This window comes from Peromyscus californicus, unplaced genomic scaffold (assembly GCF_007827085.1).
Source record: "Peromyscus californicus insignis strain IS unplaced genomic scaffold, ASM782708v3 Scaffold_4__1_contigs__length_199733344, whole genome shotgun sequence".
Lineage (NCBI taxonomy): Eukaryota > Metazoa > Chordata > Mammalia > Rodentia > Cricetidae > Peromyscus > Peromyscus californicus.
This window is the reverse complement of record NW_026294562.1, coordinates 86,900,436-87,024,311: the sequence shown is the minus strand read 5'-3', so window position 1 is coordinate 87,024,311 and position 123,876 is coordinate 86,900,436. Positions and strand designations below refer to the sequence as shown.

The 123,876-nt window shown below is 43.0% G+C and overlaps 2 protein-coding genes and 1 long non-coding RNA gene across 3 annotated transcripts; 2 read left to right on the top strand and 1 right to left on the bottom strand.

Moving 5' to 3' along the window:
* The first annotated feature begins 20,163 nt into the window (after nucleotides 1-20,163).
* Nucb2 (nucleobindin 2) lies at nucleotides 20,164-52,039 on the top strand. The gene is made up of 14 exons (XM_052761223.1): nucleotides 20,164-20,293; nucleotides 25,481-25,645; nucleotides 39,490-39,633; nucleotides 40,515-40,622; nucleotides 42,187-42,313; nucleotides 42,538-42,641; nucleotides 43,932-44,117; nucleotides 44,301-44,391; nucleotides 45,118-45,176; nucleotides 45,270-45,362; nucleotides 47,600-47,689; nucleotides 50,205-50,375; nucleotides 51,399-51,480; nucleotides 51,926-52,039. Exons 3-14 carry the CDS (start codon nucleotides 39,490-39,492, stop codon nucleotides 51,931-51,933), a joined length of 1,263 nt encoding a protein of 420 aa, XP_052617183.1. The 5' UTR covers nucleotides 20,164-20,293; nucleotides 25,481-25,645; the 3' UTR covers nucleotides 51,934-52,039.
* A 29,063-nt stretch (nucleotides 52,040-81,102) lies between these two features.
* On the bottom strand, nucleotides 81,103-94,981 carry LOC128124674 (uncharacterized). Its single transcript, XR_008222933.1, has 3 exons — nucleotides 94,729-94,981; nucleotides 86,903-86,985; nucleotides 81,103-83,204 (listed from the first exon to the last, which is right to left on the bottom strand). It is a non-coding gene; the product is annotated as an uncharacterized LOC128124674 (long non-coding RNA).
* Nucleotides 93,715-112,652, top strand: LOC128124673 (natural cytotoxicity triggering receptor 3 ligand 1-like). Its single transcript, XM_052761224.1, has 6 exons — nucleotides 93,715-94,006; nucleotides 96,299-96,337; nucleotides 96,907-97,087; nucleotides 98,210-98,557; nucleotides 101,488-101,814; nucleotides 109,249-112,652. Exons 3-6 carry the CDS (start codon nucleotides 96,961-96,963, stop codon nucleotides 109,326-109,328), a joined length of 882 nt encoding a protein of 293 aa, XP_052617184.1. The 5' UTR covers nucleotides 93,715-94,006; nucleotides 96,299-96,337; nucleotides 96,907-96,960; the 3' UTR covers nucleotides 109,329-112,652.
* The last annotated feature ends 11,224 nt before the right edge of the window (nucleotides 112,653-123,876 follow it).

Here is a 123,876-nt window from a genome sequence, read left to right as displayed (position 1 = left end):
AAGCAAGGACTCAGCAATGAGGAGCTTTTTCTCTCTTGTTTTAAATTGGTCTGGAGGTTGAAGCCAGGGGTCCTCGGACATGATAAGCACACAGTTCTCCACTGAACTATAGCCTCAGCCCCTGTGCTTTAGAGAGGAGCTAATTTCTAAAAAAACCTACTGGTTTATCTGGAAAATGAGAGAAATAAATTAAAATGGATCACATGAAACTTAATCACAGATGAAATTAAAATTAAAATTCACCTGTAATCTTTAGACAAATGGTGGTATTCTTGTAAATTATTGGTTATTTAGGAAATCTTCAAATTTTGAAGATCTGCACTTACACATTTCCTCACAAGGGAAATCATGTTATAACTTTTCTTTCTTTCTTTTTTTTTTCCTTTTTTTTCCTTTATGATTTTGAATTCTGTGTGTCTGTGTGTGGGTTTGTGTACATAAGTAGAGACACGTTGGATTCCCTTGGAGTTGCAGGTGGTTCGGAGCTGCCCAACATGGGTGTTGGGAGCCAGCTCAGGTTCTCTGCAAGAGTAGTATGTGTTCTTAACTGCTAAGCCATTTCCCCAGCTCCTCCTTTATATACTTTTATTTTAAAAGACATTTGTTTTTGAGACAGGGTCTTGCATAGCTCAGGGCTGGCCTCAAACTCTCCGTGTATACAAGATTGACTTGGAACTCCTGCTCTTCTTGCTTCTGACTCCCAATTTCTGGGATTACTGGCATGTACCACCACACCTGGCTCTGTTATAATTCTTAAATTAAAAACAAGGCAATTTAATCCTGCTTCACGCTAAGCATCTTGCTGAATTGTAAAATTAGCTGATTTTCATCTTAGAAAGTTTTACTCGATTTATTTCCCATAAACAACACTTAAAAGCTGTGTGGATTTAGTTATGCCGACCAGCCACTTCAGATAAAAGCTTGTAATCTCTCGAGGCAAATCACAACTGAAGGAAGGACTTTATTTTCTTCAAAGCGAACTGCCTGCATAGAGGAAGAACAGCATGTATTAGGCAAAGCACACTGCTGTTTACTAACACACCCCACAGGCACGCCAGAGCTTAGAGCCTGGCTTAATTCTCCATCACACGTCCACTCTGATCCACTCTAATCTCAGCTAGGAGCCTGACCTTGGTACACCACTTTATTCATACTCAGCTCAGTTCCCTCTTCTGCAAAAAAAAAAAAAAAACAGGGACTGGGCTTCCTGGCTTACAGCCTTGAAGTTCTGTTGATGCCATGAAGCGCTGCTTTGGATTGTGATTGTCAGAAAATGAGTCAAGACCCAGAGATGAGAAGCAACCACTCACCCACGCCTGGTGTCAGAGCAGCAGCCTGGGGACTAATTCTAAGATGTCTGGCTAGAATCTAGCTGGAGACACTTTGCATAGCGTCACGCAGGGTCGCATTCTTTTCAGAGATAACTTCCCTACTCTAAATGTGAAAACAAACCAGGAGAAACCCACAGAAGATCTGGGGCAAAGATTGACTTCCTTTAAGGAAACAAGTCATTTTTCTGGGTGGCTTGATCTAAGCCATAGCTAACTTATTGTGGTCAGAGGCTTCTTTCTAACGAGGCTGCAGAACCACATGAAAGTGGGCCGAGCGCTCATGCATGGTGAAAGTGAGTGGTGTCAAGACCACACAGTACCTTTGTGGTAGGTGAGTGGCCTAAAGGCAGAGGCTGTGCCTGGTTCATCTGTGTGATCAGCAAGACAGAGTTCTGCACCCAGGGCCTTCTCCCATTGGCAGAGGAGAGGCCCGGCAGGGTTAGAGAGACAAACACATTGGAATGGCGTCTCAGGAGGGGTTGCTCAGTCTCCACTGGGAACTCTCAAGGCCACTCAGCCTTGTAGGTGGACTTTCCTAGCCTCACAGATGGGACTTTGTCCTTTCTCCCAAGGACAGGAAATATGCCAGGGACCTAGGTCTATATTCTAGCTGCTACCTTTCTTGTTTTTATGGGCCTGGGATTGAACTTGGCTTCACACACACTAGGTAAGTGCTCTACCTACCCCCAGCATGCTGGTTGTTGTTTTTGAGACAGTCTTGTGTATCCCTGGCCAGCATGGTGCTTGTTACATAATGCAAGCTGGCCTCAAACTCTGCCTCAGGAGTGCTGGATTCTTGGTGTGTGCCACCAGGCCTCAGTACACTGCCTCTCTTGATCATACTATCTTGAATTAACCAATGGCTATGGATTTTTTTTTCTAACACAGAAAAAAACATTAAATCAACTAGACCCTGCTGAACTTTAGAACTTAAGGAACTAAGTTTGACAAAAGTCAGACTTAGTACCTTCTGATTTATCTGACTCTAGGGTCAGCTTTGAAGTCTGGGGGCCAGTAATATACAGGCTCCTGTGACTGAATAACCACTTATTCTTCAGAGATTACAGTTATTTGGTTTCTTTTCTTTCTTTTTTTTCTGGGGGGGGGGGGTCGGGGGTGGCAGGTAAGGTCTGTGCAGCTCTGACTGGACTCAAGCTCTCTATTTAGCAGAGGATAAACTCCTGATCTTCCTGCCTCCACCACCCTAGTGCTAGGATTACAGGCATTCACTGCCTTCCTCAGCTGAGTTATTGCATTTCTAGAGGGCTGTGCAATACCAGGAAGTTCCCCAATGGTTTTTCTTTCACCACTAATCAGCATACCTCATGTTGTGGCCCTGAGCATCCTCCAGGGCAGGCCTCAATGCTATAGGCTCAGGGGTTGTGTAGAGAGCTATTTCTGTTAGATTACTTCTCTCCTTGCCAAATGGGAGCCTTGAACGCTAGAAATGGTGCAAATACTGAGAGGGAGGAAACTCGCAGACATTGCTGACAAACATGTCTGTTCAGCCCAAGAACACTGGAGAATCTCTACCTTTAGGCGACAGAAGATGGAGAAAGACATGAGGGAAGGTCAGGGTTGAAGGGAGAAGTGAAGACTACTTTATTAGAGGCAGGACATGGTGTCACACACCTTTAGTCCCACCACTCGGGAGGCACAGGCAGGTGGATCTCTGAGTTTAAGGCCAGGCTGGTCTACAGAGTAAGTCCCAGGGCAGCCAGGGCTACACAGAGAAACCTGTATTGAAAAACAAACAGAACAAATCAAAACAAAAACAGCAAAACAAAACAAAACAAAAATGAACCTAAAACATATTAAGAAACCAGCAAACAACAGAACTTGCTTTTCAGAGGCCCCAGAAAATTCACACCTGTCTACCCATCATTTGCATAAAAACACATTCATATTGATCCCTCCAATTCTGATCCAGTACTGTAAACTTTATTCTGTGGTCTCTTTCTGTGCCTTTGCTTTTTCTGTGACAGTGAGGACTCTAGAAATAATTTACGCATATTTATTTTGTCTACCCTAAGATACATAAAAGTCATGCCAGAATTACTAGTTGTTAAGTGGTACAAAAACAAACAAAAATCAACTAGAGTTTAATATATGTTTAAAGGTTTTTTAGTCTTTTGTGAATGTGTGTGTGTGTGTGTGTGTCTGTCTGTCTGTCAAAGACCATGCTTAAGAGCTAAGTATGATGACATATGTCTATAATCCCAGCACCTGATAAGTGGTGGCAGAAGGAACAGGAGGTTCAAGGCCAGCCCTGGCTGCAGCTAGTGTGTGACGCTTTTATCCTTGAATTCTGGCCATATTTTGTGGTTTGACCTTGTTCATTATCTCAGCTAAGGGCTAATTCCAGAGCCAAGCAAAATGCCAAAACAATCCACAGCTCAAATTGAAACCCATACTAAAGGTCAGACCTATGAAGATCATTCTAAGCACATTGGTTCAGAAGAGATCATTATTGATTCAGCTGATGATCCCACAGGAAACCCAGTGGAACACTATCAATACGAAGTGGCATGTGTGTTCACAGACAACACGGCCTGACCTCTGCTGAGAGACCAGCTCGATACACTAACACTCACCAGTGTGCAGCTTGGCACAGAATTAAACTCCCTCAGACTAACCTTAGCGTGGTCCAAATCCTAGAGTGGGCTAGCCTATTCTCAGACTCATGAGTATATTTGTCAAGCACTTAGTGTCCTATGCTCCAGATGCTGCAGTAGGTGCTGAGGCTTGGACATGGGAGGACTTCCTCGAAGCTCCAATCACCCACACTTCTAGAATGGTGTCATTAAATAACCTCACCAATTTTTTTTCTCATGACATATTTTGCTTCATGCACTTATGCAATTTTTAAATTACATAATGGTATGTCCCAGCTTGGTCCCACCCCATAACCTATGTCCTAGTAGGTTTCTATATTGCCTGTGACCATTACTCAACAAATATTTACCAGCTATCTTCACATTGCTAGGCCTCGGAGACACAAAAGTACTGCCTTTGACTTGTAATATTTAATTCTATTAAAGAAGATAAATAAACTAATAAAATTATAGTAAGTACAATAAAAGTATAATAAAGACACCTTCAAAGGTCAGTGGAAACATGATGGGAGAATGGTTTCTTGGGCCAGCATGGTAACACGTGCTTGTCATCCCACCATTTGGAAGGCAGAGGCAGAAAGAGTATGGTGATAAGTTTGAAGCCAGCCTCAGCTACACAGTGAATTTGTCTTAGGAAACAGGTTCTCATGCAGCCCAGGCTGGCCTTGAACTTGACCTTCCTGTCTCTACCTCCCAAGTGCTGGGATTATAGTCTTGTGCCACCTGGCTACCTTTTCCCTTATTATTTAGACTGAGATGCCAACCCATGGGATAATCCCACCCGCTTTCCCTCCTCAGTTAATTCTCATTGGAAGCCCTCGTAAGCACACCCCAAGTCATACTAGGTGTGACTCATTGGTACTCTGGGTGTTTCTTGACTCAATCCATTTAAGAGACTAGTAGGATGAGGATTTGTTTCACAAAGTATGTATGTGCAGAATGCTCTTCCAGTCCTTGATTATGAACTTTATAGTCTCAACCACATGGCTGCCGAAACAAGACCTGAACAAGGATGACATCAACAGATTTGCTAACACGAAAGTGGGGGGTGGGAATCTCTTGGGGCCCCAACCCTAGACAGAGAACTACAGGCAACTAAGAAATACTAAGAGAGGGAGAAAGAGTCTTTCACAAGAAAAAGTCCCCTCCCCATTGGTTATCCAATACCAAGTAGTCAGCTCTGAAATCATGTGTGTGTGTATATGTGTGTGTGTGTGTGTGTGTGTGTGTGTGTGTGTGTGTGTGTAACATTATATGTACTAAGCAAGTATCTAGTAATTATATATATGTATATATTTATTATATTTTATATATATCAACAGTTGAAGAAAAAGAGGTCATGAATCCGAGAGGGAGCAAGGGGGCACATGGGAGGGGTTCAAGAGAGGAAAGAGAAGGGGGAAATAATATAATTGTATTTTAATTAAAAATATTAATAAAAAGAGAGACAGTAAACCAGATGTTGGTGACACACTCCATTAATCCCAGCACTTGGGAGGCAGAGGCCGGCAGATCTCTGAGTTTGAGGTCAGCCTGGTCTACAAATCAAGTTTCAGGACAGCCAGGGCTACACAGAGAAACTCTGCCTCGAAAAACCAAAAACCAAAACCAAAACCAAAACCAACCAACCAAACAAACAAACAACAAAAAAAACAAAAACAGCTTTATAGGGAGAACATTTTCATATAGAAATCAGGACTTTATTTCTGCTTTTAAGAAAAAGGACGTGGGGTCTTGCAGAGAAGGCTCAGCAGTTAAGAGCACTTGCTTCTCTTGCAGAGGACCAGGGCTTGGTTCCTAGGACCCACAAGGTGGCTCACAACTGCCTCTAACTCCAGTTCTAGGGGGTCTGACAACCCCTTCAGGCTTCTGCAGGCACTGCATGCAGGTGGTACATACACAGGAATGCAGGCAAACACCCACACATAGCAAATAATAAATAAAACATAAGAAACAGATTAGAGTCATCTTGAACCTACTTATTGTCTCAAGTACTTTTATTCTGTTTGGTGTTTTTGAGCCTGGATCTCACTCTGTAATGCTGATTGGCTTGGACTCCACTATGTAGTCCAGGGTCGCCTGAAACTTGTGGTACTCTTTTTTTGTCGTTTGTTTTTTTTGTTTTTCAAGACAAGGTTTCTCTCTGTAGCCCTGGCTGTCCTGGAACTTGGTCTGTAGACCAGGCTGGCCTCAAACTCAGTGATCCACCTGCCTCTGCCTCTGCCTCTGGGATTAAAGTGCTGGGATTAAAGGCGTTCGGCACCACTGTCTGGCAACGTGTAGTACTCTTAATGCCCAGTCTCCAGTGTACTGGGATTATTTTTTTAGATTTATTTTATCTGAATGAGTGTTTTTGCCTGTGTGTTTATATGTGCATTACATGTGTGCCTTGTACCCATGGAGGTCAGAGAAATCATCAGATCCCCTAAAACTAGAGTTATAGATGGTTGTGAGCCACCATGTGGGTACTGAGAACTGAACCTGGGTCCTCTGCAAGAGCAACAAGTGCTCTTAACCACTGAGACGCCTCTTCAGCCTCCAGTACTCGGAGGATTTTTAAGTGCTTTCAATTCAAAATGGGCAATATGGCAAAGCAGTGCATTTTGGTGTGCCATGTGCTCCTTCAACATAATGGCAGAAAGATGTTATTTGTGGCTAGAGCTGCAGGCTCAGCTCTAACCAAGGCAGGCTCTAAGGCTCCCCCTCTTTTTTCATGGGTTCTTTCCCCTTCTGCTATGTATTTCCAAAAATTGATTCTCCTGTTACCACTAGATAGATAATTTGTATGCTACAGGGTGGATGGCAGTAAATTAGGAGAATCTGCCTTGTGCAAAGATGGACATTATTCCTTTGTTCCAATCAACTGTAGGAATGTAGGCCACTAGCTTTCAGGACTTCAGCATATCAAGAGAACCCAGCAATCCTAGCTTTTCTTCCAGAAGCCCCAAATACGGGACAACCAACTAGGAGAAAGAAAACACAAAGTCCTGTGTGTGGGCCAACATAATTTCAAGCCAGATGCCAGCCTAGACAGCACCATCCTTTTGGTGGACCTTCTGTCTCAGACTCCTTAGTACTTGGAGTGCAATCATGGGCCACCACGCCTGGCTTCAAATTGAGGTAAGATTTCATGTGACCACAGCTGGTCTTGGATTTCTCATCTTCCTGCCTCTGCTTCCTCCTTGCTGGGATCACAGGAGCATGACAGCATGCCTGGTTTATGGAGGTCTAGAGATCAACCCACGGCTTCATGCACACTAGGAAGTACTCTACCGATCGTACTACTTTCCCAGCACCCAGCTTTTATCATAGTGAAGAATGACAGGTGTTCTCTGATGAGTGGATTCATTTCCTAAGAGGAAAGGAAAATTGTACTTTCAATTGTATGGGATGAAGATCTTGGGATTAGGATCAAGGTTTATGTAGCTGATCATTATATATTCTCTCTAAGGTCTTTTCTTGGCGTAAATGAAATTATGACTGTACCACACAATATTTACTGCATGATTGGAATTTATTCTAAATTATTGTAGTCCTTATAATTGACAGACTATGTATATTGTGGTTTGAATGTGAAATGCTCACCACTCAGGCTCATGTGTTTGAACACTTGGTCCCTAGCGGGTGGCGCTGTTTTGGAAGGTTGTGGAACCTTTAGGAGGTGGGGCCTGGTCAGAGAAAGTGGGTCAGTGGGGCCTTGGGGGGGTTTTACAGCCTGGTTCCTCTTTCTGTTCTCTCTCAGCTTCCTGGCTATGGATGCAATGTGAGCAACCAGCTCACATTCCTGTCACCATGCCTTCCCCACCAAGATGGGCTGGACCCCTTCTTAAACTGTGAGCCGAAATAAAGCCTTCCTTTCTTGAGTTGCTTGTCAGGTATTATGTCATAAAATGAGAAATGTAATGAATAAATATGCTTCAGGATTCTGTTTTGAGGGGTGTATGTGTGTGTGTTTCACTGGGGACACTCACTCTGCCACTGAGCTACATTCTGTGCCTGAGGCAGGCCTTATACTTTAATTCTCCTATCTCAGTCTCCCAAGACGCTGGGATTATAGGGCCATTTATTGTATGGCCATGTGTTTTTAAATTTACATCGTTTTATTTAAAAGTGTTTTAACAATACAGAGAAACTGAACTTTCGAGACAATGGTTGTTTTATTAGTCTACACATCATTGGTTTATCATAACAAGATGAAAGTTCAGCGTTTGAGTGGGATGAGCTTTTTTCCAGGTTGCCGCTGGCTCTAACTGAGAAATAGCCCTTGTTATCTACAGCTACTTTGTTGCCTCCGTATTCTGGGAGAACTTTGTCTCTGACTGTCTCAACTAACTGGTTGAATCTCGCCATCCTTTCGGGCCTGATCCCACAGCTACTACTGTTGCTTGCAATACTTTTCCTAGAGACGTGTCTAGAGGCATAACTCCACCTTTAATTGTGGTTTCGGCTGCACCGCTTCCAACCAGAGGAAACAGTCTGCTTGTCCTGATTTGAGTCTTGACATGGCAGCTGGCACTTCAGAGGCCACCGCCAGGGGAGTCCATCAGTCTAGTCTCAGGACAGATGGACAGGCTGCCCAGCACATGTTGCTGTTGTTGTTGCTTTTTGTTTTTTGGGGGGAGCAGGTTTGGTAAGATTGCTAATAGGGAGTGGGACCACGGTTCTTAGCATGCTAGGAACCTTTTCTGGCGGGCATAGTATGACTTTTTAAAGGGCCTCTTGAAATTATATCTGCAGTAAATAGATTTAGATATGATTTATTGCTATGAATATTTATCTCTGACATGTTAAAATGCATAGTAGCAAAATGGAGAAGTTGAATTTTCCATTGCTTTCTAAAGGGGAAAAGAAAAAAAAACACTAAAATTTCTTTACCAAAACATTATGAAAAGAAAAAAAAGCAATAATATCTGATATAATTTTCTTGTATCTATTTATATATTCAACAAATACATGCTGATTGGCTGGGCGTGGTGGCACACACCTTTAATCCCAGCACTCGGGAGGCAGAGCCAGGCAGATCCTTGTGAGTTCGAGGTCAGCCTGGTCTACAGAGCGAGATCCAGGACAGGCACCAAAACTACACAGAGAAACCCTGTCTCAAAAAACAAAACAAAACAAAAAAAAACCCCCAAAAAACCCAAACAGAAAACAACAACAAAATGTGCTGATTAGGATCTGTGTAATAAACCAAATATGGTCTATACCCCCATGAACCTTATATACTAGTGAGAAAGAGAAAAAAATTAAGGAGCTAGGCATGGTGGCATACACCTTGAATCCCAGCACCCAGGAAATACAGGCAGGTATATCTCTTTGAATTTGAGGCCAGCCTGGTCTACACAGCCAGCTTTAGGACAGCCATGGAGAGATAGATTCTGTATATTAAAAAAAAAAAAAAGGAAAAATTACTTCCTCCATGTACATGAATGAATGTGTGATCAAGGAGACAGGAAAACCAGGTTGGGTGGCTGGTGGGGTAGCCTGAGGTAGCAGGCTGAGGAAGCAGCACTTGGATTCCAGTGGTTGAGAAGAACTAGCCACTCTTCTGAAATGGGATGAGCTTGGGCAAAGGTCTTAGGTGGGAAGGTTTTCAAAGAACAGACAAACCAACATGACTAAAGTGTAGTGACTCAGAGAGGTAGAGGGAGGTCAAGCAGAACGAAGAGTGACATGCAGGGCTTTGACAGACAGAGTGAGGAGGAGTTTAAAGAGTTTAGACGAGAAGCTACTGTTTTCAGGGGGTGAATACTGTTTCTTCAAGGACTGTGGATAAGGGATTAGAGTGGACCAGTCCTGGAGTAGGACACTCATAAGAAATGCTGATGATGGTAAGAGAGACAGAGATTGATTGATTTTGGAGGCAGGAGAGATGGAACCTGCTGATGGATTAGATATGTGGGATGAAGGAGAATCAGAGTTGACTCACAGGGTTTCAGTTGAGCAACCGAGTGCATGTTATTTACTGAGATAAGGACAGAGAGAATGAAGAGTAGGTTGCAAAGATGTAGACGCTGAGACAGAGTCAGGTGTTAGAGATGTGTCAGGTGGTGATTTCTGGAGTAGGGAAAAGGGCGGAAGGAGGATTCTGAGTTGGGAGTTGGCAGATGGTGAGGTAAAACATCTGTGCCAGCCAAGAGAGGAGCTCTGGAGTAACAGCTGTAGTCAGAGAGTTCTGGCAGACGGGATGCATGAGCTACTGGCTTGCTCATTCACTGCCTGGCAATCTGTCTGGTGTTACATCGGATGAGAATCATGATTCTGGCTCTCAGGCTGAGGTGGACTCTGAAGCGGGTAACAGCAGAAGGCTGCAAGCTAAGCACGTCTCCCAGTGAGGCTCCAGAAGCAAACCTCCACATCTCCCAAAGAAAACTTTGCCGTGGCAAAAGTATTAGTCAGACTTTGTGTCAATGTGGCCAAGGTGTCTCAGAGAGCAACGTAAGGGAGAAAAGTTGATTCTGGCTCACGGCTGCAGAGAGTCAGTTCTCCATGGTGCCGGGGCATGCCAAGCAGTAAAGTTCACGTCATAGTGGCCCAGAAACAGAGGAAAGGGAAATAAAAGAAGGAGACAGCAGAAGAAGGAGGAGGAGGAGGAGGAGGAGGAGGAGGAGGAGGAGGAGGAGGAGGAAGAGGAGGAGGAGGAGGAGGAGGAGGAGGAGGAGGAGGAGGAGGAGGAGGAGAAGAAGAAGAAGAAGAAGAAGAAGAAGAAGAAGAAGAAGAAGAAGAAGAAGAAGAAGAAGAAGAAGAAGAAGAAGAAGAAAATAGAAAACGTCCAGTCAGAGGCGACTTTATGAAGAAAAACAGTCTCAGAGGAGAAGTGGCTACGGAAGACAGATTGTATAAAATCAGAGTGGAAGAGAGGTGAGTACAGAGAGAAAGGAAACTGACCGGGACCAGCACATCATTCTTCAGTGACAGGTTCCTGAGAGGGAGGGCCGGGGCATGAGAAATAATAAAGAAGCCAGGAAGCTGGGCGGTGGTGGCACATACTTTTAATCCCAGTACAGAGGCAGGTGGATCTCTGTGAGTTCGAGGCCAGCCTGGTCTACAGAGCAAGTTTCAGGACAGTCACTGCTTTTACACAGAGAAACCCTGCTTCAAAAAACCAACCAACCAACCAACCAACCAAACAAACAAACAAAAACCCAAACATATATATACATGGAAACCAGGAAAATTTGGGATCAGGAGGTCTTGCACAAGCTGGTGGCTCATGCAAGCAAGTTTATTAGGAAGTATTATATTCTGTTTGCTGGGGGAAAAGGGGACAGAAGCAGCAGAAAGCTATCATATCACGGGATGAAGTCAGCAGGAAGTAACCAAGCAATGGTGCACAAAAGCAACACAGGATATCTCAAGCACATTACAGACCAGGCACACAGCAGCCTTGGGACTGATAAGCACAGCCCCTAAGGAGGAAAGAGTTGGGTTCTCAGAATCCTGTATCCCAGCTCCCCCAAGGCCCTGGCCCCAGGCCATTACTGGCTCTGCCAAGTGTGTTCCTGGTTTTAGACAAGGAACTATGTACCTCCTCCATACTTCAGTGTCTCAGGGAAAGCTTTGGATTGGCCTGGCTTTTCAATAAATTTGAACACTAGCAGAAATGGCTTAATGGTTAAGAGCTGCTCCTGCACTCACATGGTAGCTCATAATCATCCAAAACTCTAGTTCCAGTGAGTCAGATGCCTGCTTCTGCATTCCTCGGGTACCAGGAATACACACTGTACACAAACTTACATGCAGACAGAATACCCATACACTTAAAATGAAACAAATAAGTCTAAGAAAGAAAGAAAGCATGTACTGCTCTTTCAAAGGACTAGAGTTTGATTCCTAACATCCACATCAGACATTCACATCTGTTTGTAACTCCAGATGCAGGATGATCCAAGGTCTCTGGCTTCCATGGACACCTGCACTCAAATGCACATACCCACAAACAGAAACACACATATGCATAATTGAAAATAAGTAATGAAAAAATTAAAACAATACCTGAATGTGGTGGCTAATGTCTGTAAATCTAGTACTTAGGAGGATGAGACAGGAGGATTGCCTCAACTATTTTGTAAATTTTTTTTTAAAGACAGGGTCTTACCATGTAACTATGGCAGGTTTAGAACTCACTATGTAGATTATGCTGGCCTTGAACTCACAGACACCAGACACCTGCCTGCCTCTGCCTCCCAAGTTCTGGTACCAAAGGCATGTACCATCACAGTTGGCAATTTTTTTGTAAATTTTAAAATTTGAATTTTATTTATTATTAGTGGTATTAGTTTTAGTAGTGTGTGTGTGTGTGTGTGTGTGTGTGTGTGTGTGTGTGTGTGTGTGATCAAATATGCCACAGTGCACAGGTGGAGGTCTGTCTTAGTTAGGGTTACTATTGCTGGGATAAAACACTATGATTAAAAGCAATCTGGGGAAGGAAGGGTTTATTTGGTTTACACTTCCACATCACTGTTCATCATTGAAAGAAGTCAGAACAGGAACTCAAACAGGGCAGGAACCTGGAGGCAGGAGCTGAAGCAGAGGCCATGGAGGAATACTGCTTACTGGCTTGTTCTTTGTGGCTTGCTCAGCCTGCTTTCTTATAGAACATGGGACCACCAGCCCAAGGGTGGCCCCACCCGCAATGAGCTGGGCCCTCCCGCATTGATCACCAATTAAGAAAATGCTCTATAGGTTTGACTATAGCCCAATCATATGGAAGCATTTTTCTCAATTAAGGTTCCCTCCTCTCAGACAACTCTAGCTTGTATCACACTGACATGAAACTAGCCAGCACACCATCAGAGGAAGATTTTTAGGAGATAGTTTTGTCCTCCTTCGATGGCTTTAGGGATGAAACTCAGATTGGCAGGCTTGAGAGGCAAGTAACCACTGAGCAATCCTCACTGTATTATTATGGCTTTGAAGCTAGCTTGGGCTATATAGTAAGTTATAGGCCAGCATGGGATACCAACGTGAGACCCTCACCTCAAAATAAATATTAAAGTTTTGAAAAATAAGCAAAAAAACAATTTGGAGGGTGGTTTGGGGTCACAGAAGGGATTTTTTCTTGCCAATGTTACATTATGAAAGTTTTTTTTTTTTTTTTTTTTGGTTTTTCGAGACAGGGTTTCTCTGTATAGCTTTGCGCCTTTCCTGGAACTCGCTTTGGAGACCAGGCTGGCCTCGAACTCACAGAGATCCGCCTGGCTCTGCCTCCCGAGTGCTGGGATTAAAGGCGTGCGCCACCACCGCCCGGCACATTATGAAAGTTTTAAGCATATAGAAAAGTTGAAAGAAGCCGGGCGGTGGTGGCGGACGCATTTAATCCCAGCACTCGGGAGGCAGAGGCAGGCAGATCTGTGTGAGTTCGAGGCTAGCCTGGTCTACAGAGCGAGATCTAGGGAAGGCACAAAGCTACACAGAGAAAACCTGTCTTGAAACCCTCCCTCCCCCCAAAAAAAAGAAAGAAAGAAAAGTTGAAAGAATTTTGTGCTAAAGTCACTGAATTCTATACTTAATATGTTACTCTATTTTTTTTTAAAAAAATCTTATTTCTTTACCTAATAGAAAGGGATTTTTAAAGATGGGAGATACCCTGGTACCATATTCACAGGCCCAGGTGGTGACTCTAAAGGCAGAGAGGGATTACAGGAAAGGAGAGGAATAGCCAAAGGAAGGAATGGAGCCACGAGGCAGAGGGGAACAAAGTGTCAGTATGAGCAAAGGGACTGCCTTTTGGGTTACACATGTGCAGAAAGATAAAAGGATTCAAGAGTCACGAGGCTCTGCAGATTGATCCTGAGATATGGCGAGCACAGTGCTATTGCCTAACCAACTACTCCACTCTGTTCTTCCTTGTTAATGGAACCCAAATTTGGTTTGGAGGTAGCAATGTAGAAAGGGAGTAATCCTGATTGGCACAAGCCAGTCATGACTATTGCCTTCCCCTCTGTGGGACACTGGCTATCCCAGGATACCCTGAGGTGAAGAGAATGATTTGCAGGGCCACTGTGAAAGAGATGGAAAACTTTCTCAGGAAAGGCTCTTTGCTGCCTCTCCTGCTCAGTCCCTGACTTCTGTGCTTTCCACTTTTGGGGTCAAGACGCATGATGACACTAGGAATGTAGTGTACGCTTCTGATATCAGCACTGGAGAATTGGAAGCAGGAGGATCAGGAGTTCACTGTCATCCTTGGCTATATGGAAGCTAACCTGGGCTACACATGGTCCTGATACCCCCACCATCCTAAATAAAGAAAAACAATATAAACAAAAATAATGAGTGACTTGGGTTGGGTGATGAAGCTCAGTCTTAGAGCACTTGCCCAACATGTGAGCCTCCGAGTTCCATTCTAGCATAACAATCCCTCACCCCAACAAAAACAGTAGAGTGACCAAAGTGACATAAGGATGTTCTCAACAAAGGTGATTCAGGTTACCCCTAAAAAAACGGGTGGGAGGGGAGGGCAAGAGGTCCAAAGATGTGGGATGGTCATGGAGGGTGTGGGAGGAGGAGGATGGAGACGGATGTTGGAAGGTTGCTGGGCAGTGTGACTATGACTTTAGAGACACAGACCTGGTGACTTTTCTCCTACAGCACAGATAGGGAGCACTTAGGCTTTACCTAAGGCTGAGTTTTTATCAGATGAGAGCACCAGAGGGAAATCAAGGCAAGGGAGAGGATGCTTGTGTGGGAGAGATTTCATAGATCAATCACAGACATTAAACTAGGTTATGAGGGAAGAAATGACAGGATACTACTGATAGTAAAACCTGAAGGGAGCTGGGTGTGGTGGTGCGTGTCTGTAATTCTAGCACTCAGTATGGAGGTGGATGCAGGAGGGTCAGAACTGAGCATTTTTTTTAGCCAACCTGGAATACAGGAATCCTGTCTCAAATGAATGGAAGAATAATAATAAATAAAGAAGGGAACAACAACATAAAGGAATCAAGTTTTGTTTTGTTTTTGTTTTTTTCAGGAACTAGTTAATCAGAAACAGAATCTCCTGTTTCCTCATAGACCTACTTAATTAAAAGTTGTGTTTTATCAAGACCTTCAGGGCCAGTGAGAAGGCTCTGTGGGCAAAGGTGCTTGTTTCCCTAAATTCAATCCCTGGAGCCGTTAAAATGGAAGGAGAGAACAGCTTCCAAAAGTTGTCCTCTGACTGTCTACTCACATCATGCACACACACACACACACACACACACACACACACACACACACAAAATCACAATAATAGTAATAATTTTAAATACATCAAGAGGTTTGTATGTACATGAAAGACTGAGAAGTAATGGATTAGAGGACTTGAAGGTGAAGCTTTTTCTTATTGCACTAAGGATACTGAAAATAGGATTCTGCATGAATTACTTAGACCTTGATTTACTCATTTGTTATCTGTAAAGGGTCAAGTGGTAATAATTTTCTTGTTTTATGACCCTGGATGCTGAACAGGCTAGGAAAGCACACTCCCACTAAAATATATCCTCGGTGTTTTTACATTTTATCTTAAGATCATTTTGCTTAAGACCAAGCAGGTCTCAAACTTGCAGTCCTCCTGCCTCAGCCTCCTGAACAGCTGGGATTGCAGGTAGGGGTATGCTACTGCACCTGGCTCATAATTTGTGTCTTGGGAACTGAAAGGTTTTTTTTAGTATCTACTCAGATCTGCCATTTCAATACAATGATAACCAGAGACACTATGTAAAAATACTGTGTAAAGATACTACGTATACAATATGTGTAGCTATTGAATATGGCTGTATGCCAACAAAATTATCTACAAAAGCAGGCGGTGGGGTGATTTAGTCCCATAGTCACAGGTTGCTGATCTGTGAACTAGACTTTAATACAATTTGTAAGTCTTGGCTCCCACAGTTTGCTGTTGAGTTTTTTAGTTTCTGAGTACTTAACGTGTCTGGAGTAATAAGTAGTCTCTACCTTCTTCGTCCATCTTCTGAACACAAAGAGCTTGCCTTTGCAACAAACTAATCATTTGATGTCATGTTGAATCCTGGAAGAAGAATACAGAGGGGGCATACTGTGTTATTAAAAAGTCAGAATAGGGGCTGGAGAGATGGCTCAGCGGTTAAGTGCACTGGCTGCTCTTCCAAAGGTCCTGAGTTCAATTCCCAGCAACCACATGGTGGCTCACAACCATCTATAATGAGATCTGGCGCCCTCTTCTGGCCTGCAGGCATACATGCAGGCAAACAATGTATACATAATTAAAAAAAAAAGTCAGAATAAGGGCAGTGGTGGTACACGCCTTTAATCCCAGCACTCGGGAGGCAGAGGCAGGTGGATCTCTGTGAGTTCGAGGCCAGCCTGGTCTACAGAGTGAGTTCCAGGACAGGCTCCAAAGCTACACAGAGAAACCCTGTCTCAAAAAAAAAAAAAAAGTCAGAATAGGCTGGGTGTGGTGATATACACCTTTAATCCTAGCACTTGGATAGGTAGAAGCAGGTGGATCTCTGAGTTCAAGGCCAATCTGGTATATAAAGCCAGGGCTGTTAAACAGAGAAACATTGTAAACCCAAACCCAAACAAACAACAACAACAACAACAACAAAACCCCCCAAAAACCAAAAACCAAAAAACCCAGAATAGGTGGGACATGGTGGCACATGCCTGTAATCTCAGCAGTCAGGAGACAGAGGCAGGAGGTTTGCCACTAGTTCAAGGCCAGTTTGGTCTACATATGGAACTCCATAGCATCCAGAGCTACAGAGAGAGAGAACCCGTCACAAAACATTAGAATATATACAATATATGTACATAAATATTACACATGCACGCACACATCAGAAACAAAACCAACCACCTAGATGCTCCTTCGGTTACCCTCTCTCCTGAGGAACCAAGAACTACCCTATGGGGCAGGGCTCATAGCTGCCAGTTTGCTCAGATGTTTTCCTTTTCTTCTCGCCTGCCCTCTAACAAATTCATTTTGAGTTTCTTAGCTGAGCCAGGTTTCCTTGGAAATCAAAGAATCAAATTGCCTAGATCAAGTTGAGCGATATCCCATGAAGGCAATAATCAACCAGGGTTTCCTAGGTAACAAGCAGAGGGTGTGTGAGCAGAGAGGATAAAATCTATCCAGTACCTTCTCCAGCACCTCATATGACCCTCAGGTTACAGGTGCAGAAATATCTTTTAACACATCACTGTAGCACAGTGTGCCAGGCACCCTCTGATTTACTCTTCACTATCTCTGCAGCATGAACCGCTACTGCTTGGAAGCTTGCTGGGTGACATTAGCTAATAGGAATGGAGTTGGGTTTAGTTAATAATGCTAAATAAGGGCACGTTCCAAAGACAATGGGGTGGACTGCTCAAGGCAGGAAGCAACCTGGAGCTGTTTTTTTTCCCTCAACATAATATTTTTATTGATTATTGATTATTTAGGAATTTCACATCATGTACCCAATCACACTTCCAAGTCTTCCCAAATCAGTCCCCCACCGTTGTAACCCCCTCCCAAATAAGAGTAACAGAAACAAAAAGAAAAAAATAAAACAAACAAAGCATGGTCAAACTCCCAGGGTCCAGTCCCTTAAAGAAACCCTGAGTCCTTCCCCACCCTTTAATCCAGGTACATTGGCTTCTTGCTCATGTTACCTCTCCATTCAGAGGTTGACTTACTGTTACCTGATGGACTGATTGGCTACTCTGCCAGAACACACACCAGGCCTAGAGTCAGATAAGAAACTCAAGACCAGGCACAAATGCCAACCATTTGAGGCAGGGTTGGGAATGGATTCCAACTTGTGCTGTGTTCTTTCATTCTTCTCCCTATCAGGAAATTCATCATCCCAGCGGAAACCTAAGTTTTAGGCTTTACTTATTAAGTAACATTTATTTCTCTTCTTAAAACTACATTGTGTGTGTGTGTGTGTGTGTGTCTGGGAATCGGGTGGGGAGGAGCACATGCCACAGCGAACATGTGGATGGAAGTCATAGGACAACTCAATTCTCTCCTTCCACCATGTAGGCCCTGGAGATGGAACTGAGGTTATCCTCTGAGTCATCTCGATTCAAGAAGCAATAGTTCTTCTTAAATTCCTCAGATAATAGGATGCCTTCAGGATTCTCCCTCCCCCTCTTCCTTCTCTCTCCCTTTCTTTCTTTCAGTGCTGAAGATTGAACCAGGGCCTTGAGCATACCCGGGAAGATCTCTACCGCTGTCATTTCTCTTTATCCATTTTCACTGTAAAAATGGCTCTTCTTTGCTTGTATTTAGCATTGTTTAGTGTAAGAGTTTGAGACAGGGTCTCACACTCTTGCCTACGCTGGCCTCAAACTTAACATTGATTCTTCTGCCTCCGTCTCTCAAGTGCTTGGATTCAAGACCTGAGCCACCACTCCAGGCTTTGATCCTCATGGCCACTGTTCATCCTGTTTTTCTTGTCTTCTTGCCTTCACCCTAGAAAAGTGTCACCACCTCAGTCGCCACACTCCATTATCTTCTTCCTTTTATTACATCACTGGGTGAACCTCATCTTCTCGCTTGCCAGGTTTTGCTGATCTCCATTGGATTTCTATGAATCATCCAGACATAGCACCACCAGAGCTTCTCAGTTCTGCCCTTAGAACAGCTACACCCAGTTTTTGTGCCTGGTTCAGACAGTATTTGTCTTTGTGCTAGATAATAGTTTATAAAAATGTTCAAGGCAGTTCCTGCCTTCAATGTGTTTACAGTCTAGGATTTTGTTTGTTTTTGTTTCAAGTGTCATTATGTTGAACCTGTTCATTTCCTTATATATGTCTCTGCTATTAAGCCTTCAGTGGAGGCAGAGCCAAAAACCAAAAAATGGACAAGTGTCCCCCTAAAACACAAGAGGAGCTTAACTTTGGGATATTAGTCTAAGTACATGGATGAGAGGTGTTTAAGAGTTAAAATCTAGAGCTGAGTTTAGTCTTAGTTCAGTCACCAGCCTAAGAACGGCAGTTACTACTTTCCATGTGCCAGCCACCTCTCTATTGATTGGCTATGCTGTAAGTGGGTGGTGTGTGCGTGTGTTACTGTCCCCATTTTACATATAAGGAAATGGACGCACAGTGCTTTCATACCTTGCCCCAAATGATGGGTTAAAGGCAAGTTGAGTATTGTAAGAGAGGAAGTCTGGTCCCTAATGGTGCTTTGCAGCCACTGACCTATGTTGCATCTTGTTCACAGTGCAGTTTGCCTTCCTCTGTATCTGTGGGTTCTATACTTGTAGATTCAACCAACTGTAGACAGCAGGGTCATCTACTACATTAGAGAGAGACAGAGACAGACAGAGAGACAGACACACACAGGGAGAGAGGAAGAGAGACAGAGACAGAGGCAAAGAGACAAACACACATACTGGGAGACAGAGAGAGACACATACACACACACAGACAGAGACAGAGAGCCAAGCTTCAGCATTCTCTCTCTGCTTCCTGACTGGGATGCCTTGTGACCAGCTGCTTCTGTTGCCGTACTGAAGCACACTCCTAAACTGTGAGCCAAAATAAACTCTTCTTTCTTTAATTGCTTTTGTTAGTTTTCGTTGCAGTAAGGAGACCAGTAATACACAACCTAGGAACAATTTTTTTTTTTTAGGTGAAAAAATTAAAGATCAGTAAGGTGTGATTAACTGGCACTCAAGCGTCAAAACCAGCCCCAAGACTCTAAAGGCTTTTCTAACCCTCCAACCCCATACATCTAGGAGCCCCATGGTTAAAATGAGATGAAGATGTCTCCGCTCCGCGGGGCAGACAGTAGAGAAAGCTGTATCTGAAGATGTGCATAAGATAAAAATGAGATGGATACAGTTAAGCCACAGTGACTCAAGGCCCAAGATAACGACGGTGGGGTATGGTTAAATATCATTCTGAGTCCCTCCAAGAAAGAGGCTCCGGACCCGCAAGAGGCCTGCACTTTTTTCTTCACCAGTCTGGGCGCTGCAGGCACAGGCCTGGGACCAAGAGCCTGGCTATCCCTAAGACTTTGTGGGAGATCCCTGGGCAGCACCTCACCGCCTAAGTCCTGCTCCACAAGCTAGTTCAGGACAGCCAGCGAAGGAAGAGGCGCGGCCTCCTCATCGGCGTCGGAGAGCGCCACGTCCCTCTTGGCTAGGTCTTCCCGAAGCTCCTTCGCGTAGGCGCTTCTCTGGACCAACTCACCAATAGGCGTCCTCCGCGATCCGGAGCCGGACCAATTAGCGGCTGTCGGGGGGCGGAGGCAGTCACCATGGCAACCAGGAGGCGGGCGCGCAGTAGGCTGTGGACTAGAGCACGGCGAAGGGCCGTGGGCTGGGAAAGACCGGTGTGTGCGAGGCGGGCATCATTCGGCTTAGCCTCGCGCGCGGAGACCCTGCAGAGAAGGTCAGTGACGCGGAGCTGTGTGCAAATCCCGGCCGTAGGGAGGCTGGGTGGCTCCTGGGAGAGAGGACGCAGGTCCTCGCTTGCCCTGCCTTGGCTGTGGGCTTAGAGGGCCGAGTTGTGGGCGGGCAGGGCTGGGGAGGGTCTCCTAGCTGTAGCCCCAGTCGCCGGGTCCTCACCACCGCTCCTCTCGCTGCAGGGCACCCGAGTTTTCTTCGGGTCGGTGGCACAAGCAGGTGGTATAGGTGCTGGACCCAGACTGGGGCGGGGTCCGTAGGCGAGGGGGATGCCCACTGGTGGGGACTCTGGACCTATCAATTCCGTACAGATGCTCCAGTGCCACCAGCGCCGCGGAGCAAAGCTAGGCCCAGGAGCACAGCTCTTCCCTGGGGTATGTGAAGCCAGCATCTTCTGCCACCAAGGAGAAAGTTCGTGCCAGCTGTAGTATCGTTTGCCCCAAAGTAACAAATTAGGCGAAAGAGGAGCCCTTTCGATTTAGGGAAAGAGGAAGGTGTTACTTTCTTGTTGCACCTGCTGAATGTTAACTCGGTGGGCTGATGTGGTTACTGTGGTTGATACAGGCAGCAGTCTTGCATGGCAATTATTTTGCAAAATCAGAAAGGGGTGGAGGGGGAGAGAACGAAAATGAACAGGAACCCTGGTTCTGATGATTTATACCTTTTACACAAATTGAATGCTGAGTGCTATTATCTAAGTTTCTTATTTAAGGCTCTGTTAAATCTGTGGATGAATAATATAAATACTACCGCCCCCCAAAGAAAACACCCTGATTTTAACAAAAGGCAGGAAGCTGTGACTCACATCCTAGCTCTTAGGGGAGCCTGAGGCAGGAGGATCTTTTGAGCACTGAGCTTAGGAAACCGACACTAGCATGGGCAGCAGTCACACACACCACACAGCATACACACACACACACACACACACACACACACACACGCGCGCGCGCGCGCGCGCGCGCGCGCGCGGCTTAAATGAAAATATTTGTTATAACAAGTTATGTTTGATTGTGGGATTTCCCTGTAGGAAAGCTTAAAATGTTGAGATGATTGCCCTAAAGATAATTGCCCTAAACTCAAGAGCTGACAGGATTGTATCAGGCATTTGGATCTGATAGCCTTTAGCTATTTAAATTGCTTCTTAAAGTCTTCCCTGGCTGTTTTTGTTAAGTAACTGGACTCTAGTAATATGCAGATTATTTATCTTTCCTTCTTAGAAATTGCTTCAGGAGTTTTCCTCATTTAAACTGTGTTATAGTTTTATAAAACTCAAGCAAATTCAACAAATAATGAATGAATATTCCAACACATGTTTCTTGGTTAACACAATTAAGAGTGTAGAGCATTAAAATCATGGAAATTTAGAATTACGAATGAAATCTCAGATAGTATCACTTTAGCTGTTAAGTGAACACAGAAACTCTCCAACATCTGGGTTGTCTGGTGTGGGTCAACAGTTCATTTCTGAGAGCCATCTCGATGGCTCAGTGGATAACATCTCTTGCAAGCAAGCCCGATGTTCTCCTGAGTGATCCCTGTGACCCATGTGGTAGAAGGAGGACACAAACATCCATTAATACATTTTAAGAACTCCTCTCTGCCTCCTTGTGGGTTTCCAGATGCTGTTCTTAGGCTCTTCTGGTTTTACCACTGCCCCATGGTGGAGTCCCTGCTGTGTTTCCTTTTCTCTGTTCTCCCAAGGTGCTTGCTGTTCTTTTCATATACTCTGTGTGTGTGTGTGTGTGTATGTGTGTGTGTGTGTGTGTGTAGGCCAGAGGTCCACTCCAGTTCCTCTATCATTTTCCACCTTATGTTTTGAGACCTGGAGCTCACCTATTTGGCCAGAAAAGGAGCCCCAGGGATCCTCCTGTCTCTTGCTCCCTAGGGATGAGATTATAGGCATGCAGTCTGACTGGCTTTTTGTGTGGGCGCTTGGGATCCAAACTCAGGTCCTGTGCTTACGTGGCAGTTTATTGACAGCCATCTCCTTAACCCCTATTTCCCCAACCTCCATCTCTCCAACCACTCAAACAACTTGTATTCTTTCAGTATACTTTTTGTTTTGTTTGTTTGTTTAAGATAGAAGCCGGGCGGTGGTGGCCCACGCCTTTAATCCCAGCACTCAGGAGGCAGAGCTAGGCGGATCTCTGTGAGTTCGAGGCCAGCCTGGGCTACCAAGTGAGTTTCAGGAAAGGCGCAAAGCTACGCAGAGAAACCCTGTCTCGAAAAAAAAAAAAAAAAAAAAGGATAGACTCAGACCCCATATGTAGCCCAGGTTGGCCTGGCTGAATCTTACCGAAATTCTGCAGTCTCAGTCTCCTGAGTGCTCAGGTTACAGATGTGTACACCAAGCCCAGCTTTCAGCATGCTGTTTGCCAAGTTGGTTTGTGTTCACTAAATACAAATTGAAATGAAATCACAAGAAGGCAGTTAAGACAGTTTTCAAATCAGTAGTCATTAATTATGGGCATTAATTCTAGTGTCTTTGTTTTAGGATATGTTTTGTGTGTCTCTGCAGCCAAATGGTAGAATAATATATGTTAAAATTGTGTCCTATTTCCTAAGGACCCTTTTAGTGGTTGGTGTCTGCAAAATATCTCTTTGAGTATTTGGGAGCTGGAAGGATCAAGTGCCAGTTTTTTAAATATATTGAAGGTCTGGCAAGATGTATCTGAGGGTAAAAGTGCTTGCTGCCAAGCCTGATGATCTGAGTTCAATCCCCATAACCATGTCAAAGTTGAAGAAGAGAGCCAACTTCTCCAGGTTGTTCTCTGACTTCTATTTGAATGTCATGGAGCTTATGTCCACATACATGAAATAAATATATAAATAAATAAAAATTAAAAAAATTCTTAAAAATGATATTATGTGTGCCAGATAGCTGGCTCAGCAGTTGAGAATGCTCACCTTTCCAGAGGATTGTATTGGGTTCCAGGACCCATGTCCAGCAGTTCACAGCCACTTTTAACTTCAGTCCAGGAGATCTGACACCCTTTTCTGGCCTCTCCAGGCACACTCACACACCAGGCACACACACACATCAGGCACATACACACACACACACATTCACACACATACACGAATAAAAATTTAAAAAATTAAAATGTGCTGAAAATAATTTATATTTTATTAATAAAATTTAATAAGATAAAATTTATTTAAATTTTAAAGACAAGTTTCATGTAGCCCAGGCTGTCCTGGAACTCACTATGTAGTCTAGGTTGGCTTCAAACTTAAGGCAATCCTCCTGCCTTGCCCTCCTGGATTCTGGGATTACAGGTAGTAGCCATCATGTCCAGCTTAATTCAGTTTTTTTTTTTATTGCACATGGCTTTTTTTTTTCTTTAGAGATTTATTTATTTGTTATGTATACAACATTCTGCCTCCATGTATGCCTGCATGCCAGGAGAGGGCACCAGATCTCATTATAGATGGCTGTGAGCCATCATGTGGGTGCTGGGAATTGAACTCAGGACCTCTGGAAGAGCAGCCAGTGTTCTTAACCTCTGAGCCTTCTCTCCAACCCTTAATTCAGTTTTATGGTTAGGCTCTGACACTCTCTTCTGGCTTCACAGGCACCTGCATGCACATGGCGCACATACAGATAAGTAGGTACAAACACATAAAATATAATAATATAATAACAAGAGCACATCTGTGACCAACTGGGATCAAGTTAGTTAAAATGTTTTTAGTATTTATTTTTGTGTGTGTCCACCACGGCATGTATGTGGAAGGTCAGAGGACAGCTTTCAGAAGTCAGTTCTCTTCCTATACCATTTGGGTTCTGGGTCTCAGACGTGTCAAGCTTGGTGGCGAGTGCCTTTACCCACTAAGCCATCTTACCATCTCCAACTTAATTGGTTTGAGGTAGTAGTAAGCATAAAGGAATATTTAAGTTAAAAATTTGTTAATCCTTCCATGATGAAATTCTTCTCCTTCCCTCCCCCTCCTTCTTTCTTGTTTTGCTATGGTTTGTTTTGTTTGTCTGGCTTGGTTTTTTAGTTTTTCTTTTAAATCTTGTTTTGGGGGGCGAGGTTGCAAGAGAGTGAAGGGCAGATTTGGGGTTTGGGGGAGATGGACGGGAACAGGATGTATTATGTAAAAACCTCAAAGAATCAATAGAAGTAAAAAAAAATGTTATTTATTTATTTGTTTGTTTGTTTGTTTGTTTTTTGAGACAGTCTCATTTTGCCCAGACTAGCCTCAGACTCACTGTATAGCCAAAAACAGCCCTGGTCCTCCTGATTTCTCCCTCATGCTGGATCAACAGGTGTGTAGCACCATACCTGGCTTCCCAGCTAAGGACTTAACAGAACAAGTTGTCCTTGGGGCTGGAGAGATGGCTTGAGATGAAGAATACCCGGGGCTCTTGCAGGGGACCTGGATTTTGTCCTCATCATGGCTCCCAATCACCTATAACTCCAATTCTGGTCTCCAGGACCACCCGGAATGCAGGTGGTGCACATGCATACCTACACTCAGGAACTCACACATACACATAGAATAAAAACAAATACATTAAAATAAATCCAAAAAACAGTGACACACTTCCACCAATAAGGCCACACCTCCTAATCCTTTCAAATGTACCACTCCCAAAGCATTTAAATATATGAACCTATGGTAGCCATTCTCATTCAGACCACCACAGTGTATGTCAGTCTGTCTTTGCTGAGAAAAACAAATGCTCTTACCCTGAGTTCTGTCCACTGTGGTGCAATTCAGTTGTTGTAAACAGGATCTGTTTGTTCTGGCCTTTGAATGTTTGTTTTACCAGTAAACTGACAGGTCATAAAAATGTGATACCACTCTCTCTTTTTCCCTCCCTCCCTCCCTCCCTCCCTCCCTCCCTTCCTTCCTTCCCCTTCCAATCTCTCTTTCTTCCTTTTTTTTTTTTTTTCCATTTTTCGAGGATCTCTCTTTATAGCCCTGGCTATTCTGTAACTCTCTATGTAGACCAGGCTGGCCTCAAACTCACAGAGATTCTCCTGCCTCTGCTCCAGTGCTGGGATTAAAGGTGTGCACCATCAGGCTCTGCTAATTTGATACTTTTCCTTCCTATTAATTGTATACTGTGTATATAATAGCATACATTCTTGCAAACTATTCCCACTAAATAAGGATACATTTATAATTCATTATTATATTTAATCTCCCTCTCTCCATTTAGAATCCAAGAGTCAGTTTTCGAAGGGAAAAAAATTGGGCCAGGAGCCAAGACCTGTTCTCCACAAACTTAATATCGTGTAGATCATCTTACCACTTGAGATCTCAGTGGCCTCATCTGTGAAAAAAAGAAGAAAAAAAAAAGATAAAACCTCTAGCCTGTCTGAAGGTAAGTGTTCAGTGAAGAATTGCCTTCCGTGACAAACAAAAACAGCTGTCACCACTAACAGTAATAAAACACAGGGAAGAAAACCATAAAACAGACATAATAGAACCCTGGTAGCGGCGGCGGCGGCGGTGGCGGTGGCGGTGGTGGTGGTGGTGGTGGTGGTGATGCACACCTTTAATCCCAGCACTTGGGAGGCAGAGGCAGGCTGATCTCTGTGAGTTCAAGGCTAGTCTGGTCTACAGAGCGAGTTCCAGGACAGCCAAAGCTACACAGAAACCCTGTCTTGAAAAACCAAAAATAAATAAATAAATAGAAATAAAAACCAAAAGCAACCCCCCCCCCCCAAACAACACTAAAACAAAACAACCCAGACACAGTGGTGGCTTAAACACACAAAATTTATTTTCTCATTTAAAATAATTGTCTTTATTGGGGTGGGGGGAGGGGGAGAGGAAGTAAAGACTGAGTCTCACTATGTAGCCCAGGTTGGCCTTGAGCTGACAGCAATTCTCCTGTCATAGCCTCCTGTGGGATGGGATCATAAGCATTCAGCACCACATCTGGCTTAAAGTAATTATTTTTTTTAAGATTTAATGAATGAATGAATGAATGAATGAATTTACTGTGTGTGTGTACTCTTATGTGTGCTCCCATGAGTGCTCTCAGAGGCCAGAGGAATCTGATCCCCATGGAACAGCAGTTGCGATGATTGTGAACCCCCCAACATAGGTGCTGAGAATGGAACCTGGGTCAAGAGTTGTGTGTGCTCTTAAGAACTGAGCCATCTCTCTAGTCCATAAAATAATTCTGTTTTTCAATTTTAATTTTTTTTTTTTTTTTTTTTAAAGGTCTATTTATTTATTTATTTATTATGTATACAGCATGTATCCCTGCAGGCCAGAAGAGAGCACCAGATCTCACTACAGATGGTTGTGAGCCACCATGTGGTTGCTGGGAATTGAACTCAGGACCTCTGAAAGAGCAGTCAGTGCTCTTAACCTCTGAGCCATCTCTCCAGCCCTTTTTTTTTTTTTTTTTTAAAGATTTATTTATTTATTATGTATACAGAAGAGGGCGCCAGATCTCATTACAGATGGTTGTGAGCCACCATGTGGTTGCTGGGAATTGAACTCAGGACCTCTGGAAGAGCAGTCGGTGCTCTTAACCTCTGAGCCATCTCTCCAGCTTAATTTTTTTTTTTATTGTATGAGTATGTGTGTTTTGCCTGCGTTTATGTCTGTGCACCACGTGTGTGTCTGGTGCCCTCAGAGACCAGAGGAGGGTGTCATATCCCCTGGAACTGGAGTTACAGGTGGTTGTGAACAGCCATATGGATGCTGGGAGCTGAACTTAGGTTCTCTGGAAGAGCAGCCAGTACTCTTAGGGCTGAACTCTCTCTCCAGCTCCATAGTTCAGGATAGGCAGAGTGGCTTCATAAAGTAGTCTGAGAGACCTAACCTCTAGTTCTTGGTCTGTTGCCTCTAAGATTCCCATAGTTCTCAAAATCAAAGATGGCTGCCAGACCTCCACTGTCACAGTGGGGTTCCAGGCAGCAAAGTAAAGACGAAGAAAAATGCGTTCTGTCTCTCTGAAGACTCCTGAACCAAAGCTCAGGCTTCAAGGAAGCATACTAGATATATGACTACCCTCAATAAAATGGGGTTTGTGCTGTTGAGAAGGAAGGAATGATTGGGATATCAGCAGAGAAGCAGAAGCCTCTGCCACAGGTGGAGCTTACTGCTCTCACTTCTGAGCTTTAGGCATTGGCAGTGACTTATGTGGCTTCAGTGATGGGAACAGACCTCTGGCCTGACCACTGCCCAAAGAAAGAAACAGTCTGTGGTGGTATCGTGTTCCCCAAAATAGTGTGCATGCTAATAAACTGATATGGGGTCAGAGAAGAGAACAGCCACAATATTAAACATAGAGGATAGGCAGTGGTAGCACATGCCTTTAATCCTAGCATTCCAGAGGTAGAAATCCCTCTGGATCTCTGTGAGTTCAAGGCCACATTCGAAACAGCCAGGCATGGTGACACGCCTTTAATCCCAGAAAGTGAGCCTTTAATCCCAGGGAGTGAGGCAGAAAGCAGAAAGGTATATTAGGCGTGAGGACCAGAAACTAGAAGCTTTTGGCCTGGTTAAGCTTTTAGGCTTTGGAGCAACACAGTTCAGCTGAGAGGCATCCAGTCTGAGGAAGCAGGATCAGCTGAGGAATTGGCAAGGTGAGGTGGCTGTGGCTTGTTCTGCTTCTCTGATTTTCCAGCAGTCACCCCAATACCTGCCCCAGGTTTGACTTTATTAATAAGACCATTTAAGATTAGTGCTACAATAGTCTGTTTGCTGTATTACATTTCTGTTACTTTCTTGGGTTGTTTGTTTCTTCTAATTCTTTGTTTGTGTTTTTATGAGACAGGATCTTGCTATATAGTCCTGGCTGGTCTGGAACTCAAAACACAACCAGGCTCTTGAACTAGCCTGCCTCTGGAGTTGTGATTACAGGCCTGTGCCCTGGTGGTTGGCTCTGTTTCTCTTTCATTCCATGATGCATTACAAAGGCACCTCTCTCTTGTTTGGAGGTTTGTTCTGGTTATTTAAAAACCACCACCCATACATGTGCAGTGGATATGTGTTGTGCAACTTATGGTTGTGTAGAGATGAGCTGCCATCTAGCTAACTGCAAGCAGTTATGTAAGCAAGACACTAGACCTGTCATCAAAAGTGACTGTGTTGATAAGTGTGTCCCCTCTTGATGTATTCTTTGCATTTGAGATGGTCACACAGGTTTGCCTGCCTTACTAGTTGAAAGGAGTTGATTTTAAAGTCACTTAGCCCTTACCTGTCAATGAAATTTTCTTTCTCTACTGTCCCTTGCATAATTTAAGTATACCATTTTGGGGGGGGCAGTATTAGGAGTTGAAATTGGGGCCTCACACATGCTCCTCAGATTCTCTATACAGAGCTACATAGACCCAACTTCAAGGCATGCCAATATTTTCTTTCTAGATTTTCCTTGTAAACATTTACAGACACCATATTTTGTCATTTAAAATGGTTCAGATGACCAGGTATTGTGGGGCATGGCTGTAGTCCTAGAACTTTGGAGGTAGGTAGCGGCTGCAGGAGCAAGAGTTGGAGGGTAGCCTGGGATACAAGGTTCAGTTGTCATCATTTTGGTGTAAGAAAGTGAATTGAAATTAACAACCTTGAGAAAACGAAACAGCAATTCAGGGAATGGAATTTTAAGTGAGGAAGAATCTAGAGTCCATCAGTAGTTTAGTGTTTATGGACAGGAGATAAAGAGAGATTAGGATTTTATGGGGTGTGTTTACATTTTCACAAGCTCTTGTACTTTTCCTCTTTTTTTTTTTTTCTTTTTTGTTTCTCGAGACAGGGTTTCTCTCTGTATGTCCCTGGCTGTCCTGGATCTCGCTCTGTAGACCAGGCTGGCCTCGAACTCATAGATATCTACCTGCCTCTGCCTCTCGAGTGCTGGGATTAAAGGCGTGTGCCACCACCGCCCGGCATACTTTTCCTCTTAATACTTGGCCATAGCCAGGTAGGCTGGTGTACAACTTCTGACTGGCCTTGAATTCACTGTGGAACTGAAAATGACCTTGAACTTCTGATCCTTCAACTTCTACCTCTCTAGTGCTGGGATTACAGGCCGGAACCACCACATGTCTACCCCTGGATACCACTTTAATATCTCAGCTTTTGTTTTGCTTTGGTGGTTTGACACAGTCTTACTCCGTAGTCCAGACTAGCCTTACACTTGCTACCGTCGCTCATGTCTTAGCCTCCTACATGCTGGGCTCAGCTTAGTTTAAAAAAAATTCTTTTTTTCAGGGCTGGAGAGATGGCTCAGCAGTTAAGAGCACTGGCTGTTCTTCCAGTGGACCTGGGTTCGAGTCCCACCACCCACATGGTGTCTGACAACCAGCTGTAACTCCAGTCCCAGGGGATCTGACACCGTCTTCTGGTCTCTGTGTGCACTACATACACACGGTGCACGGACATACATGCAGGCAAAACACCCACATATATAAAACTGAATAAGAAATAAAATTTATCAGTTTTTTTCATTAACAGAAAAATGACTGTTCTGTGTATTGTTTTTAAAGTAACTTTCCCCTCTAAGAAAACACCCTTCAGCCTTAAAAAGAAGAGCAAAAGGGAGGATCAAGGGAGGGAAAAAAATAAAAGAAAAAATAAAGAGAGGAAGAAAAAAGATTCACAAAGGCAGGGGCAGGGCTAAGAAGTTGACTCAGTGGGTAAGAAGGCTTGGTGTACAAGCTTGAGGATCTGAGTTCAAATCCCCGGAACTCAAGCAAAGAGCTGGGCATGATCCCTATGTACCTGTAAGCCCCAGCCCCTCTGCCCTGCATGTAAACACACACCATCATGTAATATTCTCTCTCTCTCTCTCTCTCTCAAACACACACACACACACACACACACACACACACACACACACACACACACACACAGTTTTTACTTCTTGACTACTTGAGTGATTTCACAGCTAAGAAATCTGGCTCTGTGTGAGTCACAGCTTTGACTTGTTTTTTCTGGACTTGGAACTTGGGAGGCTTGTTTTGGATTACTGGATACATAGGGGAAGGGCTTGTTTTGGATTACTGGATACGTAGGGGAAGGCTCCGATTCCTCCAGGACACGTGCTTTTTATGTTGTCTTATCACGGGGCTGGGGGTGTACTCATTTGTCAAGTGCTTGCCTGGCATGCACCAAGCCCTGGGTTCAATTGCCAGCACCTTATTAACTGGATATGGAGGTGCACGCCTGTAGTCCTAACACCCAGGAGATGGAGGCAGGAAGATCAGGAGATTAAGGTCACCCTTGACTGTATAGTAAGTTCAAGGCAGGCTGAAAAAAAAAAAAATCACATCATACTACGACATAGTAGACTTGGTAGCTCCTGCCTGTGATCTCAGCATTGGGAAGGATAGGCTTTGAATGAGGCCAGCCTGGGCTGTACAGTGACTTGAATAGATTTCATGTTATTTTGCCCTTTGAGAGTTTATTGTCAGCCTGTAAAGTTTGGCTCCATCTGCTGGTCAGCAGTTGGCACACTGTATTGGAAAGAGAGGAATGATAAAGGAAAGATGGCCACTCCTACTGACCTGGTCAGGGAAGGAGACTAAGTTACCCCTCTCCTTCCTCGGCTCTCCTGTGCAACATATGTACATTTCCCAGTTGATGGAAGTCTGTAAATGGATCTGTCACTTTTGACATTATGTTGGTGTTTAAAGAGATTTTTTTGTCATTTCTTTTCCACCTAATGTATGTGAACACTTTCCATTTCTTCTGTTACAGCAACAGTCAACATTTATTGAGTCTTTATTAAGGACTCAAGCAATGTTTAAGTTAATTTTTCTAATTACATCTAGAACGAACATGAAAAGAATAGACTCTAATGGAGGGGACTATGTTAAAGTCTTTCTTTCTTCTTTCTTTCTCTTTTTTGTTGTTTTGTTTTTTCGAGACAGGGTTTCTTTGTGTCCTGTCTGTCCTGGAACTTACTCTGTAAGCTAGGCTGGCCTCAAAATCACAGAGATCCTCCTGCCTCTGCCTCGTGAGTGCTGGGGTAAAAGGCGTGCACCATCACTGCCTGGCTAGAATGGTTTTCATTGATCAAGAAGAAGCAAGCAAGAGGACTGTTGAGATGGCTCAGCAGGTAAAGGCCTGCTGCTGAGCCTCATGACCTGAGTTCCATTCGTCGACCCAGGTGGTGGAAAGAGAACTGAGTTCTGCAGCTTATCTCTGAACTCCACATGAAATAGGAAACGAGAGGCAGTGAATATTAAAAGGCAAGGTAAATAGAAAGTCCTAAAGAATATGGTAGATTTCACACTTGGGATTCCTGTGTTTCACTGATAGGGCACACAACTGTATGGCATGTAGAAAAAACAAAACAAAACACTGCCAATGGAAACTGAGGCAGCCATACATGCTGTATCATGCATAGTTCTACTTACAGAAAGAGCTTTAAAAGATTAATTTAGACACATCTTTTGTGCAGCATTTATAAAAAGACTTATTTTTATTTTATATGTTAGTGTTTAGCTTGCATGTCTGTGTATCACATGCATGCGATGCCCAAAGAGGCCAGAGAGGGTGTCAGATCCCCGGGACTGGAGTTACAGACAGTTGTGAATCACTGTTTGGGTGCTGGGCATTGAACCTGGGTCCTCTGGAAAAGCAGTCAGTGCTCTTAACTGCTGCACCATCTCTCCAGTCCTGTGTTTTCTTGTCAGGCCCCATTGCCTGGGAGTTTCTTCTAATCCTGTAACTTGAATTTCACAAGCTTTGGTGCTGGAGCGTTCCTGGTGTTACCATAAGCTGGCAGACAGCTTTCAGCTCTGTGTTCTTTCCTAAACTCTTTACATGGTTTGTTACCCGAAAGCACTGACAGCTGTCAGCTGTGGAGGAACACCACCAATCTGTGTTCTTTTCCAGGCTTCTTGTTCCTTAACTGCTCATTCACATGATAGCAGAATGCTTCTGGAGCTAAGCTAACATGCTCAGCAGGTTAAGCCAGGCTCTTCAGTGTTCAACTCAGATTTAGCCACTCTTCCTTCACTGTGTCGCTGCCACCCCCACAAGAGCACACTGTCACATCTTTGGGAAGCTGCCTTGTGGTTTCAAATGTAAAGTATCAGCAGTTTGGCCAGCTCTTTTTCTGATAGTCCTTCAGTGGAGTGCTCTAAACACCCATTCATGCACTGGAGATGCAGTTTAGTTGGTAGAGTGCCTACTTGGATACAAGAAGCCCTGGGTTCATCCCAGCATGTGGACCCACTGGATTCAGTTCTCGAAGAGAGTCTTGCACTGTGGACATCTTCACAGTCATTGCCGAAACATCTTGTATGGCCTGATGAAATGAGCATTCCAATAAACAAGTCTGCAGGAGCCAAAGGCGGTGGGTGGGAAGTGGCTCAGTCTGCAGAGTGCCTGCCGAGTGTGCACAAAGCCTTGGGGTCCATCCCCACCACTGTGTAAACTGAGCGTGTCAGTGTACATCCATAATCTCAGCACTCCAGGAGGTAGAGGCCGGAGGGTCAGAAGTTCAAAGCCATCCTTGGTTACCTAGGCCAGCTTATCTAAAAACAAACAAACAAACAAACAAACATTTCAATAAATAAAAAACCTACTCTCACTCTGTACACTGGTGCATATCTGTAATCTCAACATTTAGGAGGCTGAGGTAGGAGGGTGATGATGAGTTTGATGCCAGCCTGAGCTGCATAGCTCATAGATCTTGTTTCAAAAGAGCAAAAGCCCAGTCTCTTTCTCACTTTTAGTGTTGTTATTTTGAGGCATATGAGAGAGCATCAGAAGTTTGTCAGTGGTTCCCGTTGACTGAAATCAGCTTTGCCCCTCATCCTGTGATGATGGGGTCAAGTCCTGTGCTTGACACATGCTAGATAAGCACCATGCCACTGAGTTGTAGTCTCAGCCATTCTTTTCTTGCATTACACGTTTCGAGAAGTTATGAAACATCTGCTCAGTGTTAGGAGGACATTACTGACAGTTTGACATTTGCTTTCGTGATGGGCACATCGGTCACATCAGCCCAGTACTTGGGAAAACACTTAGGACCTGTAGTCAGTTTCTGCTGCCCTCAACTGCTCTGTGGCTGCTCATAGGGAGTTCCGTTGTGTCTCACAATGTAGAGTAACACGGCTTTGTGTAGTAGCTTCCTGTCCAAAGTCTGGTAAGGCAGTTAGTGCCCATAAATGAGAAGGTCAGGTTGTTCCTCTTACGGCAGTGTTAGCCGCACCCAGCTGCTTCATTTCCTCTGCTTACAGAAGAACACTTGAATGCCAAACTATAACCCTTTTTTTTCCTTGAAGGTCTGGAGATTGAGTTTAGGGCTCTGTGCATGCCAGGCAAGCACTCCACCATGGAACTATGTCTACGGCCCTTTGTAGCCCAGGGTGGCCTCAAACTCTGCAGTCCGTCTGCCTCAGCCTTCTGAGTGCTGTGGTCACAGGCATGTACCACTGAGTAGACCAGCAAGACATAACAATAATGTGAAAAGTCTGAGGTTATGACTGTAAGAAAAACTAATAAAGTTTATGACATTTGGGTGGTAAAGCCTGTGTTGTTGTTACTACCTGGCCAATCAGTTGTTTTTTTCTCAATTAACTGAAAGACAATCCCTGATTTATAAGTTATTAGGATAAAGAATCATGTATCAAGTTGATTATGTGCAGAATCAGTAATCTGAGTAAATTTAAATAGGAAATATTTGTATTAGAAGGCAGATGGGGCTGGGGAGATGGCTCGGTGGTTAAGAGCACTTGTTTGTAGGGAAGGGTAAAATAATAATAATAATAATAATAATAATAATAATAATAATAATAATAAAAAAAGAATGCTTGTTGCTCTTGCTGAGGACCCAGATTTGGTTCCCAGAACCCACATGGTAGCTCACAACTGCCTGTAACTCCAATCCCCCTCTATTGAGCTCCTCAGGCACTACGTGAATGTGGTGCATAGATACACATGCAGGCAAAAACACTCATATACAATAAAATAAATGAATCTAAAAGAAAATTTAAAAAGAAAAGGCTGAGATTGTACTCGAATAATGGAAGGAGAGGACCAACTCCTAAAAGTTGTCCTGTGACCATCTTCACATGTTCACCGTGGCACGTGTGCACACACACACACGATAAATAAACACAAAAGGAAAGAAGGCAGCAGTTGTCAGTTATACAAGACAGTGGATGTGTATATACACACACTCACTTGTGTATTAGCACACTCGCAGGAACACAACTGGTTTAGCAGTGCTGGTTTCAAATAAAATTGGCCTCAGGTGAATTGAGACACAGAGCCACTCAAATAGTAAAGTTAAGACCAGCAAAGGGCTAGAAAATCTTAAATGTGTGTAATCACGCTTAAATAAAAATGGACAGAATTATCAAGGCAGTTATAAAGAAAGCAGATGATGTTTTTTTTTTCTGATAGTGATAGAACAAAAAGTGAAATTGCTAAGAATCTAAAATTTTTACAATGCAGAATTCTGAAGCATGGCTAGTACAGATGCCAAGCATGGGTTACAAATTGTATCTTTTTCTTCGCATTAAAAACACTTAGCTTGAACTTTTTGCAGTATCCCTTTTTGTAAAATTGAAAGATGATTTTATATGTAATTCACACCCCCCCCCCCCCATCTCATTATGTAGTCCAGGCTGGTCTGGAGTTCACTATGTAGTCCAGGCTGGCCTCAAGCTCACAGTCTTACTGCTTTAGCCTCCGGAAGCTGGGATGACAGCATGTGTCCCCATGCCGTGCTACAGTCCATCTTGATTGAAGGTGTTCAGCTGACTGGTGTTTGGTCCACTCTGGTGTTGTACAACTGTCCCCTCTATCTGATTTAACACATTTTCCTCCCCACTAAACAACTCCTTACCCCAGTGACCTTTACTTCTGCTTTCCTCTCCCGATGCCATCCCCTCTAAGTGGTGATAATCTATTCTCTAGGGATTTGTCTACTGGGGGCATTTTACATGGATTGACTCAGAACGTGTGTCCTTGTTGCTCTTGTTTGTGTTTATTATTGTACTTGATTTTTACTTTTTTTTTTGGTTTTTCGAGACAGGGTTTCTCTGTGTAGCTTTGTGCCTTTCCTGGAACTCACTTGGTAGCCCAGGCTGGCCTCGAACTCACAGAGATCTGCCTGGCTTTGCCTCCCGAGTGCTGGGATTAAAGGCGTGAGCCACCACCGCCGCCGCCACCACCTCCCGTACTTGATTTTTAAAACCACACATTTCTCCTTAAAATCTCAGTCTCTGGCTTTTCAAAGTTACTAAAGAGCAAAATAGCCTTTGGTTTTGAATGTCATATGATGATGAGTTGTCTTAGCCATGTAAAACGAAAACTGAACCCAGAATGAATGAACACAGGCCCATCAGTGTCTCAGCCTGAGCATCGTTTCTGTCCACCCAAGGCAAGCCCGGCGTTAGGGCAGAGCCTCTGACTCCAGAGTGTGGCATTTTCTTGGATTTACTGCTTTTTTCAGTTGTCTCTAGATACGAACTTCCTTTGGTAGTTGACCTGTGCTGTTCTTGCTGTTGGCTTTTGTGTAGGAGCACTGGTACCTAAGCCTCTTGCTTTACCAGTATAATGTTAGGTTTGCTCTGTAAGCCCTATTCAAATAGAGGTTTAATTGAAAGGTTTTTATAAATTGTTTAACCTAGTAATTTTATACAATTGCTTTGAGCACAAGTAATTTTATTGGCATTTCTGATTAGGTGCCAGAAAAGACCTCTACTTTACCCACTAATTTGGCAGTGGGATTCAGAAACTTAAAGAATACTGGGGTTGAACTGGATGTGATGGTCCAGGCCTGTAAGAGGCAGGAGGACTAAGTTCAAGGTTATCCTCAGCTACACAGAAGTTTGAGATCAGCCTGAGCCACGTGACCCTTGCCTCAATAAAGAAAGAAGAGTGAGGCCTAAAGGAATCCCCCACGTTAAAAAAGTCCAGTGACTGATTTGTGCTGACACAGCTGTAGCTGTGGCCAGTTTCAGCTAGTATTGGAGTGTAGACCTGAGGGGCAGTGCGGCCATAGCCTAGTCGGTAGAGTGCTTGTTATGCAAGAATGAGGATTTGGGGTTGACTCACAGAATTTAGGTAAAAAGCCAGGTTTTGAGGCAAATGCTTGTAATCCCAGCACAGGGCCACTGAAGACAAGTAGATCCCTAGCCAGCCAGCTTAGCAAGTAGATCCCTGCCTAGCAAGCTCCAGGCCCCAATGAGAAACCTTGTCTCAGAAAACAAGGTGGACAGCTTCTAAAGTCTCTGGCCACGTTGCGCACACAAGCATGGGTGTGTGTACCACCGCCCCATCAACATACAAAAATGGAAACAAAGAATAGAGACCTAAACTTGATTCTGCCCTACTGTTAGGTATTTTCTATTACATTTGGATCAGCACACTACCACCTGCCCTAGTGCAGGGGATGAGATCCAGGGCCTTATGCATAAGGCAGGTGCTCTATTGACCAGCTACGTCCCCAGCCCCCCAACGACCTTGGAGATAAGGATTCTAATGGTAGAGCAGATGAAGGCAGTGTGGTGAACGGCAGTGGTTTATGTTGCTTCAGAATTAGCTACAGGACTTGATAAGAGAGATTGTGGGGCCCTTCCCAGGTCCTGGGAAGTTGCATTTCTACCAAGGAGTTACTCACAGGTAGCCTGCCACCTGCATGTCGGTCACTTCAGGTCTGAGCCCTGCTCTGTGGCTTTCTGAGGACTGTATCTGTTTCCCGTATGCCTTCTCTATGCTGTGCATGTTCTTAGTTTTGTTCTTGATCTGATCCCCCATGGAGGCCTTCATGTATATAAGCACGCAGTGTCAGATATTCATCATTTTTGATCCTTGCAGGAGACCCAGAGCTCTGAATCATTATGAAAATGGAATAAAATTTGAACTATAGTATTCAGAATGTTTGAAACCTTTTGCTTTTTTGTTTTAACCCCTGACATCCTACTTGTGAGAGGTGAACATAATAATCACTACACTACAGAAACCTCTCCAACATCCTACCTGATAGATACACGAGTTTTTTTAATTGTCTTTTTGAAACACAGTCTCTTCTGTACAGCCCTGGTTGGCTGGAACTTGGCTATGTAGCTAGACTGGCCATGAACTTGCTGCAATCCTCCTGCCTCTGCTTCTTGAGTTCTATGATTACAGGGGTGTGCCATCACATCTGGCCTATTGGTATTTTATTGGCCTATTTATTTAAAAGCAGCTATTGAATGTTTTTTGTTTGTTTATATGTTTCGAGACAAGGTTTCTCTGTGTAGTCCTGGCTGTCCTGGAACTCTCGCTATAGACCAGGATGGCCTGGAACTCACAGAGATCCATCTGCTTCTGCCTCCTGAGTGCTGGTGTTAAAGGCACACACCACCACTGCCTGGCTGTTTTTTGTTTGTTTTTGTTTTGTTTTTTTAGAACCATTCATTCGTTCATTCTCTGAGTGTGCCTATGTGTCACGGGATACCCGTGGGGGCCAGAGGGCAGCTTTTGGTGGTTAGTTCTCTCCTTCCATCAGTGTGGGTCCCAGGGACCAAACTCAGTTTGTCAGCCTTGTTAGGAAATGCCTTTATTCTCTGGGCCATCTTGCCAGCCTGGCTGGTTTTTCCACTATTTTTTATTGTTACTGTTTGTTTTTAACATTTGTATTTTTATAGTTTATCTGTATATTTGCATGAACTGCTCACAGAGACCAGAAGAGGGCACCAAATCCTCTGGAATGGAGCTGCAGGTGCATGTGCTCTCAACTGCTGCCTGTCTCTGCAGTTTTTCGTTTTATTTATTTATTATTTTGTTTTATTTGTTTTTTATTTTACCTGTATGGGTGTTTTGCCCTTGTGTGTGTTTGTGCACCACATGCATTCTTGGTGCCTGTGGAAGCCAGAAGGTTCTCTGGAACTGGAGTTACATAAAGTTGTGAGCAACCTGATGTGGGTGCTAGGGACTGAGCTCAGGTCCTATGGAAGAGCAGCAAGTGTCCCTAACCTCTTAACCAGCAATCTCTGTAGCCTCTTGTATCGAGCATTTTGTAATTACCCCCCCCCCCCCCTTTTTTTCTTTCCCTCCTGAGACGGGGTTTCTTTATGTAGCCCTGGCTGAACTGGAACTCACTCTGGAGCCCAGACTAGCCTCGAATTCAGAGATCCACCTGCCTCCTGAGTGCCGGGATTAAATGCGTGAGCCATCACCGCCCAGCTTGCTTTCTTTTTTTCCATTCAAATTTTTAGTTAGTGTACAAAATAAATGATGGGTTTAATTATGACATTTTCATAGTACGCATTGTTGTGTTTTGTTCCTGTTTGCTCCCCGCAGCCCCTTCCCACCAGTCTTCCTTCTCTCCCTGGTCCCCCTTTCTCCTCCCCCACAAATAGGTCCCTGTCTGGTTTTATGTCACAGGTGTGTGAATACATTGTTTAAATGTAGATTCCTGACCTGACATTAAACAAGCAATGTCTTATCCCCCAACCCCTTCTGCTTTTACCCTTTCGTGCCCCCCTCATTCCTGATTCCCATCCTAGTCTAAATGTTTACTCTCGATTGTTTATTTTTTTGATACAGAGTCTCTGCACCCAGAGTGGCCTAGAACTTAACTATGTAGCCCAGGTTGGCCTTGAACTCATGACAATCCTCCTGCTGCCTCAGCCTCCCAAGTGCTGGGATACAAGAGTGAGCCACCGTGTCTAACTTTCAAATGTTTTCTTATATGAGCAGTTTAGAAGTAAAAGTTTTGTTTTTTGTCTTTTAGTTTAGAAATGAAAAACATTTCTCCCTCAATTTCCTTCCTGCCTCCTCCCCTCCCCGCCTTCCTTTTTGGTTTTTGAATAGGATCTTGCTGTGGTATCCTGGCTTGCCTGGAATTTAGCATGTAACTCAGGCTAGTCTCAGACTCACAGTGGTCTTGCCAGCCTAACCTCCCAAGTGCTGGGATTATAGCTATGCACCACCACACCAGGCTTTTTGTTTTGAGGCAGGGTTTCACCAAGTGGCCCATGCTGGCCTGGAGCATACAATCTTCCTGCTTCAGCCACCAGAGTACTAGGATGATAGGCCCATGCCAATTCATCAAGCTCTCCCCTGATTTTCTTTGGTGATTAATTATAAGCATCAATTTTTTAAATTATACTCTATTTTCACCTCATTTCCTAGAGGTTTTTTTTTTAACCTCTTGGGAATGAATATATGATTGAGGTGGCATGGCACTGGGAGTACATGTCTACTGCCTTATAGCCTCTTTCCAGGACTTTGCAATAATGACCGTCTTCATTTCAGATGAGGTGGAAGATCATCCAGCTACAGTACTGTTTTCTCTTGGTCCCGTGTGTGCTCACTGTTCTGGAAGCTGTACCTATAGATGTAGACAAGACCAAAGTACACAACGTTGAGCCCGTGGACAGTGCAAAGATAGAGCCCCCAGTAAGTGCGTGGGTGGATGAGAATACCTAAATGTAATCTACAGTGATGGAGTACGAGGCTCACTGCTAAACGACTCACGTGGTGAAAGTCTGACCCGCTTCGGGACTGTGAATATTGTTAATGTCGACTCTGCGTAGAACCCCACATTGAGCAACTGTTTCTGAAGCAGTAGTAAAAAGGGTACCGGGCAGGAACCAGGTGATGTATGTAACACTGACCACTGCTATTTAGTGTAATTGGTATGTGAGAAGAATTAATCAGGGCTGGAGAGATGGCCCAGAGGTTAAGAACACTGGCTGTTCTTCCAGAGGTCCTGAGGTTCAATTCCCAGCACCCACATGGTGGCTCACAACCATCTGTAATGAGATCTGGCTCCCTCTTCTGGCCTGCAGGGATATATGCAAACAGGACACTGTATATATAATAAATAGATCTTATATAAAAAAAGAATTAATCTGTACATTTTTAATGTAGCAATAATTATCCAAAAAGAGAAATACTGTTATTTTCAAAGGAGGGAGAGATGATCGTGAGGAGAAACCATTCATGTTTCCCCCCAGAAATCCATTCACACCATCATGTTATTGTTTTTCAGTGGTGGGAATGGAACCTGGAGCATGTATTCTAGGCAAGCACTCCACCCCTTAGCTACATCTCCAACCTTAAATCTTCACTTTCTAGACCACACAGGACATTTACACTTATTTTGTAATAAACCCTGATTTTGGTCTGAATTTAAAACTCTTCCTTGACTGTTGAAGCTGTCAGAGAACATTCTGTCTTGGTGCCATTTTGCTAGAAGTTGCATTTCAGGGTGCAAGTCTTTCTGTTCAGACCAAGGTAAACTTTCTGAGCTGTGATGGCTTGTTTCTGACTCACAGGATACCGGACTTTATTACGATGAATACCTCAAGCAAGTGATTGACGTCCTGGAAACAGATCAACATTTCAGAGAAAAGCTCCAGAAAGCAGACATAGAGGAAATAAGGGTGAGTGGAGTTCAGCAATGGGCACGGCAGAAAAAAAAAATCACACTGAGAAATAGATCGGGTGGCTGGATCTGTGCTGTTATATTACAGAGGTGTAGAAGACAGACTGTGGCCCATATGGAGCAGTGGGTAAAGGCAGGAAGTCATTCTTCCCAGCAGAGATTATGTCAGAGCTAAACTGTAGAAGGAAGAGGGAGGGGCTGGATGGTGTATGAGCCCAACATGCAAGGGCTGTGATGCACACCATGTATAGGAAGTACTCTGGAGTTAGAAATGGAGGCCATGAGTGGCCAGAAAATGGTGTTGGAGTCATGGGCCAAATGGCAGGGAGCTGTGTACAGCAAGTGCAGTGGCTTGGATCATGTTCTGAGGACAGCAGGAAGTTATTCAAAACTGAAGAGCAGGTTAGGGCCTGATTCTTTGGTCAGTTCCAGATTAGCAGACGAGGTAATGAGCTGTATCTTATGTTACTACAACAGGTGCAACCATTTGCCTCCATCCTAAGGATACTGTTATGTATAATGTCCTGGTCATATTGAAACTGTACGGCTGCACAGGTTATATGCAACACTATTCCATTACGTGTAAATGATTTATGCATCGTGGGTTTCAATGTATGTGCAGGTCCTGGAAAAAAATCCTCTCCTCTAGGGGTTAAAGTGAGGAAAGGCTGTTGTAAATTTTAAGTGTTCATCAGTTGAGAAGACATTTGGATTATTTCTGCTTATTTTGGTTAGTCTGGGTAATGCTGCTGTGAACAGTGATGCTTAAGTTACAGTGTTAACATGTTTCAGCCTCTCAGTTATAGTCCTGGGGATGGAATTTCTGGATCACATGCCCATTCTATTTTTAGCTTTTGAAAGAACTACTTTGAAGGAATAGTTTGTTTCTGTCTTCTGTGGCAGGGTCTCAGGTAATCCCAGCTGGTTTCAAGCTCATTGTATAGCCAAAACCTTTGGATTTTTGATCCTCCTGCCTGAGATTACAGGTGTGGTCCACCACACCTGGATCTTTTCAATGCAATACTAAGTTTCTTGCATGGTAGACAAGCACTCTACTAACTGAGATACATTCCTCCACATTTTAGGGTTTTTTTTTTGAGACAGGGTTTCATGGAGACTGGGCTAGCCTTAAACTCTTGATCCTCATGCCCTCACCTTTCAAGTGCTGGGATTGTAGGAATGAATGATCATGTCCAGCTGAAATGAGACTTCTGGAAGGGATGCTTTTATAATGCCAAATGTATCCAAGTTAGCCAAACTGTTACTAATTTAAGATAATGCTATTTAAAAACACATGTTTTAAATGTGTGGGTGTTCTGCTTGTGTGTGTCATGAGCATGCAGTGTCCACACATGTCAGATAGGGTGTTGGATCTGGAGTTACAGATGGTTGTGAGCTGCCATGGGGATTCTGGGAACCACACCTTGGTCCTCTGGAAGAGCAGCCTGTGCTCTTAACTGCTGAGCCATCTCTCCAGTTCCTTTAATGCTGTTTTTACTCTGTTACCACAGGTCTAAAATGGAATATACTAGATAAAACTAATTTGTTGATTTTGTTGACAGAATGGGAGGCTGAGCAAAGAGCTGGACTTAGTAAGTCACCATGTGAGGACAAAACTCGATGAACTGAAGAGGCAAGAAGTAGCAAGGCTGAGAATGCTTATCAAAGCTAAGATGGATTCCCTTCAAGGTAGGTTCTAGGCAGATGGGAGGGCACTTCCAGCACTTGTTTGTTGAGACTTGGTTTATGTAAAGGGCCTATAGCATGCTCAGTTATATGTGCATAGTATGTATGTATTCATGTGTGTGCGTGAGTAGTATGTGCACACTCATGTGTGCTTGTGTGTAGAGGTCAGAGGTTAATGTAAGGTGTCCTCTGAGACTGATATTTGCTGTTTTCTCATGCTTCTGCAGATACTGGCATGAATCACCACCTTCTCCTGAAGCAGTTCGAACACCTGAACCACCAGAATCCTGACACATTTGAATCCAGAGATTTGGATATGCTAATCAAAGCGGTGAGGGTATGCCCCCAAAGTGGGGTCTTGATGTTCCTTTGAGGTTCTTTGATTTGACAAAATGGCAACATAACTTTCATAGGCTCTGGAGACCATGTATCTTCCAAGGAAGGTTGCTTAAGCTTTCTCACTACAGATACTATTACTAACATGGGTGCACATCGCTCATCCATGTCCCCAAATCTAGAATGCTGCAAAAACTGAACCAGGTTTGAACTAGCCAGTCACAATGGTATCTATAGTTTTTATTTAGACGTTGTAAGGAAGTCTTGCTATGAAGGTTCTATGGAAGAATCAGCTTCCTTTGCCAATTTATGGTGTTTCCTGGTATTTCTTGACATGAGGCAGTGTGACTCAAGTCTCTCCATCTCCATTTGGCCTTCCTCCTTGGGCCCAAAATTTGGACAATCTCTTAAAATTTTGTTACTAGTATATTTATTTTATATATGATATATTTATATAATATTTATTACTCTGATATATTATTATCTTATTGTATTACTATATATTATATTTGTGTGTGGTGCTAGGAGTTACACAACTCCGAATTTCATGGATGTTAGGGATTCATGCATGCTGGGAATCCTGGTATGAGCTACCACATCTGGCTGGCCCTGGGGGGTTTAAGATGAGAGTCTGTGGACTTATTGTATTAGTTATGAGAGGAATTGACAAACTTGATGTTTCAGTTGAGTGGTTATGAAATTTAGTGAAATAGCTGTTGACCATATTTCCTGTCACGTCCATGTTTGACCTAGTTCCTTCTTTTTGAAATCAGTTTATATTTTGCCTGTTTTGAATAGTTCAATGTTGGTTTGTTTGTTTGTTTTCCTCTCCCATTCCACATCTGTTAGAGAGCACAGTGTATTTTTAAGAGCAGTTTTATTTTATTTTATTTTATTTGGTTTTTTGAGACAGGGTTTTCCCGTGTAGTTTTGGTGCCTGTCCTGGCTTTTGCTCTGTAGCCCAGGCTGGCCTTGAACTCACAGAGATCCACCTGGCTCTGCCTCCTGAGTGCTGGGATTAAAGAAGTGTGTCACTACTGCCCGGCTGAGCTGTTTTATTGTTCTAGAGAAATAGTTCTTTGCTCAGTTGCAAGACGCTGCCTCAATGAATGAGGTGGGGAGCAATTAGGGAAGACTCCAACACACACCTGCACACAAATGCCCATGCACATGTGAGTGCACATGCACACTCTCAGGCACCCCACACACAGGCATGTGAGAGAAAGAAAAGAGAATGACCGTTTACACTTCTCTGGCATGCTGATTTGGATGGGTTGTGCTCTAGGCAACCGCAGATCTGGAGCAGTATGACCGGACTCGCCATGAAGAGTTTAAGAAGTATGAGATGATGAAGGAACACGAGCGCAGAGAGTATTTAAAAACACTGGATGAGGAAAAGAGAAAAGAAGAAGAATCTAAATTTGAAGAAATGAAGAGGAAGCATGAAAACCACCCCAAAGTCAATCATCCTGTAAGGACTGTGATTTGTGGAAACCATATCTAGACGAAGCGAATTCCTTGTAGCAGAATTTTATCCTAAGTTTAGCATGTAAATCTCGAGTCTTAATTCTGAAAAGTTCCTCAGACATATTTTTTGAGTCTCTATACATAGATTATATTTTGTTTTGAGCAATTTCTTAAAATTGGTTCACAGGGAAGCAAAGATCAACTAAAAGAGGTTTGGGAAGAGGCTGATGGATTGGACCCTAATGACTTTGACCCCAAGACATTTTTCAAATTACATGGTAACAGATTTGATACAAATATTGATATTTATATCTGCTGTTTGAAAAGTCTGTATTTGATTTACTCGTTATTGATGACTGTGATGGTTTGCTGTTGAGTTCTACCAATAGTCATATTTAGAGTTCTTCCTCCAGATGAAATTATTAATAGTCTTTTAGCTGACCTCAACAGAAGGTATTTTAGAGCAGAGCCATACCTTTTGCTTGCTTTTGCTATTGAATCACTGTGTGACTCACTCCAAAGCTTTTTGTAATCTGGAGGTAATTTTGTAGCTCATTAGGTTAAATCTAACAAGCTTTACATGACAGAAATAAAATTTTGCTAAACTTATCTAGTGGTGACACCTGTAATCTCAGCACCTGGGGAACTGAGGCAGGAGGATTGCTGCATGTGTTAGCCTATCCTGGACTACATAGTGACTACCAAGTCAGTCAGGGCTACATAGCAAGACCACGCTTAAATTTTGTTTTTCAACTACTTTTATTCTTATAGATACTGCTTTAACTTTCTGGGAAGAAATAGATAATGTATACATGATTATGAACTGTAAATATAGAATTGACCCTGGAGCTGCTCGGAGGCCTTGTGGAAAGATGAAGCCCTGCCTGCAGCCAATTGTCACTGTACATCAGCACTACTTTCGCAAACTGTTGTGATTGTATTTTGAGTATTTGTTTTCTGAAGGATTCAAATCTGCCTTTGCATTTGTAACTATTGAACTTTAGATGTCAACAGTGATGGATTCCTGGATGAACAAGAATTAGAAGCACTGTTCACAAAAGAGGTAAACAATGGTTATGTCCTCAGGCCCGTCTGCCTCGTTCCCCTCGGGCACCTTGTCTTCTTTCATGTTGGTTTTCACACTTCCTTTTTTTAGTTGGCAAAAGTGTATGACCCCCGAAATGCGGAGGATGATATGATAGAAATGGAGGAAGAAAGGCTTCGCATGAGAGAGCATGTCATGAACGAGGTATGCTTTGAGGCGAGGGTCTGTGTCATGTCTATCATTATTCAAGTTCTTGTGCTAATCCTTATCATAAGATGGAAGAATAAATATACAGTTGGTATTTTTTAGACTTATTTATTTTTATTTTATGTGTGTGAGTGTTTGCCTGTTTGTACATATGTGCACGTGTGTGCCTGGTACCCAAGAAGGCCGGAAGAAGATGCTTGATCTCTTGAAATTGGAGTTACAGACAGTTGTGAGAGGCCATGTGGGTGCTGGGAACTGAACCTGGGTCCTCTGCAAGAGCAGCAAGAGCTTTTAACTGTTGAGTCATCTCCCCAATGATAGGTACTTAATTGGATTTTGTATTTGTAACCAGTTACTATACTAGATTTCTTTAACAAAATAATCTGTAACTGCTTTAAAGTATTTTACAAGATTATGATACTACTGTATGTCAGCAATTAACATTTTAGGGCAGTAAAAAAGCAATGAGGTTTTATAGTTAACATTTTTAAAACCTACATAAGCTTTTATGGGTTGAAAAGCTCTAGTCAGAAACCCAAAATGCTACAAAATTCAACACTTTCTGATCACTGGCAAAGGTGCAAGGTGTAGGAAAGCCTATACCATGAATTTTTATGTTCGTGCACCAAATCATTCATAAAATTATATAAAGTTGCCTTTAGGCTGTATGTATAAGTTGTATATATGACCCATAAATCAATTTTTTGGGGGATCCCAAACCCAAGAAACCTAATTATGTATGTACAAATATCTCAAAAAAATCTCAAATTTAAAAACCACTTCTGGTTCCACACATTTTGGATAAGGGGTACTCAGCCCACACTGAGAAGATTTCCAAGTTCCGTTACTTTAGTAACTATGACAACAAATATCTACATCTTTACCTTCCATAAGCTTCAAGGGTACGAGAAGGTGGGTTGGCTCAGCCAAGCTTGGGCCTAGTGTGGTTTGGCTCTTTGTCCTTCATTCCCAGGCTGCAGGAGCATTCTCTCACTGGATGATGTAAAGGACATAAACTCAAGACCCTTTCACGCAGTAATGTGTAAGACTCGTGCCCAGCCATACCACGCCCCATGTCTGCTCAAATCCCACTGACTGAAGCAGGTCCACAGTGAGGAGAGGATGGGTACCTCTCACAGGCTGTTTCAGCAACACATGCTGAGCTGGAGGCAGGAATGTAGACCCTCATTATAGGACAGAGCTGTAATTACAATAAAAACATAAACCATCACAGGCACCTAAAATTTTAATTTCTGTCTTTTAGAGCAGCTGATTATTTTATTGCCTTTACTTGTTCAGTGAGTTTGTCTTTCTCCCCTGGCTTGGGTTTCCGGGAACAGAGTGACACGTGTTGCTAAGTAATGACAGATGTGAGTAGAAGGACAGTTGCCTCAGCAGTGTTTGTTCTAGTGTGTGACCCTACTGCATCCCCCAATACTAGAGCAGAGATGGTTCAGGACCATCATGGCTGAGACATGGTAGCCCATGTGGCAGGCATGGTGTAGGAGATTGAGAGCTATAATCTGCAGGTAGAGAGAATGAGACTCTGGGCTTGGCTTGAGCTTTTGAAACCTCAGAGCCCACCCTCAGTGACAAACTTCCTCCAACAAGGCCACACCTCCTAATCCTTCTCAAATAGTGCTACTCCCTGATGACTAAGCTTTCAAGTATATGAACCTAATGGGGGGACATTCTTATTCAAACTGCCATACATGCCTCTATTCTCAGCACTTGATAGGCAGAGACAGAAGAACCACCGGAAGTTCAGGCCAAACTGATCTTCATAGCTAGGTCCATATTATTGAGACCCCATCTTGGAAAGTGTGCTGTGAAGAGCAGTAAGTTGAGCCTCTTAACTTACCTGCTTGTTCTTGGCCATGGCAGCTGCTCTGGAGTAGCAGTTGTTCTTGTCTCAGCATTTGAGTCTAGCTGGATTAAGTTTATTGTGGTAAAGGCATTAGCCATAACAATATAACCAGCTAGATTACTGACTTGGTGTGTTGGTCTTGAGCATATCAGGTAGATGGACGGCTTGTATTTTCGAGTTTTAAGTCTATACAAAAATGTTTCTTGATTCCATAAAATGGAGTGTATTCCTTCATTTCCCCTCTCGTTTCTGCATATATGTTAACCTTATCCTAATTGGTGAATGTTTACAAGGGGGCATCTCTTGGGATATTTGTACCTAAAAAATAAGACTTATTTATGTTGCTTTTATATTTTCCTTTAATCAGATTGATAGCAACAAAGATCGACTGGTGACTCTGGAAGAATTCTTGAGAGCTACAGAGAAGAAGGAGTTCTTGGAGCCAGACAGCTGGGAGGTAAGAGGACGAGCTTCAGAGGGCACGTGGTTCTAGAGGCCCTGCACTACTGTGTCCTGCCTTTCACTGTCATTTCTCATTGTGTTTGTGTGTGTAATCTTACAGTATTAGTGTTTTACATCATGTCACTATAAAGTAATATGTCCTTGTCTCCTTGGACAACTTTCTAGTAATTTATGATCACAGAGCATAAAGTTAGAAAAGTTTTTTTTTAAAAAAGGATTTATTTATTTATTTATTTGTGTGTGTGTGTGTGTGTGTGTGTGTGTGTGTGTGTGTGTGTGTGTGTAAGTGCCTGATGTATATGTGTATATGTGTGTACCATGTGCATGCCTGGAGCCTGAGGAAGGGAAAGGGGGAGTCCAGTCACCTGGAATTGGAGTGACAGACCATTGTGAGCCACCGTGTGAGTGTGAGGAACCAAACCTGGATCCTTTCCAAGAGCATCCAATGCTCCTAACTGCTGAGTCACCTCTCCAGCCCTCAGTTTAGAAATCTTTTTAAAAGTCTGCATTTGCTAAGTATAAAATAACATCATTGAAAATTTAAAACTTACATCTATTTTGAGAAGAAATTAAAGGACCCACTGAGCTGTGTCTACAGATCCATTTTTGTTACTGTTGTTAGAGGCAGTGTCTCATGTAGCAAGGACAGCCTTCAACTGATCCTCCTGCCTCACCTCCTGTGTGTTGTGATTACAGGCATGCACCACTGTGTTTTTGTTTTCTAACACTGTGCCTCAGTCTTACACTTGAAGTAACCTTCCTGCCCCAGTCTCATGAGTGCTGGGATTACAGGTATAAGCCCCTAGACCTGTCTTCCAATATTTTATTGCTATTATGAAAGAAGCTGGGGCCTGGGAAGATGGCTTAGGGGATAAGATGCTTGCTATGAAAATGTGAGGTCTGTAGTTCAAGTCCCCAGAATCCATGTAAAAAGTATTACCCCTATTGCTACTGGGAGTGGGCAGAGATAGGAGAATTGCTGGGAATTGCCGTCTGCCAGACTAACTCCAAGTTCAGTGAAAGACCTTGTCTTCTGGGGGTCAAAGTGGAAGAGATGGAGTGGGACACTGTGTCTTCTCTGGCCTGTGCATGGCCCCCTCCCCACACTATCCATGCTGTCTGTCTACCTATCTGTAGGAGAAGCTCAACCAGTGATGCAAATCAGTTAGCCAGGTACTTTCCAGAGTCTGAGGCAGGAATGTTCCTCTTAAGTTCAAGGCCAGCCTGAGCTACAGAGTGAGTTCAGGGCCAGCCTGGGCAAATTAGTAAAACCTTGTCAAAATAGAAAGTGTAAAAAGCATGGTGGTGGGAAAAAAAGGGAAGCTGGGAGTATAGCTCAGTGGTAGAACACCCTAAGGTCATGTACAAGGTCCTACCTAAGTTCAATCCCCAGGAACGCAAATAAATATAAAGAAGTACATAACCTGGGTGTGGTCATCTATGCCTATAGTCTCAGCACTTAGAAGGCGGAGGCAGGAGAGTCAGTGTTCAAGGTATCATCGTCAGATACACAGCAAGTTAGAAGGCTTTCTGGGCTACATGAGAGTATGTCTCCAAAAACCAGAGAAGAAACAGTTTTTTCAAAAGTATAAACAAGAGCTGGACAGATGGCTCAGTGGTTAAGAACATTTGCTGCTCCTGCAGAGAACCTTGGCTGGGTCTCCAGTGCATACAAGGTGACTCACAGCTTCTAGTTCCAGGGGATACGACACCCTCTTCTGGCCTCTACAGGTACCAGGCATGCACACGGCACACTTATGTGTGTATACACTCAGTCACACTCGTACAGACATATAAAATAAATATTTAAAATAGAATGAATAAATTAGTTAAAAAGAAATCACTAATATAAACACATTTCTCCCTCCCTTCCCCCTCTCTCTTCCTTCTATCATTCCTTTTTGCTGGCTCCCTCCCCCACTCATTCTCTCACTCATCTACTCACTCACTCACTCCCTCTGTAGTCCAGGATATTCTGGAAGTCACATTACTAATCTGGGCATGAATCCTTTTCATTTGTTTTGTGTTTTGAGAGGATCTCATTTTATAGACTGGGCTGGACTGGAACTCACTATGTAGCTTGAGCTGACTTTGAACTGGAGGCCATTACAGGGATGAACCACCATGCCTTGTTAATGTATTTTTTCTTATTTTGCCTAAGAGTATATTATATATGTTCTTTTGTACAATGATGATTCTAGAATTTTAAAATGTTTTGTGATTTATTTATTTTTATTTTGCTTATGTTTGTGTTTTGTATGTATGTCTGTGTGAGAGTGTTGGCTCCCTTGGGGCTGGAGTTGGGAGGATGTTAAATCCCTTGGGGCTGGAGTTCCAGACAGTTGTGAGCTGCCATGTGGATGCTGGGAATTGAACCTGGGTCCTCTGGAAGAGCAGCCTGTGCTCCTAACTGCTGAGCCATCTCTCCAGCCCTGAAGATCCTAACATTTTAAAGCTGAGCATGACACCCCTTTGTTCCTGGCACTATTATTTATTTCCCTTCCTTTTAGACATTGGGTCAGCAACAGTTATTCACCGAGGAAGAACTGAAAGAATATGAAAACATTATTGCCGCACAAGAAAATGAACTTAGGAAGAGGGCAGATGAACTGCAGAAGCAGAAGGAAGAGTTGCAGCGCCAGCATGACCACCTGGAGGCTCAGAAGCAGGAGTATCAGCAGGTCGACACTGAGGGGGTGTGGCTTGCAGGGACTGTTGTGATGCATGAGGCTCAGAAACCTGAGTATTAGCAGATGAGATGTGGCTTTCAGGGAATGACGGGGCCCCTTGAAGTGATGTCCATCTGTAGTTCCAGCTGCTCAGACAGGAGGTTTGCTTGAGCCCAGCCACCAAATTCTATCACAGAGCGAAATCTGTCTCAAATAAACGAAAATAAACAAACTTGAGTTAGGGGCTGGAGGTATAGCCCAGAGGTGGAGAATACACTTAGTATGTGTGAGGTCCTGGGCTTGGTCTCCAGTGTGACAACAGGAAGCCCAAACCAGATGTTAGATGCTTTGCTGAAAGGCTGAATTTTTTTTTGTTTGTTTGTTTGATTGTTTGTTTATTTCATTCTTTTGAGACAAGGTCTTGTATAGCCAGGGCTGGCCTGGAACTCATGATCCTCCTGCCTCTGCCTCCCTAGCCCTGAGATTACAGGAGTCTATAGAACACCAAGCTAAGCTTGTGTTTTTATAATATGCCCTTAAGCTGTCATTTTTTAAATTTTAGTGTGCTTTAAAACTAGCTTTGTTACAACTTCTGTTTTGGAATTGTGGAATCAATGAGAACATGTCACACCAACTGAGCTGTGAAGGTGACTTTTATCTCCTCCCAAGTGCTAGGATTGCAGGGGTACACCACAAAGCCTGGCTAGTCACTATCAGAGGAATAACTGAATGTGTATGAAAATGGCAATCTTCACACGGGCTGGAGGAAGAGCTGGTGAGGACCCGCATAAAGACAGGGCTTTTATCTTATTACCAATGACCAACAGTGGACTCTGCCTCAGAGCTCAGTTCACCTGCTGCTCTCTGCTCTGATTCTCAGTGTGACATCAGATAGTAGTCATCCTTCCTCAGTGTCCAAGAGTATGATAGGACAGTGTTCTAGGGGAAAAAAAACTTAGTTTATTATGCTTAGCCAAAGATGGCATATATGACCGAAACAATCAGCAGTACTTTCATATTTTTCCCACTCACCAGGCTGTACAGCAGCTGGAACAGAAGAAATTTCAACAAGGGATCGCTCCATCAGGGCCAGCAGGAGAACTGAAGTTTGAACCACGTATGTAATTTTCCCTTGTTTGTTTAGGGTAATAAACCATTAAAAATCGATAACCATTTTTCATTTCAAATACAGTCTATCTTCAGATGATTAAAATTCACATTGTATTCTATATATTTGAAGAAATAGAGAAATCCGCATTAAAGAAACTTTGAAAAGTTCTCAAATTTTCACGAGTGGACATTTTTCAAATGCCACATAATTAGATGACCATCGTTATGGTGCAGTAATTTATTTCAAAATTATTTGTAATTCTTTATGACCATTTATATTGATCTTGCCAGAAGATAATTTATAATTTATATTGATCTTGCCATGTTTGTAATTTGTAATCTATGATGAGCTAACCATACTTTCAAAAAGTAAAATAATGTATCTTTAAATAAAAGAACATTCAGAATAAAGGAAGATATGTTTAAAATGTGAGCATACTTCTTTTGAACAGACACGTAAAGCCCCGACGTCTGCAAGAACTTGGAAGAAAACTGTTCACTCAACATCTGTTTCATCTTTCAACATCCCCTCTTTTATCTTCACTCAATAAATACTTTAAAGCACATTTGGAATAAAGGGAGAGACCTTTAAAGTGAGAACACAATTTTTTATTTTTTCACGCAGGTATTTAAGGATTGAAATTTACTAGAACCAGGACAGAAACAGACTCAGCCACTCCTCCCATTGTTCTTCATTCGTGTTAGTGCTCAGGGGCCACATCCCATAGTTTCATGACACAGTCGTTAGCTGGGTCAGAGAGCTCTGCCTGTGGCTTGAGGATAACGTGGTGTCACTCTGAGGGTAGTTTTCTTTCATAGGTGCTGTCTTCCTCTCTCAGCAAACCCCTCTTGGATATTCATGGTTATTCCGAAAAAGCCATCCCCCCCTCCAACCCCCGTGTTTCTGGTGATTTTGGCCTATTTTATCACCCTACCCTCAAGAAGGCTTCAGTTGAGTGGCGTCTGCTCCCACATCAGAATTGCTTTATTCATGTGCTTGCCTTCTGTCCCTCCCTGGGATAGAAAACATTGATTTCACGTTTTTAAATCATTGACAGTGATTTAAACTAGACAGGAAGTCTCCCTCTTTCTCTAAGGATATCTAGGAGTAGTGTGGAAGTCTCCACTTTTCTACTCTGCTATCCTTAGTGCATGGTTTTAGCCTCAGAAACTCACGCTCTGTCTGTCATGGCAGTGGGGACAGACAGGAAAAAGGACTTGAGGAATTTTCCAGAAGAACTTGGCAGCGCTTGAATTTACATCTCCTGTATTTTCACTGTGCTCAAATGTTCAGGGACATACCTGAATGGACTTTAGGAAGGATGTCCTACTTGGCTGGCAGCCTTACTCTGTGTCATACCTACTGCAGGTCACGTGATGCTCCTCAGTGCCCTGCAGGCTGAATAACCCACAAGGGGGAAGTGACTAGCCTCAACTTAGGATTCTCTTATAAAGGCAAAGGGGATGTTTGGAGAACACATTTGGTCTTAAATCAATCCTTGTCATCATCTACATTTCTGTCTGCACTCTCTTCAAACAGAAGACACTTACCTCTCCAGCTCCAAGGAGAAACTCACCAGTCATCACTACACATTAGCCCCAAGACCATGATTTTGCTCTGTTGTCGGCTCTCAGATTAGGCCATGGCCCCTTGTGTTTTCTACCCCAAGAACACAACATACAGGATGCCTGGGCACCAGGGGACTGCAGCAAGTTTAGAGGAAGGATGACTCATGGGCTGGGAGGTAGCTCAGTGGGACAGCATTTGCCTGCCACAAGCAAGGCCATCACCAACCCCCAGAACTGCAAGCAAATTAAAAAAGCAGAAGAAAAGAAAGACTCAGGAATGGGATAGCTGACCCTTAGCATTTAAAAGGTACTGTTTGGCTGTAATGCATGAATATCTGCTTGCTTGCTCATTGGGCAATCCCTGATTGACAGTTTCGAGAGTAGCTCCCTTGTCTCAGTGTCCTCAGAGGCCTTGAGTTCTGTCCTATAGGAGATTTTTATGTTCACGAATGTCCAGGGATATATCTGAATGGACTTTACGAAGGATGTCCTCCTCGGCTGGCAGCGTCAGCCTATGTCCTGTTGCTCCAGGCTTCAGGCTCAAGGCTTGCTTTAGGCAACAGCTGTGGGCATTGCCAGGTTGGATCATGCTTTACTTTGTTTTGCTTTTTGCCAAATAGTTTTGAAAGTCTTAGCAGGTGTCTTGGGTTTCTTTCTCTTCTTTTTAATCATTTTGATGAGCAACTAGTCAGAGGTACAGCTTTTGTTTTTTATTATTATTATTATATTATTGTTACTGTTATTATTTTGAGACAAACTCTAAGGCTGGCTGGAAACTCACTGTAGAGCCCAGGTTCACCTTGGACTTATGGCAGTCCTCCTGCCTCAGCTTTCCAAGGGCTGGGATTGCAGGTGTAAGCCTGGACATTTGGTTAAAGGTATGGTTCCAGCATGATTTAAATACAGGTTTGTTTTGTTTCTCCTGGATTTCTGATGGTGTGGATTGAATGAAGAGCTGTCTGCATGTTAGGTAAACACTCCATCACTGAGTGACGTCCTCTGCAGACAGTTTTGAAGTAAGAATCTCATCGTTTGTCTGCTGGCCTCTGTGCTCTCTCCTTCTCTGGGATCTTAGCCTAAGGTACCTCCTGGAGGCTCTTTTGGATTATAGGTTTGGATGGGATGACAACAGCCCTCACTGGGTCTTTTCCCTAGGATAGTTATTATCACTAGAAGGAAAATTCTTTTTTTTAAATATAATTATTTTTCTTTTATGAATATGGATGCTTTGCCTGAATATTTGTCTGTGCATCATGTGTGAGTCTGGAAAAGAGCATTAGGTCCCCTGGGACTGGAGTGAAAGATGGTTGTGAGCCACCATGTTGCTCAGAATTAAACCTGGATCCTCGAAAAGGTCACTAAGTGCTCTTAACTGCTGAGCCACCTCTCCAAGGCAGAAATTTCTTAAGGGAGAGTCCTTGGAAAGGCTGAGGAAGCTTCAGTTCCCAGAGCCTTTGCTTACTCCCAGTTGAGTTGGGAGGGCAATTGTATTTGATTTTTGGAGTACTTTGGGACTCTGGATTCGGGCATTTCTCAGTCTGTACCATTGTTAGCTTTTGTAACTCAGCCTGAGTCACATTTACATGGTGGCATTGCTGAATCCTTTCTCCTCAACCAAACCAACCCTTCCCTCTTTTTGTGGTGGTGGGACTTAAACCTACACATGGCCTTGCGCCCATTGAACATGTGCCCTTGGTGGGTGTCATAGTGAATACTGCCATCCTAGCATTAGGAAGCTGAAATAGTGGGGGTGGGGGTGTGTGCCATGAGTTTGAGCTACATGACAAGACCTTGTCTCAAAACATAGGTGATGAGATCTTCTCTAAGAAGAGTCTTCTCATTCTTTAGATAGAGAGTATAGATAGCTCACAAAATCTTTGGGAGGCTTTCAGATTTTTCCTGAAGAAACAGATCTAGGCCCTAGCATGGAGTTCAGCATGTAGGAAGCCCAAAACTGCATAAACTGGGTACCGTGGCACATGCATCTAATCCCAGCTCTTCAGAACTTCAAGGTCATCCTCAGGAGTGTAGGGAGTTCGAGGGCAGCAACATGAGACCCTCAAAAGGAAGAGATAAAGAAACAGCTTCAAGTGCCTCATCACAAGAGCAGGCTGCCCATGAACATTAGGGATAACCAACAACCAGGAAGCTGCCTGCTGTGTCAGCAAACCCAGACACTTGCCAGCTCTAGAACCTCGCCAGCCTGCCAGGTGCTGTGGCCACAAAGGTGAAGGGCTCACTTCCTGTTTCCATGCCCACATCACTCCAGTCAAAGTCTGAGGTGAGTATGCCTGATTAACTAACTAAAATATTAATGTCCAGAGCCCTTACAGTACTGGAGGTTGGGAATGACAGTGTTTACCTTCTTACCATTCTATTACAGGAATGTGTGTTAAATGCCAGTGTTTAACCTTCCTACCCCCTTGTAGGAATTCATATCATTGAGCTACCCAGCCACTCTAGCACTTTAGAATTTTACAAGTTCCCCTGGCTGCCGTTTTTTGTTTTGTTTTTTTTGAGACAGGACCTCACTGGGTAGCCCTGACAGGCCTGGAACTTGCTATGTAGACCAGGCTGGCCTTGAACTTACAGAGGTCTGCCTGCCTCTGCCTCTGAGACCAAGTTGCTCTTAATCTTTAACTGATTAACGAATCCTAATCTGTTTACAAGCAAACACACTGTTGTCTTGGTGAGTGCTTATTGGCGCAACAGAAGAGAAAACAGTGGAGAAATTGCTCCTTGCAGTAAGGAGTGCACTGGGCTTCTCCTGAAAACAATTGCCCTCCTCAAGCCAAGGCTGTGTGGGGATATTCATATTGCACGCTGCTGTGGGGTAGCACAATCCCCAGCATGCTTGCTTGCAGATGTATATTACTGCCTAGCCTAGCAGCTTACATTTGTAAGCCTAGCACTGGCTAGGCTGAGGCAGAAGGGTAGCCTGCCCAGAGAGAGTTCCACTGTGCTCAGTCGCAGGTCATACTTGAAGAAAGGTAGACTGTGGATACATTCTGGCCATGCTTAGCTCAAGGGAGCTTATAGAGCAGACAGAACAGCTCAGTGGGTAAAGGTTTTGCCAAGCCCGATGAACTCAGTTTGATCCCTGGGACCCACACGGTGTTGGAAGGAGAAAACTGACTTCTGTATGTTCCTGTGACCTCCACACACTCGCTCCTGCCCAAACACCATAAAGAAATGTTTGTATGTTTTTGTTTTTGTTTGAGACAGTGTCTCACGTTGTATCCCTGGCTGGTAAGGAACCTGCTATGTAAGCCAGGCTGGCCTTAGAGATCTGTCTGTCTCTGTTTCCTGAGTGATAGAGTTAGAGGTATGCACCACCACACTCAGCAATACGTATAATTAAAAACAAAACAACAGATGTGAACACCTCTAAGCATGCTCAACTGATGGCATAGAAAGATAGTGGGCCGCAGACTAGGGAGATGCCTCTGTAGGTATGAGTGATGGCTGTGCAGGCATGAGGTTCTGAGTTCAAATCCCAGTGCTCACGGAAAAAATGTGGCATGTCTGGATGCCTGTAACCTCAGCATTGGGGAACGAAGATGGGTAGATCCCAAGAGCTTACTGGTCAGCAGCCTATTTAGCTTCTGGTTTGGTGAGAGATCCTGTCTTACAGGAATGAGGCAGAGAGTAATAAAGGAAGACACTGAATGTCCTGCTCTCCATGTGCAGGTGCACTGACACACGTACATGTGTACACCACACATACACACACACATACACACACATACACACACACACACACACACACACACACACACACACACACACACAGGCCAATAAAACAAAACAACCCCCCAAAGGTGGAGGAGAGGAATTCTCCTAGACATGTTCAGTTTCTTTTTCCCAAAAACGTTTAGCTGATATCAAAGAAAAAGGTATTTGAAGATGTGTTAACTAACATAGGAACGTAGCTCCAAAGGCATGCAACTGACCAGGCTGTTAATACTTTCTAAAATAATCATTGCATACTCCTATACACATTTGATGTCTTCCTCTTCTAAAATGACGGATGTTTGTATTACTCAGTAGTTTACATGACAGCTCCAACCAAACACTTGGCTTTGTGGTCTTGTAGTATGTGTGACACAATAGAAGTTGTCTCTCTCCACAGCCATGCACTTTGAGTCTCATGTGATTCATTAGAAATTTAAATAGTTCCGCTCTCCAGGTTCAGCACTATGGCTCTCCTGTTTGACTACAGCCCTGTCTGTCTGTCCTGGGGCTCTGCCCTTCCCTTCATGAGGAGTCCTTAGGCCAAGCAGGCTGTACGTGATGCTGCTCTTGGAGCCCCAGGTTGAGAGTTGTGGGACTTGTGGTACCTGGTTCTATTACTAAGAACTGATCTGGTAGTAGTGTATACTGTGGCAGCCACAGTGCTGCATGCCAGCCATGGGCTTGGGACAAGACCTATGTTCCATCCTGAGGTGGCTATTCTGTTTCCCATGTTGTGATCTTACTACCAAGTGACTGAGAGAGAATGTGAAGCCTACAGAGCGGTGGGCTTCTCTAAGGCCTGGATAGAATGGTGTAAGTCTCAAGCTAGAGGAACTTGGCAAGGCATCTATCTAATGGAGTTCTGGTAGCCTGGTGGGAGCTGCTGACTGCTCACTCTGTTCCTCAGATTGTGAGATATGACTCAGGGGTAAACACACACACACACACACACACACACACACACACACACCCCTTTCCTTGGCCCTCACATAGAAATGGTCTTAGCCTCTGGATAAACCCAGAACTTTCTATTCCAAACTAAAAAAAGGTTGTACCTAGAAATGAAGACTGAGTAAAAGGCAGTCTAGATTATGTTGTAGATGAGAGGAATGAGAGGACACAGCATCAAATGCCACGACTCTAGAAGATGTGTGAGAATGTGGGAAGAATGAGTCTATAAAATACCAAAGTGGTTTGGGCTTTGCCTCTTGCTTCTCTCCTGGATGCTGCCCCACAGCCAGGCTGGGATGCTGTTTGGTCTGGCTATCTTTGGGATGCTGTGATGACTTTGGGATGCTGTGATGCTCTGTGAGTGTACCCAGGTGTGTGCTGGAAGCCTTACTCTGCAACTGTGGGTCTGGGTGCTTTCTTCAGGACTGTTAGTTTTCCACCTCTGCATCCTGGAAAGCTACACAGGCTGAGGTCTGCTTGTCCGTACATATGTCTTCTTATTCTTTTTGCTCATGTCCATCCTTTGCAGAATTTTTGTCTGGTCTAACTCCCCTTTTCCCTGCTGCTTGGTCACTTTGAACTCTGTAACACCTTTGAGCTTGGGGGAACATTTTGGATCTGTTTTTAGGCCTCTGTGGTCCAAGTCTGTAGTTTCCTATATAGACTGCCTAAATCTTAAATCACAGATCTCAAAATTAAATATAGTAATTTAGAGGTGGTACATGCCTTTGATTCCAGCACTTGAGACTTGGGAAATGGAGGCAAGAGGATCAAGAGTTCAATATCAGTATGGATAATAAGAGACCTTTTCTCAAAACAAAACCAAAATCTAAACAGGCAAAAAAAAAAAAAAAAAAAAAAAAAAGAAAGAAACGCTTATTGGCTGGAGATGTTAGCTTATTGGTAGAACACTTATCTAGTATACCCAAAGCCCTGGATTTGATTATTACCACCAAAAAAAAAATCCTTACCACACACACACACACATACACACAGAGAGAGAGAGAGAGAGAGAGAGAGAGAGAGAGCAAAAATTTGTGTACGTAGCATTGTTTTACTAAATGCACACCTGCTTTTCACATATAAAGTGCTTGTGAATGCTAATGATTTTTAAATCAACTTAGTTAATTGAAAGGGGGGGATGAGAAATATCTATTTTCTTCTTCTGGTTTTTTTTTTTTTTTTTTTTTTTTTTTCAGAGCTGAGGACCGAACCCAGGGCCTTGTGCTTGCTAGGCAAGTGCTCTACCACTGAGCTAAATCCCCAGCCCCTCTATTTTCTTTATAGTGAGATTTTGAGGATCCTACTTCTGGTGTGTGCATAAAATCTTAATCCCTGTCTTACAGCTATCCTGAACAATCAAGACACTGACAAGGAGCCAGAGTGAGAGGTGAGCTCCTTCATGTTCATGCAAGATTCTCATCCCCAGGGACCTGCAAAAGAAGTCTACCCTCAGCCTGAACTGCCTCAGCGGAATACTTTCAGACTTATGAGGCAGTCTCATAGCTCAGGCTGACCTTGACCTTGCAACCCGCTTACCTCTCTGCTGTCTGAGTGCTGGAGCAGGAGGTATATACCTCACATCCAGCTGCAAGCTTACAAACTCAATCTCATTTAAAAAAAAAACCCACCTGTTAGTACTTGTTGAGACTGAAGTCTAAAATGTATTGAAAAGGACAGTTTGCATTGTCACTTCTGAAGGTGACATGATGGGAAGACACCTTGGAAGTGTGGCATTTGAAGCCAATCAGATCTTTTTTTTTTTTTTTGAGATGGGGGTCTCATGTTGGCTTGAAATTTGCCATGTAGTCCAGGATGGCCTGGAGCTGGAGTTGGTGATCCCCCTGCCTCTGACTCCCTAGCACTGGGCTTATAGAAATCCTCCATGATCAGCTTTCCTACCTATTTTAAATTATTTCCCAATTACGTAGTTAGCTGTGAATTCATAACCACTTCTCAGAATCATAGAACGAGCCAGAGCAAGCAGCCGCAATTGCTTACAATGCCCATCTGAGAGGTGTGAGCCCAAGCCTTCGGCACTGTCAGCCAGAAAACCAATAAAACTTTAAATTGAAACATTTAGAGCCTTTCAAATGTTGCTAATTGGACAATATAGGAAAACAATAACACTTCTTGATGACAGATGCTTGTAGATATAACCAACCGTCTTATTAAATAAGAAACACAGAGCCGATTCAGAGAAGAAAGCCAAGAGGTCAGAGCTAAGAGCCTCACCCTTTCTGCTTCAGCGATCCTCTTCAACCAAGAGAGCTCTCCGAAAGGGACCTACTTTCTGTGTGTATGTCTTTATATACTCTAGCTGTTCTGCCTTCTCATTGGTTGTAAACCCAAACATGTGACTGCCTCGTCACTGCCTGTATGTACCGCCCTCCAGGTCCTTAAAGGCGTGTGCCACCACCGCCACGCACTTGCTATGGCTCTAATAGCTCTGACCTCCAGGCAACTTTATTTATTAACATACAATTAAAATCACATTTCAGTACAAGTAAAATACCACCACAGATGCTCCCAGGTTGTAATGAGGTATTTGACTGCACTGTCTTTAGTGTAGGTCTTAACTGATGGTCGTCCTGCACTTGGACAAGCAATGCCTTTGGCCAGCTTGGGTGTCGGCCTCCATGACTGTGCACCTCTGCCTACTTGCTCATTTTTCTGGTTACCCTTTCTGTAGCATGGCTGTGAGATCGAGTTTTGTTTTGCTTGTAATTTGTTTGTTCTTTCTAGGAATTGAACCTAGTTTGGCTATACTGTGCAAGTGCTCTACTGTCTGCTGCCTAGCCATATCCCCAACTCTTTGTGTGTGTGTGGGGGGGTTGTTTCAAGACAGGGTTTCTCTCTGTAGCTTTGGCTGTCCTGGAATTCAATTTGAAGACCAAGTTGACCTCGAACTCACAGAGATTTGCCTGCCTCTGCCTTCTGAGTGCTGAGATTAAAGCACATGCCACCACTGCCTGGCTCCCCAACACTTTTTGAAAAATGTTTTTTAGGACTGTAAAACTTTGTATCTTCATGACGACTTAAAAATCTGGAGAAGTCCTTGATCTCTAGGATTTATAGGATTCACACTTTGATCCCAAAGCATTCGTAAATATGAACAGCATGACGGGTTTTTCTTTTTAAAAGATCCCATTGAAAATGGTAAAGGATGATGGCCACAGGCATTAGTCCCACTCCTCAGAGGCAGTGACATCCTCCTGCAACTCAGTGTGTCAGGGCTGTGAGGTTTCTCCATCATCCAGAATTTATAGCTTAATTCCTATACTGAACAGGAAGTTTCACGGTCCAACCATAGTAGACTGTCCCCAGGCAACAGTCGTGGCTGGTTTCTCAGGCTTTCAAGTTCAGGCGACAATGAACACTTCTGTCCCAACAACCTTTCACAGTTTCACCTATTGTCCTCTGTCCTTTTCATCACAAAGTTAATCAAAAAGCTTCATCGACTGTAACGTGGTACTGAGATGCAGCCAGTGAAATCTTAATGTCGGGATTGTACATGATTGAACTTCCAGTAAGAATGGCTAGTGTATATTCACAAATCCTGATGCCACAGTGAATTTGAATACAAAGGATCTCAAAACTGCCCTAGAAAAGTGGTTCTCTCTACCTCCCTAATGCTGTGACCCTTTAATACAGTTTCTTATGTTGTGGTACCCCAAACCATAAAATTATTTCATTGCTACTTCATTACTGTAATTTTGCTACTGTTATGAATGATGATGTAAATATCTGATATGCAGGATATCTGATATGTGACCCTGTGAAAGGGTCATTGGACCCCAAAGGGGTTGCATCCCACAGGTTGAGAACCACTGCCCTAGGAAGCACTCATTGGCCTGAGGTTGTGGGTTTTCCACCATGGGTGCTCATTTTGCTCTGATGTGGAACCATACAGTTTGTAGATACGTCAGCAAGACCATAAGTTGACACAAAAAGCATGAGGAGCCCTCCTAACACTAGGGAACTTCACTGGAGCTGTATACCTCCACCCAGAGGCTCATGGGAAATAGGAAGTCCCAGTCCTTGTTTGTATAAATTCATCAAGCTGAATAAGGGGCTGACTGGAGCTCTAGCCTCTGTTTATAATCCGTAGCAAGCTATTGATTTGGCTTTAGCTATGCAGATTTGATTGTCTATTTTTATCTCTACTAATACTAATATTTTCCAAACCTTTTCATATTCATTAATAGATATATATCAAGGTGTTAAATTATTTATAATTCTCATAATTTTACTATTGCATAGAATTTTCACAATTAGAGATTTATTTATATAATTTCAAAGTTGTGACTTTCATATGATTTGAAAATGAGAGAGGAAAAAAAATCTATGTAGTCCTTTTTGCCAGCTCTCATGAAGCAGTATGTTTAACATGTCATTTTTGTTCAATTTTGGTCCTTTTAAAATATTCATTTTTGGTGGTGTCAGAGTGTATGTCATAGAGTTAAATCCATCTCCTTGAGATTCTCCTGTGTGGGATGAGAAATCCGCACACAATCTCAGTTATCCTGTTACTGGTTTTCTACCATATTGCTATATCTAGTTCATTGTCCACTATGACCCTGTGGCCTTCGATTTATCCTGGGGGGTGCTTTACTTTTTACCCTTTCTTTGTGGTAAAATATCATTTGTTTGTTTTGAGACAGGGTCTCCTGGTCTGGAGAAGCTGCAGGAATAGGGGTCCCGAAAGGCAAGGTGTTGAGTGGGAGGACCAGTGATGAGTAATATAGAAGATGAGAAATAAAACAGACAGACGCAATAGTGGGGACCAGCAGGTCATGCAGAATCTGATGGCTTATGCCAAGCAAGTTTATTAAGAAGTACAGCATCTTATACACTGTTTACAGGGGGGAAATGGCCAAGGTCAGCAGAGAGCTAAGTCAGACAATGCTGGCAAAGACAACACAGGATACAGACACAGCTGCTTTTAGGACTGATAAACACAGCCTCAGAAACTTGAACTTTGACTCTGAGGCACTGGCTGAGCCTCAGACTGGCCTGGACAAGGACACAGCACTAAGTTACCTTTGTCCTTTCATCAGGGCCTCTGAGATGGTTTTGGGTTGGTCTGGCTCCCCACAGGTTCCTCATTTATTTATTTGTTTGTTTGTTTGTTTGTTTATTTATTTATTTTTTTTTTAGGGTTGTATCTGAATATCTAAGAGACTCTGATATCCCTTAAATCAACCAATGCCTCCTAATATTGTCAAAAGAATCGACAACATGAACAATCTGAGAGTGATACTGAATGAATGTTGAAGGATCTAAAGGAGTGAAATCCTTGTAGCTTGTGTAATAATCTGTGGCCAGCCTCAAAGGGGAATTGGATGTGAGATGATTATGACCCAGGTCAGTAACTAATTGTTTGAGGGCTACTAAATCTCAACTAACATTCTCATGATGTCATATTCCCTGCAAGTGATTTTTGATTTTATCCCATTTTAGTCAGATTCTTTATAGCTTAAAGGAGTAACACAGGCCGGGCGGTGGTGGCGCACGCCTTTAATCCCAGCACTCGGGAGGCAGAGCCAGGCGGATCTCTGTGAGTTCGAGGCCAGCCTGGACTACCAAGTGAGTTCCAGGAAAGGCGCAAAGCTACACAGAGAAACCCTGTCTCGAAAAACCAAAAAAAAAAAAAAAAAAAAAAAAGGAGTAACACAAACAGACCGAAGCCATCTGGACACTGTAAAGTCTTGAACAGATGTTGTATTGTTTGTACTGTATCTAAGTGTAATACCATAGCTTCTAAAGCATTTAACTTGGCTTCTAGGTTTGTATCTGTATGTTCTTGTGTTGCCGAAGGTACAGAAGTGTTACAAACAAGCTGATTTACAGAATGGGTCGTGTGCAGTGGTTGGGTGAGGGCCACCATGGAAGCAGCTGCAGACAATATAGCAGTGACTCTTGTGAAACTGTTAGTTAAAGTGTAAAAACCGTTAGAGAGGGAACAATTGATACAGGTAACTTTGAAGTATCCCCGCTTTTGTGAGTAGAGGGACTCCCAGTCGGTTAACGTTTATCAAGGGTTAACATAGGCAGTGAGTCCGAACCTGAAAGGATGTCTGTGCCATAGTTGTTTATCTTTTCCAGAAGTCCCATAGATGCTCATATTGTCCAGGGCTGTGGATTACAGCCAAATGTCCAGCTGAACCTTCCTCTGGAGACAATTTATAGCAGGACATGCACAATGAGGACATCGAGGGAAGTCACCTTCCTCCAGACCAGCTGGGCGCCTGCAAGACAAGTCATCCAGCACCTCAGGTTGTCTACTCAGTAGCACAGAGTTCTTTAGAACTGTGGATCATGCCACCCAAGGGGGAATTCCATTCTGAAACCAGGGCACCAGATTCTCACTGCATACTGGAAAATGTCTGTCCAACAGGGTAACCTGTGAGTGATCAGAAACTGGAGAACTCAAGTGAGAATGAATTGATGGTGTCTAAAAAAACTGTACATCCAATCCTTTGTAGACCCCAAATCCATAAGCTTTATGGGCCACTCAGATGAGCGGGACAGATACATCCTGGCCCACCAATGACAAACAGGAATCCTGGATGATATCCCAGTGTAGTTAAAGAGAGGGAAACTTTAAACATTTTCTTTTTAAAATTTTTAACATAATATTTTTATTGATTATTTTGAAATTTCACATCATGCACTCTGATCACATTCACTCCCCAGTCCTCCCATGTCCACTCCACTTATAATTTCCTCCAAAATCCCCCAAAATAAAAGAAGAAAAAAAATATCAAGTCCAATTTGTGTTTCCTATATACTCGCTGGAGCATGGTTAAACTCCCAGTGGCCAGCCCCTTAAAGAAAAGAGTCCTTCCCCACCCCCATCCCTGCCGGAAGTTATCACAACTTATTTATTTATTTATTTTGGTTTTTTGAGACAGGGTTTCTCCATGTAGCTTTGGTGCCTGTCCTGGATCTCACTATGTAGACCAGGCTAGCCTCGAACTCACCGAGATCCACCTGGCTCTGCCTTGCAAGTACTGGGATTAAAGATGTGTACCACCACCGCCCAGCAAAATATTTCTACCCACTTTTTGTTGTTGTTGTTGTTTTTGGTTTTTCTGAGACAGGGTTTCTCTGTGTAGCTTTGGAGCCTATCCTGAAACTTGCTTTGTAGACTAGGCTGGCCTTGAACTCTCAGACATCTGCCTGCCTCCCGAGTGCTGGGATTAAAGGCCTGCGCCGCCGCCGCCGCCGCCGCCGCCGCCGCCGCCGCCGCCGCCATAGGTGTAACCGTCTTATTAAATAAGAAACACAGAGCCGATTCAGAGATGAAAGTCAAGAGGTCAGGGCAATAGCTAAGAGCTGAGATTAAAAACCTTACCCTTCACTGCCGCTGCTGTCCTACCTCTCTGCAAGAGACCTACTTCCTGTGTGTTTGTGTTTTTTATTGACTTTTTATTTTGTCTTTTTATTGGTTGTAAACCCAACCATATGACCTCCTCATCACTACCTGTCTGTACAGACCTCCAGGTCTTCTATGGTTGGTATTGAGATTAAAGGCGTGTGTCTCCATGCTGGCTGTATCCTTGAACACACAGAGATCCGCCTAGCTCTGCCTCCCAAGAGCTGGGATTAAAGGCATGTGCCACCACTGCCCGGCCTGCTATGACTTGCTATTAGCTCTGACCCCCAGGCAACTTTATTAACATACAAATAAAATCACATTTCAGTACAAATAAAATATCACCATACACCACCTTCCACCTGGCTCTTACAATTTTTTCTTCTTTTCCTTTTTATCTTTTCTGGAGCTGAGGACCGAACCCAGGGCCTTGCGCTTGCTAGGCAAGCGCTCTACCACTGAGCTAAATCCCCAACCCCCACATTTTTTTTTTTTAAAGAGTTCTATTCAATGGTTTTCCGTCTAGACTGTTTCTTTTTTGGGGGGAGGGGGAGTTATTGTGGAAACCTATATCTCTCATTCTCAACTATGAGTCTGTGGTCATTGATACTAATGCAAAAGAAACTTTTTACCTGTGTGGTCAGCAGCAGCATGGCTCATGAACATCCATGTGTCCTTCAGTGTTAACACTGGCCATGGACATCCACATGGCCTCAGGTGGCAGCACCAGCCACACACATCAACCTGGCCTTTAGGGGTAACATGGGCCACAGACATCAACATGGCCCCTAGTGAGAACACAGGCCATGGACATCCGTAAAGTCTCCAGTTACAGCATGGACCACAGAAATTGACATGGATTCAGGTGGCAGCACAGACCATGGACATTCCCATGGCCTTTGGTGGAAACATGAGCCATGGACATCAACATGGCCCTTGGCCACAGCATGGACCACAGACACCATAGTGGCCCTTGGCAATAGCATGATCCACAGACAGCAACATGGCTTCAGATGGCAGCTCAGACTACTGATGCCCACTTAGCTTTTGGTAGTAACACCACCCCTGGACATCCACATGACCATGGACATCCACAAGGCCCCGGCTGACACCAGACCATAGAGACCAACATGGCTCCCTGTGGCAGCATGGACCATAGACATCAACATGGCCTCATAGGGCAACACAGTCCAGGACCACAGAACATGAATGTGAATAGCCAGATATTTTAAAATGAATCTTGATTTGGCATACATTATAGCCAATTGTTAATTATAGGCCTTATAAACTTTAATATAACATGTATTATTTTTAAGTCTTATACTCTATCTTATATAACTTCTTTAAATAACTTAATTGTATCTTTATAGCATATGAAAGTTTTTTATTCATTCTGTAAGCATATATCCTCACAATCTTTATATATACATTTTTATCTACTAAAATAATTTTAACATTTATATTTCTTATTAAAATAATTTTTATCTTTATCCTTATAACATTTTATTTTTAATACCATATCTTTTTTCCTATTAACAACTTTTTAAAAAAAACCCACATCTCTTTATAATCATAAAGATATATCTCCCCCTTTATTAAAATGAAATTGATTGGAATTGTCTGTTTATCTCCTTTATTGTGAAGGAGCATTAACATTTAACAGGTTTTGCTGTGGTTAGTCTATGTGGCAAAGTTGAAGGTGAGAAGATAGAAGTTGTTCAACTTAGAAGATAGTGCAGAAGCCTTGTGTTGGATCTTTTAAAAAACCCATTTGGCTATTAGTATGTATGTGTTTTTAAAAATTTATTTATTTTTATTTTGTGTGCATTGGATTTTTGCCTGCATGTCTGTGTGAGGATGTCAGATGCCCTGGAACTTGAATTATAGACAATTATGAGCTGCCATGTGGGTGCTGGGAATTGAACCTGGGTCCTCTAGAACAGAAGCCAGTGCTCTTAACTACTGGGCCATCTCTCCAGCCCCCTATTAGTATGTATTTAAAGAGAATGTGAAAGTAAAAATATCTTTAAAATCTTTAAAAATGCTTGTATTTGTATATATGCATATATAATATATTTAAAGGCATCAACATAAGTTATTCTTATGGAAAGAAAGAACAATTAGATCTTCACTTTCCCTCCTCTTCTCCAAATACAATCCCCGGCCTCATCTCCAGATCTGTAGCAAACTACCTGCTGTGGCCTCCCCTTCCTCTCTGCCCCCCATAGTCAACAGTTCATGCAGTTCTTCTCCTACTACCTTCTTTTTCACCCATCCCTTTTTCTCAGCCCCCAGTTCCCACATTCGTTCCCTGAGAACATGTCCATCACGCCTGCCAGAGAAGCAAATAGGCCAGGAAGGTAGGCATGATTGTCAGATCTTCACTCTCCCCCTTCTCCCCCAAATATAACCCCCAGTCTCCTCCCCATCTCTGTATCAGACCAACTGTTGTGGCCTGTCCTTCCTCTCTGCCCTCATTCCCAGGGGGTTAAGCAGAATCTGGGGGCACACTCTGCTTTCCCCCTTTTGTGGATCCCCTCAGCAATCCCCCCTTGTAGCCCATCCCCATTCCTGAGTGTCAGCTCCCAATACCTAGAACATTCTAACTGGAACCCCCAGTGACCACACTTGGCAAGATCCCAGAAGCATTTCTTACCAGGTAACCTACAGGTACCACACTCTCCTAAGAACCAAAGAGGGCAACAGAAACCAAGGAACAAAACAAAACACCCACCCAACAAAGACAAGGCCAGGTATCAGCACCTAGAATTATAATCACCATAAACCCAATGCTTAGTGGTCAGTATAAAAACACAATCAGTAACAGCCAAGACAGTATGTCTCCTCTAGAGTAACTCTGCTCCAGTAGGCCCTGAGAAATGCAACATAGCTGAAGCATAAGACAAGAACTTCAAAATAGCCTTTATGAATACATTAGTGGTCTTTAAAGAGGAAATGAATAAATCTACTAAATAAATCTATGAAAACACATACAGTGGAATGAAATGAATAAACTAGTTTAAAAGGTAAAAGTGGAAATAGAATCAATAAGAAAAATCCAAACTGAGGGAAAACTGAAAGTGAAAAATTTAATAACTTGAATAGGAACCTCAGAAACAAGCCTCACCAAGAGAATACAAAAGATGGAACAGAGAATCTCAGGTATTGAAGAGAAGATAGAAAAAAATGGATACCTCGGTCAAAGAAAATGTTAAAACTAAAAAAAAAAAAAAAAAAAAAAAAAGGAAAAGAAAATTCAGGGACAAAATATCTAGGAAAGCTGGGACACTATGCAAAAGCCAAAGCTACAAATAATAGGAATGGAGGAAGGAGAAGAAACCCAGGTCAGAGGAACAGAAACTATTTTCAACAAAATCACATAAGAAAATTTCTCTAACCTAAGGAAGGAGGTGCCTACCAAGGTACCAGAAGTGCACAGAACACCAAATAAACTGTATCAGAAAAGAAATTCCCTGTGACCTATAATATTTTTAAATACTAATTGTACAGAACAACAACAAAAAAGAATATTAAAAGCAGCAAGGGAAAAAGACCAAATAACATATAAAGGCAGACCTATTAGAATAATACCTGACTTCACAATGGAGACTGTAAAAGCCAGAATGATCTGTACAGATATTCTACTGATGGTAAGAGACCACATAGATGCTAATCCAGACTACTAGACCCAGCAAAATTTTCAATCATAATAGATGGAGAAAGAAAGAGCTTCCATGATAAAACCAAATTTAATAAGTATCTGTCTACAAATATAGCCCTACAGAAGGTGCTAGAAGGAAAACCAACCTGAAGAAGTTAACCACATCCAAGAAAACACAAGAAATAAATAATCCCAGACCAGCCAATTAAAAGTATATGTATATGGACACACCACCACAACAAAATAATGGGAATCCACAAACACTACTCATTAACAACTCTTAATACCAACAGCCTCAATTCCCCAATAAAAAGACACAGACTAAATGAATAGATCTGAAACAGGTTCCATTCTGTGTAACCAAGAAACACACCTTAATATCAAAGATAGACATCACCTCAGGGTAAAAGGATGGAAAAAGATATTCCAAGCAAATGGACCCAAAAAGCAAGTTTGTGTGCCAGTTTTAATATCTGGCAAAATAAACTTCAAACCAAAACCAACCAGAAGAGATAGGGAAGGACACTACATACTTATCAAAGAAAAATCCACCAAGAAGATATTGCAATTCTTAGCATTATGCACCAAACACAAGAGTACCCAAGTTCATAAAAGAAACATTACTGCAGCTTAAATCACATATTGACCCTAATATACTAATATACTTTTGCCAGTAGTCAGGTCATCTAGACAAAATCTAAACAGAGGAATCCTAGAGCTAGCTGACATCATAAACTAAATGGACATAACATATTTATAGAACACTTCACCCAGACACAAAAGAATATACTTTCTTCTCGGCAGCTCATCAAACTTTGTCCAAAATTGAACACATACTTGGACACAAAGTATCAGCAATATAAGAAAATTGAGCCGGGCGGTGGTGGCGCACGCCTTTAATCCCAGCACTCGGGAGGCAGAGCCAGGCGGATCTCTGTGAGTTCGAGGCCAGCCTGGACTACCAAGTGAGTTCCAGGAAAGGCGCAAAGCTACACAGAGAAACCCTGTCTCGAAAAACCAAAAAAAAAAAAAAAAAAAAGAAAATTGAAATAACACCCTGCATCCTATCTGACCACCACAAATTAAAGTTGAATATCAACAAGAGAAACAACAGAAAGCTTACAAACTCATGGAAACTGAACTCACTACTGAATAAAGAATGGATCAAGATAAAAATTAAGAAACGTATTAAAAACTTTCTAGTATTGAATGAAAATGAAACACAGTATACCCAAACTTATGGGATGCAATGAAGGTGGTTCTAAGATGCAAATCCATAGTACTATGTACCTACATTAAAAAAAAGTTGGTCTGTGGGCCATGCTGCCACTGAGGGTCATGTTGGTGTCCATAGCCCATGTTGCTACTGGAGGCGGTGTTGATGCCTGTGGTCTATACTGCACCTGAGGGTTGTGTTGATACCCATGGTCTGTACTGCCTCTGGAGACCATGCTTGGGTCCATGGCCTGTGATGACCACAGGGGCCATATGGATGTGGCTGTCAGCAGAAACCATGTGAAAGTCCATAATCCATGCTGACACTGACTATAGAGGGCAAGGAAGCTTCTTTTGCAGTGGTATCGATGACTGCAGACTTGGAGTTGAGAATGAGAGACAGAAGGCTATGGAGAGCCTCTGGTAGCAAAAGATCATGGGAGTATACAGCAGTGACAACTGGAGTTCAGAAGGTCAACCTATCAGAACTAAGGGTTCTGTTGGAGGAAACCATCACACAAGGTGTTATGGAATTACTGCCTTTTGAATGAATTGGCTGTCTCTTGTAAACTTCTTGTTCAATAACAGCTATGATTCTCCCCATTTACCATGAATTTCCATGTTATGTGTACATGCAATCTCATGATTGCATCTCAATCTTGGGCACAACTTTCACTTTACATTTGGGGTAATTGGATAACTTTCCCCAGCTGTGTTTGTTTTTCATTAACATGTGTCTGCCCAGGGGCATTCTCCAGACAAAAGTATTCAGGTAAGATACCTTTTCATCCAAGGACAAATGCAGATAAACATTAGCTCATCTCACTTACAGATAAGGGAAAATAGCCACTAGCAATTAAATCCTCAACTCCTTACCTTCTTCCCGGGTTATTTACACAAGACCCTAACTTAAGAGGTTTACTGCTCACATTCCTAGAATGATGTTTTAGTCACTTACTGGTTATTGAGTTAAGATAGTTATTTCCCACTGACCAAAGCAGATTTCTGACAAGGCCAGGCAGATGATAGGTGCCAAGCTTTGTTTCTTGTGCAAATAAGTTTAGCCAGGTGCTATTCTTAGATTTTCTCCTCAGCAATTACTCTGAGCTAAAGTGCTTTTACTAATCAAATGCTACGTGCTCTGACAGAGGTTGCCTAGCAACTGAGCATACGTCCCCCTCCCTACCAGAAAACAGCTGCAGCCAGGATGAGCGGGAAAAGCTGCACTAAAGACAGTTTACTTTCTAGTGACTTATTGTCCCCTAACATTCTACCTAGCCATTTCTAGATTATGGTTTGAGCACATAAATTCCCTAACTGATCTTAGCCTTTAGTTGACCCGACCAGAGAACTCCCCTTTAGTCACTCCCCACTTTGGGTTGTAATTGGAAGCTGACAATTACTGCTTTATGTGTGGATCCTTATCACCTCTCTCTGTGACCCTGAAAACTTCAAGCCTCGAATTGCTTTGTTAAAGAATTACTGCTTGTTTGTATATACCGGTTCCCTCAGGGCACTTGGGAAATGGATTTAGAAGAACAAAGATGAGGACAGAGATGGAAAGAACTAGGCAGAATGATGAGAGAACAGCAGAAGGGGCTGAGGGCAGGAGGGACTGAGAGGAGCTATGTATGAGAACAGAAAAGAAATTGTGTAAATAGAATTGACTTAGAAGAATAAAGGAATGAACTAAAGAACCCAGTGTGCTTAGATTCATTTGATATCCCTCAGATTAGAATCCTCAGCTGGTTGTTAGACTCTTCCATGGACCCTGGGAGCAAACAATAAAGGCTGGACTGTCAGGAGCCAAGTAGCCTAACTGATTCTCATGGGGAAAAGCTGTGTACCTAACCTTCCGTTAACAGTTTCAATAGCAACCATTTTTCAACAAGACCACAGTATGTACCTTTTGATCAACTCCCTGAAACATAATGGTTTGCTGTATGGTCTGTTGATCAGGCCCTGGAACAAAGAGACCTTTTCCTGAACCCTACCTTACCCTAACTTCCTCCTAGTAACTTTCCATACCCCTATCTACTTCTCCTAGCCCCTAGCATATATAAGCCTGACTCCCCTTGCAATAAACGAGACCTTGACGTGACTCAGACTGACTTTGTCTTCTTTTATGCGCCTGGTCTCCTTTCTCTCTCGCCCCCATTGATCTTTCAGGAGGTGCCTCCTCGGGTCTCATAAAATAACCTGGCCCTCGGGACGGGTCACTGGACCTTTTATTTTTTTCAGTAGAAGGCTTCTGTGATAACCTCCCCCCACCTAAAAAGGAAGAAAGGAAGAAAGGAAGAAAGAAAGAAAGAAAGGAAGGAAGGAAGGAAGGAAGGAAGGAAGAAAAAGAAAGAAAGAAAGAAAGAAAGAAAGAAAGAAAGAAAGAAAGAAAGAAAGAAAGAGAAAGGAAGAAAGGGTCTAGACAGGAAGCCATTGAAGAGAACTCTTAAAATTTGTGATAGGGATCCTGAAGGGTAGCTCTTCACAGTTGATGACTTCTGGTGGGGGTGGGGTGGTGAAGGACTCAATTTTCTTTAAGGGGCTGGCCTCTGGGAGTTTGACCATGCTCCAGTGAGTATACGGGAAACACAAAATGGAATTAGTATTTTTCTCTCTTTCTTCTTTTATTTTTGAGGGGGGAGAAGGTCACAAGGGTGAGGGTGGACCTGGAGGGACTTGGAAATGAGTGTGATCGTGATGCATTATGTGAAATTCCCAAATAATCAATAAAAATAGTATGTTGGAAAAAAATGAATAAACTCTATAAATATTTGGGAAAAAGTGGAGAGCTCTAATAATAGTAACTTAACAGCACACTGAAAGCTCTAGGAAAAAAAGAAGAAATCACTCCCAAAAGTAGATGGCAAGAAATAACCAAACGGGGCTGAAATCAATAAAATAGAAACAAACAAACAAAAATCAATGCAAAGAATCAATGAAACAAAGATTTGGTTCTTTGAGAAAATCAATAATATTAACAAACTTTTAGCCAAATTAAGTAAAAAGTAGAGAAGATCCAAATTAACAAAATTAGAGATGAAAAGAGAACACTGTTGGAATTCCTGGCCACTCCCCCAGCCATATGACTGCACATTCGCAGTTCAGTAGCCAAGCAAGGGGCCCTACGACCTGCATAATCCATGTGCTGTGTGATTGCATAATTTGCAGGCAGTGTGATCACACAATCCATGCACATGCATAGTGCAGCTCTGTAAGCCCATATGCACATGTGCAGGGGAATCCATAAGTAGCAGATCATAGACTCTTCTCCCCCTTCTCTTCTCCTCCCCTCCCCTCTCTCTGCACATGCCTTCCACAGGCCTGGTCAAGCCCTCTTCTGTCCCTCCCTTCTCCTAATAAAGCTCTGATTTACTGGGTTTTGTTGTGCCTTGTGGCCTTTCTTGCACAGTAACAGTGATGCTTGATGAATAACATAGTGCTGCTGCATTAAAACCAACAAACATAACAACAGACGAGGAGGAAATCCAGAGAATCATAAGGACATACTTTAAAAACTTATACTCCACCAAACTGGAAAAGCTAAGAGAAATGAATGATTTTCTTGATACATACTACCCACCAAAGTTAAATAAAGATCAGATAACAAAACAGACTTTTCTAGCCCTTAGTGAAATAGAAGCAGTAATTAAAAGTGTATCCCCCCACCCCCCAAAAAAGCCCAGGGCCAGATGGTTTCAGTGAAGAGTTCTACCAGACTTTCTTGTTATTTATTTATATATTTATTTATTTGGTTTTTTTGAGACAGGGTTTTGCTGTGTAGCTTTGCACCTGTCCTGGAACTCACTCTGTAGCCCAGGCTGGTCTCGAACTCACAAAGATCCACCTGCCTCTGCTTCCGAAGTGCTGGGATTAAAGGCATGTGCTACCACCACCCGGCTGGGAGGAGGTCTTAAATACAGGCTTACAGCACAATGGGAGAACCCCAGAGGGCAGAAGTTTGCTATCGATATTTTGCAATCTTGCATCTAAGCTGTTTACACCCATTATGTAGGATACACAGACAAGGAACTTCCCTTAAGCATTCAGGAGGTTGAAACCTGGGAGGGAATTAGCATAGGGAGGATATCAAGATCAAGGTCAGCAAGCAAGGCAACAGTTACCCAAAATGGGGGCCAGGACCTACAGGTACCCATTTTACTAATAAATGAGCTTCTGACTTAGGTTGTGTGGGACGTCAGCAGGTCACCTTACCCGTCATGAAGACGCCTGCCCAGGCCACACAGGCGCTCTGTCTTAGGTTGGTGAGTGCCCCCCCAGGCATTACCGGTCTTTGAATATTCATTATCATACAGGCTCAATCGTGTGTGAGCTGCAGAATTAACTGTTGCCAAAGATCTCAAAGTGGCGCTGGGCTTGCAATCTGTGTGTTCAACACAGAAAAGACCAACAGAAGTCCTAACTCACCCATAGCCAATAGGCTAAAGGCAACTGAGCCATTCCCTTCCTTAATGAGCCTTACTGCAAATTGGAGTCCTTGTAAGATGGTATCCCAAAAGCAAATGGAATTTGAGTTTATAAATTTATAATTTTCAAAGCCAATTGAAATGTATATAACTATTGAATTAAATTTATCATGCCCAATAGAATGAAAAATTAATTAACAGTGGTAGCTACCAGGGTCTCCACTGTGCTAGCTGTAGTAACCAATTATGAAATGGTAATCCCAGAAACATTAGCAGTGGTGGCCGCCACTGCTATAACAGCAACAATGGCAGCAGCGATGTTAAATTCTCTTCTGGAGCATGTGGGCATCCACTGGCATGACATGGATACAACTCCAGGACCATGAACCACCAAGGCCCATTTTTCTTGATCCCAGCATGACTTAAGTTGGTAGCTCTGCAAAAGAACAACTAAGAACCATAAAGAAAAAAACAGGCAGCTCACAAGGAGCATAACTAATGGTCTCATAATGGCTATATTCAGGCTCATAAATTTTAAGGTATCTTCAAAGGGGGCTAAATGAATTTCAGGAGGCCAATAAATGTTGCACAGAGCCACTCCTGAAAAGTAGGTACTATACCAGCTTGAAGAGGATTGTGAAAATGAAAAGGCTTAGTTGGCATGCTACTGTCAACAAATGGAGGTCAGTGTCCTTCAGGGTTATCTTTATTCTCTAAGGTGTCTGGGTGACACATTCGCAAACATACTTGAAAAAGCAGTTACCATACATTACCTTATGTAGAATCCAACCGCATGGCTACAGTTCCTAGGCTTATGTTAATGCTTGCCAAGGCTGGCCATATTGGGCTCTCAATCCCCATTGGCATCAGAAGGGGAGAATTTTTCACGAAGGCCCAATAGGTCTCTGCCATGTTGGGCTTCAGCAGCAGCTACAGGGCACACACAAAACTCAGGAATCCAAAGAGGAACCTCATTATCCTGAGGAAAGACATAAACAGAACCCCAGGCCCACACCAGCACCAGATCTGGTCTCCTCCAAGTGTCAGTAGAAAGATCCTTCCATTGCTCCAGAAGGTGATTTGCAACAGGAGCCCTCTAGTGCTTATCTGTAGCAGATACTCCAGCAGAATCCACCGATAAAAAATTTAAAATAGGCTGGGTGGTGGTGGTGCTCGCCTTTAACCCCAGCACTCGGGAGGCAGAGGCAGGCGGATCTCTGTGAGTTCGAGGTCAGCCTGGTCTACAGAGCGAGATCCAGGAAAAGGCACAAAGCTACACGGGGAAACCCTGTCTTGAAAAACCAAAAAAATTTTTAAAATATATAAAACAAGGGAAAGAATAGAATGTGGAGAGGAATGATGAGTCCCTAGTTCCTCCTTTTTACTTTAGCAAAATATGTTTGTTTGGTTTTTTTTTTTAATAGTTCAAATTTTTCTTTTATTTTTTCTTTTTATTTTTTTAAAATTAATTAATTAATTTTTCTATTATCAGCTTGATACAGTATAAATTCTTATCTTAATAGTGAAATGTTTCATTGAGGCTTGCTCAATAATTGAGTAAAACCAAAACTTATTATAAGTCATAGTCATCCTAGGGTCCCCTATGCTATATATATAGTCTCCATGGTTCTGTGGGTTGCAGTCTGATTGTTCTTTACTTTATATCTAGAATCCACTTATGAGTGAGTACATACCATGTTTTTCCTTCTGGGTTTGGGTTACCTCACTCAGAATGATTTTTTCTAGTTCCATCCATTTGCCTGCAAATTTCATGCTGTCATTGTTTTTCTTTGCTGAGTAGTACTCCATTGTATGTATGTACCACATTTTCTTAATCCATTCTTCAGTTGACGGGCATCTAGGTTGTTTCCAGGTTCTGGCTATTACAAATAGTGCTGCTTTGAACATAGTTGAGCATGTATCTTTGTGGTATGAATCAGCATTCCTTGGGTATATGCCCAAGAGTTCTACCAGACTTTCAAAGAAGAGTCAATGTCAATATTCTTCAAATTATTCCACAAAATAGAAACACAAAGTACAATGCCCAATTCATTTTATGAGGTCACAGTTACCCTGATATCTGAACTACACAAAGACCCAACAAAGAAAGAGAATTACAAGCTAATTTCTCTTATGAGCATAGATGCAAAAATTTTCAACAAAAGGATCTTCAGCTCAAATTTTTAATGCTCAAACTTATAAAAGCTACTAACTTGTTATTGTTACACCCAGATTGCAGGGATCCCTCAAAGACCACCACAGAGCCTGAATCCATATGCAAAAGCAAAGAGCCTTTATTCAAACTTGAGCTTGGGCTCTCCATCTGTCTGACATAGTGGTGAGAGCAGAGAGCCCCAAGCCCAGTCAGGTTAAGATTTTTATCACAGCAGAGGTTGGGATTAGGGGATTTCTAGGGTTCAGGACCCTGATTGGCTGACAATTGTCTAGGGGTATCTTGGTGAAAGGGGATAGGTGCATGCTGGGTTCAGGGACATCTGGTGATCTTATCTATAATGGTCGAAAATGTTTGGAATGTCAGGTACTTTCCCCTTAGGTTGGAATGTTATGTATTTTCCCCTTGGATGCTGATTGGCTCATTCTGGGGTGGTGCCAGTTTATGACTTTTCCTGGAACAGGGTGTTGCCTTACAGTAAAATGAAACAGGTATACTCTCTGACTGGTTTCTTTTGAGCCTGTCATGGCAGTAGTGTAGTCAAGCTGCCCTGGGCCCCACAGTTATAAACTGTTAAAGATAATTAAGACACAAAGTTAATGCTCAGGTATTCTGTTAATGCTCAAATTCTTTAATGTGTTCATAGCCATGCCAAATACAAATGTAATTAATTCATTTACAGGGACAAACTTTATTTAGCTTTCTGATATGTTTTCAAGGTTAAACCTAAAGCAAGTAACTAAAAACAAGTCAGGTTTGTTTAAAATCAGGTGTACTTAGTAGATAATGGTCCTAAAACTCTTCAGAGATCTTCTGAATTTGGCATTTAGAATGTTTAATGAAAAGCTTCTCATGATAGACAGAAATGCCAGCTCCTAGTGGCGACCTGAGATCTCCAAAGAAGATAATAAAGCACAGATGATTCCTCCTGGTTTGTTAAATCTAACCAATGGGCAAAGAACTGCCTAATGCCTCACCTGCTGCCAGGGCTCTGCCCAAAATGTGGACACTTTTGGGTTGATTGCCCTACTCTGCCCACCCAAGGTAGATCAGTTTTTCCAAGTTCCTTCTCCACAGAAAAATCTCTCAGACCTTCTGGGTCTGGCAGTCAAAGTTTGATGTTCTCCTGTAAAGCAGATAAAGATGTAATGCTGTTCTGTGTGGTGGCTGAAGACCAACTACTTCTGCTCCCAATAAAGCCACCAAGACCACATGGGAGTCTAAAGTAACTGTACAGGTAAGTCAATGTCATTTTAATTAGTACTTCCTGATATAATTTATGCTTCTCTGATCTCTGATGGTGTTCAAAGCTAACTATGGCTTTGTCAGTTTGACAGCAGCAGGCACCCAACTCCCCTCCCCCTAGTGCTTCAGTTGCCTTTTTAATTCATTTCATATGTAAAATCAGGCCTCAGGTCTCACTTTTGTAGAGGTTTCCAGCTGAGAAAGGCAAGGCAGGTGCAGTTTACCTTGCTGTCAGACTTCACTCTTAAAGAGATAAAAACTCACAAAACAGGTTTCAAAGTAACTTTTTTTTTTTTTTTTTTTTTTTTACTATTCCTTTATTTAAAGGAACTTGCTTTGCAATGACTGCTTTCAGTAATCAACCACTTGTGTCTGAAAAGTGACAAATGTCTCAAATTCTTTTTTCTCTGGCTATGGTATTATAGTAAGAAGTACATAAAGTGTGTCTCTTAGTGCTAAAAACATCTCTGTCTAATCTATGTATCCAGCCCTCTGGACATAGGAAAGAGTGTTATTGCTTTTAACCCAGAATTGTGTTTTGAGTCCAAGCTTTTACTATGACTCAAACATGTGAGTCTATTGCTTTTTCTACAATATTTATTTCAGTAGATTACAAACAGTAATAATGCTAATATGTCTAAAACTTTTACCTCTTTTTGTAAACTTAAAAAAGAAATCTTATAAGCTTCAAGGAATGGTGACTTGTGTCCACAAGTCATAGGACAGACTCCAGATAAATATTCCTGTCAACCAGCAGCCTAAGTTTCCCTACCTGACTATTCCCGAGGATGGAATCTCTTTCTTTCTCCCCTGGTCTTGGGATTCTCCTATCCAACTACCAGGACCATGGGCCTGGAAGCTTCAAGTATACACCCAACATAAAAAAATTTCCCCTAAGCTCCTTAACTTTACCTTCTGTCCCTGGTCTAGATCTGTCCCAGCAGATTTCAAATCAACTTCAGATTGCTCCAAAACTGCCTGTTATGCACTAGCCTCAGGTGTTCCTTCCAAACTTGCATCCCAAACTGCTTCAAAGCAGTCTGAACTTCCCTACAGAACCAGGTAGTCCCACAGAACCAGGATAGTGAGCAAAACAGATGTCCCCCAGCCTGCACTTCTCTCTCCCTGGCTTTGATTAACATTCCAGTTTCTTGGGCCCCCTGGCAATGACATCCCAATTTCAGCAGGAAGTAGTTACAGAAGAGATTATGCTGTCTCTTATCATTTACAAAATTCTGAAATGTTAGGACAAAAGAAACCCCAGACAATGCTCACTCAGTACCTGTGGCTCCTCCCAGCACTCCTCACCCCACCCCCTACCCTAAACCCCTCCCTCCCAGGGACTGGGCTTCTGCTTCCCTTCTCCCAGCCTGTTCCCAATGTAATTCAGCCATTTTTGCTATGTGCTATTTTGGATCCTGATTTCTTTCTTGGCCTTTTAGTCCATGGCCCCTCTTTTGATCCACTTGCCCCCTCTCCTCTTCCTCTCCCAATCTCCCCCTCCTCCTCTCATGGTCCTGTTCAGTCTGGACCCTTCTAGGTGCCTCTGGCTGTTTTAACCCTTATATCAACAATAAAACCTCTCATCAACCATACTTAGGAGCAGTCATGTCCTCATTTTCATTCACACTGGAGTTTCCATGTGGCTATCTTAAGACTGGCTCAGGCAAAGGCACCAGAGACTTCCCACTGACTCAAGAAAATTTGACTAAGAATTATAATTCTGTGAACTCTCCCCTGGCCTACCTCTTGATCAGTCAAAAAAAATCTGAGAACCTTCCACTGACCCTGGGCTTTCTTAACCCTGGGGTTGTAATTGTTGGGGATGCCCTCTTACTTTCCAGGAGCATGTGGTTTTTCTGTGACTTAGAGGACTCTCTAAGCAGCTTGACACCGATCCCTATCTTTTTACCTTGGTCCTGTGTCCAGCTATGTGTTCCCAATTCTTTATTCCAAAGTACACACCCTCAGTTTGACTGCAGGCTAATCTAAAAAGTTCCATTTGGGATATCTCATACCAAGTTCATTTGTTCAGCTCTCCATCCAAATCAGGCCTCAATGAACATTGGACAAATGGGCACTTCTGGTCTAAATTTGTAACTTGCTATTTCTAAACTGATTTAGGTAACTCTGTGAGATGGAATGGTAGTGTGGTCTGAGGCCTCCTCCCCTTAAAAATCACAGTTCAATCAATTCTTTCTCAAGGTTCTGGCTTACAACCATACCCAGAGCCAGAATGCCTACTATTTCTGCCGGGCCTCCAAACTCATATCTATTCCTGAGATAGCATAGAACTCTTTTTTCTTATGCCTCTTTTGCCTTATGCTTTTGGCCTATTTGTGTTTCTGCCTCTGCAAACCTGGAAAATCCTGCTTGTACCTTTAACAGTTAAGAGATAAAAGCATTTCAGGTTGTCTGGTCCCATCTGCAGACACACATAAACTGGTTATGGATATGTAGACCATCACATTCAGTCTTACAGAGATTCAAATGTCTTTTGGGAATGGATAAAATTGAAAAATTGTTTCATGCTTTTCTTCTCTACTGAAAAGCCTGGCACTAGAGTTGGAAATTGGAGTTGGCCCATCTGTTCCAGACACAGCATGTTTGTTTAAGTTCCTCCAAAGTCTTTGTCCTGGGTTAGGCTGTCCATCTGACTCTGTGACAGGGAAAAGGAGAGCAAAACAGAATAGCCAGGAAAAGACACTTGAGAACAACTGAGAAGTAAATTATTTCCCTCAGAGGCTACAAATGTTAAGATGTTTAAGACTCTGAATTCTCTCCCTTTTCCTTGGTTTTGCTGAAATTTTAATTCTGTATTTTAGGATTTGTAAATCCATTGATTATGATTTAAAACAGATGTATAGATAATTTTAATTTCCTATAGCAGATCATGTATGTAATTTGGTTTCAACTCTTGTTTAGGAAATGGCTGTATACCTGTTGGGCTCACCTTGTAGTATCATGTGGTTTGCCACTATCTTGGTTGATGACCTATCAACCATGTGACTTATTGATATCTTTGTTGATGACCTAAGATTATCTTTGAGTAAATAACAACCAAGTTGCTTGCTGCCATCTTGGCAGCCATGTGCCTCAGCCGCCATCTTTACAAAGGTTTGAAAGGACATGTCGTGTGACTTCACTGATATCTCGATTAAAGTGACCATGTGGTATAAATTACTTAAGGCAGCACCCATAAAACAACTAGAGCCATCCGCTAATTATTGTATATCCCTTTTATTAGACTAAGGAGGTAATAACAGACCACCGAATTGGTTTGTTTTATTTTATTTTCCTTACACGAAGGAGGCAACACCAGGCTTCCAAGATGGTTTATTTTAAAATTGGACCATACCCAAACCAATATTTTTGTTATATTTGTTAAGATTTAGGTATTTGGAGAAACTGAGTCATATAAAAAACTGACATTTTCTAACAGTACACTGAAAAAAGTCTCTCTATGGAGTGTATTTATGATTTACAATTTATTTTGATGCTAAACAATCTTTAATTCAATAATTATAATTTTTTAAGACTCAAACATAACAGAGATACATTTATAAAACCCTAATTTTATAATTGGTACCACTGACTGGTTGGCATGGAAACAGCAAGTTTCTCCTAAGGCCATGCAAACTCCTCCCTGTTTCATAAAAGGAAGTCTAGCCTCCTTCAGTTCTGTAGGACTACCCCTGTGAGGGAGTCAATTTGACTCTTCAGCCTGGGAATAGAATTCTCCAAATGGCCTAGGTCTAAGTCTATCTGGGAACTGAGCCCCCTAAAATTTTGGATTCCCAACAATCAAGGCTGAGGTGCCTATGGCAGTTATACTGGCTATTCCTGCCCCTACTTAGGATTGGGACCAGACTTGGGGCCCACAACCTTCATTAAGATTGAGTCAAGGCTAATATGAGCTCTCCCCTCTTTTCCATTATAGGCATATACCTGGGGGAATAACAGAGACCAATATACATAGAGTGGGGGTGTGATTCTGGTGAGTCAGAGGATGCACATTTAGTCAAACTGTTATCAAGCAAGCCAGGTGAATCTGAGGACATGGTGCAGTTATCTTGTCCTTGGCAGAGCATGCCTAAAATTGTGATCCTTGAGGGCCCTCTTTTTGCCAGTCTTCTCCACAACTTTATTTTCTGATCCCCATCTCTTTCCTGGACCTATATTGTTCCACTCTGGAAGGGACATAAGAGAGAAGAGGTCCACCTGAAAGATAGAGTTTCCCATCCCTGGTTTTTCTGAATTCCCACATCCAGGTTTGGGGGTGATAGGGATTGTGTATCCCAGGTTAGTAAACTCTGGTCAGTCTTATTTTTAAGGGGCCTGAACTGTCCAAGTGACAGTTATTCCATAATTTCCAAAGTGGCCTTTTTCAATGGACAACACTAGCTGCTTTGGCAGCAATTGGGGTGGTGAGGATGACTGGGTAGGACCCCTTCCAGACAGGTTCCAGGGTCCAGGCAGGGATCCTTTTTATCCAAACCAAGTCTCCTGGCTGGAACTGGTGGGTAGGTTCAGAGGTGGGAGATGGCAGGATTTCCTTCACTGTCTGGCCAATAGCCTGGTGAACTTCCTGCAAAACCTGCAAGGACTTGTAAAGGGAATATCTTAGAGTTTGGTGAGTGTAGCTGGAGTTTTCTCCAGTCCTGCCTGGTCCACAGTCAGGACAAATCTCTCTCACCCGCCAGTCCCACAGCCACTTTGACCCAACCGAGTAAACACATAAAGACTTACATTGTTTAAACTGTTTGGCCTAATGGCTCAGGCTTCTAGCTATCCAGTTCTTACATCTTAAATTAATCCATTTCCATAAATCTATACCTTGCCACATGGCTTGTGGCTTACCGGCATCTTCACCTGCTGCTTGTCATGGTGGCAGCTGGCAGTCTCTGACTCAGTCTTTCACTTCCCAGAATTCTTCTCCTCCTTGTCCCGCCTATACTTCTTCCTGCCTGACTACTGGCCAATCAGTGTTTTATTTACTAACCAATCAGAGCAACACATTTGCCATACAGAACATCCCACAGCACTTCTCCTTTTCTTTCTTTCTTTCTTTCTTTTTTTTTTTCAAAAAGGAAGGTTTTAACTTTAACAAAGTAAAATTACATATAATTTGGGAATTTGGGCGTAGCTTCTCTTACTACTTCCTGCTGGAGGGGGGCGCTGTATCTTATGGGGACACAAAGAAAATTTTAGGATTATGGAATAGTCCATGAGGCTGTATTGTCTGAGCCAGATGCCTTCAAACCATTCTGGATGTTGGATCATCTGGGCCATGGTGTCATCGGAGACCTTTCAGGGGATCTTGGCTGGTCAAACCTGATGTATCTTAATCTGGAACAAATCCATAGCCTTTGGCTTTCTGTGGGAACAAAAGCAGAGTCTCCTTTCCAAAGCAACATATCCTTACATCCAAATTTTGAAGTCAAGGTATCTTTAAAATATACATATTGGTTTAACTCAGCTTCCTTTATAGTCAAATATCTCTCTGCAGTTAAGAATCCCAAAGACAACACAATCCAGATTCTCTGTGTAATATTCATCTTTACGTGGCTTATTTTTTATATTATTTTACTGTCTCTTTAAAGACTTTATTTTTTAAAACTATGTATTTGTTTATATAACTGTACATATCACCTTTTTTTGTCTCTTTCAAGCCTATGTATCTTTTACACACATTGTAAACTATTACATCTGAATCTGTCTTATTGTGAATCTATTGCTGAAACGGCGATATGGCTGCTGGCTCCACCCACCTCAGCTTCCCAACATGGCGGTGGTTTACTGCCAGCTCTGGGAGCTATTGTGGGTCTATGCTTTTATTCAAGCAGCGTGTAGCCCAGAAACCTCTTTTTTTGTTTTGTACTAGCAAAGGCTAAATCCACCACGCAGCTTAATGTGCCACTTGCAGAGGCCTCATTCCCGCCATACTGCAGATCGAGCACCCATGGTAGGAACCCGCCAATAGCTCAAACCAGCAGGCTGCCGCTCATTTGAGAGAGACAATTAGGAAGCTGTTTTTAGCTCCGTTTTAGAATCTTTTCTCAGATTTTAGGTGGAAACTCTTGCCAACATGTTGGGCACCATTTGTAGCTGGAGTTTTCTCCAGTCCTGCCTGGTCCACAGTCAGGACAAATCTCTCTCACCCACCAGTCCCACAGCCACTTTGACCCAACCGAGTAAACACATAGAGACTTATATTGTTTAAACTGTTTGGCCTAATGGCTCAGGCTTCTAGCTATCCAGTTCTTACATCTTAAATTAATCCATTTCCATAAATCTATACCTTGCCACGTGGCTTGTGGCTTACTGGCATCTTCACATGCTGCTTATCATGGTGGCAGCTGGCAGTCTCTGACTCAGTCTTTCACTTCCCAGAATTCTTCTCCTCCTTGTCCCGCCTATACTTCTTCCTGCCTGACTACTGGCCAATCAGTGTTTTATTTACTAACCAATCAGAGCAACATATTTGCCATACAGAACATCCCACAGCAGGGGAGGATGGGTGGTGGTCTCCCGAACTTGATTTCAAAAGGAGTAGGCCCCTCCCAGTAAGGAGTACATCAGGCCCTGAGCAGGGCAAAGGGGAGGAGGATAGCCCAATTTTTTTTTGCCAGTTTCCAGAAACAATTTGGTCAGAACTCCTTAAGAGTTCTATTCATTCTTTCTATCTGACCTGGGCTCTATGGCCTTTATGCACAATGTAATTTCCAATTAATATTTCATATCTTTGCCATATTTTGAGATGCTTTGGCTGAGGAAGTCGGGCCATTGTTGAATCCCAAAGCCAGGAGGCAGCCTAAATCTAGGAATTAACTCCTGAAGAAGCTTTTTAGTAACTAGGGGAGCATTCTATGTATGGGTGGGGTAGGCCTGACTCATCCTGAGAGGGTGCCTACAAACACCAGCAAATATGTACAGCCAAAAACAGTAGTTCAGATTTCAGTAAAGTCCAATTCCCAGTATTCCTCAGGCTCATTCCTTTGAGCCCAGATCACTTGTGGGGTCTTCCTTCCCACTTTGGGGTTTACCTGAGCACAGGTGGCACATTTAAAAGTGATGCCTTTAATCAGGCTTTCCAAATTTGGAACATAATACCTGGTTCTGGAGTTGAGCAGTTTTTGTGTCTCCTAGGTAGGTAACTTGGTGGAGATGCATAACCAGTCACCTTCCCAGAATTAAGGTTGGGCAGCACCCACCATCCTTGTTTATCCTTTTTGGCCCGTTCTTATTTCACCTAGTCAATTTCACTCTGGGGTGTATTCTGTGAGGTCCAGTAGGCTGGACTACCAAGACTTGGAGAGGCCCCACTGGTTCTAGGCTTCCTGGTTAGCTAAGTCAGATGCTCTGTTGCCTTTGTCTTCTGGGGAATTAATTACCTTTCTGGTATCCTTTGCAATGGACAATGGCCACCACCTAACCCTAACCATATAGCTTCTAATGGCTTAAGATTTCTTTTCTATTTTTGATTTCTTTTATTGCAGAAGTTAGCAATCCCAATTCCCTGTAAAGAGCCTCATGGACATGGGCCATGGAAAAAGCATATCTGCTGTCAGTGTATATGGTGATAGCCTTGTCTTCTCCACTGTGGAGTGCTTGAGTCGAAGATAAAAGCTCAGCTTGTTGAGCTGAGATTCCTCTGCCTAAAAATTGTGTCCAAGTAGTCTTACCTTGGGTCGCCACCACTGCCCCTGCATACCTGATCCCAATTTTTGGGTGAAACTGCTCCCATCACTGAATAATACCTTGTCTGGTGTCACCAATGGGATGTTAGTCAGATCAGGCCTAACAGACTGGATCAGGTCAGTCACCTCAACACAGTCATTCAGGGGATCATTGTTTGGCAGGAGACTGCCCAATGTCTTATGAGACTGAATGAGGGGTTAATACAGAAGTATTGGGTAAGCTGGGTATTAGACATCCATCTCTCAGGAGCTCTCCCCAAGAGGGCCCTACCTAACAGAGTGGGAGGCTGTCAGGAACAGTTCTTGCCCTAAAGTTAATTTGTCAGCTTCCTTTACCTGCAGGGCAGTGGCAGCTATGAACCTTATATATGCCATCCATCCGGCTGTGACTGGGTCAAGTCTCTTGGGTGGACACACTACTGGTCTTTCTCAGGGTCCTAGGGTTTGTGTGAGGATGAGGACCCCCTAAGCTATACCTCTGGCCTCACCCACATACAAGTAGAATGGCTTAGTAGTGTCTGGGAGGGCCAGGGCTGGGGCAGACACTTTTTTAAGGCCTTTAAAGGCCCTCTGCTCGATATTGTTCCATGCCAAAGGCTATGTACTCCTAGTGTTGGCATAGAGGGGCTTGGCTATCTCAGAAAATCCCATTATCAGTGTCCAGCAGCATCCAACCACCGGTAGGTCAATGTGGGAGTGGGTATTTGAAGGATAACTGAAATGCAGTCATGGAAAAGCATTTGCTTGTCTTCCTCTACGGTAGCCTAGGTATGTGGCTCGAGGGACACCCAGATGAGCCTTCTTGGTGAAGTCTCACCCCAGGGCCTGGTGGCTGTCTAAAAATGCCTTTTGTCATCTGTCCTCAGTAGTTGGGGCTATGAGCAAGGTGTCTTGTGGATATTTTTGTGGATTTAACAGATCTGCACCCAGGGCCCCATCAAATGATGCTGGCAAGTCCATGAACCCCTTATCCTAGTCTATTTCCTCTCCTGTCTGTTTCCCCAAGAGCAGTGATCACCACATAGAAGAGTGTCTTTCTCTGTCTGTCTTTGGCTGAATCTCAGCTGTAGTAAACATCTTGAGCAATTTCCAAAAGTTGAAACCCATTAATCTCTTCAAATCCCTCTAATTTCTGGAGCTTTTTCCTGATGCCTGGACTTCATGACAAAGGCAATATTAGTGGCTCACTGGTTTTTGTGTACATCTGGGACTATGGGGATAAATATCTGATATGTCTCACAGAGCCTTTCCAGAAACCAGGTAATTCATCATGTAACCTGAGTAACCTTAAGTAAGCTGGTAGGTCTTCTGGCTGATGCTTTTAATCCTCACAATAATATTTGGTAAAAAAAAAAAAAATTCAGTGCTTTCTTACCTTAAATCAATTCCCAAAAGACTGATAAGGGTCCAAGGTATCTCTGAAAATGGAGGGTTTGGGTCTTCCAATTATACTAGTCACTGGTAGAGAACAAGAGACATAAGCCATGAACAGAGAAAGAACTAAACCTCTACTCTCCTGCCCCATGGGACTGGGAATTACTTCCCCCTCCCCAAACATAATAGCAGGAGGGGAAGCTTAGGGCTCTGGGAACTATTTGTAAGTGTTACATCTTGGGCCAGAAAGGTATCCTGGCAATTGGGAGCCAAGGAATACCACAAAGTCACACTGCACAACAGACCTCACACAAGAGATTTATTGGGAGAGAAAAACCAGGAGGGTGGTTGCCTCTGCTTCAGTGAGAAACAGCAGAGAACTGAGCAGAAGGCAGGGCTTATATAGGGTTTCTGTGGGCGTGGGGTGGGGTGGAGTTTTACAGGGTGGCCTCAGATTAGAGGGATTATCTTGGGGCAAGATCAAGGATAGATAGGATTATTTTTCTATAGGGTGGGGCCTGGTCACTCTGTGGCCTTGAGGGGCTGGGAATAGGGGAACAGCTATTAGGGAAATCTGGGGGGTTGTGCCTGGCTGTTGGATCTGGGGGGAGGCACTGACCACTTTTGAGCCTCAAGGTCAGGCCTAGCTGCCAGAGTAGTCTAGAGTTAGACCCTGGATGCTGGAGATCTCCAGGGGCGGGACTTGCAAAGGAAGGTGGTGTGTGTGTGTGTGTGTGTGTGTGTGTGTGTGTGTGTGTGTGTGTGTGTTTGTGTGTGTGTGTGTGCGCGCGCTTTCCACGCCCCCCACCCCCATGTGCCACCGCTGCCCAAGTCAGCATGAATAGCCAACACTATTTCCTTCTCCCTGTGGCAGGGCTGAGAGAACAGGCAGAAAATTGAGGTTTCTCTGGTGACCTGGCTGGGCCAAAAGGATTTGAGTCCCCAACAAGAAGCCACAGGTCATTAACCAAGGTGGAGGTCTTTTTTTTTTTTTTTTTTTTTTTTTTTTGGTTTTTTTCAAGACAGGGTTTCTCTGTGTAGCTTTGCGCCTTTCCTGGTACTCGCTTTGGAGACCAGGCTGGCCTCGAACTCACAGAGATCCACCTGCCTCTGCCTCCCGAGTGCTGGGATTAAAGGCGTGCGCCACCACCGCCCCGGCAAGGTGGAGGTCTTGTACCAAAGGAAGCCATTGATTATTATAGGGAAACAGGTAGCTACAGCTGCAGCTCCTTGGGGGTGGGATTGCGCTGCTGGTGTTGCCATAGCAACAACAGAAGTCAGACACTGCAGGTCACTGCCAGAAGTGGGGCACCACAGGTTTGTGGGTGAGGTACCCCGTGAGCCTGTGAGAAATCACGTGCTGCCTCGGGGGTAGCTGCAGCTTCAGTCTTGGGGGGCTCACTCTCTCTTCCATTTTAGATCTGTTTTTCCAACCAACAGAGTTGATAGAAACACACAGCAACATACACAGAGGGACACAGTCACACAGAGAGACACATAGTATACAGGGTTAGGCTTGGGCAGTGGTGCTTGGAAATATTTTCTCCTCCTCCTTCTCTTCCTGTTCCTCTCCTTCTTTTTGGGTTTTCAACACAGGGTTTCTCTATGTAGCCCTGGATGTCCTGGAATTGTCTGTAGACTGTTAATGGTTTTGGGCTGCTCAGAGATTCACCATAAGCATGAATAAATCTTAAAAAGAAGCTTTTAAGTTAGGTACTAGCAGCCAAGCCTGGTGCCAGGACTGCATCCAAGAGTGATCCCACCTGCATCTGAGATGCAGCCACTAGCCATATCAGCCTAGGACTTATAAAAGCAAAAACCACTTTATAATCTCGGGTCTTACAATTGTCTTTTTGAGCAGAATATGCAAGCTTGATTACAGAAGCAGAAATGGCAGTCTTAATAACCTACTATCTTGCAAGAACAGCAAATTTTTTCATGATCAGTCAATTTTAAGAATAGTGTTGCCTGGTGGTGGTGGTGCATGTCTTTAATCCCAGCACTCGGGAGGCAGAGGCAGGTGGATCTCTGTGAGTTTGAGGCCAGCCTAGACTACCAAGTGAGTTCCAGGAAAGGCACAAAGCTACACAGAGAAACCCTGTCTCGAAAATCAAAAAAAAAAAAAAAAAAAAAAAAAAAAAAAAAAAAAAAAGAATAGTGTTGCTTGGCAGTGGTGGCACATGCCTTTAATCTCAGCACTTGGGAGGCAGAGACAGGTGAATCTCTTGAGTTTGAGGCCAGCCTGGTCTACAGAGCAAGTTCCAAGACAGCCGGGACTGTTAAAAGAGGAACTCTGTCTTGAAAAAAAAAGAGAAAGGAAAAAATATAGTGTTTAATGTCTGGGAATTGGGTTGCCGCAGCCTGCTCAAGCTAGGGGAGTTACATGTTAGAGGCATCTTTTGTTTTGGTCTCTCAAGCATAGCAAGTTTAAACTTTAGATGTAATGTTAACCATCACATAGACTAGGCTGACCTTGAACTCAGATCTGCCTACTTACTCCCAAGTGCTGGAATTAAAGGTGTATACCACAACCATCAGCCTTTTGTTTGTTTGTTTTTCTGTTTTTTGAGAGATAGTTTCTAAGAAATTCTAAAAGCCAAAAGCTCATTTAATTTGGTTATCTTGCTTTATAACTTCTGCTTCTTAACAACCATTCTATTTTTAAATAGAAAAATGTTGAGAAATATGCTTACTGCCATCAGTCTGTGGTGATCTAGAGATCTGCCCATCAGCAAAAGAAGGAGTTGGCTTTAGCCTTTTCTGGTAACTCAATTTATCACCTTTATCACTCTTTCCTCCTACTGTCCTCATACTTAAGACGTCATATCTGTCTTTTAAGTGTTTTAGCTACTGAACTTCACCATATACCCAAACATAACATTCCACACAAGCTCTCTCACTGTCCCACTCTATCTTTCCTGCCTCCACTTCTCCCTACTTGTAGGAACCCGTTTTTAGGTTTCTCATAGCTTTACCCAGCAGGTCCGCATAGAGAGGATGATTAGGATCACGGGCCTGCGTGCAGGTATCTGAGATGGTTGGCACTTGGCTGTGCTGGGGGGAGGTCCTTTGCTCCACCCCTTGGTGTTTCTATAAATACCCTGGGGCAGAGACCGTCAGGGCTGGTTGGAATAGGTTCCAGTCCCTTTAGAGGCTATCCTTTATTTTCATCTCCACAATCTAAATTCTTCTATTTAATATTTCCTGTTACTCTCACTCAAGAAAACTCTGGGGAACTGTGGGGTTGGTGGGTAAACACCCCGCACCTACTCCTCAACCTTCCTGGGAAAATATCTTTTTTACTCCTTAATCATCTGTTTATAACCAATAACTAATAACTGTTTTCAAGTCTCTTCAGGAATATAGGACAGCAATTGCCTGATTCATTGAAGCTGATCAAGTTAAGACTCTCCCCCTGCTACATGACCTGAAGACCGCTTCTTCTGTAGACTCAGAGTGGCTGCCTTTGACACAGATCCTCCTCAACAGAAAACAGCTATAATGCCCCCTACCATGCATTTTTATATTCTCTCAGAGTTAAGAATGATACCTGAAAGACTACCAGCTTATGTGTAGAGGTGTAAGAGGACACATTGTTAGAGTTTCTGCCATAGAAGAGTACTTTGGCGGATTGGGGTCAAGGAATGCTGCAGAGATCACACCACACAAGAGAGAGATGCTATGGAATAATTCTCTGTATACCGTGAAGATGTGTTGCTCTCATTGTTAATAAAGAACTGATTGGCCAATAGCTAGGCAGGATTTTTGGGGCAGAGAGAATGCGGTGTTATTTATTAAGCAGCGCAATGTTATTTATTAAGCGACATTGTTTACCATGCAAGAGCAGACATGATGCACAACAAAACCCACTATAAGAGTTTATTAAAGGAAGGGAATAGAAGGGGTGTGCATAGGCCAATGGAATGACTGTGCAGGAAGAGGGGGGATATAGGTGGAACCCACTTTCAAGGTCCCCCCCACATGCATATGAGCTTACATAGCTATGCCATGCATGCGCATAGATCACGTGATCAGTTTGTGTGCAAGTTACGTGATCACACAGCACACACCTTGCATAGGATGTAAGGCCCTGGGATGACTAAGCATCTTGCCTGGCTACTGGACAGCGCAGGCATGGTCATGTAGCTGGGGGAGTGGCTAGGAATTCTAATAGCTGGGGGAAGAGGAAGGGTGGAGCCAAGGAGTCCTGAGGAGACGCAGAGAAAGAGATGACCTTGTTGTATTGAGATAAGGTATGTGGTAGAACATAGATAGAAATATGGGTTAATTAAAGTTGTAAGAGCTAATTAGTAACAAGCTTAAGATATCGGCTGAGCATTTATAACTAATAGTAAGTCTATTTGTGGATATTTGGGAGCCAGTAGGTGGGACAAAGCTGAATACTGGGACAAAGAGAAAGTATACCTTCAGAAAGAGTGTTGGAATTTCTGGCCACTCCCCCACAGCTATATGGCCACACATGCGCTGGCAAGATGCTTATAGTCATTCCAGGGCCTTACACCCTACATAATCTGTGCGCAGCATGATCATGTAATCTATGTGCATGTGTGGCGTAGCTCATATGCTCATGTGTGGGGGAATCCATAAAAATTGGGTCACAGACCCCTCCCCCCCTCCTTGTATGACCATTTCTCATAGGCTTAAGCACTCCCCTCTGTTCTCTTCCCCTAATAAACTCTTACAGTGGGTTTTGTTTTGTGTTGTGGCTTCTCTCGCATGGTAAACAGCGCCACTTAATGAATTATACAGCGCCGCATAATAACTAACACTGGTGCTGAGATGAAGCAGGCCCTCCCAGTGCTGTGCATCTGGGACCCTGTACTGAGGTTTATTTCAATCTACAACTGCCCACTTTTTTATTTGCCCGACCACCAGACCACTTCGCACAACACCGGCTGCTTCAATTGGTGAGTTTTCCCTTTCCATCCAGTGTAAACAGGCTTCAATTTCTAGCCACTTCCCATGACTGTAGTCTGAGATATTGTTATCACTGTCGGATCCCCAGGGGGGTTCTTGGGCTGCATACACCCACTCATTTTCTCTTGATGAAGCATTGAATGCTGTCGGACCCTCTGGGGGGTCCTCTGGCTATGCACACCTTGGCCCTCACCCTTCTGTTTGACAAAGCATTGGTTGACTTGCACCAATTGTCAGTCCTCACTTGATCTTGGGGATGCCTGAGACTACAGTCTTTGATCATGCTTTTTTTTTTAAATTTTTTTATTTTTAAATTTTTTCTCTCTGCCGTGGTCATGGGAAATAAGGCTTCCTCCTATCAGTCCCACTCCTCCTCTGAGAAATGCCTTAAATATCCCTTAGATAACAAAAATGGCTACCTATTTTTATGTTGGCTCCTTGGATCCTGATATTTTATGGGAATTATCTAACTTCTGCCAGTGAATGGGCAAATGAAAAGAGTTAATGTTAGAATTCTGCCCTCACTCCAGCTGCATGACTGCACATGTGCAGTTCAGGAGGCAAGCAAAGGGTCTTGCGTCTTACATCATCAGTGTGCACTGGTGATTACCTATGTGTGGTGTGGTCACGCAATCTGCACATGCGTGATGTAGCTCTGTAAGCCCACCTGCACCTTAAAGAGCTGTGACTCAGACTCCATCTTCTCTCTCTATTATGTTCTCTCTTCCCCCCACCATCTTTCTCTCTGCATGTGCTCCTTCCCCAGGCCTGGTTCTCCACTCCTCTTTCTCCTGATAAAGCTCTGATACTGATACTGGGGTAGTGTGACCATGACCTTTCTACATGGTAACCAGTGCTGGTAACCAGCACCGCTTATCATTCTTTCAGTTACCTTATCCCCAAGCTTTTTTACCTAAACTCTAAAACCTCCTTTTTGATTCCTTCTCTCCTGCCCACATGCTCCTAGCTATGCAACCTGAACCTGGGGAATCTCAGACTCCAAAGAACCTCCACCTATATGACCTCACAGTGCTGAATAATAACTAACAGAGAGAAACAGAGAGACACAGAGAAAGAAACACAGAGAGTGGTCCATTTAGAGACTTTCTATTTTTTTTTTTTTTTTTTTTCGAGACAGGGTTTCTCTGTGTAGCTTTGCACCTTTCCTGGTTCTCACTCTGTAGACCAGGCTGGCCTCGAACTCACAAAGATCCGCCTGCCTCTGCCTCCCAAGTGCTGGAATTAAAGGCGTTAGAGACTTTCTAAAGGGGCATAGAGCATGGGTATAGGGAGAATATTCAACTCATGGCGACAGTGGAAATGTGTCACAGCAATGTGTCCCATGTGGCCGCTGGTGCTGGGTCACTGAGGGCATGCTGGGTGGCCACCTGCATACTGCCATGAATCAACATGGTTCAAGTTCTGCCTAAAGTCCAAGCCTCTCTCTCTCTGTCTCTCTACAGCAGGTACACAAGGTCAGAACAAGCCTCTCTTACTGCCTTCCATCTCTCTACATCAGGAACACATGGTGCTGGAGCAGTAGCTGAGATATGTCATGATCCACAGGAGGCAGAATAGAGAGAGTGAAAGGCTCTGGCAGGCTCAGAAATGGCGCCAGCAGGGTCTTGCTCCCTCCCCATGCCTTTGTTCCTTGCTAAGTCGCTAGACTTCCTCACTCCTGGGGCTGACTACCAAGGTCCAGCTATCAAAATTTCTTATTTCTCTATACTGACCAACATGTCCAATCAGAACGAAGCAATGCATCCTAGTCCCGCTCTAGAGCCACGCCCTCACCCCACACCCCTCACTCCCCACTCCCTTCCTTCCACCCCCATCCTCCCACTTCCACCCCCCACCCCTGCTGTTTCTGCCTTATTCAGATTCAGCCAGTCTCTTTTCACCTAGCTCTATAAAAGATCTCTTTGTGCTGAAAATTGGTATTTGGGTGTGATCTGTGTCCAGAAGGGAGCACCCCACAGTACAGGGGTCCTGAGAGAGAGAGAGAGAGGGAGAGAGAGAGAGAGAGAGAGAGAGAGAGAGACAGACAGACAGACAGACAGACAGACAGACAGAAACATACTTCCTCCAACAAAGCCACACATCCTAATAGTGTGACTCCCTATGGACCATCTTAAAACAGCAGAAGAGCTCTTTGGTGGCAGCAGCTGTAAGTGCTCTTTGGTTTTTTTTTTTGTTGTTGTTTGTTTTGTTTTTTGTTTTTCCTTGAAATCTGTCAACCTCAAAGTGTTAGTTCTCATTGTTAGTATGTACTGTATGAAAACTGTATCAAAATAAAAATAAAACAGCCAGGCGGTGGTGGCGCAGCCTTTAATCCCAGAACTCGGGAGGCAGAGGCAGGTGGATCTCTGTGAGTTTGAGGCCAGCCTGGTCTACAGAGCGAGATCCAGCAAAGGCACAAAGCTACACAGAGAAACCCTGTCTCAAAAAACCAATAAATAAATAAATAAATAAATAAATAAATAAATAAATAAATAAATAAATAAATAAATAAATAAATAAATAAATAAATAAAAAAACCCAAACATTTTGTTCAAAATAATGTTTCAGAGGGTTCAGGCCCCTCTGGCTTTAGCAAATGAAGGGCAGAAGGCTTTAATGGGGGCGGGGGGAATCTATGTCTTTAGGTGTACAGAACCTTGTTCGAGGACCCAAAGGCAGATTTTTAGAAATGAAAGGCTTTTTCTCAGTGCTTCAGCAATACATCCCAAGAACAAGGATGCCGAAGTGAACAGAGCATGGAAAGGAAAAGGAAAAAGAAGAAAGCTCTCCCTAGACTCCAGCTATCCCAGTTGTTCCCCTCCCTCCCTTTCCCTTTACTCTACTTACTTAATTTTGGACCGTCCCCTCATCTGATTCTTATGTACTTACCATGGCCATACTCACTCATGATGATTCATTCCCCCTTTGTTCTGCTCATCCTGAACCGACAGGAATAAGGGTCCTGAAAGGCGAGTTGTTGAGTTGGGAGGACTGGGGATGATAAATAAAGAAGACAAAAGCAATGGCTGGGACCAGTAGGTCTTGTATGAACTGGTGACTTATGCCAAACAAGTTTGTACAGCATCTTATATAGTATTTGCGAGAGGAAAACTAGCTGGGGTCAGAGAGTTGAGTCAGACAATACTGGCAAAGAGAACCCAGGACACCACGCCTGCAAATTCCGAGCACACACAGGATAGTTGATTCAGACACTTCCTTTCTGGCTTACACGGACATCCTCAGCTGGCCTCTGTGCCAGGCATGTAAGACTGCACATTTGTGTATTTGGGTATGGCTAGAGGTCAATGTGAGGTACCTTCCTCTGTTATTCTCCACTTTGCCTTTGAGGAAACAGCCTCAAGATAAACAAGCCCAAGATAAGGGTCTGGGGCAGCCAGTATGGCCTGGCCATACAGAGACCACAGAGGTCACCAGGCTATAAAACACATCTGTTCCTAGCCTTCTAAGCAGAAAACTAGTTATACATCCTTCCTTTGAAGAAACAACTGTTGGGGAATATTATTCTAAAGTGTGTTGCATTTTTTCCTACTGCTTTTGCTAACAATTCAAAAATGTGTTTGAGTAAATAGAATTAACCTGCAAGCAGGAGGCTGAGTCAGCAAGTAGCTGACAGCAAGTAGTAGGAAGAAACCATATGTAGCAAGGGTTTTAAGTGGAGGCTGAGAAAAGGACATGGGATTTTTTTTTGGAAGATACCAGCAAAGGGAGAAGATTAACTACTTGTTCAGCCTCTCTGAGGGAGCAGAATTCCACCGAAACCTTTGAATCGTGAATTCTTTAGATTTAGATAAAGTTTCCCTTAGTAGCTTTGAAAGAGTCTGTGCCTGAAGGAACAGAGTCCCCTCAGGTTGCAGCCCTTGAGGCTGAAGCGGTTGCTTAAGGGGCAGCCACTGTAGATAATAAAAAACAGTTAACAATAGACAAGTTTGTGTGTTTAACACTCCTGGTTTCCCTCATGCTTATCTGTGAGCACAAGGACTTATCTGTGAGCGCATGATGCCTCCTACATCCCAGCATAGTACCTGTTGGAAGATATTGATTGAATCAGTGTTGGCATACGTTCATTTAAAATGATATTAAAATCAGGAAAATGCATATTTGTTGTAATTTTCTGTTTTTTGCATGTGCTTGTTTATGTGGTCTACATTTGGGTGAGTACATATCTGTACACTGGCGCATGTGTGGAAGCAGAGGTTACTACATTCCTCAATCATTCCCCACATTATTTGCAGAAGCAGAGTCATCTGCTGATCTCAGAGCTAATCTAGCAAGACAGCTTGCTCCAGAGATCCTCTGTCTCCACCTCTAGCCTGCTGGGATGATGGGAGGGCCTCTACTCATGCCTGGCTTTTATGTGGGTGCTGGGGATCTGAACTCGGGTCCTCATGCTTTACCCTCTGTTCCATCTCCTCAGACCATCTTGCTTTTTATTTTTCAGCACTGTCAGGAAGGAAACCCAGGTTATTGCCCATGTGAGGTAAGCACGCCACCATTAAGCTTTATCCATAGCTCCTTATAACTTTTTGGAAGAAAAAGACAAACTGGGCAATGTTGAAAGAATACAGTTTGCAAAACACACACATAATTTAGAGCAGGAGTGCTGAGTGGACTTGTATTGGTAAGAGAGTCCGTGTGAAGAATTCCTAAGGACTGGGCCTTCCTGGAAGGGCAGAAGCACTGGTTTCCAGGCATGCTGCTTGTCTGCAGCTCAAAGTTACCACAGAGATTAGAGACTAGGGATGCCTAGCTCCCATGTCCCAAGACTGAGATTCATTGTCATCTATTGCCTGAGTAGCAATTCACCTTCTTGTCAGTTCTGATCAATTTTAGCCTGAAGCAGTTAACATTCCCAAGCTAGAAGAAAGAGTAGGTCCCTATTTACAAGAGGGCCCATTTATTGTTCTTAGTCACTGTCTGATTAGCAAGGGGTGGGATATCCCACATAAGGAGGTGGGGAGGCAGCGAGCTCACAGGGAAGAAACTCGGCCATAACTCAGAGAAGGGAGGAGTAAAAGTTTTTTTTTTTTTTTTCTTTTCTGTATCCAGTAGGAGCTTCACTAAGGTACTTGCACCTTGAACTCCTGCCCAGTAACTCAGCTGATGGAGGAGAAGGAGACCTCCATGCCAGTCCAGTTCAGCACCATGGGCTCATCATGGGTGGCAGGGTGGCAGGCTGACTTCATGGCAAATTTGCTGTTGGTGCTTCTGCGGTGCGTGCCCATGGCAGGTAGGATATGGATGGAATGGGCAGGAATGGGGAGACTGCTATAGTTCTGACCATCCCTGGTGGTCTCCTGGGGCCCCACTTTCTGTGGTTATGGCCTGCCATGACGATGGGAGCTCTGCAAAGTGTAGATTTGCTGACTGATTCTGAAGATGTGCATTTAAGACCTATAGTGTACAGTTTGCCTTGATCGCATCCCTTGCCGGGGCCTTACTCCTCCATCTATGATGTGGGAACTAGGGGCAAAGTTGGAGAAAAACTCCAGCTTTGTCTCATCGAGGCATCTTTACCAAAGTTTTTGCAGAGGCAGGGAGGGGCAGTTTTCATTTCTTGGTAGCATTCTAAAGGTCTTAGTTCTGCAGCTTGCGAACCTAAGATAAGGGGATGGCTGGTTCAGCTCTAGGATAACTTCCTGTTCTGTCATTATGACACAGAGAGGTCTAGCTCCTGGTTCACACAGTGGCTCTAGTCAATGGCTCTAATCCCATTTAGAGGGCTTCAGCCTCACGCTCTAATCATCTTCCCAGGTCCTTACTTCTAAATGCTGGAAATTCAGCCTCAACATATAAATTTTGGGAGGATGAAGAATTCTGTACATAGCACATCACCAAACATGTCAATAGATAGAAAAATACAACATCCTTAAAATGACAGTACACCCAATTTTATCTACAGATTCTACAGATCACAATTCCTATCAGAACCTTAGCAGACTTTTTTTGTAGCAGTTGATAAGCTGGAGCTGGTTAGATGGTTTGTCAGTTTAAGGCGCTTGCCACCAACCCTGATGACCTGTCTTTGCTCCCTGGAGCCCACATGGTTTAAGGAGAGAACGTCCGTAAATGTCCTCTGATCTACATAGCTGCTGTGGTACACACATGTACACACCCAATAAATGTAATTTTTCAATTAAAAATTAATTAGTTGATTCTAAAATATGCATGGATCCCTAACAGTCAAAATAGTCCAAAAAGAAAGGACAGGGATAAGGGATCTATTTGGATTAACAAGAGGCTGAAAGTAAGAGCTATTTTGAGCCCATCCCTGCTCCTTAAGGGCTATTCATTCCATCCCAGTGATGGGGTGCCAAGAGCCTCCTGTAACTTGGTTCTTTTATTGCCATAGGTAGGTTGCAAGTGGAGATGGCAGGGACGACACAGATGGTATTCCTACATGACAATGTCACCATAGCCTGCAAAATCCCTGGTTCCCCACAACTTGACATCAAGACTGTGGGAATCATCTGGTTTGGGAAGAATGAGTTGGATGACTCTGAGGTCAAGGTGTTTGAGTTTTATGGAAATCATCTAGAGTCATTCCGACCTGGAGCCATGGTGTCACTGTCGGGGCTGGAGTCAGGAGATGCCTCACTCCATCTGCCTGAGGTCCAGCTGGGGGAAGCAGGAGAATACCGATGCATGCTGGTGGTCACCCCTGAAAAGGCAGAGGGAAAGACCATTCTAGAAGTTGTGGGTAAGTACTCAATGGAAGTGCCCCGTGGTTCTGATGTTGCTGGGGTTAGTGGTGGACATGTGGACGGCCAAGCAGGGGAGAGTTAGAACATGAGTGAAAGAGTCAGGGGCATGTGGTTTCCATTTCTGTCCATGGCAACCTATGTCAACAGGCAAATGTTGAAGAGGATGAGTCAGGAGGATCTTGAATTTGAGTTACCCTGGGGCTACACCTTTTATGTGGAGCTGTCTGTAGCTTGGTTGTAAAGTGTTTGCCAGGATTGGCTTCAATCTCCCAAATTAAAGAAAGCTAAAACAGTTTGACAACTGTTGTGGGGTAGAGACCAAAAGACCACTCAGCATGACTGAAGTCCAAATTGAGAGTCTGTAATAAGCCCACCAGCATGTGCCTGGAGAGAAACAGTTCTCACAGAACAGTCTCAAATACATTTTACAGGGAGCTTTTAAAAGCAAAGAACACAGAAAAACTACACCCTCGTTGGCAGTTGCAGGGGGAAGCAAGCAAGCAGTTTAACAGAAGCCAAGAACATGCAGTTAGCTGGGGCATTTCTACCCCAAGTTTCTAGAATAGGGTTGGGTACTTTCCCAGAGGATTTTTCATAGTGGGGAGTAGAAAAAAGAGGTGGGGATCAGTTTCAGGTTAAACCAAAGCTGAGATAAGATGGAGGAATCTTTGCCCTGTCACATTCCTCATTGGTCTTAGTGAATGAGTCAAATCGTGGGCTCATCTTGCTCTAAAGAGGTAAAGTTGGTCATAAGGACCATTAATTTGACTTCACCAATCCTTTGTTTTACATAATTGGCCATACAATTAAAGATGCAAGGCCCCACCGTTAATCCAGTCAGAAGAAGAACCAATCTATTTCAGTTTCAGAGTCTAGAAGGAGGTAATCTACATATTGTAAGAGTATGGTCTCTGGAAACCTCTGACAGAAAGGCAAGAGGTCAACACTCAGTGCCACATCAAATGGTTGGAAAGTTTTTAAATCTTTGGGGTAACCTGGTCTAGGTAAGTTGCCTTGCCAACTGTAATATGGCTCTAAGTCTGTTCATTCAAAAGCAAATATGAGTTGACTTACTTCTGCTAATGAGAGGCTGAAAAATGCATTTTTCTGGCCTAAGACAGTGTCCACCTGTTTCTCTGGAGGATTTAGTCTCATGAGAGTTTATGGGTTTGGGACCGTGAAGCCTATAGTCTTGACCCTCTTATTCACTTTCCTCAGCTCTTACACAGGTCTATAATCAGAGGTCCCAGGTTTCTTTCTCACAGACAGGAGAGGTGTGACTGAGAGCTCACCAAGATGCCTGTCTCTCTAAGCTGGGCAAGATGGACTGCAACTCCCCTTTTTGCTTCCAGAGACATTGGGTATCATTTAATCTGTATGGGGGAAGCAGAACTGAGCAGTTGAACTATTACAGGAACTTGATATTGGGCCAGTCCAATCCTTTGATTGGAGGCAGGACTTTCAGCTCATTCTGACAGAGGACATGACACCAAACTTTTGCTGGGTATCTTTAAGCTAACTGTGTCTCATCATCAGAGGAGGTAGTAGTGGCTTTCAGTTTATGCAAACGGTCTCATCCAAACAGGGATTAGAGCAATCAGACATGACCAATTATAAACAGCTACAAAAGGTACAGATTAAAAGAGATCGACTCCATGCTCTTAATGATTTTCAAAAATTATTGGGTGATATTAACTGGTTGCAGCCTACAATTGGATTGCCTACTCAAGAATTAACTAATTTGTTTAAAATTCTACAAGGTGACTCAGATTTAAACAGTCCAAAACACTTAACAGCTGAGGCTAAAAAAAAATTAGCCTTGGTAAAACGTAAATTACAAAATGCTTATATAGATAGATTAGACCTTATAAAGAGATGCTTGTTAAACAGAAGGGGGATATGAGGACCCCCCCAGAGATAGACTAAGATAATGCCCTACTAATTAAAAATTTTTTAATGCTAATGAAACAGAAACAACATTGAGTTATGAAAAGAATTGCCTAATCGAGTCAGCCCACGTATTATAAATATTTTAACATCAAAGTAGTCTGACAATAGCTTCATAAACTCTGCTTGACAAAGTTGTTGTGTGAATGGGGGTCATGGCATATCAGCACCCTGCTGACACTGTTACAACATACCCAGAATATTTAACCAAGTACAGTCCCAACGTGTTCACTTGCCTACCTTGGAGGCTTGCCAGGGGTCCACCATGCTTGGCAAGAGCTTCCCTGTCTACCTTCAGGTAGCCCCCAGTCTGGTGTGGTAAATTGGCAGGTCTCCAGCCCATTGCTGGAAATGATAACAGTTCTTCTTGTTTCTTTCTTTGGTGTTGGGGATCAAATGGGGGCTTTGAACATGCTAAGGCAAGTTTTCTGCCTTTCAGCTACATCCCCAGTCTTTTTCATCCCTTCCCTTCCCTTCCCTTCCCTTCCCTTCCCTTCCCTTCCCTTCCCTTCCCTTCCCTTCCCTTCCCTTCCCTTCCCTTCCCTTCCCTTCCCTTCCCTTCCCTTCCCTTCCCTTCCCTTCCCTTCCCTTCCCTCCCTCCCTCCCTCTCTCACTCTTTCTTTCTTTCTTTCTTTCTTTCTTTCTTTCTTTCTTTCTTTCTTTCTTTCTTTCTTTCTTTCTTTCTTTCTTTCTTTCCTCCTTTTTTAATTTAGAGATGGGGCTCACTAAGTTGCCCAGTCTGATCTTGAACTGGCTATATAACACCGCTGTCTTTGTATTCATATCTCTTCTTCTGTGACCTCCTTAGTAGCTGGAAAGCCTGTACCTGACGAAGCTGAGTATCTATCTTGGGTGAGTGAACATGATCTAGTTTCTCTTGCCAGCCTGTGTAGCTGAGGTAGAAGCTAGTTAAGTGTGGTGTGAGGAGAAACAGGGTTGGTTGACGTGGGTTGAACTGTGTGATTCTCTTCTCTGGCAGCTTACCCAACTATTAGATTATTTGTGAAACCAGCTACAGTGAGAAATGATGAAGAGGAACATATTATATGTGAGCTAGATGGATTCTACCCAGAAGCCTTTAGCATAAAGTGGGGGAAGTACACCCTGAAGGATTCCCAGTTCCAAGAAATTACTGAGGGCAATATCACTCATCCAACGGTCAAGAATGATGATGGCACATTCAACGTTACCAGTTGCTTGACTCTGAAGCCATCTCTGGAAGATCATGGGACTACCTACCAGTGTGTGGTGTTGCACAGATCCTTGCTTGTCCCCCGGAGGCTCAATGTCACACTGTCTGAGAAAGGTAAGTTTCTTCCCATGCTCTCCCTACTTGAGGACATGTGACTGGACACTTGGGATTCTGAGAAGTCTAGGATCTTTGCTAGGGAAGGAGAGGAAGTTGGAGTCTAGCTCAACTCAGACCCTGGAGTCAGCAGTTCAGATTTATATCCTGTACCTGGGCCAGCAGCCCAGAAATAGAGGGGAAGTAGCATTATCAGGGCTCAGGACTGCATTAGGGTCTGGATTGTTCCCATGGCAAGGAATGGGAAGCTTGCCAGGTCTTTGGAGGCTAGGGCCAGCATCATCTTCTGGGGATAACAGTCCAGGGACCAGTCCTGCCAGCACTTTTTCTAGTCAGGCTATAAGTTCCCATCAGAGATCGTTGGATGTTTAAATCCAATCAGTAGTTCTTTCCTGTGGGCTGTGTGTCAAGATGAGGAGGCCACAGAAACTTGTCCTGATGATGTCTGTTCTATTTCCCCTTCGTAGTAAGATTCATGTATGCCCCTTGAGCCCTCCTTGTTACTTAGCTTTTTTGGGTCTGTGAATTGTAGCATTGTATCCTTTAATTTATGGCTAATATCTACCATAATAACCACCATATATAGTGAGTACATACCATGTTTGTCTTTCTGGGTCTGGGTTACATCACTTAGGATGATCTTTTCTAGTTTCATCCATTTGTCTGCAAATTTCATGCTGTCATTGTTTTTAGCAGCTGCATAATACTCCATTGTGTAAATGTACCACATTTTCTTTATCCATTCTTATGTTGATAGACATCTAGGTTGTTTCCAGTTTCTGGTTATTATGAATAAGGCTGCTATGAACATAGTTGAACAAGTGTCTTTATGGTATAGTAGAGTGTCCTTTGGGTATATGCCCAGGAGTGGTATAGTGGGGTCTTGATGTAGGTCAATTCCCAGTTTTCTGATTTCCAAAGTGGCTGTACGAGCTTTTACTTCCACCAGCAGTGGAGGAGTGTTCCCTTTGCTCCACATTCTCGCCAGCATGAGCTGTCACTCATGTTTTTGATCTTAGCCATTCTGACAGGTGTAAAATGGAATGTCAGAGTCACTTTGATTTGCATTTCCCTAATGGCTAAGGATGTTAAACATTTCTTTAAGTGCTTCTTGGCTACTTGAGATTCCTCTGTTGAGAATTCTCTGTTTGGATCTGTATGCCCTTTTTAAAGTTGGATTATTTGGTTTGTTGATGTCCAGTTTCTTGACTTCTTTACATGTTTTGGAAATTAGCCCTTTATCAGATGTGGGATTGGTGAGGACCTTTTCCCATTCTGTAGGCTGTCATTTTGTCCTTTTGATGATGCCCTTTGCCTTAAGGAAGCTTTTCAGTTTCATGAGGTCCCTTTTATTAATTGTTGACCTTAGTGCCTGCAGGAAGTTGTTGCCTGTGCCAGTGTGTTCAAGGCTACTCCCCACTTTTTCTTCTATCAGATGCAGTGTATCTGGCTTCATGTTGAGGTCTTTATCCATTTGGAGTTTTGTGTGGAGTGATCTATATGCATCTATTTGCATTCTTCTACATGCTGACAACCACCAGTACCATTTGTTGAAGATGCTTTCTTTTTCCATTGTATATTTCTGGCTTCTTTATCAAAATCATGTGTCCACAGGTATGTGGATTAACATCTAGGTCTTCAATTCAGTTCCATTGATCAATCTGTCTGTTTTTGTGTCAATATCATTTGGGTTTTTATTACTATTGTTCTGCAGTACAAGGATGGTGATACCTCCTGTCAGGGTTCACCATGTAGCATGGGTCAGTTGAAGAAAGAAGACACTTCCAAGATGAAATTTTAAGGCCTATGTGGCAACAGGAAGGTCCAGCCTCTTCTGATGGACTGAACCCTGAAAAGCCATACAAAGGCATATTTATTTGTTGTTACACAAAGTATTTCCTCATACCAAGGTTCCTAATCTCAATTTACATGTCTTACTGAAGGAAAGCATCACATACCTCCACAACTCTAGTCCTTTATTATGTATTGTGTGCAATACACAATAATACAAGAGCCTCAGGTGTACCTGAGATGTCTTGTGACCAAAGTCATGGAATGGCTGAATGAAGTCCCTTCAGCGAAACCATTACTGTTTTCCACAAGGATTCTTCAAGGTCAAAGTACTTCTAAAAAAACAGCTGTCCATTCTTATATCTATCCTATACAGTGATTCTGCTAAATCCTTAAAACAACCTCCATAAGTTCCTTTATTGTACAGGATTGTTTTAGCTAGCCTAGGTTTTTTGTTTTTCCACATGAAGTTGAGTATTGTTCTTTCAATTTCTGTAAAGAATTGTGTTGGGATTTTGATGGGAATTGCATTGAATCTGTAGTTTGCTTTTGCTAAGATGGCCATTTTTACTATGTTAATCCTACCAATCCATGAGCATGGGAGATCTTTCCATTTTCTGATATCTTCTTCAACTTATTTCTTCAAAGACTTGTTCTTGCCATACAGAACTTTCACCTGCTTGTCTAGAGTTATTCCAAGATATTTTATATTATTTGTGGCTATTGTGAAGGGTGTTGTTATCCCAATTTCTTCCTCAGCCCATTTATCATTTGTGTATAGGAGATCTACTGATTTTTTTGAGTTTATTTTTTGTCCAGCCACTTTGCTGAAGGTGTTTATCAGCTATAGGAGTTCCTTGGTAGAATTTTTGGGGTTGCTTATGAATATTATCATATCGTCTGCAAATAGCAATTCTTTGACTCCTTTCTTTCCCCTTCTCTGACTTCCTTTCTTCTTGTATCCCCTTGATTTCATTTTGTCATCTTATTGTTCTAGCTAGAACTTCGAGTACTATATTGAATAGATATGGAGAGAATGGACAGCTTTGTCTTGTTCCTGATTTTAGGGGAATTGCTTTAAGTTTCTCTCCATTTAACTTGATGTTGGCCATGGGCTTACTGCATATTACCTTTATTATATTTAGGTATGTTCCTTGTATCCCTGATCTCTCCAAGACTTTTTTATCATGAAGGGGTGTTGGATTTTGTCAAAGATTTTTTCAGCATCTAATGAGATGATCATGTGTTTTTTTTCTTTCAGTTTGTTTATATCGTAGATTACATTGGCAAATTTTTGTATGTTGAACCATCCCTGCATCTCTGGGATGTAGCCTTAATCATGGTGGATGATCTTTTTGATGTGTTCTTGGGTTTGGTTTTTGAATATTTTATTGAGTATTTTTATATTCATGTTCATGAGGGAAATTGGTATGTAATTCTTTCTTTGTTGAATCTTTGTGTGGTTTGGGTATCAGGATAACTGTAGCCTCATAAAATGAATTTGGCAATGTTTCCTCTGTTTTGTGGAACAGTTAGAGGAGTATTGGTATTAGCTCTTCTTTGAAAGTCTAGTAGAATTCTGCACTGAAACCATCTGACCCCGGGCTTTCTTTAATTATGAGACTCTTAGTGACTGCTTCTATTTCCTTGTGGGCTATAGCTTTAATCCATGATTGTCTGATGAGGTACAAAGAATTATTTTAATTTTCTTGAATATGTTGAGACTTTTGTGACAGAGTATATGGTCAGTTTTGGAGAATGTTCCATGAAGTGCTGAGAAGAAAGTATATTCTTTTGTGTTTGAATAAAATGTTCTGTAGATATCTGTTAGGTTCCTTTGAATCATAACATCTGTAAGCTCAATTATTTCTCTGTTTAATTTCTGTCTAGATGACCTGTTCATTGGTGAGAGTGTGATATTAAAGTCCCCCACAATTAGTGAGTGAGGTTTGATGTGTGATTTAAGCTTTAATGATTTTTTTAAACAAATGTGGGTGCCCTGTGTTTGGGGCATAGATGTTAGGAACTGAGATGCCCTCTTGGTGAATTTTCCTTTGGTGAATATGAAACATCCTTCTCCATGTCTTTTGATTAATTTTGGTTGGAAGTCTATTTTTTTTAGATATTAGAATAGCTACACCAGCTTGCTTCTTAGGTCCCATTTTCTTAGAAATCTTTTTCCAGTGCTTTACTCTGAGGAAATGTCTATCTGTGGTGTTGAGGTATGTTTCTTGTATACATCAGAAAGACAGATCATATTTTTGTATATATTCTGTTAGCTTGTGTCTTCTTATTGGGGAATTGAGTCCATTGATATTGAGAGATATTATTAACCAATAATTGTTAATTCCTATTATTTTGTTGCTGTTAATTGTGTGTGTGTGTGTGTGTGTGTGTGTGTGTGTGTGTGTGTGTGTGTGTGTGTGTGTATTTCCCTTCTTTGGATTTTGCTAGCATGAGATTATTTATTGCCTGTTTTCGTGGGTATAGTTAACCTCCTTGGGTTGAAGTTTTCCTTTTAGTACCTTCTGTAGGACTGGATTCGTGGATAGATATTGATTAAATTTGATTTTGTCATGAAATATCTTATTTTCTCCATCTATGCTGATTGAAAGTTTTGCTAGGTATAGTAGTCTGGGCTTGCACCTATGATCTCTTAAGAGTTTGCAAGACATCTGTCCGGGTCCTTCTGGCTTTTAGAGTCTCCATTGAGAAGTTGGATATAATTCTGATAGGTATGCCTTTATATGTTACTTGGTCTTTTTCCTTTGCAACTTTTAATATTCTTTCTCTGTTCTGTATGTTTAGTGTTTTGATTATAATGTGGCATGGGGACTTATTTTTTCTGGTCCAGTCTATGTGGTGTTCTGTAAGCTTCTTGTAACTTTATAGGCATGTCCTTCTTTAGATTGGGAAAATTTTCTTCTATGATTTTGTTGAATATATTCTTTAGGTTTTCGAGCTGGGATTCTCCTATCTTCTATTTCTATCTTAGGATTGTTTTTTTCGTAGTGTCCCAGATTTCCTGGATGTTTTGTGCTAGGAATTTCTTTAGATTTAATATTTTCTTTAACCAATTAATCTATTTCCTCTATTGTATCTTCAATGCTTGAGATTCTTTTTTCCTATTTCTTGTATTCTATTGGTGATGCTTGCATATGTAGCTCCTGTTCACTTACTCAGATTTTCCATTTTAAAAATTCCTCAGTTTGAGTTTTCTTTATTGCTTCTATTTCCATTTTCAGGTCTTGAACCACTTCCTTCAACTGTTCAGTTATTTTTTTCTTAGCTTTCTTGGCATTCTTTAAGGGATTTATTGATTTCTTTGATTTTTTTTGTCTTTGTGGTGGTTTGAAAGAAAATGGCCCCCAAAGAAAGTGGCACTATTAGGATGTGTGGTGTTGTTGAAGTAGGTATGGCCTTGTTGGAGGAAGTGTGTCATTGTGGGGGCAGGCTTTGAGGCCTCTTTTGCTCAACAATTTCCAGTTGCCTTCTGATCAAGATGTAGACAGCACCATGTAGACCTGCATGCCACCATGCTCCCCACCATGATGATAATGGACTGAACCTCTGAAACTGTAAGCAGCCACCTCAGTTCAATATTTTCCAATTAAATGTTTTCATTTTTAAGAGTTGCTGTGGTCATGGTGTCTCTTCACAGTAATAGAAACCCTAACTAAGATAGTCTTTTCCTCAATTTCCTTAAGAGATTTTTTTCATTTCCTTTTTAAGGACATCTATCATCTCCATAAAGTTATTTTTAAGGTTGTTTTCTTGTGCTTCAGTTGTGTTGGATTGTTCAGGTCTTGCTGTTGTAGGATGGCTGGGTTCTGGTGGTGCCATATTGCCTTTTCTGTTATTGATTGTGTTCTTACACTGGTATTTACGCATCTGGGTTTGGGATGATTATAGGTCTAGGTGTTGTTTCCTGTGTTTGTCTTTGTTGCACGTGTGTTTTGTTCCTTGGTTTCTGTTTCCTCTCTGGTCTTCTGGCCTAAGTGGCCAGGGATTCTGGTGACTAGTGAGTCTTCAGGTCCAGTAAGGTGTCTCTGAGGAGGTTTTTGGGGCCTTGGGGCCTTAGATCTTGCCTGACCTCAGGTAAAGCCGAAGTTTTCTTCCAAGTTTGTAGTCTGGAGTATGAAGCCCAGGGGAGGGGGTGCAGTCTTGGTTTGTTTGATGGGCTTTAAGGAGTGTTGGGGGCAGTGGGTAGTGTCTTACCTGGGGTCCCTAGGACCAGCCTGGTAAAGCTGTTGGGGCTGTGGGCTGGAGTATGGAGCCCAGGGGATGGGATACTTGGGTCCCTAGATCCTGAAGCCTGGGGTTGGTGGGGGGAGAGGATCCTTCTTCCTTCCTTCCTTCCTTCCTTCCTTCCTTCCTTCCTTCCTTCCTTCCTTCCTTCCTTCCTTTCTTCCTTCCTTCCTTCCGTCCTCCCTCCCTGTCTCTCTCTCTCTCTCTCTCTCTCTCTCTCTCTCTCTCTCTCTCTCTCTCTCTCTCTCTCTCTCTCTTCTTTTTGAGACAATGTTTCAGTTTGTAACCCAACTGGTCTGAACTCACAAACCCGTTAGCTCCATCACCTTCTGGGCTAGGCTGGCAGGTGTGTACCACCATGCACTTCATCACACTGTGCTTCAGCTATGCTCAATACTCTGGTGTTCGAGGATGTCTGTGATAAGAATGCTAATACAAGGCAGAGGCTGGGTAGTAGATCTCTGATAAGAAATGGCATTTGCTATACAGATTTTAACATCAGTCCTAAGGTATCTTTGACCCTTGCCAGAAGGTTTTTTCTTAGTGTTTGCATTCATTACTATTCCTGTTGCTGTCTTGAAATACTCCTAAAAAGGCAACTCAATGAGGAAAGTTTATTTTTGACTTACCATTTAAAGATACAGTCTACCAAGTCAGACCAGTGATGGCAGCAGGTGCTTGAGGCAGGTGGTCATCAGCGCGTGTGCAGTCAGGACACAGGGGACACTGAGTACTCAGTTTGTTCTATCTTTCTTGCTCAGTCAATGACCCCAACCCTTGGAACACTACCATCCACAGTAAAAGTTGGTCCTCCTTCCTCAGTTAACCTAATGTGGAGAATCTTTGAAGATGTGCACAGAAAATTGCCTCCTAGGTGATTCTAAGTCATGTCAAATGGACAGTATTAACCATCATAACATCTTTGTTGTTATTTGTTTTTTTACTCTTTTGGGGGGCCTGCCACCCAGCTCCCAAATAAATCACACATGAAGGCTTATTCTTAATTTTAACTACCTGGCCTTAGCTTGGCTTGTTTCTAGCCAGCTTTTCTTAACTTTAAATTATCCCATCTACCTTTTGCCTTTGGGCTTTTTCCTTTTCTTAGTTCTGTAATCTGACTTTCACTCTTACTCTGTGGCTGGCCCCTAGCATCCTTGTTCTCTTGCTCTTTCTTCTTCTGCTCTTTTTTCTCTTCCTATTTATTCTCTCTGCCTGCCAGCCCTGCCTATTTCTCTCTCTTGCTCGCTATTGGCCATTCAGCTATATTAGACCATTAGGTATTTTAGACAGGCAAAGTATCACAGCTTCACAGAGTTAAACAAATGCAACATAAACAAAAATAACATACCTTAAAATAATATTCTACAACACATCTTTATCTACCTCTCTTTCCAGAAGCCAAGGATGTGAACTTTGCCTTTTTGGCCTTCTCTGTTCTATTGATTCCTGCAGCTTATGTTCTTCGGAGATGGTAAGAACCTACAAGACCTGTGTCTTGAACTTGGCTCCACATGTTCATGATTTTAGTCACCAGAAAGTGTCAGGGAGTTCTGGGGATGGGTGCTGGGGTGTTCTGTGTTGTTTTCTGAGGTTGTTTGAGGAAAGAGTTTCTCATCTGGTCTCTTATTTGTGACTCTGGGGAGAAGGATGTGGAGCCTCCCTCTGTCTGACCACAAGATACCACTTTTACTAACTGATTTTCACTGTGAATTGCTCCTCATGTTATTAGTTGAGACCAGGGCTGTGAACTACATGTAGACTGTAGTGTTCAGTCACACACAAAATTCTCAGTGGAGAGAGTCAGTACCTTAATTGCTCATATTTTGTTAACACCTCAGTGGGCTAACTGACCACAAGTTTTCAGTGTTGACCAAGGATTTCTAACTCCCTGCTAGATGTTTCCAAACTAAATCTTGCACTAATCACCCAAACAAAGGGGACAGTGCAACTGCTTTAGAAACTCCAGAGAGCAGTGTAAATGTATTGGTTAGAATGTTCTAGGTAGTTAAAAGGTTCTTAGTTATTTATGGGCCTGCCAAGGCAAAATCTGTGCAAGGCTAATGCTTCTCATTGTACTGCATTAGGAGAACTGGTGTAGTCAGTCAAGAAAACAAGGACTGGGTTTATTTCAAGGATGTGCTGACCTCAGAATGGAAACCTGGATATGTTCTACGTTGGGGAAGGGGTTTTGCCTTTGTTTCTGCAGGAGAAGAGAAGCTATGGATACCAACAAAATTAATAAAAATTCGATTTGAACAGGAAAAACCCCTTGATGAGGTGAAGTAAAAGATCATCCACCAATGTGACATCTCTACAAGTTGTAAGAAAAATTTAACAATCAAGGTTGGGGTAGGGTTCTGTTTTTGTCTTTCCAGGATAATGGAAATACCCATCTTCCAAAAATCATAAGGCCTTGGATATCCGGATGTTTACAGCAGAAAGAAAGAATCTATTGGTACCAATCTACACACGGTAAAATCTCACTGTCTAACATCTATCTCTCTATCAATCTAGAAAAGTTGTGGTTCCAATTCAATTATAAGCCAAGCTGGCTTTGGAGATGGAATTGGCTCACTCCTTCTCTAAACCCAAGCACATTGCTAAAAGAAAAGTTTGAGAGATTCTTCAGTTCCATATCAGAAGAGCCCTCTGGTGTGGGACAGAAGAAAACCAATAAAAGGGACCATTGTCTTCTAGATTCTAATTCTCTGCATGCTTACTCTTGATTTCTCAGAATCCTTTCTTACATGCTATGTCCTCTTTAAATCCAAATCTTCCATTTTGATAACAAATAAGTTTTTCTAATAGCAATCTCAGAAGTCTCCAGAAGGAAGATGGGGCCCCAACAACAACTCTACCCAATCCAGAATGATGCCATGGTAATCATCATCATACTACACTTCTTACCGGAATTTCAGACAATCTTACCCATTACTCTAAGACTTACTGCAGAACCTACAGTTAGTCTAACTGAGATTTAACTATCTGAGCTTTCTCACAGTACCCAACATAGATAACATCACCCCCTAAACAGCAGGAAGCAATTCTAAGAAAACGACGCCCCTTCTCCCTTAGGTTTCATAATTCTCAGGGTTATGGATGATGGTTATAGGGTTGGGGGTGGAAGGAAATATTAAACTCAGTATTCCAAAAAAAAAAAAAAAAAGAAAAGAAGAAATGGAATGGATAGGTATAAGATATTATGGTAGATTATTATGTATACTAGTAAACAAATTTAGTAAAATAGTAGCCTTAAATAATTTGCACTGTAATTTGCACTGTTATGGGTTCTTATATGTTGATACAAATGTAAACTATTTTTATATTCCTGTTTAAGATAATTTGTATATTGATACAAATACGGAACTATATTTGTTATAATGTACATATATTTCTACTCTTATTTGAAATACTTGTATATTGATACAAATGTAAATTTATATCTGTCATACTTTATGTAGGTTCTACTTCTGTTTAGGATATTCGGTATATTGATATATATTTAAGATTATTGTCATATTGCATATCGCACTATATACTCCTACCTCTGTTATAACATCTTGTGTATTGTCACAATTTTGAAGTCATCGTTCTTTACCATACACTTGCTTATAGACTGTTTACCTTGTTTACGTGAAGCCTTAGTCCTTAGGTTATTTCGGTAGATAAGACTTATAGATTTATAGTCACCTATGCTTGTCATCTCTATAGTTACGTTAGTTAGGTTATCCAGATTTACAGATACATAGGTCAGATGGACAGGTAATCTTCAAACACTTCATAGACCTAGAGAATATGGCATTTAAATAACTTAGAATTCTGTTGATGTGAGACATAATTGCTCCTGGCTGCACCAATTTGATCCCGAGAGAATGTTGGGCTTCTAAGACATTTCCATTTGGAAGTTTGTCTTCTTGGCACAAAATGGCCTACTGGGCAAAGAACTGCCCTTGCCTCGACGGCTGACAGTACTAATGCAATGCTATCCTTTCTGGACAAGTGGGACACAAGGAAAGCGACCACTGTACTCTGCCAAGACAGGGTAAGATGGTCTTTCAGAATTCCTGCTTCTGAAAATGGTCTGTCAGATACTTTAGGCCTGTAGCCAATTTGAATGCACCAACAATGCTGAGAAACATTAGGTGACTGTCCAGGCTGCCAGCTGTCTCCGTCTACTCTCGCAAGATTCCCGAAAGTTGCTTGCATCCATCTACCATTTCTCAGGTACCATTATATTCCTTCTCAGGTCTTTGATGGGATTGAAGACTAGCAGTTATAGTTACAACTTAGTAGATAGAACATATTAAGTATTAGATTCAGGTTCTTTAGGATAGGACACCTTTTGAAATGATCTTTGTAACATGCCATTTACCTATGCTCTATACTTCTCTGGACTTTAGTATGTGTTTCTTGCTTGATATTGTTTGCATTGGTTTTACTTCCATCTTATCTAGGTCATTATCCCTCATTATTCCTGGACAATATTTGATAACCATTCCTTTGTATATAGTCTTGTATTAGGTTAGAACTTTCTTATTTAGACAAAAAGGGGGAGATGTAGTGGGTAGCCATTCCAGCTTTGATCTGGAAGTTCCAATCCCCATTGAGACTTCGGCAACTGTCACACCTACAAGGTGGGGCCAAGGGAGGCGCCTGGGGATCTGAGAGCTGGATCGGCGGGCGCTCTCTCTGTTGCGGGACCCTGGACTGGAGAGGTGGACCGAGCAGAGCTCCAGAGAACACCGCTGGACTGTGATACACCTTCCCCAGACTCCGCGACCTACCTATTCCTTAATTTGTAAGTTACGCCATTAAATAAATCTCCTTTTAACTATGTGGAGTGGCCTTAATAATTTCACCAATACATCTCTGCTCTCCCAGACACCCAATAATCAGCTTTCTATCTCTCTAACGCTGGCTTGGAGTGTCCCTTCCTATTGAGGGCTTCTTTGCCCTCCCCTGAAGGCAGATCCACTGTGCATGCATCTTTGGAGTGATTTCACTGGTTCTTTCCCAGGAGCACCAGTCCTGAGTACCTTTCCCAACACTGACATCACAACCCAGCATGGCAAATGATTCACCCATGGGTCCATCTCCCCGGCTGTGCTGGGAGCATCTCTGAGGCTGAGACTCATGAGGTGCTCCCTCTGGTACAGAGTTAAATAATCCCAATCAGTATCTGTTAACTGGATAAATAAATGCATGGACAGATGAATGAATGACTCAGCCAGGGGCGGATGGAGTTTACCCTCAAGTATAACAGCAATGTGCTTGCTCAGCAAAGGGGAAAACTGATAATTTTGTTTCAGCTTTCTCATTGACACACATTATGTCATTAGCCACACACTCGCTTTGCTTTTAGGAGATCACTCTTTCCTTATTTAATGATGTGTTTATACTAAGCACTTACTGTGTACTGGACACCATATGAATTGCTGGAGAAAAATGTGGGGCGCACTGTGCATGCATCTTTGGAGTGATTTCACCTTTGGGGTGCTTCCAATATCTCACTATTCAGGCTTTTGTTTATTTTTTGTCATGTGCACGTGAGCAAGTGAACACGCATGTGTGTGTGTGTGTGTGTGTGTGTGTGTGTGTGTGTGTGTGTGATGTGTGCATATATATTTGTGTGAGTATGGGCATGCACATGCCACTACCAGCATGTGAGATTAGAGAACATCAAGTGTTGGTCTTTACTTTCCATCTTGTTTAAGATATCTTTGTTGTTTATTACTATGGATGGCAGACTGGCCTGAAAGCTTCCAAGGCATTCTCCTGTCTCCACCTCCTATCTCACTATGGCTGGGATTATATACATGCTCCACTCCACTCGGCTGTGTGTGGGTTCTGGAGATTCAAACTCAGGTCCTCATGTTTGCACGGCATGTGCTTTATTCCCTGAGCTGTCTTCCCAGGTCCACACTTCAGGCTTTTGTTTATTTTGTTTAATTATCAGAGTGATGTGGTGATATTGTGTTCCCCAAAATATTGTGCACCCTAATAAACTTATCTGGGGTCAGAGAACAGAACAGCCACTAGATGTAGAAGCCAGAAAATGGTGGCACACACACCTTTAATCTTAACATGCTGGAGGCAGAGATCCATCCGGATCTCTCTGAGTTCAAAGCCACCCTTCTGCCAGCATGCTTTATATCCACAGGTGGACTGAGAGGAAATAAAAATCTCTGGATTTTTTCCATACTCATGTAGAAATCCCTGACCTCCAGAGACTTGGAGATGTTTCTGATATAAAGATGGGAGGCTTGGCTTTCACTTTCCCTGGAGATGTTTTGCCCTTTGCAGACTTGAGGATTAGACTGTAGCTGTCTGTCTAGGTAACGGTTCTGTCCCAAAGAGGTCAGAAATCATACTTCCAAGTATGTGAGCCACTGGAAGCAGAATCTCAAAGAGCTAGTGAACACATGCGTGGTGGATAGCAGCACGGAGAGCTAGGTAAACTTGTGGGGTGAGTATTCACACTGCTCCCCATAGCTGAGGGCAGGCAACCAATGAATGCCCACCGAGGGTAGGTTGGTTAGACAAAATATGACCTGCACATGCAATGTGGTATGCAGTATCCAGTCTTTAGGAGGGAGAGGAGAGGAGGGGCATCTCAGTGGTGACTGCCTAGTATATGTGTGGGGGTTTGCACTGGCAGTTCAGGGGGGTGAGGGTGACAGAGTCACAAGTTACCCAGGAAGCAGACTCCAGAGACCAGCACTAGGTGGCAGTTCTAGTTTAATACGGACGTTCACTGGGATATATGCATTTTTATCTAGTCAGCTAATTAATAATGTGCTGTTATCCAATGAGTCTGAATGGCATACAACCCACATTATGTGAGGGTGTACATGGGGGGGGTGCGGCATGTCTTGGCAGTATGTCTGGAGACAATGGGCAGGAAGCAGGCAATGCCCTGGGGTTTGGCGCCATTCTGTGGGTCTCTGGTGTGCTGGGACTCCAACATGTGTTGTCTAGTATGCTAGGGACTTAGGTTTGCTCAAGTAGCCAGAATCGTTTGTGCCTCTCATGTTCCCTGTCTTTTAGTGACACCATCTGGACAGAGACTATTCCCTCTGGTTCCCCCTTTTCTGTTATTTCAAGGCTAAATAGTTCCATGAGGGGCAACTTTTGTGTATTTGATTTTTTTTTTTATGTAATATGACCTTCCAGATTGCAATATCTACCCCCAAAAGCAGAAGGAATAATACATATATGACAACCTTTTCTGGAGACAACATGGAGATGAGGTTTTTGAGCTACCTTTTTAAAAACAAGTCTGTCATATCAGACAAAGTTATGATGTCCACCCTGTGGCACTAATTTGGGTGATTTCTTGATGTAATGGTTGGAAAAGAGAGAGTAATAATCACTCTATGTCCCAGTAAGGTACTGTCTTTGGAGCTTAAGGGCGGAGGAGTGGTTAAGATTTGTTTGGTATTGGGAGAGGCAAATACAAGTATATTGGGGGTCGAAGGTCACTTGAGCTGAATCCCGAGGCTGTTTACTTCATCCTGTGTAATAGCTACCTGGTGATGGAGGTTAAGTAGGCCTACGTGGAGGAGTTGATTAACTTGGAGGTGGGTATCAGACACTTTGGTTGTTGACCTTGACTTAGTGTTTAAGGCCGCTGCTGTCTGTACAGAATTTTGCAGGGAAATTGCTGCAGTGGCTGTTGCTGCCACAGCAGTCAAACCCAAGGCTATAGCTGTTACTGTGGCTGAAAGACCAACATCCCTCTTATGTCTTTGTAACACAGCGGGAAGGTTGTTATTAAAAGTCCTCCCCTTGCCATCCCTCTGTAGTATTAACAGGAAGTGTGGAGGGTGGCATAGTTAAGGAGGTGTTGCCATAATTAGGGTCCCAGCATGGGGAGAGGGTACAGTTCAATACCTCAGAGCAGTTGAGAGTAGATCCATCATATGAGAACCAAGACAATAAAAAGAAGGGTGGCTGGACACAGGCATGTCCTGTGTAGAGGAGGTTAAGAGCAGGCCCCCAAAGGTTCTATTGACAGAGTGGAAGCTTTTCCCCAAAGGCTGTGAGTTATTTCCTTCATAAGTGGAGGCATAAAAATTAGCTCCCTTCATCGCCAAAAAGGTCTAAAATCTAAACAGGACCATGGGCCACAAATACACGGAAAGCCCCAAACTGATCAGGGTGGCCATCTGTGATCAGGCATTGGATCCCACAGATAACACGGGGGTATTCTTCTGTGGATGTTTTGGAAGGATTGACCCCAGAAAGCTGAGAGGAAGGATTGTTGTAGAGGGCAGGGGACAGACAAACACCCTTGAAATTGTGGAATCCATTGGGGCAGCCATCGCAACTACCACAAAGATTGTAATCACATAAACAGTGGATTTCCGGGTGAGAAGTTGTAATGGGGATTGGAAAAGCATTTAGGCTTAGGCATTGTACCAGAAAGTGCAATTGGGACCTGTCATGGATCTATTTCTGGACGTATTTTCCTCGGTACCATCAGGGAATTGCGTGGTATTGAAAGGACTCTTCTCCCTAGTATTGTCTAGGTATCCAATTTGCAAAATCTCCTGTGTTTATCTTTGCCAAGAGGACAAAATCGGAGGGACAGGCAGCCTCATGGAGGCAAAACTCAACCAAACTGGGCTCCAGATGAAAGGAGCTATTAAAAGAGAAAGCATAGACAATTAACCAGAGAGGGGGATCATCTATTTTAGGGTTGTCACTGTGTGATCGGCAAGGAGAGTCTCAGGAGACTGACCTTAGAAATGGAGGGGCTTCTAACTGTGGCCCACAACAAAGGCTGAGCCTGAACCTGAGAATTAGTGGTAACAATGGCAATATAAGCAGGAATAGGGTGTAAGGTCCTGTCTCTGGCTCCTCTAGTGACATGTTTTGAGCCTGAGTTACTAAGGTTTAAAAGGGCTCCCCAAGTTACAGGGGGAGCTGGTATAGGTCATCTGCATCGGCGCTGTCTCTGCCTCTGGGGTCCTCTCCTCCTGGCTCTTGTGTCCCTGGGGAGGTGTTATCTCTCTGAACTGAATCCTCTTACCCCTCGTCCAATGACAGGCTGTCCATCATCATTGTAGTCTCCCTATACTCCATGTGTGGCTTGATGGCTCAGCCAGGAACCCAAATGGGTTGTTCTGCTCCTTCTGGGAAAACACAAGCAAAACCGACCTGTTGTTAGCGGTGGGGCAGGACCCTCACTGATTATCTGTGGGTCTCTCCAGAGGATTAGTGGTAATGGTGGGAGGGAGCACGGCTCCCCAGGGCTTATAAGCAGGGGTTAATTCTGATTTGTCAAAATTAAAAAAAAATTAACGTAAAGAAGCCTGATACTAATTCTTCTTGTGGTCATGTATGAGTTCCATTTCCCCCTTTTTGTAATCTTTTTTTAAGTGAAGCATTCGCATGCTAGACAATGGCTTGTCCTCGGGAATTGTCAGCAATGCCTGTACTATGAGCAATGTTCCAGTCAGCACAGAAGACTTTAAATTGAGAGCTTGTAGGTGGGGCCTTTATCTGTTTTGATAGAATAAGGAACCCCCATGGCTAACATGGTTTCCATAGCAAAGATGGCCATTTTTGAATTTTCTTTTGACAGGAAAATGGAGGAGTATTAATAATCCCATGGGCATATTTTTGGCATCCAAAAGAGGGAACATGAGTAACATCCATCTGCCAAAGAGAGTTAGGGTACAATCCTCAAGGATTTGCACCTGTGGGCTGCAAAGGACCTGGTGGGAGGCGTGGTCAACAGGGGGCACACCTGCAAACTAAACGCCTGCAAGTACTTTTGTTGAATCTGGAAATAATTTGTGAACGGAGGACGCAGAGCTGTAACACGAATCTTAAAAGGTCTTATTAATAAAAAAAACTTGGAGCCAGATATTGGGGTGAATTCTGGAAGATCAGAGAAGCAGAACAAGCCACAGCCAACCTCACCTCAACAACTCCTCATTCAATCCTGTTTCCACGAATCCTTAGACTGAAAGCTTCTGAGCCCTCACCCGAATGGATCTCAGCTGAACTGCTGCTAAAAGCCTCTAGTTCCTGGTCCTCACACCTTAAGAGCTACTTCCTGTACACTCACTTACTGGGATTAAAGGGGTGTGTCCTTCCCAAAGCAAATATGCTGGGATTAAAGGTGCATGCCAGCATGCCTGGCTCTGTTCCCAGTATGGCCCTGAACTCACAGAGATCCAGATGAATCCCTGCCTCCCAAATACTAGGATTAAAGGCGTGTGTGCCACCGCTGTCTGATCTCTTGTCTAATCTAGTGGCTGTTTCTGTTCTCTAATGCCCATATAAGTTTATTAGGGTACACAATATATTGGGGGACACAATGTATCACCACACAGAGTTATGAAAGTGAGTGTGTAGCTCTCTAGCTTGGTCTTAGTGTTGAAAGCATGAGGGCAGACACAGCTTGATCTGCCAAGGTATTTCCCTCTAAAATTATTCTGGGGAGGTTTTGATGGGAGCAGACATGTTGGATGTGGAAAGGGGCAAATCATTGCTTGATTAACATCTGGAGCTGAGTCATAGCTATAAAAAGTGGGCCTTCTGTTGGTTTGAATGTAGCATGGGGTAAGGATTTTACATTAGCAGCACACTGACTATCACTAAAAAAATATTGAGAGGGTTCTGGGGGAGTGTCAGGATGGCCAAAATTTCACCAAGCTGAACTGATCCTTTAGAGGACTGAGTGTACACCTGTGGCTTGTTTCCTATTAAATGTAAAATATAGCTGAATTTTGTCTTGGATGCATCCATGAACCCCAAAGCTGCATCAGGGGTTGGGGTGGAACTGAGAAACCTAATATGTAGGTTTGATATTTGTGCCAAAATAGACAAAACCTTGTTTTTTGGGTAATGAGTATCAATCTGACCATGGACCATCAATAGAAAAATTTGCAGTGTGGGATTAGAGGAGAAATTCTAAGCTAATATGTCGTGGGATATAGGAAGCACAGATGTGGTCTGGGTCTTTTCCTAATATTAACTGGGAGGTCTTAAGAATTTTGAGAGCCAATGTAAAAATATCATCTATAAATGGGGTAATCATAGTGGCAGAGGAATATGCTAAATGTACCCAGTAGATTATCTGATGGTGGGGGCATGTTGATATATAGCCCCAGTGGGTAATCCTAGTGTTGGAATGACCAATCCCTAGAGCTCTTTATTTGGATCATATCTATGCAGCATAGTCAGGTTTAAGCCTGTGTTCACTGTTCCCAGGGTTTTTCGAGTCAGGAGTTCTTCAGGTCTCTTTAAGCCTCGAAAAAGGTCAAGAGAGAAATCAAGTGGCCAGTGGTGACAGGAAGGCAAAGTTGTACTCGGGCAAGGTTTCCCAGAAAGGTCTGCATAGATGATAAAGTTGGGGATCTGGGAATTTGAATTGCAACCTTTGTGCCTTTATTGTATTATTATTTATAGTATGCCCTAGAAACATATAAGGCTTCTGGCATTGCACCTTTTCAGCAGCTATTTGTAGTTCTTTTTCAAGTAGGACTTTTATAATCTTCATCAGCAATTTTTTAAATGGTCTGCGTCAGGATGTACAACGAGAATGTCATCCATGTAATGGACAATGGAACATTCTTTAGCTACTAGTTTTAAAGTCTCCCATACATAAACTTGACAAATTAATTTTTCATGCCCTATGGGAGTATTCTCCATTGATAACTCTGCATTGGGTGCCTATTTTTCTCAGCCAGGAATGAGAAAGTGAATCTCGGCTTGTCATCAGGGTGTAGAGGGATGGAGGAAAAGCAGTCCTTTATGTCAATAGTTATTATATAATAATTATTGGGAATGGCTGAGAGAGCAGGGAGGCCAGGCTGAGTAGCTCTCATGGCCTGCATGGATGGATCAATTGCCCTTAAATCATGAAGAAATCTGAATTTGCCTGATTTTTTTCTTTATAACAAAAATTGGAGTATTCCAGGGACTAGTAGACAGTCCAATGTGTCCCATCTCTAATTATTCCCTAGCTAGATTTTGTAATGCTTGGTATTCCCGCCCCCCATGATTGGACACTGATATACCCAAATTGGGGTATTGGAGTTCCAAGAAAGTTTTAGGGGGAAGCGGAGCTCCTTAGTATCAGTGGCTGTTAGAATTGGGGGTAGCCTGGCTTCTCCCTTTGGTATTTTTTATTGTAAATCTTTTGAGCAATCTTCAATTATTGGGACCTATTTTTATTTTTAAACCCTTTTAACTTTTGACTTTTAATTTTTATAATATCTGGGCCAACTGTATAACAATATTTTTAGTAGCTGTTTTAAATCCTATTTAAAAGGATTAAAATTTGCCAGGCTGCTGAAAATTATCCAAAAGTCTCCTTACCTTGGTCACTATCGGACAGACTGACCCCCTGCCTGAGATAGCTTTTCTACTTTTTTTCAGAGAATGGTGGGTTTTGAGTTTTCAGTTAAATGGATCATTGGTTGAAAGGAAGACATAAACCATGAAAGAGCAAGGAGTGCAATTTTTCTTTGCCTTGGGGAACTAGTTGCCCCATCCCCAGGGTGTAACAGGCTGATAAGATCAAGTAGGGAATGGATCCAAGGGAGACTATTTCTCCCACCCTGTGTGCATTCTCCTTAGATGGGAGGGGGCCCCTTCCTGAATCCACACAGGGACTGGGACCCCAGGACCTGGAGTGGGAGCCAGGCAATGAAACAAGCTCTGGGTGTTGGGGTAGGAGTGTAGTGTGGTGGGGGTGGTGTCTATTTCTTCTGGCGGGGCTGAGAGAACAGGTTTGAGGTTCTTCTGGGAGATCTGGCTAAAAAGATTTAGGTCCCCAACAAGAGGCCAGGCCTTAAGCCAGGAGGCAGTCCTCTGATCAACACAGGGAAGCTGGTTGGAGTGGCTGGGTCTGGGTCTTCATGTTTTAGACAGTCTGAACTGTTCCTGGGCCGCCTGACTCCAAAGGAGGGCCAATTGATTTCACAGAAGGTCTGGAGTTTTTCCGAATGAGAAACAGACATCATATCTATCCTCGTATGCAAAACTCTCCTTTGGGACATGGCAGCCCATGCCCGCCACTGTTGCTGGTGTCACCATAGCAACAACAGCCAGAAGGTGAGTTTACTTCAGTACTGTCCTTGAGCCTGAGGGATGCCATCCAAGGGGAAGCACTGGGCAGCTGCTGTCTGGGATGGCTTACTCACCTTTTCAATTTTCTGTTTTGCTGTGAGCAACTGACAGAACTGACAGAGACACACAGCAAAGACAACCGGGGGGGGGGGGGGGGGGGGGGGGGGGGCAGGCAAGTACACATTCATCTACCTGAACAGACCAGGGGAGTCCAGTGACTCACACAGATCCCGGACACTGTCAGCCTCTCTGTAGTGTCCTAAACAGAAGCCACCTTAACCAAACTTACCTCCAGAGGTGACAGACCAGATGACTTTTGAATGTGTTTCCTTTTAGGGTGGAAGTGCCAGACTCCTCTGAAGAGAGCAATTGATCAAGGGAGTCCTGGGGCCCTGGAATGCCTTCAGGGTGTGCACTCCCTAGAAGTCCTTAGACCACCACATTCTTCCCTGCCTTGAGGGGCTCTGAGACCCCCAGTGTCTTGAGGTCTGTTCTCTGGGAATCTCAGTGGGACCTCCAGAAATGTTGTAGTGTATCTACCAGAGAAGTAGATACTACTTGGACACAGGTTTAAGCCAGTCAAAAGTCTTATTAGCTAGGCAGTGACTACACTGGGCGGTTTAGGATCCCAGTGTAGCCCTGGCCTTTCTCAGGGTGAGCATTTAAGCACAAAAACCATATCCTGGGTTGATATACCTCAGTAAGTAAGAACAGTTAGTTAGAAGCAGAACTACAAAAGCCAAAGAGCAAGTTAGCACATTTAGGGACTTTCCCAGAACTATGGACTTTGATGGATTAGGTCTTGTTTTCATTTTGTCAAGTGGTGCTGTTGTTAAACCTGGATATTCAAAGAGAAAGACCAAATCCATGACTATACAATTAAAGCAAGATATAGCCGGGTGGTGGTGGCGCACACCTTTAATCCCAGCACTCGGGAGGCAGAGGCAGGCGGATCTCTGTGAGTTCAAGGCCAGCCTGGGCTACAGAGTGAGTTCCAGGAAAGGCACAAAGCTACACAACACAGAGAAACCCTGTCTTGAAAAACCAAACCAAACCAAACAAACAAAAAACAAAAACCAAACAATTAAAGCAAGATTTATTTTAGAGGTGCACCTGGGACTGGCCAGCCAGTTGTCTCATTCTAAGTCCAGATTTGAGAGAGTAGCGCCTAACTGGGTTTTTGAGGTTCCTTTTATGGGGAAAAGTTAAAGTTGATAGAAAAACAGAACAGCTGTAAGCATGTTTACAGGGGCAAGATAATACAATGAAAGGTAAGGATAAAAGCAAGAACATACGTCATATGGAAGGGCAGTAATACATTATAGAGTAGGTAGTCACTGGTATAGATCAAGGTATCCTGAAAACATATTTTGTAAGGCAAAGGGCAATCATACATCATGGGGTCATGATTTCAGCAAGGCAAAGGGTGGTCATACATCATGAGTTCACAAGTTCAGTGCAACTTGAAATGTAAGTTTTGTAGGTACATTAGGTTTAGGAAATGAAACCCTATTCCTGCAAAGTATGGAAACTTAACATTAACGTGGCTCCTGTTCTGGTTTCACATTCTCCCCTTGGTGTGCATAACCCTGTCAAATCTTTGACAAAGGAGCAAGCATGGTTTGATGTTTTCACGTGGACAGGACTCTGGCATTCAGTATCTGGCGGGTGATAAGAATAGTAATACATTGAGAAACACAGGGCCCAAATATTGTGGTTAATAAGAAAACTCTCTGGGGTTGGGGATTTAGCTCAGTGGTAGAGCGCTTGCCTAGCAAGCACAAGACCCTGGGTTCGGTCCTCAGCTCCGGAAAAGAAAAAAAAAAAAAAAGAAAAGAAAAGAAAACTCTCAGGGGATTGATGAAGGGAGAGAACCATCTCAGTCAGGAGGGCCAGTTAATCTGTGCCTGGGAGAGTTTATTTCCCTATGTAAGTCATTGATTTGGTTATCAATGGTGTAAAAGGAATATGATACATTAAAATAATGCATCCCAGGGAACTGTTGACTCCAACACCATGTTTGAGCAATAGAAAGTCTAAAGTCTGTTTTGTAAGACTGTTGTTCTTAATTCTCCATTTCTTGATTAATTTCCGCTAATATCTTTGCTGTAGTATTAGTAATTTTTAGTCATTAAGCAGGCTATTTTAGAAATCTCCCTTTGCATCCCCACAACCAGTCCAGGTGTTGTATTTTAAAAATGGCGGGAAGGAGTTACACCATACAACAGGGCCCATGTGGCAGGTTTATTGAGGGGAGGGGAGAGGAGGGACGGGGGTGGGGGGAGACAGAGACCGGTCCCTGGGGACAAGAGCAAAGGAAGAAAAGAGACGGGAGGTGTACAAGGCCTGCCTTTTACAAGGAAACGTCATGAATGCGCACAGGGGGTGCTCTTAGTGGCTGCAGCTGAGGTATATCCTGTCAGGACCCTAAGGGTGGCCAGTACAGATGCCTGAATGTTAACACCAGGGATAGGTAACACAAAGATGGTTGTGACTGCTATTGTGGTGGGGTCTAGCAAGTATAGGGAGTTATCACAGTTTTCAGGGAGAGACCTTGAATCCTACTAACAGATTGTGGGGACTTACTGAATAAAAGAGTGTGATGCTTCCTAGTCTACATATGCTCTTATAACCCACTGGGAGGGCAGAATAAGTGTTACTCTCAGAGAAAGGTCCATCCCAGGAGTAATTGTTTTCCTTGGGGAGTGTATGACTGGAAGTGGTGCTGCAGTGGGGAGGGATGTCAGTACAATCAAAACATAGGCAGTACAGAAAAAAGGCATTATTTACAGGAATATTGGCTATAGCCTTGGAAGTGTTTATGGGGCCGCATGTTCCATTGAGTTCCCTGTTAAGTTGGTATAATGTTTATATGTGACTCCTATTCCATATAAATTTTTTCACAGAGCCTAAGAGTTGAAGGATCCCCTTTGA

Bases quoted from the DNA above. Each gene is read 5' to 3' on its own strand.
- LOC128124673 (XM_052761224.1), top strand. From the start codon at position 96,961: ATGGAGGAGAAGGAGACCTCCATGCCAGTCCAGTTCAGCACCATGGGC. The intron at 98,558-101,487 runs GTAAGTACTCAA...CTTCTCTGGCAG, and splicing joins GACCATTCTAGAAGTTGTGG to CTTACCCAACTATTAGATTA. The intron at 101,815-109,248 runs GTAAGTTTCTTC...CTCTCTTTCCAG, and splicing joins TGTCACACTGTCTGAGAAAG to AAGCCAAGGATGTGAACTTT.
- Nucb2 (XM_052761223.1), top strand. From the start codon at position 39,490: ATGAGGTGGAAGATCATCCAGCTACAGTACTGTTTTCTCTTGGTCCCG. The intron at 40,623-42,186 runs GTGAGTGGAGTT...TTTTGTTGACAG, and splicing joins CAGACATAGAGGAAATAAGG to AATGGGAGGCTGAGCAAAGA. The intron at 42,642-43,931 runs GTGAGGGTATGC...GTTGTGCTCTAG, and splicing joins TGGATATGCTAATCAAAGCG to GCAACCGCAGATCTGGAGCA.